Source organism: Oryctolagus cuniculus, chromosome 21 (assembly GCF_051225735.1).
Source record: "Oryctolagus cuniculus isolate XC-2025 breed Fujian yellow rabbit chromosome 21, ASM5122573v1, whole genome shotgun sequence".
Classification (NCBI taxonomy): domain Eukaryota; kingdom Metazoa; phylum Chordata; class Mammalia; order Lagomorpha; family Leporidae; genus Oryctolagus; species Oryctolagus cuniculus.
Window position 1 is genome coordinate 49817029 of NC_142887.1, and position 144179 is coordinate 49961207.

Sequence of the window (144179 nt, forward strand, 5' to 3'; positions counted from 1 at the left end):
AAAGCACTCCAAATGAGAAAAACTCATTCATTTGGATTTCAGATAATAAACTTTCCAGATGTTTTCATGGATAATCCACACACACAATTATCTTTAGTTTTTATACATTTTATTTTTTAAATGAGGGCAAATGGTGTCATTAAGCTTTTTAAATGACATTACAAAGTCTATTAACCAACCCTGTATGGAAGTATTACATACACATTCATTTCTGAAAGGTGGGCAAATGAAATTATTTAAGTAGCAAATAGTTTGAATCATGATTTCTAATACTCATTAAAAAACACTTTAGAAGAAATGTTTGCTTGTATTTTATTTTTTTAGTCAAATAAGATAAAACTGAAAAGCAGAAGAGTACTCTGAACTTCTCACATTGTTCTAAACTCTCCATTCTGGGTCTAAAACAAAATTACATCAAAATTTATTGTCAAAATCCATAAATCAGGATATAAATCAGTGATGCACAAGAATTTCATTAGATATATTAATAATTTTTAAAAAGGAAATAAAATATGGGGTGAGGCAACAGGCAGTATGCTTAAAGTAGTTTTAGATTAGTCCTGTATGTGATTCGCATTCAAAAATAGGCATACATGAGGACAAAGCTCTAAAAAAACATTAAATTGAAAATGAATCTTAGTGGAGAATGGGACTGGGAATGGAAAAGTGCAGAGGAGGAGGGTTGGGAGTGTGGGTGGGAGGGCAGGTATGGTGGGAAGAATCACTATATTCCTAAAGTGGTATTTACAAAATGCATGAAACTCGTATTCCTTGAATAAAAGATTTCTTTGGGAAAACCAAGACCTAAAATCTACAATGGTTTTTTTTTTTTTTTATTGCAGTCACTTCATTTATTTTTTTTTTCTTCTTTATTTTTTTATTTTTATTTTTTATCTTTTATTTAATGAATATAAATTTCCAAAGTACGACTCATGGGTTACAACGGCTTCCCCCCCCATACCGTCCCTCCCACCCACAACCCTCCCCAAAAATATGGAACGCTTCACGAATTTGCGTGTCATCCTTGCGCAGGGGCCATGCTAATCTTCTCTGTATCGTTCCAATTTTAGTATATGTGCTGCCGAAGCGAGCACTACAATGGTTTTTTATATGTAATTGTCTATGCTTTGTATCTTATTTTAAGAGAAAGCATTTTATGCAGATTCATTCATTATATTACATGTGTGATGCTGCATTAATTTATTGCTTAGGGTTCTCACCACATTCAGAATTTTCAGATCTCCTTTGAGTAGTTGTTATTGCCTTTTCATCCATGTTAGTTGGACACATCACTACAAGTTCCACATTTACTTTTTTCCTCATCATTTATGGCCCTTGTTTTTTTAAATACTTTAGATTTTATTAAAGCATGTGGAATTTTTATTTTATTCTTAAGTTTTTGTTTATTTTAACTTTATCTGAAAGGCAGAGAGAGAAGAGAGACCAAGATCTATCAGCTGTTTCACTCCCACAAATATCCTTAGTAGCCAGGAATTAGTGATACTGAAGTGAGGAACTTAGAACTATTTGGTCTTCCATGTGGTTAAAAAAGATCCAGGCTCCTGAGTCATTACCTGCTGCTTCCAAGGGTGTACATTAGCATGGAGTGAGATAGAAAGCAATGGAGCTGGGACTCAAACCATGTATGCCAATATATCTCACACATATCCAAAGTGGAATCTTAACTGCTGTGTCAATCACCTGCTCAAAATTCTTTAAAAAATTGTATTGCACTAACTTTTGAGGTTATTCAGGAGAAAATTCATAATTGAAATTGCAAACAATGAGTAAAAGAGACTATTCCGTGTGCTTTGAGTGATGAATACCAAGGGTTTAGTATATTATAATCAATCTGGATTAGAAATGGAGCAGCCAAGACCCAATCTGGCAAATTGGCACCCATATGGGATTCTGGAGTTGCAGGTGGTGGTTTAACCTGCTGTGCCATAGTGATGGCCCCATGACTTGGGGTCTTAAAACTAAAATGCAATGTATATCCAAGGTAAAGTCTTGCAGTAAGATGAAGATTTTACTTCTCATTTTGAATGATATTCATACATCTAAACATAAATTTTATCAAAATTATCTAAAGCCTCTTCAGCAAATATTTGTAAAGATAAATTACCCAATGTGTGTTAATATATTAGAGCACTTCATAAAGTTTATGGAAATTGAATAAAAAGATAAATTTCTTGAGGTGCCTGCTACCCCTGATGGGGATCTACAGTGAGTTTCCACCTCCTGGCCTCAGCTTGGCCTAGTGATTGCTGATGAAGCCATTTTGGAAAGTGAACTAGTGGATGGGAGATATCTTCCCATCTTTGTCTCTCTCAAACAAATCAATATAAAGAAAATTATACAATGCACATTCCTTAAAGTTAAGAGTTTACATCTCCCTGTATAGAATGTTAGGTTCAGTGGGACTGACTCAGAGCCTAGAAATCTGCATTTAGTATAATATTCCCTGTCGTTCTTTTGTATAACTGAAGATAGTATCACTTTAAGAAGTCACTGGTTTAGGGACCATAAATCTGATTTCACAGTCCTCAATCAAGTTTCACTTCATGAATAAAACCTATATCATTCTACTCAAAAACAGCAATACTTTCACCTCCCAAATTCTCTCAACTTCTGAGATATCACCATTCTTTTCATATTCTTTCAAACTAAACTGCTTTTTGAAATTTAATTATTGTTAACTAATTTGTGAAAAGTATATCTAATACTGCACAAATATCATGTTTTTAAATCATCCATATATTTCAAAGTGTACATTAATTTTTTTTAACTTTTATTTAATGAATATAAATTTCCAAAGTACAACTTATGGATTACAATGGCTTCCCCCCCATAACGTTCCTCCCACCCGCAACCCTCCCCTTTCCCACTCCCTCTCCCCTTCCATTCACATCAAGATTCATTTTTGATTCTCTTTATATACAGAAGATCAGTTTAGCATACATTAAGTAAAGATTTCAACAGTTTGCTCCCACACAAACATAAAGTGAAAAATAATAGATGATTTTTTAAATGCTGATGAAATCAGATCAGACCTATTGTCATGTTTAATCCCAGTGAGAGTCAAGTTGGGAATTGATAATTTCTTTTTTTTTTTAACAGAAGATCAGTTTAGTATACATTAAGTAAAGATTTCAACAGTTTGCACCCCCATAGAAACACAAAGCGAAATATACTGTTTGAGTACTCATTATAGCATTAAGTCTCAATGTACAGCACATTGAGGACAGAGATCCTACATGAGGAGTAAGTGCACAGTGACTCCTGTTGTTGACTTTACAAATTGACACTCCTGTTTATGGCATCAGTAATCTCCCTATGCACCAGTCATGAGTTTCCAAGGCTATGGAAGCCTTTTGAGTTCACCGACTCTTATCTTGTTTAGACAAGGTCATAGTCAAAATGGAGGTTCTTTCCTCCCTTCAGAGAAAGGTACCTCCTTCTTTGAAGACCTGTTCTTTCCACTGGGATCTCACTCACAGAGATCTTTCATTTAGGTGTTTTTTTTTTTTTTTTTTGCCAGAGTGTCTTGGCTTTCCATGCCTGAAATACTCTCATGGGCTTTTCAGCCAGATCGGAAAGTGTACATTAATTTTTAAACTCCTATACTCAACAATTGTGTAAGTGTAAGACACGTCTGTGAAATCTTTACCTATCCAGATGCTCTGGAGAGTGATACTACAAATGCATTTCTTATACAGAGAGCTTGCACATGAGGCACAAAGCCCATTTTTCTATATGCTGGCTATGTTATCCTCAGAAGAAGACATATGTTCTTATAAACAGAGAGAGGGTCTCACACTCCAGAAACAACACAGGTTGGAATCATGCTAACAGCTGTGTCACACTGCAGTAGAACCTGGCCTCTGACCACTGCCCTTTTGCTGGAACTAAGATAGGTCAGCTGATGGAGAGCAAGCAGTTTTACAAAAGATAAAATTTCATACCATTCCCTTACGTATTCATTTATCACTTGCTTCTGAAATAATCCTGTAAAACTTTTGTATCCCTTTTATAGACTATCCAAAGTAGAGCAATTAGAGGAAGTGTTTCTCCTTTAAATAAGAAGTATAATGACACACACTTGAGTTAAAATCAGCTAAAAGCTAGATAAAGAAAACATAAATATAATAGTTAATAAAGTGTTTTGCATATCTGAAATAGTGGGAAACCTTCAGAGTGGTTTTTTAACTTCTCTGATGACAAATAAATTGCATAAAACAGTGTCATAACGGTAATACTGACATTCTTCACTCTTTCTTTAATGTGCAGATAATAGAGAATAGCAAAAGTAATCAATGCATTGCCCTGTTATCTTGGAAACTAAAAAGAGAGAGAGAGAGAGAGACAGAGAGACAGAGACTCATTTCAAACAGATAATACATGCATAGGATTACATATTTCCAATATATCTAGAGGAAAAATAATTTTCATGAAGTTACTAAACTCCTAGAATTTTGAGCCTTGTCAAAACAACAAAGTGTCACCAATTGACAATTTTTGACATGGCATAATTATCAACTTAATAACAGAGAATTAGAAAACCAGACCCTGTAAGCATGCCTAGAATTTCCAGGCCTTCTGAACACTGGAGCCTGAAATGGTGCTTTCCAGTCTACAAATTTATTTCTTTAAGATTTATTTGAAAGTCAGGGTTACACAAAAAGAGGAGAGGCAGAGAGAGAGAGGTCTTCCATCTGATGGTTCACTTCCCAGATGGCCACAACAGCCAGAGCTGTGCCAATCTGAAGCCAGGAGCCAGGAGCTTCTTCTGGGTCTCTCACATAGGTGCAGGGGCCCAGTGACTTGGGCCATCTTCTATGCTTTCCCAGGCCATAGCAGAGAGCCGGGCAGGAAGAGGAGCAGCCGGGACCAGAACCAGCACCTATATGGGATTCTGAAGCTTCAGGCCAGGGCGTTAACCCGCTGCGTCACAGCGCCGGCCCCTCTACAAATTTATATTCATTAAAAAGCCGAAACTTCTTCTGAGAGCCAATTCCCATTTATGAATATAAAATGTCAGTGAATCTTGTACTATAGGATGCACTAATGTTAAGAAATGTTATAAAATTTAAGTACAGACTTGTATTTTATGCTCATTTAATTTTATCATGGTAACTTCAAGTTCGTCAAAGCACTTACATATTTATAATATTTTTAGAAATAAGATGAAATGGTAAGTGGACAACTATAAAATTATTCATGGGCAGATTTTATGCATTACAATTCAGCTTTTTAAAAAAAGTTAGGGTGTTTTCATTAAACTGTTATCAATAACTTCAAACTTTCATTGATATTCTTGTTAAAAAGTCTAAGAGAAATTAAGCTACATTTTTAAGTGTATTTTTTTAATTTAAACACTCAAGTAATTGTTGAAGTTAATTTGCTTTGTAGAAAAGTTAAAAATGAGGATCTTAGGGCCAGCATTGTGGTATAGTGCATAAAGCTGCTCTTTGTGACTTGGGCACCACATGTGGGTGCTGTTTTGAGTCTGAGTGCTCCATTTCTGGTCCAACTGCCTGCTAATGTGCCTTGGAAAGCAGCAAAAGATGGTCCAAGTCCTTGAGCCCCCTACCATCCATGTGGAAGACCCAGAAGAAGCTCCTGGCTCCTGGCTTCAGATTAGCCCAGCTCCAATCATTGCCGCCATCTGGGGAATGAATCTATACATGCAAGACTCTCTCTCTCTCTCTCTCTCTCTCTCTCTCTCCTCTGTCTCCATAATCAAACTGAGGATCTCCACCAAACAGTAAATTCATATAGTTTAGTATATTTCCTAGGAATATACTGTGTACTATGACAGTATACTACAGTGTTTTATATTTCTTTATTTCTGTGTAATTTTCATTATCCCCATGGTAAATTTGGGAACAGAATCATCAGAGTTATACAACTGTAATATTTATGTCATGGTTCATTTGCAGATATAGTTGAGAAAATTTTCCCAAAGTTTTTATTTTCCAAAATTATGCATTTTACAGATTCTGAATTGTTGGACATATAAATCATACAGTTCTATTTATTGCCTTCAGTTTGTAACAGTAGATTGTCTTGTGTCATGATCATGCACTATCAAGTCCTAATAGTTTATTGCATCACTGTTTGGTGTTTTTCTTTTTCCAGAAAGGCGATGAAATAAATATGGAAGATGAATGGAAGGGATAAATACAGGTGCATACATATAATGAGAAAAGACCACAAGCTAAGGTAATACTGAGGGGTAGATCACTGCTCAATTGAGCACAGATACAGGAAAGGAATGGGGGGAGTGTGTAGAAACATTTCTGCAGCAGTAAGCAAGCATCAAAAACTCTCTGGACTCAGGATAAGTAGTGAGCAGAGGATTAAAAAACTGACCTTGCTGCATCTGCTCCAGTTCAAATCCAAGTTCCAGACTGGGTAGCAGATGGGTGTGTAAAGGGCAAAATTAATTCATCCCAAATTATCCAGACACTGAGGATATCATGTGAATGCCTTCAACATAGAAACAAATCATTTTATGCCACAGAATTTTCAGAGTTCCTTGATCCTTGCTCTAGAAACATCATCTAGTCATTCACTTTTTTTCTTGATGCAAGTTTCAGTTTTGGAGGATTTTTTTTTTTTTAATTTACTCTTTTAAACTGACATCTCATCAGATCACTCAATTCACCTTCATGTAAATTAATTCTTCTACTATATTTATTCTGATATTCAGAATATTAGTTGTTATAATCATTGTTACCATTAATACATAATTTATGATTTCTATAACTTTATTAACTTTTTCTCATTTTAGAACCATGACATACAAAAATCTTTCTAGCATAAGACTCAGATTTGTTATTTTGTTCTATTTCACCCAGTAGGTGCTTTTTGTCACTTCACATGTTATTACTTATTCCTCTCCAGAGAGTGTTTAGCTGTTAGTGAACTGTTCATATGGAAGCCAGAATCAGGTGATTCGAATCAGATGCCTGACACTCAGTGCTACCAGAGGATCAGTGCAGTTGCTGCTTTCTGAGCCTGCTGCAGTCAGCAGCCTGGGATTTCCTTCTGATCAGAAACCCTCTGAAAGTTGTTTTCAGTGAAGAAATATGTCTTACTGACTCTATCAGGAAATCATTTAAGGACTTCATGCTATTTCTTTTTGGTCACTATTTTTCATTTTCAAAGAAAGTGGCAACCCACTTCATTTCCTCTTTTCAAGAGAAATATGGATCTTCAGAAGGAGAAGATTTATGATTCTGGTTACTAAGCCCAGCTCTTATAAATTGTAATATGTACTGTTACAGAAACCTGGGGTGGGAAAATCCCTCATTCAAACAAGCATCAGAGACAGTAGAGAATCCAAGCAGTTTATAATGCCAGTGGGCTCAGCTGGAATAATTTCCTGAAAAATGAGCAACAATCCCAAGTTTATTACAATATTTATAGGTTCATAAGCATCATGCTTTACCTGTTACAACATTGGTAGGGTTAAATTGCAGCGTACCTGACTTAGGACCACAGTTTCAATGGTTGGTGGGTCTTGTATGTTTGTAAAAGAGTTACCAGGGGCAGATTCATTAGGACAGATTTGTGAATGGAGTTTACAAAAGCAAAACTTAGGACATCTTCCCTCCCTAGACAAGGTAACACTAGGTAGCTGTTTCACTAGCTAATGTGAGCAGCCACTATTAAAAGCTTGGGGTGCAGGGCCCAAGCACTTGGGCCGTCCTCCACTGTACTTCCTGGGCCAAAGCAGAGAGCTGGCCTGGAAGAGGGGCAACTGGGACAGAATCCAGCACCCCAACTGGGACTAGAACCTGGTGTGCCGGCGCCGCAAGGTGGAGGATTAGCTTAGTGAGCGCGGTGCCGGCCGCCATATTTCTTCTACAGTAAAAGTTATAAACTATGCTTTTAATTAGTTCAGTGATAGCCTGTCACACTCTTGGAGATAGATAAATATCAAGGAGAAACTGAGCTTTTACATGAAGATGCTTCATGAAAAGAAAACATAAGGATTTTATTTGTAAAAATATTGTTTGTTCAAATTTCTACTTAAGAATTCCATACTCCTGATTGGATTCAACATGGCTGAAAAAGGTATAGCCACACTAACTTAAACTGGTTCAGGGATGTGAAAAGAAAAAAGGAAGCATCACCTTAATTCCCAAACAAGGAAGAACTATGAGAAAGAGAAGTATACTTCCATGTTCCTGATGAAAATATGTGTAAAAATTCTCAATATAATACAAGCTAATCTAATCCAACAATAAATCACATCATTTATATGGAACATATGGGATGATTAAACATATGCAAATCAATAAATAGGATACATCACATTAACAAGTTGAGAACAAAAATCACATGATCATCTCAATACATACAAAGTGAGTATTTGATAAAATATAACATCCTTTCATGATAAAAGCCTTAAGAAAACTGGGTACAGAAGGAACATACCTCATGAGGATCAAGGCCACCTATGACAAACCCACAGTCAACATTATATTGATTTTGAGAAATATTGAATCATTTCCACTAAAATCTGAAACCAGATAATGATGCCTACTTTCACAATTGCTATTTAATATAATTCTGGAGATTTTAGCCAGAGCCATTAGGCATGAAATAAAAATCATAGGGACACAAGTTGGAAAGGAGAGGTCAAACTCTCCCTCATTACAGGAAACATGATTCTATATAGAGAGGAACAAAAAAAATTACACTAAGAGACTATTGGAACTCATAAGAGAGCTAGGTAAAGTTGCAAGATATAAAATCAGCACGCAAGAATCAATTGCCGGCCAGCATCGTGGCTCACTTGGCTAATCCTCTGCCTGTGGTGCTGGCACCCCAGGTTCCAGTCCCAGTTGGGGCACTGGTTCTGTCCCAGTTGCTCCTCTTCCAGTCCAACTCTCTGCTGTGGCCTGGGAAGGCAGTGGAGGATGGCCCAAGTGCTTGGGCCCTGCACCCACATGGGAGACCAAGAGAAAGCACCTGGCTCCTGGCTTCAAATTGGCACAGTGTGCTAGCCACAGTGCACCAGTCATAGCGGCCATTATGGGGGATGAACCAACGGAAAGGAAGACCTTTCTCTCTGTCTCACTCTCTCACTGTCCATTCTGCCTGTCAAAATAAATAAATAAATAAAAATTAAAAAAAATCAATTGCCTTTGAATACACAATGCCACAGCTGAGAAAGAACATAAATATCACTACTATTCAGAGTAGCTAATTCAAATCTATAAAGCTTTAAATAAATTTAACCAAGGATGTGAAATTTATAAAAACTTTAAAGAAAGAAATAGAAGAAGAAAAAATTGGAATTAGTGTCACCAAGATGTCCATACTACAAAAAGAAGTTTACAGATTCAATGAGATTCCAATAAAAATACCACGGACATTTTCTCATATCTAAAGAAGTAATGCTAAAATTCAGATGTAAGCAAAGAGGCACCAAATAGCAAACACAATCTTAAACAGCAAAAACAAAGCTGGAAGCATCACAATACCAGATTTTAAGACATTCTACAGGACAGTTACAATCAAAACAGTCTGGTACCTGAAAAACATGAAGTCTGTTCTCTTTATTTTAATAAAATTTTTTCAAATGATCACACCATGGCAGTGAATGGACTTATTACACACTTATTAACATAATGATAAGATTTTAAGGAACTAAACAAGCTGAAGTAAGTGTTAATAAATGACAATTAAGAATACACAGCAGTGATTCTTGGGAAAAAATGGGAAATAATGCTATAAGAGGTATCACTGAATTAGAATAGAAAAATACATACATAAATAAAAATCTCCCAAATGCTTACTAGAATTTGGTGTACAATAATTGTGGGATTTCAGATTAATTAAGATGGCCTGCAATAAATGTTAAAGGAACTGTGCTAGTCACCTGGAGGGAGGAGGTGTTTAAAACACACATTTGAGGCAGGGTAAAATAATACACAGCTTGAATAAATCACAAAATACTACGCTTCAGTGAGGTAGAGCCACTTCAAATCTGATAGTAAATTCAACAGACTCAGAGTTAAAGACTGAATTATTTAAATTCACAAAAGTAAACATTTTAACACAAAATGAACCATAAGGAATGTCTTAAATATTTATAAGATATGAATCCTCTATATAATGGGTGAATTACTCCATTACATAAGAAGCTGCCACAAATCAATATAAAAATCTAAAAATCAAACAGAAAAAAATGGACAAAAATATGGATATACATCATATGTATGACAATATGCATCAGAATTATGAATGCCTATGCTCTTTAACTCAGCAATTTTAGTTCTAGTAATTTAATCTGGTGGTTTAATTCACCTCTGTGAATGGGCATACATCAATGATATCTATTACAGCATGTATTGTTATAAAAATAAAAAATTGGATTAAGCAGCTAGTTAAAAACAAACATCTGAATAATAGACCATGAGTTTCAAAAAAATGAGGAAGCACTTCAGGCAATGATACTCTGAGGGCATGAGCACCATTTATTATAACTTTTAGAAATTTTATTGCATTTTAATTACATAAATAAAGGAAGTACAAGCCATAATAAAATTATTACATGATACTATAGAAAAGCAAGCTTGTACACTTGAAAGAAATGGAACAAAATTTCTAGAGATCCCATATAGTCAGTTAAGTAGAAAATTACTGAATAGATTAAATAGGGCAGTGCACAGAGCTGAACAGAGAATTGGGCCAGTACAAGATGCATCTGAAGATATTATAATAGAATACACCAAAGATAAAGAGAAGTAAATATAAACAAATTGTTCAGGGATCTGAAGTAAATAACAAGAAATCTAAAGTTAATCTTATTGGAGATGCATAAGGAGATACTAGGCATCAGTGGCTGAGGTGACAGTTGAGAATGATCTAGAATTGATGATGGATGTAGGATTATCACATTCAGAGAGCACAAATTAGCTCAAGTACAATGCAAAGATAATCTACACCTAGGCACATTGTTGTGAAACCTCAGAACACCAAAAACTTAAAATATAAGCGGTGTCAACAGTAAATAAAGACAGGATGGAAATCACCCTTATATACATCAGCTGACACCACTTGGGGTCTTTCCACATCAAGGACTATAGCCAGAGGACCATGAGCTGGCATGTTCACATGTTAAGGGTACGGGACATTCCAGAATTACACACATGGAAATTAGGATTCTATAGATGAAATTTATCTTTCATACACTTATACAAAATAAACATTGAATTGCCTTGTTCAGGACAATTTCCATTGATAAATCCAGAAAACAGTCATCAATCTAGGTAGGCTAGATTTAAATGCCAGGAGGTCAGGCAAAGCTGGCAGGAGCAGGCAGGAGCAGGAAAGACCCAGAGAGTTAGGAGTTGGCAAGTGACAAGCATAAAATTATTTTTGCACCAAATTAAACATTTCATTTTGTTTTTCCATGAAATTTTTAAAATACCCTGGCACTCCAAGTTGCTCCTCTTCCAATCCAGCTCTCTGCTGTGGCCTGGGAAGGCAGTGGAGGGTGGCCCAAGTGCTTGGGCCCTGCACCCACATGGGAGATCAGGAGAAGCACCTGGCTCCTGGCTTCAGATCAGCATGCTGTGCCGGCCACGGTGTGCCGGCCACAGTGTGCTGGCCACAGCGTGCCAGCCACAGTGGCCACTGGGGGCTGAACCAACAGAAAAAGGAAGACCTTTCTCTCTGTCTCTCACTCTCACTCTGCCTGTCAAAAAAAAAAAAAATAATAACCTGGCACACCATGAATAGGCTCAAATACAGATATTGAGGTTAAAGAAAAAGTAAACAAACTCATCACAAGAATTTAAAGAAGCAATATATTGAAATAAAATGTTAAAACACCTAAACTACTAGTTTCACATCTGGGAATGAAGCCAAAAAAATACTTTTAATGGATGTAGAAACAGTGCATTAAGAGGTCTTTTTCTTTTTTAATTAAGTAAATAATAAAGGGCAGAAAGCCAGAGAGGTGAAGAGAAAGAGAGGTTAAAATCAGATAGAAAGGAAAAAAAAAGCAGATCCATTGACTGATTCATTCCCAAATAGTGTCAATGGCCATACTGGGATGGAATTGAAGCTAAGAGCAAAAAGTGTAATCTATGCCTATCCTGTGAGTTTTGGGAACCCAATTAATTGAGCCAAACTACTATCTCTCTGAGTCTACATTAGCGGGATTATGAAATCATGAGCTGGAATCAGGAATCAAATCCAGGTGCTCCAGTGTATGATACAGATATTTAAACAACCATCTGGAACACTAGACTAAATGCCTACACCTTAGAAACTTATTCCTAATAAAACTGGATCTATACATGCAGAAGTATGAAACAAGACCCCTACCTAACACCTTACACAAAAGTCCACTCAAAGTGATCAAAGCCCTTAATACATAACTCGATACCATCAAACTGAACATTGGGGGAACCCTATAAAATATTTTTTACATAGGCAAAAACTTCTTGGAAAATATCCCAGAGCACAAGCAAACAAAGCTAAAATTGACAAATGGCATTACATAAAACTGAGAAGGTTCTGCACTGCAAAAGAAACACTAAGAAAGTTAGTGAGGCAACCAACAGAATGGGAGGAAATATTTGCAAACTGAGGAACTGATAAAGGATTAATAGAATCTATAAAGAGCTCAAGAAATTCAACAACCTCCTTATTTGATTTATAGTGGTATAAATTTAATTCTTCAACAAACAGCTATGACTCTCCTTCTGCCTTGCTTAGAATACTGAGGGAATTCCTGAATTTATAAAATAGAACTCAAATTCACTAGCAACTGGGCATTCTTTTAGGGATTTAAGTTTATGTTTAATTTCTCTTAATAAACTTCATATATTTTGTTCTGTATTTGCCATTTATGATGTTATGCTTGCTCAATTCCACTCTTCTTATCTGGGAACACCTTTATGCTGCTTCTTTACATATCTACCTTGAAATTCCATCCCAAATAGCATATAAAATAATTCTTTCATTGCTTAATGAAAATCACATTTCATCTGTACTTGGTAGTACTGAAGAGTACATATACTTATATACATTTATATAAAAAATTTATTTACATTATAGTAGATTATAGTAAAGATTCACTCAGATATATATATCCTGATATGACTCCTTGCTCTAGTTCTCTGAGAGTCCTAGTAAGGGTCATACATGGAAAGGTTAAGGAGTGTTAGAGATTGAACAGCACTTATGAAAGTGTGTACTCACACTTAGAAGCAAATGATAAACACAAAATGAGAACACAACCTTATAAAAATGTTTTGAAATGATAAGAATGATAGTATGTATCTTATATAAATGTCCTTACAAAATCAAAAAAGAAAAAAAAAGTGGATTTCCTCTCCCTGACAAAACTGTCTTGGATGATTTAGAGTTGCAATGTTGAGTTCACTTATTGCTACCCAGTGCCTAAAATGCAGCTAGCATTAACCAAGAGGTGCTGTCAATGTGAGGCTCACAACAGACTGGAAATAATAATTTAAAATCCTCACCAATAATTTTTATAATAAGTTGAAATATATTTTTATATTTTATTTGGCTGAAGAAAATGTCATTAGAATAATTTTACCTCCTTATTTTTACTTTTTTAATATGCGTACTAAAAAATTTATAATTACACCTCACATATGTTTCTACTGGAATCACCTGCCTGGTGGTAGAAGAACAGACATAGACACCTGACCCAGACCTTTGAAATTATAGGACATTATTCTTCCAGCACCTAGAGTAATTTAACTTGAATTCCTCTCTATTTTGGAAAATAAAGGAATAGTGAGGGCTATGGAATCATGGTAGACCTGCCCCACTACTAGCATAGCTGGCAAAGGCCAACACTGTCACTGATTTACCATTCTTCTTTCTTGATAAGCCTGACAATTTTTTTAAATAGGATGGGGGTGTAGAAATATATGGGCAGAACTTTTGGAAGTGACACTCAAATCTGATTAAGAGGGAGGACCTAAAGCTTGAAAAGAAGGCATAGATCTCCTAGGACTTACCTATGTGTACATGCACATACACATACATTTACATCCTATTTAAAAAATTGAGTCAGGCTTATCAAGAAAGAAGAATGGTAAATCAGTGACAGTGTTGGCCTGAGCCAGCTATGCTAGTAGTGGGGCAGGTCTATGATGATTCCATGGCCCTCACTATTCCCTTATTTTCCTTTATTTCAAAGCAAACAGTGAGAGGCCAGCATTATGACCAAGCGGGTTAAGCCACTGCTTAACTGGCATCTGTTTTTGGACTGCTAGAGTCCCTGCTTATCTGCTTCCAACACAGCTCCCCAGTAATAGGCTTGGGAAAGAAAAAAGGATTGTTCAAGTTTAAGTACCTGCCACCCATGTAGGAGACTCAGAGTTCCTGGCTCAAGATGTGCTATCAATGTGAGGCTCACAACAGACTGGAGATAAATGATAAATGAATTTAAAGAGGCTGTGGGAAAGATCAATGTTTTACAAATCCTATGAAAGGTCAATAGGCAGAGTGGACAACAAATATTGACAGGAGAAAAGAGAAAAAAGATTAAATTATGTTATATTTTTAAGTATCGTTCAGATCAATATTAAAAAGCAATACCAATGACCCAACAGGAAAATGAGCAGGAATACGAGGAAAATGAAGGCTCCGGAAGTGGATACACAGAACTGTACTCACTGAGGCAGGGTCGGCCAGCATCAGGCAGGATCCGCCAGGGAGAAGGACGTGGACCCAGGTCGAGGCCACGGGCGGCAGGAGCTCGGAGGTGCGCGCCCGGGGGCGGCCACTGCAGACCTGAACCCAGGCCTGTCCCTCCTGTTCCCATCCAGGACACCCGACGTCAGGGGTCCTGCTGTGAGGGATGCTGATTGGCTCCGTCCTCTGTGACGTTGCGTGCACGCAAGACCGGCAAACTGCCCAATCAGGCACGGTGCCGTCCACGCTGTGTCAGCACGCGGGCCTTGACGTCACAGTCGTCTTAGCGTTCCAGCGAGTGAGGTCCGGGGAGGCAGCTCAGCTGCCGTGAGTCTGCCTAAGTGAAGTCGGCCTCTGCCTCTCTCCACTTTCGCTCACCGGGGACTCTGGGCACCTACGGAGCCGGACACCGCGACACGGTGAGTGTGTGGGCCTGGGGGTCCGAGAGGGGAACCCGGAGCTGCAGGCCGGGAGGACGCTGGCCCTGCCACTGTGGACTCCATATTGGCGCTGGCATAGGGCTTCCCTCGGTCCCCAGACCCCTGGGTTGAGGGCTCTGCCGGCACCCAGGACCCCCGAGGTCCTGCCGCTTCTCTGCCCGCAGAGACTTCTCGGTCCCGGAGCTATAGCGGGCAGCTGTGTGGCGGCAGCTCCGCGTCTCCCCGATTGTGCAGCGGGGACGGGGTGGTCACTAGGGAGAACGCAGGCTCTGTGTGTGCGGTTCATGCATAGGCGCTGTCGGTTCCTCCTCTTCCCCACACGGACCTGGTTCCCTCGAGATTCTAAATATGTGGGCCGCAGGGTCTTTTCCAGGGCACTGGCTTCACGTAGCTGTGTCTGGGACGTCTCACTCCGTTTTCTGTTTGCAGTAACGCAGTAACATAGATTGAGTAAGGTAGAAACCGAAGTTTTATTTGGCTCAGAGTTTTTACCCAGGTTTTAGAGGGGCAGGAGGCCCCTGTAATTCGGTACTTGGGTGTCATCTTAGCCCTTACACTTCCTCCTAACAGATGCCATCTATATTTGCACTTTCAAAATAGAAATTTTGGCTACTCAAATTTGTGTGTGTTTTAAAAACGATTTCTGTTCCATGAAAGCCTTCCTAATCCTGAATATATGTCTAGTTTACCAAGTTATTTTGAATTTATATTTTAATATCGGAAGTTTTTTTGCTTGTTTTATTTTTTCAAGATTGTCAGAGTATGACTGACGCAATTTGTGCATATTCAAGGTATGTTTTGCTATATGAGGGGACCTTAAAAATTATGGACAATTCACATTATCTTTTGATTACATCTTTTCATAAACTTTCTGGAATCCTTTTGTGCATACATATTATGAAATGATTAGGACAATCTAACATATCGATCACCTTACACCCCTATGTTATTAAAGCATACGTAAGATATTAGCAAGTTGTGAGTGTGTGATATAATCATCTAGTTACTGTGTTGAATATTAAGGTCTTTGTCGCTCCCCCTCTTCATGGAGGAACGACACAGGACCCTGCACTGTTCTTTTGTCTGCTCGGCCCTCCCCGGGTTTGTTGCTGGTTCTTCCCGGGTGGGCTACCGACCCTTCCACCTCCGTGGAAGGGCGGTTCCCCCTGCCACATTCCCCACTTCCGCGGGGGAGCGGCACACCGCCGGCCGGCTCTCTCGGGGGCTGCACAGGTGTTCCCCTTAGATGTTCCTCGTGCATGCCGTCTCTCTCCTCCTTTATAGTCCTCCTCCGCCAATCCCAACTCGGCTGCCCACACGCTGAGTACGCTGCTCTCCTCCAATCAGGAGCAGGTCCTGCTGTTTATTGGTTGAACTGGAGGCAGCTGGGTAGAAGCTGTTTCCCTTCTCAGCGCCATATTGTGGGAGAGCAGATGCATAGAATAAGTCTTAATTCCAGTAACTTAGTCTAGTCCGAGTTGCTCCCCACAGTCTTGAGGTGTTATCTCATAGCTTCAAATGTGTGTTCTGCTAATATTTTCCCATGTCCTCACTCTCAGCCCATGATAACCACCATTCTGTTTTGTGATTAAGTGTGACTTTCTTAGATGGCACATATGAGTGACATTGTGTGGCATTTATTTTTCTGTGCATTATTTTAAATAGCCTAATGTCCACATTCATATTTTTGGATCCTCATTCTGACAAAATGGAAGAATTTCCTTTTTAAGGTTGACTGTGATTCCTGTGTGTGTGTGTGTGTGTGTGTGTGTGGTGTGTATCACATTTTCTTTACTCATCTGTTGACAATGGGGTTGTTTCCATATATTTTTCTTGTAAATAATGCTGCCATTAATGTGGAGATACGTGTCTCTTTGAGGTACTGATTTTATCTCTTTTGTATACATAGGCAATAGTGGGATTGCTTTGTCATATGTTCTATGTTTAATTTTGATTGAAGACCTACACAGTGTTTTCTATATTGGATATACCAATTTACTTTCTATCCAGCAATTTTTATATTCCTTTTTTTCCTCCCTGGTCCAAAGTTATCTTTTTACTTTTGGATAATATTCATTTTAACATATATGAGATGATAATCATTGTGGTCTTGATTAGCATTGTAGTCTTCGTTAGCAGTTTTTGAGCCCCCTTTCAGTTACCTGTTGGCTACTTGTATATATTCAATGGAAAACTGATCAATCCTTTGTGCGATTTTTATTACAGTATTTGCTTTTGAGTTGTCTGTGTTCAAACTCAGGCTTTCCAATACTTTCTTCCCTTCCTTGCTTTATCTGTTCTGTTTTTCCTATCGTATGAAGAAGATTTCTTAGATTTCTTGCAGCCTTTGCTTTTTCACTTGTGCTTTTAGTATCATATCTAAACAAGCATTGTTGAGACTAATATCAAGGAATCTGCTTCCATTTGTAAGGGGGTTTATATTCTCAGACCTTTTATGTAAGCCTTCAATTCATTTTGAGTTGACTTTCATGCCTGGCGTAATATAAAGATATTTCAGTTTTTGGCATGTAGATGTCCAATTTGCCTCTGCTTCAGATGTGGTCACTAAACAGTGTGTAGCCACTGGGTAACTGTGGTGTTACTTACTAGTCCCAGCATCTCCAAAGATGTGCCTCTAACTGGGCAGGATCCAGGCAGAAACTGTCACAGTCCAGTTTTTCCCTAATCTGCCTTGTCCCCCAGACCCACTCTTCTGTGCTCTGCTGCTCTTCCCTATCCACATGAATAGACCTCAGGCGTGAGCATGCAGAGACATGTGAAGTGGTGTGCAATGTTGGGGAGAAGCAGAAACTATGTAGTAAAGGGGCAGGGCCCAGAAGTCTCTGTCTCCTTTCTCCGAAATCCTTGGATATACAGAGGCACTTCCAAAATTCATCACAGGATCGACATTTGGCACCTGTTACAACCCTGCTTAGTATGTCCACATCCCATATTGGTGTGCCTAGGTTACAGTCACAACTCTCAATTCCAGCTTTCTGCCAATACTCACTTTTGGAGTGAATGATGGCTGAAGTATGTGGGTCCCTGTAACCCACATGAAAGACATATCATCTGGAAAACAGAGCTGATGGCGTCCTCCATGCAAAGTGGATGGACATAAGGTGTTCCTTTGCTGCAGTGTGTGTTGGTGATCTGGAAAATAACACACTCCATCATGAACTTCCTTATGTCAAACAATGATGTGCAACTGAGAAAAGGAGGCCACTAAGATATTTAGGCATTTTTCAATTAGTCTATGCAGCTGCCATCCCCACAGTGAAGGGGAACAACTGGAATGGTCCCACTCTGACCACATGGATGCAGGAGGTTTATTTAAATTTTGAAAATTAATTTTATTCACATTAAAGGCACAGAGATCTCTCACCCACTGTTCTCTCTCCAGATATTCACAATACCTGGGATTGAACCAGGTTGTCATGTGAAAACATCAGGTTTTATGAAACAAAGATCCCAGAACTCAGTATGGGTGGCACAGACCCAAGTATTTGAGCTATTATCTGCTGCCTTGTAGGGTGCACTTTAGTAGGAAGCTGGATTGGAAGTGGAGTAGAACTCAAACCCACACACCCTAATATAGGATGTGGGTCTCAAAAGAGCCATATTACATGGTGTTCCCCAGTGCTCATCCCTCTATTATTTTAAGAGGACTCCTACAGCAGTCCAAACCAACTCTGCTGGCCCTGATGGTTATAGTCCCTGAAGTTTAGCTGTGCAGACCCTCAACACCATAGAAAATACCCATGTACATCCACCCAATGGAGTGTTCACAGCAGCAGCTTCCTGTTGTGCTCATCACCCAGAACTGTGCAGCTAGAGGTGTGCATCAGGTGCTGTTCTCCCTGACATCTCTTCATCCATTTTCCACATGCTGGTACCACACCTGGCCATCCTCATCAAGTGATCACTACTGGATGCTGTGCTAAAGGGAGATCCCAAGTTGTCTCATTTCAGGTAAACCTCATGTGTTTCAGATACTCCTCGGCACAGATGTGGCTCATCCCCCCAGATAGTCTCCATAGCAGGTCCCTTGGCACAGTATTTCATGCATTCCACAGACACCTCTCTGGGTGACAGTCACCTGTTTACTGGGCTCATAGCCTAAATAATTGTGACCTCTTGGGCACTGAATCAGGTATTACTTTATCAGTGTGATGAACTAGCCCTGCTTGGTCATTGGCAAAAAGGAAGACAAGCCCTTAGTATACCTGCATGGTCAACATATTAAGGCAGGACTCTTCCTTTTACCATGAACCCTGGTATTGGTCCTTCCCACTTCTCACTTACCATTTCTCAACCTTGGTTGGCATGGGCACTCTGGAATATCTCTTCTCCACCGAGCCTAGTGCTTTGTACGGATGGGGTATGCTGACGAGGAGCCTGCACATTTCCTCCAGCACCTCTGCAGCATCAACACTCAAGCAGGCCATGGTAGAAGTTGCTTCAGTTAATCACCACATATTGGAAGCCTGTGTTCTGAAATTTGTATCCATAACTTACCAGTCTTGCCCCTTGTCAAGGCTGGAGAAAGAGGCATACTTCTGATTACCACAACCTAAGCAAAGTCATACCTCCTTTTGCCAGTTATTGTCAGTATCTTCTAAGATGCTCAGTGCCTCTGCCTTAACTTTGCATTGTTGACATGGAAACTATCTTTTTTGGTGTCTGAAAGGTTTCATTCACTTTTACATTTGAAGCCAATGATACAAATGAAGCTTCTGAAGCATAACTCAGTAGTCCCCCACTGGTTCATTGTCTGTGTTGATAGTATCTGTCTGCCCTCTAACTACTATGTGGCATCCATTTGTGAGTCTGGTTGACTTCCTTCTGAAAGTTAACCAAGGGGCCAGTGCTGTGGCACAGTGGGTAAAGACACCGCCTGCAGTGCTGGTATCCCATATGGTTGCCAGTTCAAGTCCCATCTGCTCAACATCCAATCCAGCTCTCTGCTATGGCCTGGGAAAGCAGTACAAGATGGCCCAAGTCCTTGGGCGCCTGCACCTGCATAGGAGACCCTGAAGAAACTCCTGACTCCTGGCTTTGGGTTTGCTTTGGACTGTTGCAGCCAATTAAGGAGTGAACCAGCAGATGGAACCCCCCCATCCCTCTGTCTCTCCTTCTCTGTATAACTTTGACTTTTAAATAAATAAACCAATCTTACTAAAAAAAAAGAAAGTTAACCAAGAGGAATGTGTATAATTAGGCCTCACATTTGCAATTGAACTCTTGGCCTTGTCCAAGTGGTTATACTATCATAGATGCCACAGCAATGTGAAATTTCAGTCTATTGCATGTCTTGCCTTGTACCATATTGTAGAACCTTCTCTCCCTCCCCTGTGTATGGCCTTTCTTCTCCTCTCCTTCTTCATTTCAGAGGAAATGAATAATAATGGAATCTTTGGAGACAAACTTAAGAAGTACAACATTGGCCTTATTACCAACTCACTGTATGAATTATATAAGTTATTTAAACTTTACACTTTCTGAGGTCATTTTTCACATCTGTAAAATGGCCATAATAGAATTATTTATTTCGTTAAGCTTGTTGTGAGAATACTCTAATAAAAGGTGTGCTGTGGCTTGCAGCCAACATGACTTCTTCCTTATTTTGCCACCTGTCAGTAGTGTTAGCTCTTGATGGTCTTCCTCTGAGTCCACTCCTAGATATTATCTCTCATGTCAGCCATGGCTCTGTTCTTCTAATGGATACTATGCCTAAGGACTGTTTGGTGTTCAAAGTCTTACCTTTATCTCAAATTGGGCTTTTTCTGAATGGGCATTGCAACCTCAGATCATCTTGTGAGATCAGTTGAGGCTTCTGTTGTGATTGCAATGTGGCTAAACTTCTAATTTGCTGATTCTGCTTTCCACTCCAGCCAGCCTTTTCCAATAAGTCTCCTGAAAATTGCTGTGTCAAAGTCTTTCTCATCCATGGAAAGATGTTTTTAACCATACTAGCTGCCCAATAGATTATTGTTATTCCTTTATTTATGCATTTGAAATGCAGAGAAGGGGGGGAGCAGGAGGGAAGGAGGGAGGGAGAGGCTGGAGCTGTGCTCATCTGAAACAATGGCCAGTGCCAGGCCAGGCTGAAGCCAGGAACGAGGAACTTCATTTGGGTTTCTCATGTGAGTGCCGAAGCCCAAACACTTGAGTTATCATCTGCTGCTTTATCAGGAGCATTAGAAGTGAGGTAGATTAGAAATGGAGCATCCAAGACTCAAACCAGCACCCATATCAGATGCCTGCACTGCATATGGCAGCTTAACATGCTGTACCACAGTGTCAGCCACTGTTGTAACTCTTTAGAGAATAAAATAACTAATTTCAAGAGATTTTCTAACACATTCCCCACATACTCACAAACATACACACACACACACAGAGAGAGAGAGAATTCAAATCTATAGTTGAATCATGAGTCAAGGGAATAAAAGTATTCCAAATTCTAAGTAAGAAAAATGGTTAGATTTGACTTTTTAAAAGCTATTCTTAAAGTGTGTTCTAATTAGCCTACTCCAGTGAAAACAGAACCTTTTTATTTAATGATTGATTCTCATCTGATTCTCTTAGATAGAATTTAAAAAAATATTTTATTTGAAATTCAGAGTAACACAGAGATAGACTAGCCTTGTTATTTAATGATTGAGTCTCATCTGATACTCTTAGATATTATAATTTAAATAAATTATTTTATTTGAAATTCAGAGTAATACAGAGAGAGGAGGAGAGTTAGAGAGAGGGAGAGGGAGAAGGAGAGACAGAGGTCTTCCATCCACTGGTTCACACACCAATTGCCTGCAATGGCTGGAGCTGTGCCAGTCTGAAGCCAGTTGCCAGAAGCTTTCTCCAGGTCTCCCCTGTCAGTTCAGGGTCCCAAGGACTTGGGCCGTGGACCATCCTCCACTGCTTTCCCAGGCCATAGTAGAGAGCTGGATCAAAAGTGGAGCAGTCAGGACTAGAACCAGTGCTCATATAGGATGACAACACTGCAACTGGCTGCTTTACCCATTATGCCACAGTGCTAGCCCCAGGATACTATATTTTTTTAAAAAAAATATTTGCTGTATGGCTCTTTTTTTTTTTTTTTTTTGACAGGCAGAGTGGACAGTGAGAGAGAGAGAGAGAGAAAGGTCTTCCTTTGCCGTTGGTTCACCCTCCAATGGCCGCCGCGGCCGGCGCGCTGCGGCCGGCGCACCGCGCTGATCTGATGGCAGGAGCCAGGAGCCAGGTGCTTTTCCTGGTCTCCCATGGGGTGCAGGGCCCAAGCACCTGGGCCATCCTCCACTGCACTCCCTGGCCACAGCAGAGGGCTGGCCTGGAAGAGGGGCAACCGGGACAGAATCCGGCGCCCCGACCGGGACTAGAACCCGGTGTGCCGGCGCCGCTAGGTGGAGGATTAGCCTAGTGAGCCGCGGCGCCGGCCTTGTATGGCTCTTTTTTAAAAAAGTATTTATTTATTTGAATGGAAGATTTACAGAGAGGCAGAAACAATCTGATTCACTCACCAGCTTGCTGCAACATGTGGAGCTGCACTGATCCAAACCCAGGATACAGGAACTTCTTCTGAGTCTTTCACATGGTTACAGGGGCCCACATAGGTATAGGGTCCCAAGCACTTAGGCCATCCTCCACTGCCATCCCAGGCCAACATCAGAGAACTGACTCAAAGAGGAGCAGCAGCCAATACTTGAACTGGTGCCGATGTGGGATGCTGGCACCACAGGTGGAAGCTTAACATCCTACCTCACAACCCTGACCCCAACCAGCCTATGTTTACAGGTTAAACAAAGAAATCATTTTCAGACTGCATTGATTTGCAAGAATGTGATAAGGTAATTCTAGTGGCATTAGGGTGAGATGTTTAATATTTTGGTAAATTTGCCTGGAGAGAGTGCATGCCTTCTGACTTTGTATTAGGAAGGAAAGCAAGTTGGGGGTGACAACCATAGTATTATGTAATGAGTAAAAGACAACTTTTCTTTTTGGTTCACCCTTTTGAACAGCCTGACATGGAATAGAAACTGCTCAGATATTTGTTGAATGAGTAGAAATATCCAAGGAACCTGGAAGATCTGAGAAAACCCAAAGCCCATTTTTTTTTCAGTGATTTACTGTACACCCAGCTTTGGCTGCAAGCTGTGGGAGCCAGTGCTGTGTCTAAGAATACTGATAGCAGCAGCAATTTATTGTGCTTCCTGTGAGCCAAGCATCCTGCACACATTTGTTTTTCATCCTCGCTGCTACTGTGTGAGTTGGACACTGGGGTTTTATTTTATGTATAAGGAAACTGAGGCCAAAAGAGGCCAAGCAGCTGGACAATATACAGTATGGTGTACCCTTAACTCCTGTACTATAAAGCCTGCTTGGCTCATAAAGGGTGCTTTCTTGTGGGAAGTAAACATAATTAGGACAATTACAAGTTAGCATATTAGGGGACAATTGTATAGTATGCCTCATTTGCTATGTATTTGTGTGCTACCAGCATTTCATAAGGTGTGGGGTTTTGTCATGGTTAAGTCTGTATGGTCTGGAGTTAGATGCCAGGATTGGAGTCATTCCTGTGTGTAAACCTGGACATGTAGTCATGTATTTAAACACTTATACAATTTCTTTTTTTAACTTTTATTTAATGAATATAAATTTCCAAAGTACAGCTTATGGATTACAATGGCTTCCCCCCCCATAACTTCCCTCCCACCCACAACCCTCCCCTTTCCTGCTCCCTCTCCCCTTCCATTCACATCAAGATTCATTTTCAATTCTCTTTATATACAGAAGATCAGTTTAGCATACATTAAGTAAAGATTTCAACAGTTTGCACCCACACAGAAACACAAGGTGAAAAATACTGTTTGAGTACTAGTTATAGCATTAATCATAATGTATAGCACATTGAGGACAGGGATCCTGCATGAGGAGTAAGTGCACAGTGACTCCTGTTGTTGACTTAACAAATTGACACTCTTGTTGATGGCATCAGTAATCACCCTAGGCCCTTGTCATGAGTTGCCAAGGCTATGGAAACCTTTTGAGTTCACCGACTCTGATCATATTTAGGCAAGGTCATAGTCAAAGTGGAAGTTCTCTCCTCCCTTCAGAGAAAGGTACCTCCTTCTGTGATGACCTGTTCTTTCCACTGGGATCTCACTCGTGGAGATCTTTCCTTTAGGTCTTTTTCTTATAAAGTGTGGATGATAAAGGCACCTATATCCTGGTTGTGAGGGATATGTAACTTGTGCAAAGTAATTCAGTGTGTGGTAGGCATTGCATCTCAGCAGGTTAAGCTGCAGCTTGGGATGCTCACAACCCATATTGGAGTGCTGGTTTGAGTGTCAGCAACCACCATCCAGTTAGCAACTGATGTACTAGGGAAAGCAGTAGAGGATGGCCTAAGGGCTTCAGTCCTGCCACACCTGTTTGAGGCTTGGACCAAGTTCCTGGCTCTTGATTTGGCCTGATTCAGTCTTACAGGTGGGCATTTAAGGATAGAACCAGTGGTTGTATGGTCTCTCCCTCTATTCTCCCTCCTCACCCTCTCTCCCATCTCTTTACTGCCTTCTTTATCTTCTATTTTGCCTTTTAAATAAATAAAAACAAAATGATTCAGTGTCTGACAAACTGTGGTTCTCAAACAATGTAAGGTTCACAAAGCCACTGATTTGTATCAGTTTTATTAATCTATCTTACACATCTCAAATGGTGCTTTAAAATAGGCAAGCAGTAAGGGTGAATGAATGGGTATATTTTAATATGTAAATGTCTAGGTCCAGTCACATTAGAAAGATCCTCATTCTATTTTTCCATGTTAAGCAAGATTAGGATGGACTGAATATGGGGCAACATAAACCCAGAGGTGGAGGGGAACCAGAAGGAATGGAGAAACTTTTGCAGAGTGAATCATTGGAAAGTGTTCTGGCTAAATAGCTGATTTACATGTTTTCTCACTAGTTTTAGGATGAGTATACTCTCTTTGTCTTGGTGATCACAATATAATGTGACACAGTGTTGTGGCAATAGGATTCCAATTTAAAGTTGATCCTTCAAAGCTGTTTTACTGTTTCTTAGACTTAACACTGAATTCCACCTCACTTGCAATTTTCATTAGAGAGTTGATATGGAAGATTTCTATACCTCTCAGGAAAGGGTAACACATACATGGGAGGCCAGGTGTATCACTCAAATCATCCCAGTCATATTTCTCAATGTTTGATCTAATCAGAAAATTGTGTTTACTTAGCTTCTTGGTAAAGTTCATTCATAAACTCAGAAATAATTTATTGAAAATATGTGTGTCTACCCATGGCTGTAGTATAACAAGTTTAGTCTATGAATTCAGTCCTATACTTTAGGAGTTTATAGGCTTATTGAATGAAGTAAGGGGCATAATAGATTTTTTATTTAAAATGTATGATGACTTTTGTACTTAAAATATATTCTTAGTCTTTCATGTTAGTTAATTGACATTAATTCTTACTTTGTACCCTTGAAACTGCATTATGGAATATTTTCCTTTCAAATTTCAAAGTAAATTTCACAATTCTCAAAGATAGCTTTGTGATTCTGGACATTGCTTACAACATGTTGCTGTAAAAATAATAGAATGATTGCAATTTCATGGTTTTATTGATGTGGGCTTGGGAGATTCCAAAAGGGAGGAAAGAATAAGTTGAAACTCTACTGATGAAAGAAACATGGGAGCATTGCACAGCATAAAACCACTGCCCCCCAAGCCTTCTTCAACTGCACACCTCATTCTACCAAAGTCTTTTTTTCACATGTTCTATGATTCCATTTATACTGAAAAGGCAAATTTATATGGAGAGATTGCAGTTTCTGACTTACATGCATTTGGGGAAGTAAAACTGGAAAAAGACTTCAAAAATGCTTGTAGGAGCCTTTTGGAGTGATGGGAATTTTCTAAAGCTGGATCATGGTGATGGTTCCCACCTGTCTACATTTACTAAAAGTCACTGAACAGTACTGTTAGAGTGCATGGTTATTTATGTATAGGATATACATAAACTGCTTTATCTTTCATAAAATTTAAAAAAAAAGAGTATGCATGGTCTTTTTACCTTTAACAGAAGAGAGAATACTCAATGTTTTAATTTTATCAAGACAAGTAGTACAAAATTTCAAATCATATTATATATGTAACAATAATATCTAACAATAACTAACAATACTAGATATGTGCTGTCTATATGTTAATTTGCTTGATCCAACCTGCCTATGAAGTAAGTACAATAATTGTCTTCATTTTACAGATGAAGGGTACTCATCATGGTTTTATATTTTGCCTAAGGTAATACAAATTGTAGTTGATAGAGGTAGAATTTGAATCCTAACAACCTCTAGAGTCTGGCTGGCAATATCTGATAGGATGATACCATGGATATGCCATGCATTCTTCTACCTCAGAGCTTTTGCCCATGCTGTTTCCTTTAGAAGAACACACTTACATTCCTCTCTTCCTGTGATAACTTTTACTCATTTTGAAGTGGAGTATAGCTGTCTGTTTTCTGGAGTATTTTTTTACCCTCTTGTTATAGGACAGCTTCTCTCATTATTCAGTGCCCTTGCAACTGAACTCTGTCTTTCCAACCACGCATCCCTTATGTTCACACCATCATGTGCTTATTGACTGTCCATCTGGAAGGCATACAATAGCAGTCTTACTCCTCACTCATAACCAGCACCATGCCTAGTATCAAATACTTGCTGTTTACCCAGCACTATCTTATCTGAACTTGTATCAAGCAGGAGTTAGTGAACAAGTAAGTTTGATGCTGGTTGTTAAATGCCATCTGTGGATCCCTGAAGAGGCAACTGACAGAATGGGAGAAATATTTGCAAACTATGCTACAGATAAAGGGTTAATAACCAGAATCTACAAAGAGATCAAGAAACTCCACAACAACAAAACAAACAACCCACTCAAGAGATGGGCCAAGGACCTCAGTAGACATTTTTCAAAAGAGGAAATCCAAATGGCCAACAGGCACATGAAAAAATGTTCAAGGTCATTAGCAATCAGGGAAATGCAAATCAAAACCACAATGAGGTTTCACCTCACCCCGGTTAGAATGGCTCACATTCAGAAAGCTACCAACAACAGATGCTGGCGAGGATGTGGGGGAAAAGGGACACTAACCCCCTGTTGGAGGGAATTCAAACTGGTCAAGCCACTATGGAAGTCAGTCTGGAGATTCCTCAGAAACCTGCATATAACCCTACCATACAACCCAGCCATCTTACTCCTTGGAATTTACCCAAAGGAAATTAAATTGGCAAACAAAAAAGCTGTCTGCACATTAATGTTTATTGCAGCTCATTTCACAATAGCTAAGACTTGGAATCAACCCAAATGCCCATCAACAGTAGACTGGATAAAGAAATTATGGGATATGTACTCTATAGAATACTATACAGCAGTCAAAAACAATGAAATCTGGTCATTTGCAACAAAATGGAGCAATCTGGAAAACATCATGCAGAGTGAAATAAGCAAGTCCCAAAGGGGCAAATATCATAGGTTCTCCCTGATTGGTGGCAACTAACCAAGCACCAAAAAGGAATCCTGTTGAAGTGAAATGGACACTATGCGAAACGGTGACTTGATCAGCCCTTGCCCTGACTGTTGATGAACAACTTAATCCTTTATCCCTTTTAGTTTTTTTTTTTTTGGTTGTTCTACTTAATACTATTGGTTGAATTCTGTAATTAATACACAGTTATTCTTAAGTGTTGAAACTTAACTGAAAAGTGAACCCTGTTAAATATAAGAGTGAGAATAAGAGAGGGAGGAGATGTACAATTTGGGACATGCTCAATCAGACTTTCCCTAAATGGTGGAGTTAGAAATGTGCCAGGGGATTCCAGTTCAATCTCATCAAGGTGGCATATACCAATGCCATCTCACTAGTCCAAGTGATCAATTTCTGTTCACAATTGATCATAATGATAGGACTATGAGTCAAAGGGATCACATAAACAAGACTAGTGTCTGCAAATACTAACCGATAGAATAAAAAAAAAAAAGTGAGAGAATGATCCAACATGGGAAGGAAGATACACAGCAGACTCAGAATGGCAGATGCCCTAAACAGCACTCTGGCCTCAGAATCAACCCTTAAGGCATTCGGATCCAGCTGAAAAGCCCATGAGAGTATTTCTGGTATGGCAAGCCAAGACACTCTGGCAAAAAAAAAAAAAAAAAAAAAAACCTAAATGAAAGATCTCTGTGAGATCCCAGTGGAAAGAACAGGTCATCAAAGAAAGAGCTGCCTTTCTCTGAAGGGATGAGAGAACTTCCACTTTGACTACGACCTTGTCTAAATAAGATGAGTCGGTGAACTCAAAAGGTTTCCATAGCCTTGGCAACTCATGACAAGAGCCTAGGGTGACTACTGATGCCATCAACAAGAGTGTCAATTTGTTAAGTCAACAACAGGAGTCACTGTGCACTTACTCCTCATGTAGGATCTCTGTCCTTAATGTGCTGTACATTGTGATTTAATGCTGTAACTAGTACTCAAACAGTATTTTTCACTTTGTGTTTCTGGTGTTTCTGTGTGGGTGCAAACTCTTGAAATCTTTACTTAATATATACTAAATTGATCTGTATATAATGGTAATTGAAAATGAATCTTGATGTGAACTGAAGGAGAGAGTTAGTGGGAGAGGGGAGGGTTGTGGGTGGGAGGGAAATTATGGGGGGAAAGCCATTGTAATCTATAAGCTGTACTTTGGAAATTTATATTCATTAAATTAACGTTAAAAATAATCAAGAGTGCGACTAGGATAAGGAGGAGGAAGAAGGGCAGGAGCATGGGTGGGAGGGACGTAGAGTGGGAAGCATCACTGTGTTCCTGAATGTGTTTATATGAAAAGCATGAAATTTATATACCTTAAATAGAATTTTTTTAAAAAGAAAAAAATTGTTTTGTTTTAATGACATAATTTGTCTGTTTAGTGTTTGCAAATTCTGATGATTTATGTTTTCTCTTAGAAACATGACCACAGAAGTGTTAATAGGAAGCATTTATGCACAATATGAATTATTTCCTTATTTCTTTAATATTAGCTGATTTGCAAAATCAAATGTGCAATGTAATCTCATTTAGAGCAGAAATGTTTATATTCTTTATTGCTAAGCACTCTCTCAGTTCATAGTAAAGCTTGAGAGTAATATGTTCTAGTGAATGAATAAACATAAATCAGTAAATTAATAATATCATGCAATTCTGAAAAGTGGGAGAAGCCTTGACTGGATAATAGAAACTTTGATGGTAATTACTAAGGTTTCATCTGAATGAATTGAATTACAAAATTGTCAACCGTATTTTTCTTTTTTTACCTTTTATTTAATAAACATAAATTTCCTGGCTTGCGCCGTGGCTCACCTGCAGAACCGGCACACCGGGTTCTAGTCCCAGGTGGGGTGCCAGATTCTGTCCCAGTTGTTCCTCTTCCAGTCCAGCTCTCTGCTGTGGCCCTGGAGTGCAGTAGAGGATGGCCCAATCCTTGGGCCCTGCACCTGCATGTGAGACCAGGAGAAGCACCTGGCTCCTGGCTCCTGGCTTCAGATTGGCGTGGTGCACCAGCAACAGCGGCCACTGGAGGGTGAACCAATGGTAAAGGAAGACCTTTCTCTCTGTCTCTCTCTCTCTCTCACTGTCTACTCTGTCAAAAAATAAATAAAATTTTCCAAAATACAGATTATGGATTATAATGGCTTTTCCCCCCATAACTTCCCTCCCACCAGAAACCCTCCCATCTCCCACTCCCTCTCCCATTCCATTCACATCAAGATTCATTTTCAATTACCTTTGTATACAGAAGATCAATTTAGAATATATTAAGTAAAGATGTCAACAGTTTGCACCCACACCAAAAAACAAAGTGTAAAGTACTGTTTGAATATAGTTATAGCATTAAATCATGATGTACAACACATTAAGGACAGAGATCCTACATGAGGAGTAAGTGTGAACAGTATTTTTCTAAGATAAGGGATAAGCAACAATATATAATGCTTTTCAAAATATTTTATTTATTTACTTGAAAGAGTTAAAGACAGAGGGACAGAGATCTTCAATCTGTTGTTTCACTACTCAAATAGCTGCAAGGGACATCTCTGGGACAGTCTGAAGCCAGGAACCTTGAAATCCACCTGGATTTCCCTGCAAAGCATTCAAGCCCTCTTGTACTTCTTTCCCAGATGCATTAGCAGGGAGCTGCAGGAGAAGTGGAGTAGCAAACTGATATAACCAACTGTGTCACAATGCCAGCCCATACCATGTATTTTTAATTGTTGATTTTATAAAAAAATCAAATGTGAAAATACTCAACACTCTGGATTTGCATGACTACATCTACATATTGATTTAAATACATGAAATTTAAATACTTCAGTCATAAGCATGTAATTTCTTACTAATTTGGGAACTTAGATGTTTATCATGGGAAAAATGGTTAATGTATTCCCTTCTATATTTGAATTATTTTAATTACTATGAAATATATTAGTATTTTTATTTTTCTTGCAAAACCATGGACTTATTCAGCATTTGAAGAAATCATAGGTCTAAAATTCATTCTCTGTTTAGATAAGTCAGCAGGATTTCAGAATGATTAAACGTTGTTACTGCAGGAAGACAAGAATCACGATTTCAACCAGTTTATTTGTTCTCATGATACTTTATGAAGTAATTTCATTTGAAAGTTACATAGAAACACATACTAAAATTCATCTTTTCTTTTTTGTTGTGATTAAAAAGAGGTCAATAAAAGGCAAGATTTCCTATAATAGGGAGAGCTGATTACATTGCTACATCCATCACAGTTCTGAGATCATTATTTTATCTTTATAAAAATTCTAGGAGAGTATTACAATACCTGCACATTAAATGTTAAGAAATAACATAAAAAGATAAGTACAAATTAAAATGTTTTTAACTCATTGTGTAAATATTACACTTTACTCCAAATTCCTTCACCATTTACCTGATAAACATCTAGAAGAACTCCTTTTTATTGGACTCAAATACTGAACAGTTCCCATACTCACACATTTGCTCCACAATTTTTATAGCTGTTGATTGTGTCATCATGGATGACAATATTTGTGAAAATTTATTAAAAGAGCACACATAATGATTATAGGAATAGCTATTCACTTAGGCTATAAAAATATTTTAAAGTTAAAACATGGAACAGCATGAAACTATTTTATTATATGCATATAATAAACAATTTTTAGTACCACCACAATTCTTTACTTGAAAAACTCCATAGTGATATCACCTGATATCTCCTAGCTCACTTATTTGTTGTATTTCTTTTTTTTAACTTTTATTTAATAAATATAAATTTCCAAAGTACAGCTTTTGGATTACAGTGGCTTTTTCTCCCCCATAACTTCCCTCCCATCCTCAACCCTCCCATCTCCCGAGATGCAATGACTTTGAACAGCCCTGTCTCGACTGTAGAGAAAGTTTCTTTATTCATTTTTCTTTGACTTTTCTGTTTTATCATACAAATTGATGAACTCTTGACTTACTATAGACTTAATCTTCTTTGTATAAAGTTAATTGAAAATAGATCTTAGCATAAATAAAATTGATAATAGAGAGGAAGAAGAGGGGTGGGAGTGGGGGTGGGAGGTTAGACACGGTGGGAAGATTCTCTGTATTCCTAAAATTGTACTTAATAAATACACGAAGTTTCTATTCATTCAATAAGAGGTTAAAAAAAGAAAATGACTAAGTAAATGTTGCTTATAGCTATAGATATCCTGAGAATGAGAGAAGCATAACATGCAATTTCAATGATGTTTTTAAATGAAAAAGCTGACAGCATGACACTCTAGTCCAGAGTCACTCTGGGCTCAATTTACCACAAGAAGGCTGAGGAGATGTGCAGTATCAAGATGTTGGAGGCCTGCCTGGGAGACTGCTTTCTTGCAGGAAGAAGAAAAACATTAAACATCAGAATCTCATACAGAGTTCAAAAGTTCCTGCGGGGTTGAAACAATGCCTGAGTGAGCCTTCCACATCTGAAAATCATTTCCAATATGTTAGAATACACTGTTCTAAAAAGAGAATGTGGCATTTCCAAAGACAAGGAGGTTGAAGGGGCTTCTCTAGGAAAATATTGGTTTAGGACCAGAAATGCAAGCCCTTATTCAGAGTAGAGGGCAGGAATGAAGTCTTCCCATTTATGAAGAAATATATATAGTTTGGACACTATCAATATCTGGATAATTTTCAAGTAGGCAGAGACCAAAACAAAAACTGAAACAAAAAGCAGGGTAAGAAAATGAGGCTCATGAGGTCCCCATTGGAATTCCCTTCATTTCCCAGAAAGACATACCACATCAACTTTACAGCTCTGCTCTCAAGGAAATCATTTACACTTGCAGAGGACTGACTACATTAGCTTGGATCTGGCAAGAAATGACACCTGTGAAAAGACCAATGCCTGCATCTGAAAAAAACCCACACACAGTTGTCAGATTTTAAGTTTGTAAGGTTAGACTTGACAGGATTCTAATCAGAAAGGAGGGACTGGATCAGGAGAGGCTGAGATAGTCAAGTCTGACCTCATATACAAAAATAAGAATTAAAAGAAGGTGCTTTATCAAAGCAAAAATGATCATCATTGAACAAAGGAAAGGGAGAGACAGAGCATCATGGAGAGAAAATGACCAGTAATAAAAAGGAAGAACACGTGAATCACCATGAGATGTGGACTATTATCAAGTATAAGAGAATTTCAATTTCTTAGCTGCCCATCAAAAGTATCAGAAAAGGGTCTCAAATTTAATTATGAGCCATTGTGCGTGGGTTATTTCTGGCTCCCTGGAAGGGAGTGAGACTTTCCCTATGCTGTAGTACCTAAATGTGGTCTGAGAAGTACCTAGATCAGAATCAGGTGGATCTTATTAAGCTCCAGGTAGGCACAGGAGCCTGCACTTACACAACTCCCAAGGTATTTCTTCCAAGTACAAAGTCTTAAAACTTTGCTTGTTGGAAGCAAGTATGCTTGAGCAGGAGGTAGAGCAATAACTTACCAGTGCATACCAAAGGAAAGCTCTCAAGGAAACAGATTTTATCACTGATGTACTTCCAAATGGGTCTTCCAAATGACAGGAACACTGCAATAAGAATTCATCATATCTGGTACTGGACCTGCAGGCTTATCAGATTTCTTAGGAAGCTCAGATTCTAGAATCTTTTACCTACCTCACAATATAGAGGATCAAGATCATCATCAGTGAACCAGAGAAAGGAATGTAGTGATAGGAAGATCTATGATGAGTCTTATCACAAGTGAGCTACCCCCACCGCATCCTCATTGGGTCTGGGATGTTTCTTTCAGGAGGGAGGCTCCCTGGGCCCAAAGGCACGTTGCCCAGCATCCCCTAGACCTGCCGCTCTGGGGAGGCCTGCAGCAGCTGCAGGAGAGCCTGGTATTTGTCCTCACTGAGAGGCAGCTCTGGGGCTGCCTGAGGACCCACCTCACAGCCGGCTGCAGGTGCCCCGGGAAGACCTGGGCTGGGGAGGGTGAGGCGTCTGCCTGTAGCGCGGGTGCCCAGCACCACATCTGACCCTGGGGCCCGGGATGGCCCCCCCTGCCAGGGACCCGGAGGCGGCCCGGGCTGCTGGCAGGCAGGTCGCGGGTGCGGGCCCTGCGGGCTCTCCAGAGGGCAGCAGCAGGAAGAGGGGGGCCCACATTGCCCCCGGGCATCCCACACCTTCCTTGGTGTGGGGACCACCATGGGGCCTGCGTGGGGGAGAGCCCCACCGCTCCGCTGGGCCGTGGCAACCCAGGGACTGGGAGGCTCAGAGGGGGAGCCCAGGGCTGCCACCCAGGCATGGCCTGGCTGGGCGTAATGCTCCCGGGCATGGCTGCCAGGCTTCCGCGACCAACTGGGGGCCTGCAGGGATGGGGGGGCGCGGGGTGTGGGAGGGGCCGGCGGTAACACCCCGCTGCAGTTGCAGGGGCCACAGCCGGGAACAGGAGCAGCCCTGGGGCCTCATTCAAGGCAAGGCATGTCTCCTCCTGAGCTTGGGCTCTACTGCTGCGGGTGGCAGGCCCTGCGGTTCTGGAACCACACCTGGATTCGGCCCTCGGGGAGGCCCATGCGTCTGGCCAGCTCTTCCCTGGTCACCATGCCGGGGAAGCGATTCCGCTCGAAGGCCCGCAGGAGGATCTCGGCTGTGGCCCTGAGATGGGCGTGCGCTGGCGCCGGTCGCCCGGCCCCACCAGCTCTCCTGCTGCAGGGGGCCCAAGTCCAGCGGGTCTTGTGCGTGCATTCACTGCTTCCTCTCCTGTTGAAACGACACCTTCACCCGGCCCAGCTCTTCTCTGAGCCCGACGCCAGGATAAGGGTTGCCGTCAAAGGAAGCTGCCCGGGCCCAGGACTGGGACAGGAAAAGGGTTGAGGGCATGTGGAGATCCCTCTCTGTGCGTCTTTGGGTGTGTGCTTGTGTGTGTGTGTGTGTGTGTGTGTGTGTGACAGAGAGACAGAGACAGAGAGAGGTGTTTGTGAGAGACAGAGAGAGAGGGACAGAGGTCAGAGGGAGGGAGAGAGAGGTGTGGGAAAGAGGGTTGTTTGTGTGGCAGAAAGAGAGACAAAACAGAGAGGGTGACGGAAAGAAAGAGAGCAAGAGAGAAGGAGGGAGAGAGAGAGCCCAAACCCGAGCAAACAGCCACCCTTTACCTCCCACCCCGCAATGGGTTTCCCCGGCTTCCACCCCAGGGGCTTCCTGGGCCCAGGAAGGTATGTCTTGCCACAGGCATTCCAGGATTGGTGGTGGTGTGCTTGTGCGCCTACCGGGTCCCGGACCTAGAGTATGGCAGCGTCTGGTTGTGTCCTCTCCTCCAGGCTCAGAACGCCCTTTCCTGCCTCATGTCCCCCCCCCTTGCCTTCATCACTGGGTCTGGGCCGTTTCTGTTGGGAGGGAGGCTCCCTGGGCCCAAAGGCACGTCACCCAGCATCCACCCTGGGAAGGCCTGCAGCAGCTTGAGGAGAGCCTGGTATTTGTCCTCACTGAGAGGTGGCTCTGGGGCTGCCTGAGGGCCCGCCTCACAGCCTTCAAGAGGGCCAACGGCTTTGGGCCATGTTGAGAAACTCTGGGCTAGACAGCAGCTCATCCAGCAGGTTGTGGGCCTTCACCTGGGGCCCAGGCTGAGAGCCCAGCTGGCTGTCTGCCAGCTTGGCTGCCCTGGGAAGACCTGGGCTGGGGCGGGGGAGGTGTTCTCCTGAGGTGCAGGTGCCCAACACCACGTCAGGCTCCGCAAACAAATGGCCCACCAGGGCTGGGGGGCCCACGAGGTGTGGGATTGTCCGGAGGCAATACACCTTGTGGCTGCAGGGGCTTGACCTGCTGCCCCATGGTGGCCTTGTGGCACGAGAGCCTGGTATTAGTCCTCACTGAGGAGAGGCCCTGGGCTGCCTTTGGGCCTGCCTCACAGCCTTACAGATCACCAAGGGCTGGGCCATGTCAAGAATCTCTGGCTCTGCGGGTGACCACTGGGTTGCACCAAGGAGCAATGCCCCATCCTGCCCAGAAGCTACACAGTCCCAGGACTGGTTCAGGAAAAGTCTTGAAGGCAATGTGGAGATCCCTGTTTGTGTGTGCATCTTTTTGTGTGTGTTTGTGTGTGAGAGAGATAAAGAGAGGCAGAGACAGAGGGGGCCTGAGAGAGGTGTTTGTGAGAGACAGAGTACAGAGAAAGAAAGAAGAAAGTGAAGACACACAAAACCTAAACAAAGATAACCAAGATGGAGTTAGAATCAGTAATAAAGACCATCCCAACAAAGGAAACCCCACCTTCACTGCTGAATTTTCCCAGACATTTAAAGAACTAATTCCAAATCTTCTCAATCTATTCAAAATAATTTAAAAGAAGGAAGTCTCCCAAACTCCTTCTTTGAAGTCTGCACATCTATTTAATACCAAATGCAGTCTGCATCTATTTAATACCAACTCCTGGAAAAGATGAAACAGATAAAGAGAACTATAGACCAATATCCCTTGAAACACAAAAGCAAAAATCCTAAACAAAATATTAACCAATAGAGTGGTTGGTGCAGTGGTGCCATAGGTTAATCCTCTGCCTGCAGTGCCAGCATCCCATATGGGCCCCAGTTCTAATGCTGGCTGCTCCTCTTCTTTCTAGATATCTGCTGTGGCTTGAGAAAGCCATAGAAGATGGCCTAAGTGCTTGGGCCTGTGCACCCACATGGAAGACTGGGAAGAAGCACCTGGCTCAGATGCTGGCTTCAGATCAACACAGCTCTGGCTGTTGTGGCCATTTGGGGAGTGAATCAATGAAAAGAAGACCTTTCTCTCTGCCTCTCCCTCTGTTTGTAACTCTACCTCTCAAACAAATAAATAAAAACTTATAAAAAGATTTAGAGCTGTTGAATTTTTAAAAAATATATTAACCAATCAAATCTAAAAATACAACAGAAAAATCATTCACCCTGACCAAGTGGGATTTATCCCCAGATACAGAGATGGGTCAACATTCACAAATCAGTGTGATACATCACATTAAAAGATAGAAGCACAAAAACCATATGATTATCTCAATAGATGCAGAGAAAACATTTGAATAATTCAACACTCATGATGAAAATTTTAAGCAAATTGTAAATAGAAGGAATATTTCTCAATATAATCAAGGCTATTTATCACCATCCCATGGCCAGTGTCCTATTGAGTGGGGGAAAGTTAGAAGCATTCCCATTGAAATCTGGAACCAGACAAGGATGCCCATTCTCACCATTGCTATTTAATATAGTTCTAGAAGTTTTAGCCACAGCCATTAGGCAAGAAAAGAATGAAAGGGATACAAATCAGAAAGGAGGAAAGTGAAATTATCCCTATTTGAAGATGGCATGATCCAATATAGAGGATCCAAAAGACTCTACTAAGAGACTATTGGAACTCATAGGAGAGTTTGGAAAAGTAGCAGGATATAAAATAACACACATCAACAGCCTTTGTATACATAGACAATACCATAACTGAAAAAGAACTTCTAAGATGAATCTCATTCACAATAGCAACAAAAATTCAAGTTACCTTGAAGTAAATTTATCAGCTGGTGCCACGGCTCACTAAGATAATCCTCCACCTTGCGGCGCTGGCACACCAGGTTCTAGTCCTGGTCGGGGTGCCAGATTCTGTCCCAGTTGCCCCTCTTCCAGGCCAGCTCTCTGCTGTGGCCAGGGAGTGCAGTGGAGGATGGCTCAAGTGCTTGGGCCCTGCACCCCATGGGAGACCAGAAGTACCTGGCTCCTGCCATCAGATCAGCGAGGTGTGCCAGGCACGGTGGCCATTGGAGGGTGAACCAACGGCAAAGGAAGACTTTTCTTTCTGTCTCTCTCTTTCACTGTCCACTCTGCCTGTCAAAAAAAAAAAAAAAAAGAAAGAAAGAAAGAAATTTATCCAAGGGTGTCAAAAATCTCTATGATGAAAATTGCACATTAAATTAAGAACTAGAAGAAGAAACAAAAAATGGAAAAATCTTCCATGTTCATGGACTGAAAGAATCAATATCATCAAAATGTCCTTACTACTGAAAGCAAATTAGACTTTCAATGTAATGCCAATCAAAATACCATGGACATTCTTCTGAGATATAGAAAAATGATGCTGAAATTCATATAGAAACACAAGAGACCCTGAATAGCTAAAGAAATATACAACAAAAAATAAGCTGGAGCATCACAATACCAGATTTCAAGATATACTACAGGACAGCTATGGTCAAAACAGCCTGGTACTGGTACCAAAACAGTGGAACAGAATATAAATGTGAGAAATCAGCCCACACATCTTATTTTTAAACAAAGGTGTTAAAACCAAACCCTGGAACAAGGACTGTCTCATCAACAAATGGTGTTGATTTCCACATGCAGAAGTATGACCCAAGACCTACATCTTACGTCTTTCACTAAAATCCACTCAAAATAGGCTAAAGACTGAAATCTATGGCCTGACACCATCAAACTATTAGATAACATTGAGGAAATTCTACAAGACATCAGAACATTGGCCGGTGCTGTGGCCCACTTGGCTAATCCTCATGTGCAGTGCCAGCACCCCGGGTTCTAGTCCTGGTTGCTTCTCTTTCAGTCCAGCTCTCTGCTGTGGCCCAGGAAGGCAGCGGAGGATGGCCCAAGTGTTTGGGTCCCTGCACCTGCATGGGAGACCAGGAGGAAGCAGCCAGCTCCTGGCTTCAGATTGGCACAGCACCAGCCATAGCGGCCATTAGGGGAGTGAACCAACAGAAGGAAGACCTTTCTCTCTGTCTCTCTATAGCTTTCTCTTTGTCTCTCTCTCACTGTCTAACTCTGCCTGTCAAACCCCCCCCCCCCCAAAAAAAAAGACATCAGCACATAAAAAGAGTTTTGGAAAAGACCCCAGAGGCACAGGCAATCAAAGGAAAAAACTGACAAATGAGATTATATCAAATCCAGAAGCTTCTGTACTGCAAAAGAAACAATCAGCAAAATGAAGAGGCAACTGTCTGAATTGGAGAAACTATTTGCAACTATACCTCTGATAATCAATAACCAGAATATATAAAGAGATAAAAAACTCAACAACAACAAAACAAACAATCCAGTTAAAAAATGGGCAAAGGACTTAAACAGATATTTTTCAAAAGAGGAAATCCAAGCAGCCAACAGACACATGAAAAAATACTCTGGATCACTAGCTGTCAGAAAAATGCAAATCAAAATACAATCAGGTTTTACCTCACCCCAGCTTAGAATGGCTTTCATACAGAAATCAACAAATAAATGCTGGAGAGGATGTGGAGGAAAAGGTACTCTAATCCAGTGTTGATGGGAATGTAAACTGGTAAAGCCACTATGGAAGACAGTATGGAGATGACTCAGAAATCTAAATGTAGACTTACCATATGACCCAGCCATTCCACTCCTGTGAATCTACCAAATGGAAATGAAAACAGCATATGAAAGTCCTATCTGTACCTCTATGATTATCTTTGTTCAATTCACAAGAGCAAAGAAATCGAATCAACCCAAATGCCCAAAAACTGAAGCCTGGATAAAGAAATTATGTCCTCTCAACAAGAAAAAGCTTGGGACCTGTCGCTCCCCGTCTTCGTGGAGGAACGACACAGGACCCTGCGCTGTTCTTTCGTCTGCTTGGCCGTCCCCGGGTTTGCTGCTGGTTCTTCCCGGGTTGGCTGCTGGTCCTTCCCGGGTTGGCTGCTGGTCCTTCCCGGGTTGGCTACCATCCCTTCCACCTCTGTGGAAGGGCGGTTCCCCCTGCCACATTCCCCACTTCCGCGGGGGAGCGGCACACCGCCGGCTGGCTCTCTCGGGGGCTGCACAGGTGTTCCCCTTAGATGTTCCTGGTGCATGCCGTCTCTCTCCTCCTTTATAGTCCTCTTCCACCAATCCCAACTCTGCTACCCACACGCCAAGTACGCTGCTCTCCTCCAATCAGGAGCAGGTCCCACAGTTTATTGGTTGAACTGGAGGCAGCTGTGTAGAAGCTGTTTCCCTTCTCAGCGCCATATTGTGGGAAAGCAGATGCATAGAATAAGTCTTAATTCCAGTAACTTAGTCTAGTCCGAGTTGCTCCCAGTTGCTCCCCACAGGGACCAAATGGCTTCACTGCTGAATTCTACCAAACATTTAAAAAACTGACTCCAATTCTTCCCAAGCTATTTAATACAATTGAAAGGGGTGGAATCCTCCCAAATTTCTTCTATGAAGCCAGCATCACCTTACTTCCTAAATCTGAAAAAGATGCGACAAAGAAAACTATTGACCGACTTCCTGATGTACAAAGATGCAAAAATCCTCAACAAAATTCTGGCCAATTGAATTCAATGATACATCAGGAAGATAATTCACCCAGACCAAGTGGGATTTATCCCTGGTATGCAGGGATGGTTCAACATTCACAAATGAATCAATGTGATACATCAGATTAACAAATCAAAAAAAACAAAAATATATGATTATCTCAAGAGTAGCAGAAAAAGCATTTGATAAAATACAACACCTTTTCACAATGAAAACTCTAAGCAAATTTGGTCTAGAAGAAACATTCCTCAACATAATGAAGGCAAGTTATGACAAACCCATGGCCAGCATCCTATTGAATGGAAGCACCTCCCACTGAGATCTGAAATGAGATGAGGATGCTTACTCTCTGCAATGCTATTCAATACAGTCCTGGAAGTTTTAGCCAGATTCATCAGGCAAGAAAAAGAAATCAAAGGGATTCAGTTCGGTAAGGATGAAGTCACACTATCTTTATTTGCTGATGATATGATTTTATATATATATATGTATATATATATATGAACCAAAAGATTCCACTAGACTACTGGAACTCAAAAAGTTTTGTAAAATAGCAGGATATAAAATCAACACACAAAAAACAATAGCCTTTGTATATACAAACAATGCCATGGCTGAGAAAGAACTTCTAAGATCAATCCCATTCACAATAGCAACAAAAAATTAAATACCTTGGAATAAATTTAACCAAGGAGGTCAAATATCTCTATGATGAGAATTACAAAACTCTAAAGAAAGAAATAGAAGACATAAAAATAGAAAGAAAAACTTCCATGTTCATGGATTGAAAAAATCAATATCATCAACATGTTCATTCTTCTGAAAATAATTTACAGTTGCAATACAATATCAATCAAAAGGCCAAAGATATTCTCCTTAGATCTAGAAAAATGATGCTGAAATTCATTTGGAAACACAGGAGAACTCAACTAAAGCAATGATAGAAAAGACAAGTAAATCCAAGGTATAACAATATCATATTTCAAGTTATATTACAAGGCAGTTATAATCAAAACAGCCTGGTACTGGTACAAAAACAGATGGATAGACCAATGGAACAGAATAGAAATACCAGAAATCAATCCAACCATCTACAACCAACTTATATTTGACCAAGAGGCTAAAACCATTTGCTGGAACAAGGATAGTTTCTTCAACAAATGGTGCTGGGAAAACTGGATTTCCACATGCAGAAAAATGAAGCAAGACCCCTACCTTATGCCTTAAACAAAAATCCATTCAAAATGGATTAAAGACCTAAATCTATGACTTGATTCCATCAAATTACTAGAGAGCACTGGGGAAACCCTGCAAGACATTGGCCTATGCAGTGTCACTGGAAAAGACCCCAGAGGAACAGGCACTAAAAACCAAGATTAGCAAATGGGATTACATCAAATTGAGAAGTTGCTGTACAACAAAAGAAACAGGAAAGTAAAGAGGCAACCAACAGAATGAGAGAAATTATTTGCAAACCATGCAACTGATAAAGGATTAATAATTGGAATATACAAAGCAATCAAAAAACTTAACAATAGAAAAACAAACAACCCAGTTAAGAGATGGGCCAAGGACTTAAGCAGATATAATACACTTGGCCTGCAGACAAATGAAAAAATGCTCAGGATCACTAGCCATCAGGGAGTTGCAAATCAAAAGTTTCACCTCACCTCGATTAGAATGACTTTCATACAGAAATCAACAAACACCAAATGCTGGTGATAATGTGGAGGAAATGGTACCCTAATCCACTGTTGATGGGAATGTAAACTAGTAAAGCTACTATGGAAGACAGTTTGGAGATACCTCAGAAACCTGAATCTAGTCCTACCTTACAACCCAGCCATCCACACCTTAGAATGTATCCAAAGGAATTGAAATAAGCAAATAAAATATGTGTCTGCATCTCCATATTTATTGCAGCTCAATTCACAATAGCTAAGACATAGTATCAACCTAAATGCCCATAAATGGAATGGAATATGTACTCTATGGTATCTTACACAGCATTTAAAAAAGAAGTCTGGTAATTTACAGCGAAATGGATGAATCTGGAAAATATCATACTTAGTGAAATAAGCCAATCCCAAAGGGACTATTACCCTATGTTCTCCCTGATCTGTGACAACTAACAGAGCATCTAAAAGGAAACCTGTAGAATTGAAACTGACACTATGATAAGCAATTACTTGAACAGCTCTTGTCTTGACTGTTGAAGAACAGCTTATTATTATTTTATTTATTTATTTTTATTCAGTTTTTCTCTACTTAATACCATTGGTTAAACTCATTACTTAACATGGAATTAATCATAAATATAATAAGTCAATTGAAAATAGATCCCAGTTAAAAATAAGAGTTGGGATGAAAGAGGGAGGAGCTGTACAGATTGGCCCTCCTGGGGCCTGTATTAAGTGTGGCAATACTGGACATTGGGCCAGGAGCTGCCCTAACTCAAGGCGTTCCCCTGTTTCATGTTCCAAGTGCAGATAATGAGGTCACTGGAAGATAGACTGGCCCCAGAGAGGGAGACTCCCCATTTCTAGAACAGCCCTCTGCTAAAACATAGGACATCTCATCTCAAACTTAACAGAATAAAGAGGCCCAGATTCCACAGCCTCCATCACAAATGAGTCCAGGGATTCAAGAGTAATAGGGACAGTCCAGCAAGTGAGTTTCTTTCTTGGTGGAAATTGGGGCTAATTTATTTTTTTAAATAAATATTGTGGTCCACTCCTTCCTTCCTCAATCTCTACTGTTGGCAAGAAAGTCTTAATTGAAATGTTTAAGACCCTCCCTTATATTGCTCCTTCTGAGATGTTACTCTCCTGCATTCCTTTCTCATCCTTCCTAACTGCCCCATCCTCCTTTTAGGCAGGGAACTTCTCCAATGCTTAGGGTCATCTATCTCCATTTCCACCAGGGATAAAACACAAGCTTTTATATTTCACATTATGGACCTTCCTCTCCCCATCTCTTCACCCCAGATTCCCTCCCTTCCCCTGGTTAATCTTGTAGTGTAGGATACCTCCCACCTAGTAATTGCCACTCACCATACCCCTATTCACATCTTTCTATAAGACCTTATAAGAACTATTGTTGCCCAATTCTGTTATAGATCACCTGTTATAGATCACCTCATCCATACTCATTCCCACCCACTCCCCATAACACACCTAAACTTTGAGTTAAAAAATGAGATGGCTTTATCACTTATTATAGGACCTCTGATGTATTAATTCTGCTGTCCATCTCATATATATTTCTCTGTATCCCCTCCCGAGACCTGTCTCCAATACACTAGTCTTTTAAACTTTCTAGCTGAGAAAGGTTATAGGGTATCTATGAAGAAGGTTCTTCTATAAGCACCCACCTTGAACCTTCCCAATCCTATTAAACAGTTCCTCCTCTATATCCATAGTTCTAAGGGGCAAGAACTCCATCTCCTGGCCCAAAATGCTGAAGACTATTACAACTGAGGCCCAGTTCTCCAAACAACTAGGTGGGGTTTAACCAAGGCTGGCCCCAATGCCTAAGTGTCCTGGCCACAGCAGCCTTTCTCATATTTGAGGCCCAGAAGCTGACCCTTTATCAACTCTTCTAAACCTGCTCTTCTCATGGATTGCAAGACCTCCTCAGCTACTGGGCTTTTCAATCTGTATCACCATCTCAGATCCAAGTTCTTCACTCTACCTTTCTCCAGCCCACTGTTACCTTTCATCGCTGCTCTTCTCTCAACACATCTACTCTCCTCCCCACCACTGTCTCTGATCCCCTAGAACTCCATTCCTGTCCTGACTTCCTTGATTTTTCCCTGACTACCTCACAAACACTCATACCTCACCGCCTCACAAACACTCCTATTCCCAAAGCCTCATATTGGTTCACTGATGGTAGTGCTTCTAAAACTCCCCCTTTTCCTGCTGGATATGCAATAATTGAGGGGCATTGTGATGATGTCCTCTTCTTCCTTGCATAGGGTCATAGAGGCTGGGCCCCTACCTCAAGGTACTACCTCTGAGCAGGCTGAATTATTAGCCTGGATTCAAGCCTTCATCTTAGCCAAAGGAAAGACAGTCAATAGATACAAAAATTCCTCATATGCTTATAATATCATCCATTCCAATGCCCAGATATGTCAAGAAAGGGGGGTTTCTGACAGTGTGAGGGGCCCTTATAATAAATGGCAAGCTGATTAAAGCTCTTTTTGTTGCTGCCCAGCTGCCAACAAAAGCTGCTATTATTCACTGCAAAGCTACCAGAAAGGTAAACAATATCTATCTGAAGCCAACAATCTGGCTGATCTGACAGCTAAGCAGTGGCTCATGGAGAGATGATCCCATATTTTCTCTTTAACCTAATTCCAGTATATTCAGACTTAGAAATATCTTAGTTCCAACAATAAGGGACATCTAGAAAGGACTCATGGTGGTTTCTATATGAAAAACTAATACTCCTTTCTTCTCCCCAAGTTACTTTTCTAAAAAACCTTCATTCTCTCCATCAGCTGCCAAACTGCTAACCCCAACTCTAATATCAGGCCATTCCCATTCCCCACTCACCAGGCCCAGGGATCACTCCAAGGGGAGGACTGGCAGATTGACTTCACCCACATGCACCAGTTAGGTGAACACGTTACCTTCTGGTGAGAGTGGACACCTTCTCAGGGTGGGTGGAAGCTTTCCCCACTACTATCAAAAGAGCTTCCACCATTTCCACTATATTATTAAATGATATTATTCCAAGATTTGGATTACATACTTCCATTCATTCAGACAATGGACGAGAGTTTACCTCTTAAATTACTCAAACAGTATTTTCATATTTCATGGCATTTTCACATTCCCTTTCATCTCCATTCTTCAGAAAAAGTAGAATGGATGAATGGAATTTTAAAATAGGCTCTAACTAAATCCTCTACCTAGGTCCACATAGACTGGGTAAAACTCCTTCCTTTAGCTCTGTTAAGAATTAGAGCTTACTACTTATTAGAATCTTATTACTCTTCCCTGGAAGCCCTTAATGCCTAGCCTGTTTGAAATTCTCTATGTAAGGCTGCTTCATTCATCTAACATTCCTCCCCTACAAAACTCTGAAGCTGAAAGACCAGTTCCAGGAATTCATTTCCACCTACTACTCTCTACCCCTCCCCCATCCCTAGCCCTCCTAAAATACAAAAAGTCTGCCCCTGGGGTCAGGACCTTCTGCCATGGCTTCCATCACGTGCATGCCAGCAGTTGAGCACCCACTTCTGTGAATTTATTTTCTCTGAATAAATTTGGTCTAGCTGTAAATTTGTGCACTGCCTGCCTTTTTCCTAACAGAATCATTATATAAATCTACCATAGTTGATTCAGCCAATCTTATATTGATGAACATTTGGTTTCCTTCTCAAATGTGGTATGTTTTCATTGATCTTTTCTTTCTCTGTTCTGTCTCTTTATTACTTAGTGATCATTGCACATTTTTTATAAGTTGTCTTTTATATAAGATTTTAGCTTTATGTAACTCTTGTAGTCCCAGTTTTTCAAGATTGTTTTTTCTTCCTATATTAATATTACTATTGGCCAGGAACATTCTCTTCCTTCTTTTCCTCTCTTTCAATGAATTTGGTATAATATTCTTTTACTACCAGCTGCTATCAACAATCAGTACTCCCATCTTCTCTTTTTTCTTTTTCTTTCTTTCTTTCTTTCTTTCTTTTTTTTTTTTTTTTTTTTTTTTTTTTTGACAGGCAGAGTGGACAGTGAGAGAGAGACACACAGAGAGAAAGGTCTTCCTTTTGCCGTTGGTTCACCCTCCAATGGCCGCTGTGGCTGGCGCGCTGCAGCTGGCGCACCACGCTGATCCAATGGCAGGAGCCAGGTGCCTCTCCTGGCCTTCCATGGGGTGCAGGGCCCAAGCACTTGGGCCATCCTCCACTGCCCTTCCTGGCCACAGCAGAGAGCTGGTCTGGAAGAGGGGCAACCAGGACAGAATCCGGTGCCCCGACCGGGACTAGAACCCGGTGTGCCAGCGCCGCTAGGTGGAGGATTAGCCTATTGAGCCGTGGCGCTGGCCTCCATCTTCTCTTGTGTCTTTAATATTTATATTTACATTGTAGAACAAATAACAATTAGATGTATGCTGTCACTCTTATTTTCTGTTTTTCAATCTTGTTGATACAGTTAATTATGCTTAATGAGCATAGTAATCACTAATCCTTAAATCCTTATTCTAAGTCTGCAATCATTTGTAAGTTTTCTGAAGTAAGTTATCAGACATGAGCTCTTGCATGTTACTAGTAGTAAAACAATTGATCTTGATACTTGTAGATCAATTTAACTGAAAACTTTTGGATCACATTTTTTTTCTTTTAAGCATTTCAATTATGTTCTGTGCTGGTATAAATTATTGTTTTCTCCTAAAATGCTGTTCATTAAGTGGATATCCAAATAACTTATTTTATTTTATTTTAATCTACTAGCCTTACTAGGATATATCTTAATGTAGGTGAAGGATCAACATATTTTTTCTATAAGTTTGTAGTTTAATCAATATTGTATGTTTTATAGGCAGCACAGTCCATGTTGCAAATCTTCATCTCAATCACTATTGTATGAAATCAACTAAATGTATATGCACGGAGGTGGCTATCTTCCAATGAATCTTTATCTACAAAAAGTAAATAAATTTTGAATAATTTGATATAAACTATTGATACTATGCTGGAAAGATTTATTTTTCTTTTTGCACACAGGCTGCTGTCTGAGGCTTTAATTCAACAAGTTCATGCTCTCATTTCACTGCTTAGGACAATTGGCATCTTTCAAGTATATTTTTTGAAGATGTTGACAGTGTCATTGTTAATGACAATGCATGATAGATTTTTTTTACATCATGGGAAAATTGTTGAGTCATAAGTTGTGGATAAATTTAAATTTGGTAGGTAGTGTTGACAGAGTATACAAATTAACTATCTGATCTCTGGTGCATGTGTGCTTGCTTGTTCTTGTGAATAACTTTATAAGAGGTGTTATGATATTTCTTGTAAGTTAATTTTTTGTCTTTTACATTGATTTTTGAATGTAATTGTAATTATCTGCTTTTCAGTCACTTTGCCTATATCCATTCATTTTTCCATTTTTCTCCCATGAAATTATTCATTTTTCACAGTAATAACAATAGTTTTTTTTTTTTTTTGACAAGCAGAGTTAGTGAGAGAGAGAGAGACAGAGAGAAAGGTATTCCTTTTTCCATTGTTTCACCCCCCAAGTAGCTGCTACAGCTGATGCATTGCAGCTGGCGTACTGTGCTGATCCAAAGCCAGGAGCCAGGTGCTTCCTCCTGGTCTCCCATGTGGGTGCAGGGCCCAAGGACCTGGGCCATCCTCCACTGTCCTCCTAGGCCACAGCAGAGAGCTGGCCTGGAAGAGGGACAACTGGGACAGATTCTGGCACCCCGACTGGGACTAGAACCCCGGGGTGCTGGCCCCGCAGGTGGAGGATTAGCCTAGTGAGCTGTGGCACCAGCTAACAATAGTTTTTTGACAACAGCTGCCTGTCTTTGTAAATCCTTATATTTTTCTTTGAAATTATATCTATTACATGTGCCTATTTGTAATATCTTAGTCTGAACCAATCCTAGTACTCTTAACCTGTGATCAGCTTGTTTAACATTCTTATTGTGAAATCCTCAACTCTCAAAATTCTGTAGGTCTCCTGGAAACTCATGTACACAGTTTCTGAGGGACATGGTAGTCATTGTAATTATTCACCCTTTCTAGATAACAAATCATTTACTTTTTTGGATGTTTATGGAACTAAATTGAAGTTTAATTATTCATATTTTCCTAGTATAATCTAGTTACGAGAATCTATCCTCTCATATATCATAGAACAAAGCATGATTTTTTATATTTATGTTTCTGGGATTTTTATTCATATTTTCAATGTACATGTAATTGTAACAAATTAATTATCAGAAATTCTCCAAGTCTACCCCTCACATCATTATTACACATTTCTTGTCACCGTAATCACAAAATTTTCATTTCATAATATCTACCTCTCTTATTATTCAAAGTCATTTATTGCCTTTGGAATTTATTGCTATAACCTGTCTATATTACTAACATCTTAGTAAGTCAATGGTGTTAATATGATCTGGGGCAATCTTGGTTTCCATTTTCATTATGGGACCATCAACTTGAACAAAATTTAGGTAAGTTTCAGAAAATTTCATGTATATAATTTATCAGAATGTTGGCCACTGTATTTATTCTCCCTGTCCAAGTAGCATTTTTGTCTTTTATGCAACTTTGCCACTGATGTGTAAATATTGCATCATTTCTCTTTCTTGTAATATATTGTAAAATTAGAATGATCTCTTCATGACTTAAGACACTCCATTTCAAAAATAACTTTACAGGGCTGGTGCTGTGACATAGTGGGTAAAGCCATCGTCTACAGTGCCGGTATCCCATATGAGTCCCAGCTGCTCCACTTCTGATCCAGCTCTATACTATGTCCTGGGAAAGCAGTAGAAGATGACCCAAGTCTGTAGGTCCCTACACCCAAATGGGAGACCTGGAGGAAGCTCATGGCTCCTGGCTTCAAATCAGCACAACTCTGGCCATTGTGGCCAATTAGGGACTAAACCAGTGGATGGAAGGCCTTTCTCTCTCTGTCTCTCCTTCTCTCTCTGTGTAACTCTGACTTTCAAATAAAATAAATAAATCTTTTAAAAAAAACTTTAAATGTAATTGTAATGGATTTTTTTAACTAAATTCCCTTATATCTGCTAGTTACTTTGTTGTTACCACTAACAAGTTATTTCATTTTACTTACAGCATTAAGTAACATATTTTATATCATGAGTATCCTTTTTCATCTTGTGCTTGAAGTTAATGATGTATGTGTAATCGATATCCTAGTTTAAGTCAATCCTTGTACTGTGACCTTCTTGCTTGATGTTTTTCATTATGCTGTACTCAGATCACTCAAAATTCCTTAAGTTGCACTGGTGACATTAATGTGTACACTCTCTGAGCTGCATAGAATATTTCACACCTTTAGAGTCATTTTTAAACTTTCTTGATTTTTATAACTCCAAAGTTTTAATTCACTGATTTTTCTAAAGTGTGCATCTAGATACACTTTCTCAAAATCTTTGTAGTAGGTTGAATGAGGTTTTTTTTTTTTTTTTTAAGATTTACTTATTTATTCAAAAGGAGAGCTACAGAGAGCCAGAGGCAAAGAGAGAAAGAGAGACAGAAAGGTCTTCCATTCATTGGTTCACTTCTCAAATGGCCATGATGCCTGGAGCTTAGCCGATCCAAAGCCAAGAGCCAAAAGCTTCTTCCAGGGTTCCGATGTTGGTGCAGGGGCCCAAGGACTTGGAACATCTTCTATTGGTTTCCCAGGCCATAGCAGAGAACTGGATCAGAAGTGGAGCATCTGGGAAATGAAATGGCATCCATATGGGATGCTGGCACTGCAGGTGGTGGCTTTACCCCTTCCACCACAGTGCCAGCCCTGGAATGAGTTCTATATTCATGGATTTTTAGATTTCATTTTATGCTATTTTAATTATGTATTTTTCACCAAATTTTCTTATATTTGCATTCTATATAATTTATTAACTGTAAATTAACATTTGATTTTAGAAATATTCTGAAGTGTACTTTTAGATACTTGGATCATCCCTTGAAGATTATTTTTTAAAGTGATTCGATCTGCAATATTGTGAAACCCATATGTAATGGAATATTTTCCTCCAAATTCCCATATCTGCATGTCAGTCTCAATCACATAAAATATTTTTATCATGAGCATCTTTTTGATTTTTAGGTTTTGAAAGATATTTTGCTCATATGAACAATACTGTGTGAATGTCATTTTTATTCAATACTTGAAGAATGTTTTCCAGTGTAATGCAATTTGTATGTATTCCAACTAGATATCTGCTGTTAATGTTCTATTTGATCTGCAAAAAATGCATACTTTTCCAGGGTTTTCAGATTTTAATTTTATTTCTAGGCTTATACAGCTTAATTGTGATCTTAATTGGGATGTCTTAGCATGGTGTTTTTTTTTCATCCTATGATTGAAGTGAAATGACCTCTTTGGTTATGTGGATTTATAGTTTATATCAAATAGAAAAATTTGACCATAATTTTCCCCAAACATCCACCAGACTATTTTAGAGTCTCTCTCTCTCTCCCTATTAGAGAGAAACTCTAAAATGGTGTGGTAGATGTGTATATATATACATATATAAAAATATATAATATATACGTTATATATAAGTGTATATATGTGTATATATACATATATATGTGTATATATGTATACATATATGTATATGTATATGTATATTATATATGTATATATACGCATATATATAAATAATATATATAAATATATAAATATATATAAATATATAAATAATTGTGCTGGGGTCCGGGGCCATGGCTTACTTGGTTAATCCTCCACCTGTGGCACCAGCATCCCATATGGGCACCAGGTTCTAGTACCGGTTGCTCCTCATCCAGTTCAGCTCTCTGCTGTGGCCTGGGAAGGCAGTGGAGGATGGCCCAAGTGTTTGGGCCTCTGCACCTGCATGGGAGACCAGGAGGAGGCACCTGGCTCCTGGCTTCAGATCAGCACAGCACCGGCCATAGCAGCCATTGGGGGGGTGAACCAATGGAAGGAAGACCTTTCTCTCTGTCTCTCTCACTAACTCCACCTGTCAAATAAAAAAAAAAATTGTGCTTGATTTTCTGTCCAGACTTTTCAGTCTTCTCCCCAGATTTCTTTTTGATGCTTTACACTGTTACATTTTCATGTTCACTCTTTCTTCTTAAATGTCTCTTTTGCACAACTTTCAAAAATTACACACTTCAGACCTCATCATTTTTATGTCTAGAAGTTGGTCTTGTGTTTTTGTGCATACTTTTTCTGTGTATACTTCTATATATAATTCTGATGCCTGTCTAGGAACTATTGCAAACTCTTCATTGAAACTGTTCACTGTATCTTTTGGGTATTAAGTCTATCTTTAACCTTTATCACTGTTGCTGAGATTCTCTACCCTTGCAATTTTCTGAGTAATATCAGTATCTCTGGCAGTCAGGAGCACCTTGAATCTCACTTGGTTTGAAGCAAAGGCATCAGATAATTCCAAGTGGGGGACTCAGCTCACCAGAAAAACTTTCCAATTGTATGTGCTCCTTCATACAGAGGTTTCTGCAATATATAATGTCTAATAACAAGAAAAATGTATACTTAATAATCTGTAAATGACACAGATATACATATGCATATCTATATAACTTTCTGCACCTATATTCATCTGTATATGGATCTATATTATTGTCTTCAATTCTGATCCATAAATGCACACATCTTTCTGGCTATTTTCCTTGCTTATCTATTAAGTTCCAATCCAACAGTGACAAATCGGTCTCCCTTCCCTTATCACATATATAGTAGGAAATTATTTCTTGAATTAGAGCACAGTGCTGTTGCCTTAGACAGATTCCACTCAGTTTCATAATTCCTTAAGTTTACACAATTCTCACCCCAGTTCAATAAGGTTGTTTTATATATTTATAATAATTTAAGTTCTTTCATCACATTCTGTGTCCAGTTCCTGAAGTCCATCATTGGTTACATTTACACCAGGCATCAGTTTCTCCTTCTGTAACCCTGCATTTCAAATTATATATATATAATTATACATAAATAAATATATAATAATATAAATATAAACTATAAAATAAAATATAGAAATATATATGTTTATTATATAAATATAAGAAAACATTGCTCAGGCTAAGTTTCATTCTACACAATATCATACACACAAAGCCATGAAAACATGGCACTCAAGGAAAGAAGAGAAATTGGTTGTTTGAGTCAATTTCAGGTAATTACAGGCTTAATTAATGGATTCTCTATAAGTTGCTTTTAATGTATTACAGCATATTTTACTTCATACAAATAATAATATGTATCCAGTTCATTATAATGATGCAGTAAAAAAATGGAAAAGGTCTTCAAAAACCATAACATGCTACAGAAATGCAATTCTAATAATATATAATATTCCAAAATTGAATATTAATTTGGTTATTTTTAAAAAGTACTCCATGATCAATAAGTTTAAACATCACCAGGTGAAACAAAGTAAACATCTTCTTTTTACAGTACTCTTGGGAGTTTGTACTTTATCTTAATGAATGTCAATCAGTAGGAACAGGAAAGAGAATAGAATTGACCAAATACATGTCAGCACAGAATCTCCTTTTTTGAAGAACCCATAGAAGTGATGTTTATTTTAGCATCTTGTAGGAAATGTTTCACATTTGTAGGAAAACTGCCATTTGGAGAGAAAAGGAAAATAAGTCATTTTAAAATGTTGTAATTTTAGGATGTATTAATGACATTTCTTATCCTAATTATATTAGTTCTTATTTAGACACAGAATAGAGAGCCATTTGAAAACTTGGGCCATGCAGTTGGGAAATCTCAATGCTGGTAATAGAAATATCCAAATAAAAGTTATGTTTCAAAAATAGATATTGTGAGTACCATGACAGAAGCTTCAGATTCCCATCAAAAGCAAAGAGCCAAGACATCTGAGGTGTAGAACCTGAGTGCAGAACCTGAGTCAGAAGTTAATGAGGCTGCAAGTTGGATGCAGGTGCATTGAAAAGACTGTAGGTAAGGGGGCATCAAGTGGTCTCTTAAGAGCCAGGACAGGGCCTGAACTCTACCAGATAGGAATGAGTTAAAGAACAATTACCTCAGAAGGTTTTATTTTTTGTTATTTAATATACATTTTATCCAAGATATTTAAGTAATGGATTATGTATATTAGGACATATCATGTATGTCAGATGTTAAGTAAATGATGGTAAAGTGTTCTAATGTCTGCAATATTTACTGGAAGATCATATAGCCCAATTATTATGAGACTTCAATATATCAATGCATTCTTTAGTGTGTGGAATAGATATTATTTGCTCTTTTAAATTTAATTTATGTGAGCCGGAGCCACGGCTCACTAGGCTAATCCTCCGCCTTGCAGCGCTGGCACACCAGGTTCTAGTTCCGGTCGGGGCGCTGGATTCTGTCCCAGTTGCCCCTCTTCCAGGCCAGCTCTCTGCTGTGGCCAGGGAGGGCAGTGGAGGATGGCCCAAGTGCTTGGGCCCTGCACCCCATGGGAGACCAGGATAAGTACCTGGCTCCTGCCATTGGATCAGTGTGGTGCGCTGGCCACAGCGCGCCGGCCGCAGCGGCCATTGGAGGGTGAACCAATGGCAAAAAGGAAGACCTTTCTCTGTGTCTCTCTCTCACTGTCCACTCTGCCTGTCAAAAAATTTAAAAATTTTATGTTATACAAGTTTCATATATTTCATATATACAGATCTATGAACATAGTGATACTTCCCAACTTACCCTCTCTCCTGCCCATACTCCATACATTCTTCCATCTCCCTCTCCCATTCCCACTCTTAATTTTTATGAAGATCTACTTTCAGTTTATTTAATGATTATAGTTAACCCTACAATAATTAAAAGAGTTCAACAAATAGTATGAAGGAAAAAACAACCGTTTCTCCATAGAAGAGACAAGGGCTGTAAACAATCATCAAATTCAAAATGTCCATTTCACTCAAATGCATTACATTTTAGGTAGTCTATTAGTTACCTTGGATCAGGGAAAACATGATACCTAGTCTATTAGTTACCTTGGATCAGGGAAAACATGATACCTATCTCTTTGGGACTAACTTATCTCACTAAGTATAATGGCTTCCAGTTACATCCATTTTTTTGCAAAGGACAGGATTTCACTTTTTTACAGCTGAGTGAAATACTCCATAGTGTTTATATACAATAATTTCTTTATCCAGTCTTCAGTTGATAGACGTTTGGGTTGATTCACTAGCTTGGTTATTGTGAATTGGGCTGAAGTGAGCATAAGGGTACAGATAACTCTTTCATATGTTGATTTCTTTTTGTTTGGGTAAATTTTCAGGCATGGGGTGGCTGGATCATATTGTAGGTCTATATTCAGATTTCTGAAGTATCTTGATACTGTCTTCCACAGTGACTGCACCAGTTTATGGCTCACATTAAAATACACATTGTTACTAAGGGCAAGGCAAAGTTTTAACTTCCATGTGCATCAGGTTTCTATTTTTTATTTTGTTTTTTATTTTATTAATTTCATCTGAATATGTCAATATCCACATGGAAAGCAATCTTAGCACCACAAAGGTATGATGATTCTTTTGGGCACTTATATTTTCACGTCATGAATGCACTAAATAATGTTCAAGTTGTCTTAGCAACCTCCATATTTATGGCCTATCAAATAATTTTAGAACATTACATTCTTTTACACTTTCACGGATACTTTTTTATAGCTTCTTTATATTTCGAGAATCAAAATTGTCATTCTCTTTAAAATTTCCATGCATTGGATCGAGACAATTTTATCTTGGTTTTAAAATTACTGAATTCAATGGCATAAGCTTTCTTTGATTTAAGAGAGCACAAATTTTCTGTATTTAAATGTGTATTTAGGGCTATTTTTATTAATATCTGTTACATCTCCTTGTAACCTTATTCCTGCTTCTACTAAATTTACCATTTGTACACACAACTGTCAATATATTGAAATGAATACATTTCTCTATTTTTCATGTTGATTCAAATTTATTATTACCACCTCAATAAATAATAACCTAATTTGTGCCAATTCTAGTGCAGGGAACTTCAGGCTACCATGATTTACTTTAACATTGTAAGGCCATCAAATTCTGGAAGATGTCCAAATTTTATTTTCACAGTATATGAGAACAATTTAGGGCCAGTTCCATCACTCATTAGCAGGAGATTTCATTCTTAGCCTTACAGACATTCATGGAACTTGAAATTAACCTTTAATTATGAAAATCTAAGTTAATTCTTAAATTCACTCGAGTCACTCTTTTGCACAAATATTTTAGTCTAGGCCAATCCTAGCTCTGTGAATCTGTGGCCATGGTGATTTCACTTTTATTGTAAGATCATCATCACCCCCAATATTCTGTAAGTTGCCCTGGAAACTGTCAGGTACACAGTGTCTCAGGGCCATTTTAGCCAACGGTAATAATTCTTTTATATACAATTTATATATATATATATATAATTTATATATATGAATATATGTAACATATATAACATACATATATTTTATACATAGATAAATTTGCCACTGTGTGTTTAGATACTAGTATATTTCCTGAAAATTATGCAGGAAAATAGTGGGATCTTAATGTGATTTTTATCCCAGAATTATGTATGTTTATTTAATTTTAGAGGTTTGTAGACTTGGAGACACAGAGAAACAGAGATTATGAGCTACAACTTGGTGGCTTACTCTTCATTCTTGTAATGATCAGAAACTGGATTATTACAGAAATCTGAGCTATTCTTTTCTGATGATAAATACATCATAAAAATTTCAAAATGTTGCTCTCTATATATTTATATTACAAATTATATATATGTACATTTATATTGTAATGTCATAAAAACACACACATATATTATATATATAAACACCTTTAAAATTCTTGTTATTGGTATAAATTTTTTGAATTTTAAATATTTACTTCCTTTTAAAATTTTATTTAATATAAGTTTGATATATTTCATATATTCAGACTAATGAATGTAAGTGACACTTCCCCAATACCCTCCCTCCCACACACACTCCAACCCTTTCTCCTCTTCCCTCTCACATTCCCACTTAACTTTTACAAAATCTGTTTTCAGTTTACTTAATGATTGTATAGTTAACCCTACACTAAGTAAGAGTTCAACAAGTCAGCAAATAGTATGAAGCAAAAAAATAAATTAAAAAAAAATCACTGTTCCTCAATGGAAGAGACAATGGCTCTAAACAATCATCAAATCTCAAAATGTGTATCTAACTCCAATACATTACATTTTAGGTACTCTATTAGCTACCTCAGATCAGGGAAAACATAGGATATCTGTCTTTTGGGGACTCATTTATTTTACTAAGTATAATGGTTTCCAGTTTCATCTATCTTGTTGCAAAAGACAGGGTTTCTTTTTCTTTTCTTTTTTTTTTAATAACTGAGTAGTATGCCATGGTGTGTATATACCATAATATTCTTATCAAGTCAACAATTGATTGATATCTGGATTGTTCCCAGATCTCAGCTATTGTGAATTGTGCTGCAATGAACATGGGGTTATAGATAACTCTTGCATATGCTAATTTCTTTTGGTTTGGGTAAATTCCAAGGAGTGGGATTGCTGGATCAAATGGTAGGTCTATAATCAGATTTGTAAGATATCTCCATACGGTCTTTCACAGTGGCTTGCACCAGTTTACATTCCCACCAACAGTGGACCAGGGTAACTTTTTTCCACATGCTCATCAGTTTTGTCATTTGTTGATTTCTTTTTCTTTTTTCTTTTCTTTTTTTTTTTTTTTTTTTTTTTTTTTTGACAGGCAGAGTTAGGCAGTGAGAGAGAGAGAGACAGAGAGAAAGTCTTCCTTCCATTGGTTCACCTCCCAAATGGCCACTACGGCTGGTGCGCTGCAGCCAGCATGCTGCGCTGATCTGAAGCCAGGAGCCAGGTGCTTCCTCCTGGTCTCCCATGTGGGTGCCATTCTTTCTTCCCTAGTTCTGACTCTTAAAACTGTTCCAAATTATGGGATTTGATTCAATGCACCAGGTCTTAAATTTAAGGTTTTATTTCTGACTTTTGAACAACCAAAGAGACAGATTTTGTGTTATTTTAAAGTAATCTATTATGTTCTCTTACTGCCTCTTAAGTTCTAATTGTTTAAAACAACTGAGTTTTAAAGGAGTTATGAGTTGATCAAATCTGGTCTATACTTTGTGATGATGTAAAGGGATCTTATTTCAACCAGATATTTTAAGCCTTTTGTCATCTTTTACAGGCATTCAAAAAAATCAAAGTTCCAAAGAATTTGGACGTTGATATTTCCAGTTAGGTTCCTGGAAATGTCAAAGGATATATGTCTCTCATCTTGGAGAGACACCAGTGAATCAATCAGGCTATTTGGATTATATTACAGGTATTGTTAAAATGTGAAGTCATGCTAAATTTTAAGTTTTGATAATATAAAATGCCACTGATACAAATGTCTGAAAGTTAAAAAGTCTAATGATCTTGTGTTACTAGACATGATGGTTATCTTAATGAGAAAGGCCCAGAGGCCTAAAAGAATTAAATGTTTTGTAAAATCCTACAGGTGCATTTGAAAATACTGTGTGAAGTAAGCAAATGCCTATTGTTGGTTAATGAGTTTATCATTTTGAACATAGCTATTTAAAGTCTTTTCTCATCCACAGTTTTGTATATCAGATTTAGCTGCTCTAAACTAAAACATTCTTGGTTCTGTGTTTAGCTACCCTCCTATAGGTTCTGATGGATTTTTTCCAGCCACTTCTATTGAATTCAGTAGTTTTGAATTGTTCTGTAAACAGATGAAGTGAATAATGCACTACAGGTTCCAACTGGAAGAAAGTATGGTTAATCAAGTTTACCAAGAACAGAAATTAATTTTAATTGGTTGGTAATAAAACAGCTAAAGATTTTAGGAAACTATTACTAAAACTGCTTTATTGTTCTACCTTGTATGTTGTGTTATGTGTGTGTTCATATTGTATGTCTACATGGGAAAATTTATTTTGAGCTCTGTCTTATTTGGTTTATAAAGGAAAGATTGCTCCTAAACTTCATAGCTAAAATTAATTGAAGATACATTTGATTCATGTGACCTGAATCTCTTTGTCAGATGTTTTAAATTTGTTGATAGAAAAAGGAACTAAAAATGTTTTATGTTTCTGTTTACTGTTTAAACAAGCCTCATCATGTTAGATATTTAAGATATATTTAAATACATGTATTCTTAAAATTAATAGAAGCCATTGGACCTTCCAGTAAATATTTTATAAGCTATTATTTAATAGTTAAAACCACTTGCTAAGATTCCATTTAACATTTTCAGTGAGCATTCTGGCAAGCCTGACTTGCTCCCACATTTCTCTATTCTCTTTAAGATGGGACACTGACTCTGTCCTGAGGGATTCCTCAAGATGTAGTTTGATTTTTAGATCTTATGAAAGGAGTGACTAACATATTCTGTGTAACTACATAGCCAAAATGAGAGCTTAAATCATAATTTCACAGCTGGATTTACTTCACCATGGGATCCCAAATCCCCTTGGGCTAGATGGTGAAAGTGACATCTTAAGTTTTAACATATTTATATATATATATGATTAAATTTAAAAGTAACTGTATTTGATTGCATTAAGTTTTAAATTGGTCATACAGGAGGCACTAATTGTTAAAGTGATCATATCAACAGAATTAATAGAATTAAAGAGTAGTAAATGCTTGAACATGGGAAGCAGTCCATACAGCAGACTCATAGAATGGCAATTGCTCTAAGTAACGCTCAATGACCTCAGAGTCATCCCTAAAGGCATTCTGGTCTGGCTAAAAAGCCCACAAGAGCATTTCAGGCATGGAAAGTCAGGACACTTGTGCAAAAAGGTGTGCCTACATGGAGAGTCTCCCTGGGTGAGACTCCTGTGGAAATAAGTGGTCATCAAAGAAGGATGTACTCTCTTCAAAGGGAGAACTTTCACTTTGCTTACGGCCTTCTCTAAATATTGATGGAGTTTGTGGATTCAGAAGGCTTCCATAGCCTAGACAGCTCATGTCAAGAGCCTTGGGTGATCACTGACAGCACACGAAAGAGTGTGAATTGTTAAATTAACCATAGGAGTCACTATGCACTAACTTCCCATGCAGGACCTTAAGACTATGCTTAAAAAACAGAGGGGAGAGTATGGTACCCCCACTATGAGTGTATTAACTTTGCTCCTTTCACCGTTAAAGTTCTTCCAGGGCTCACCCCCAGAAGAGCCACCAGCAGTGAGACACTGGAGACCTTTCACAGGTGCAACCCAATTGCCTCCGGTTTCATGGAGGGACCCAACCACCCAACAATGGAAGGGGCCTGATCCCCTCATAATGATGGGCAAAGGTTTTGCTTGTGCTTTCCAGAGATCACTCTGCAGCCTGTGTGGATAGCAGCCTGAAATACCAAACCCTGCACCCAGTCTCTGAAAGCTGACCCTCTACAAACCAACTTCAGCACCTTTCCCTGAACAAGCCATTCATAGAAAGATCCTCTTCAGATGGGCTACAGCTTAAATGGAAGGGCCCTTACCAGGTGCTACTGAACATGACTACCTCAGTAAAATTAGGATTAATGTCTACCTCTCAAGTCCTCACAGGTGTACTCAAAAGACATGCCTGATTATTCCTGTAAGCCAGAGATCTTAAGCAAAAAGAAAAGTAAAGCCTTTGCTTTCCTCACATCAAGAGTGCTGTGCCTGAAGGCAGGCATGGTGTACCTGCCTCTTTGATTCTCTCTGTTATTAACAATAAAACTCCTAATGTGTTCTTCTAATATAATTCTCTATACTCAAGCTAAATGGGTTTATAATGTATCACCACCCACTATCTGGGAGTCTGTAGGATGTGGTCTTTTCATCTTAAAGGGGCACTCTACTTACAATTGGTCATGTTCCACTTTTGCTCATACTAATTAACAAACTTATATGTTGCAGAACTCAACAACTTCTGGGAGTCACTGACCATGCAGGGGACACAGACATTGGTGGTGACCAAGATTGCTCCAGCTCACAAAGAGAATTTGTTAGATGAGATAGGCAGAGACTTCCAGACTGAGGACAGGCAGGGCCTGCACTACATCCCTCATAAACAGGAAGCAGCTATAGAAGATGTGATGATTCTACACCCTTCAACATCCCTAGGATTAAGGGAATGGAGTCTCTGAAGGGGGGATGATGCAGGCAGTCATATATCATTAGACTTGAGAACTGGAAGGCTATGCCTTCATCACACTGTACCCAGCCCCCATGTGATCTCATGCCCCTGCTTTCCCATACCTGTGCACCGCCTGCCAATTATAAAGGCCTGAAACATGGTGGGCCTGGCCTTTTTCCCTTTGCCCTTCTTTTCCTCCCTGCCCTTAATCCCCATGCTAGGTGTTCTTCAATTTAATTCAAGGTTTATTGTGGGTTGTGGCTTGTTGCCATGCCACACTAAGCAGAGTCACGCTTGCCCTAAAACAAAGGGGGGAGATGTGGGTGATCCTGTGAGACTTTCTGCCTAGCCCATGTGGCTAGCCGGACTGATGGTGGGAGGTGGGAGCCTCAGGCACATTTCCCCCCACCCCCACCTTCTGCCAATTAGGTAAACTGTTGCTGGGGGTGGTCCAGGCCCACCTGAAAAGCTACCCTTACCATGAGACCGTCAAGCTAATTGGAGATGCATATTGGTGCGCCAGTGTTGGTTCTATCCTATAGAGTTAGGGTTGCCCTGAATTAGTTACACCCCTTCTGCCTGCCCTTTAAAAGTATACGTGGTCATTAATAAAGGTGGATATGTTCACTGAAGCCTGTCCCCGGTGCTTCCAGTGGAAGAACACCATTGCCTCACTCTCCCCAATGGTGTGGGCCTCACAGGACAAGTCCACAGCTCTTGGATTGCTCCCTGCTTGGTATGGCCCCTACTTAATTTCCAGACTTTCCTTTCTCCTTTAGATAGAGCCCTCACTCTCCTATGTGTTTCTCTCACTGAATAAAAGCTTAAAAACTCAGCTTATCATCTGGTCTATTTGAACCAGTATTCAGAATTTGTCTCTGAATTCATGGCAAGAGCCCACACAGATTATTAATTTCAGAAATATTAATAAGTGCTGAAGTCTCAGGGCCAAATTATGGAGTCTTTTATTTCTAAAAGCCTGTGGCTGCACAGGGGCATATGCTCTCCAAATCATACTGCCCTGATAGAACTCAAGGGTAAGCTTCTAAAGGCCAAAAGCATATCTTGTTGAAGTTAATTACAAAGCCAAGCATTTGTTACAGGAGCTAGAGCAAGCAACATTATGCCTATCTCAGGGGCATTAACCAGTTTCCCAGTACTTAATGTCAATAAACTTACAGATAACCTCTCACAAGATTAGTTTTTGAGTAGCTAGCAGTTGTGGGACTGGTTAGATACAAATAGAGGACAATCAGGGACAAAATAGAGTGACTCTGGTCAGGCCATAGCTCATTTGCACTTGAAAATCAGTAAAACATAGCCTGAGGATCTGCAGCACCTCCTGCATGGACCCAGAGGCCCCTCTGACTTTGACCACCTTGACCTCAGCATGACCCCAGCATGGCTCCCCATTCTCTGTTACAGGAAACTGGGTTGCCAGCATCACTGCAGAGAACAAGGACAGTCCCACAGTGACAGAGGTGGAGCCTGGAGCTGGAGTCTCTACAAGGGGCAAGGACCCATAGCAGTGTGGCCACGGTTCCCTATGTCTCACAGAGGACAGTGAGTGTGCCTCTGGTGGACTTCCTGTTGCAGGCAGAGGATTGCTCACTTCAAGACTGGTTACTACGTGAATCATGCTAGCTGTGAGGCCTTAGCCCATGCAAAACTTGGCTCATCCCTTGGCTGCCTAGAATTAAATTCAGACATGGCCAAGCAGGCCCCACAGCACTACTCAGTGTGTGGCATGGCCTCTGTCAGCAAGGATAGTGTCAACATAAAGAAGCCACAGCACTGCCCCTGAGCCAAGCACCCAAAAGCACTTGTCTGTCCCAATGTCTGAACACCAGCCTGTTTTCATAATCAATTTCATTGTGACAGTATGAAGAAGTCAATAAAACTGGAGAAATAGTGGGAGAAACCAATGTAATTCTACACACTTTTCAAAAGACAAAGAGGAAGAACACATCTGGACTAATCCATAATGCAAACATTATCCAACTGCAATGACTGAAGAAATCAAATTTCCACATGAGCAATAATATAAAAATCAAACTAAATTTTGAAACAGGATATTCTTCAATAGGTGAATGTACGAGTAAACTGTGTTGTATCTCTGAGAAACCTGAGCCTGGATCAAGGTGCAGCTATTTTAGAATAGGCCTCCATCTTGTAACTTGGGCCTGACCGAGCCCTGAACCCTAAAGCTCATGAAAGAAAAAATAAATAAATGAACTCCCCTTGCAATAAACCCCGCCTAGCAACAGCCAATCATCAGATAGCAGGGAGATACCTAAAGTTTCAGGTGTCTTTTCAGGCACTTAAGGTAATTGATAATATCCTGAGACCCTGCAGTTTGGCACATACACCCTAGTGGCTCAGACCCTATACTTTAGCCAATCATTTTAAAAGGCATCAACCCCAAAAGCCATCCCACCATCTTTAATAGGTCCATTCCTGCCGCTGGATGCACTAATAAATTTTATGAGATGTTCTTTGAATTTCCCGTGGAATGAGATGATTTGCTGAATGGTGCTAGAATGTATAGATTGTCTCTGGAAACCCTATAAAAACCCCATTAACTGAAGTTGGGACTTTCAACCAGACCCATGGCATCAGTGATAGTTGATCACCCAAGCCCAGACCTGCAATAAAACTCATGTGTTTCACAATGGTATAGGCCCCTTGGTGGTCTTTGGAGACAATCAAACTGGGTATAACATATCATACAAAACTTTTATTGCTAAAGGAAATGAGCTCACAAATCATGTGGGCCATTAGCATTTAATACCATATCCTGTTTCAACAGCCTGAACATGCAGATGAATATCTGTGAGATGGGATAACTTCAGTCAGAGTAGAGTTAAGTTTCGAGATAAAGTCTGGGACCTGGCACTGTGGTGTAGTGGCTTAAGCCTCTGCCTACAGTGCCATAATCCCATATGGGCTGCAGTTTGAGTCCCTGCTGCTGCACTTCTCATCCAGCTCTCTCCTTTGGCCTGGGAAAGCAGTGGAAGATGGCCCAAGTCCTTGGGTCCCTGCACCCAGGTGGGAGACTCGGAATGAAGCTCCTGGCTTTGGATTGGCCCAGCTCTGGCCATTTGGGGAGTGACTAGCAGATGGAAGATCTTTCTGTCTCACTTTTTCTCTGTCTGTAACTCTACCTGTCAAATAAATAAATAAAATCTTTAAAAAGAAAAGATAAAGTCTGCCTAATTTTTTTTTGGACAGGCAGATTTAGACAGTTAGACAGTGAGAAAGAGAGAGAGAAAGGACTTCCTTCCATTGGTTCACCCTCCAAATGACCACTACGGCCAGTGCACTGCTCCGATCCAAAGCCAGAAGCCAGGTGCTTCCTCCTGGTCTCCCATGCAGGTGCAGGGCCCAAGCACTTGGGCATCCTCCACTGCCTTCCCAGGCCACAGCAGAAAGCTGGACTGGAAGATGAGCAACTGGGACAGAACCGGCACCACAACTGGGACTAAAACCCAGTGTGCTGGTGCCACAGGCAGAGGATCAGCCCAGTGAGCCACGGCGCCAGCCTGAGTAGTAGTTTTACCATTAATTCACATAGTACAACACATTGAGGACAGAGATCCTACATGGGAAGCAGGTGCACAGTGATTCCCATTGTTGATTTAACAATTGACAGTCTTATTTATGTCAGTAATCACCCAAGGCTCTTAAATTGATCTGCTGGGGCTATGGAAGCCTCCTGAGTTCACAAATTCCAACCTTATTTAGATAAGGCCTTAATCAAAGTGGATGTTCTCTCCTCCCTTCAGAGAAAGATATCTCCTTTGATGGCCCATTCTTTCTGCTGGGATCTCACTCACAGAGATCTTTCATTTAGCAACCTGGTTATTTTTAAAGTAACAAGCTGATATAAGTGCATACGAAAATGCAAAAAATCTAGGATAGCCAAAATAACTCTGAAAAAATAATAAAATCAAAGGGATGATTTTTAAGTATTATAAATTTATACTAATCTAAAGTGTGGTGTTGTCATACAGAAAGCCAGACAGATGAATGGAACACAAAAGAGGTTCCAGAGAAGATCCAAACACAAGCAGTGAACAGGTTTTCTACAGAGGCACTATCACAGTGCAGGGGAGAAAGTATAGCCTTTTTAACACATGGTGTTAGCACAATGAGATACTAATTTCCAATAAAATAGCTTCTATTTATAAAATTAAAAAGAAAATATGCCACAGATCTAACTGTAGTACTGAAAACTACAATACTTCCAGAAAAAGAAATCATAGAAGAAATTTTTTTTCACTTTAAGTTAGGCAAAGATTTCCTAGATACAAGAAAAAATTAAAATCTATAATTGAGTACAGGGATAATTTACACTTAATCAAAGTCTAAAACTTCTTTTCTTCAAGACTTATTTATTTATTTGAAAGGCAGAATTACAGAGTGGCAGACTCAGAGAGAGAGAGAGAGAGAGAGAGGATCCATCTGCTGGTTCACTCCCCAGATGGCCACAATGACCAGAGCTGGGCTGATCTGAAGTCAGGAACCAATAGATTCTTCTGGATTTCCCATGTGGGTGCAGGAACCCAAGCACTTGGGCCATCTTCTGCTGCTTTCCCTGGCTATAACAGTGAGCTTGATCACAAGTGGAGCAGCCAGGACTCAAAGTCATACCCATATGGAATGCTAGCACTGCAGGCAGCAGCTTTACCCACTATGCCATAGCATGGCCTCAAAAACTTCTTTTCAAAACACTGTTTAAAGAATGAAAGTCAAAGCAAAACAAAATCCTTGAAAAATATACTGAGACCAGCTCTGTGGCATAGTGGGTAAAGCTTCTGCCTAGAGTACCAGCATCCCATATGTGCACCGGTTTGAGTACCAGTTACCCAACTTCTGATTCAGCTCTCTGCTATAGCCTGGGAAAACAGTAGTAGATGGCCCAAATCCTTGGGCCCCTGCACCCTCATGGGAGATCCGGAGGAAATGCTTGGCTCCTGGCTTTGGATAGGCACAGTTCTGGCCATTGCAGCCAACTGGGGAGTGAATTAGCAGTTGGAAGACCTATCTCTCTCTGCCTCTCCTTCTCGCTCTGTGTAACTCTGATTTTCAAGTAAATAAATAAATCATTTTTAAAAAAAGAAAAAGGAAAAATGTACCTGATAAATTAAATTTTATAGTGCAATACGTAAGATGCCAACAAAACAACGCTTAATTCTAAAATAGTAAGCATGTTAGAAATAGTTCACCACAGAAGACAGGAGAGGGAGCTGTTGTTTAATAATGGGTTGAGCCATCTCCTACAATACTGGAATTCTATATGAGTGCTGATTTGAATTCTGGCTGCTATACTTCCAAACCAGTTATAGTAATGCTCCTGGGAAAGCAGCAGTGGATTCCACACATATTCTGACCCCTGGCACATATGTGGGAGACCGATATGCAGTGATCCTCACCAGGTAATCAGTGAGCCCTGAGTACATGCAACTTCCCAGTGACTGCCCAAAGTCCCAGCCACACCCTGAGCCCTCCCACACAGCATCAGTGTTCTCACAGTCCCAGCACACAAGCCTCCCACAGTCATGAGCACCCAGCCCCGCATCAGTTCTCCCCACCAAATTCAAGTTTCTCTGCTCTGCTGTTTGCTGGGTGTGCAGACACTGGTGCATCTATTACATATGTCCAAAATGATGCCTGCTCTCTATCAGCTTGTTACAGAATGCCAGTTTCAGGGTGGTCAGGGAGACAGAAACATGGCAGGTACACTGTCCTACCTAGGGCTCCTAGCTGGATTCCCACCAGGATCTTTCTGCAACTTTATCACCAGTGGCTTGGGTTGCTCCAGTCTGGTCTCACTTCCTGAGCTGCTGCTGAGGTTGTTGGCTGCTGGGTTTCTGAGTTGTGCATGTCCACACCCTGCACATGGTCCACAGTGTCCCTTTAATTTGTGTGGAGTTTCCTCTGCCATTTCTTCCCTAACTCTTCCTTGAGACTGTACTCTCTCCACTTTTTTCATACTATCTTCCACAACAGTAAGCCCCCTCTATTGCTCCATCTTAATCCAATCCTTGATTTATTTTTTCTCAAGAAATTCATCAACATGCTTTTTTTTAACTTTTTGTTTTTTTTTTAATTTTTTTAATTAATTAATTTTTTTTTGACAGGCAGAGTGGACAGTGAGAGAGGGAGAGAGACAAAGAGAAAGGTCTTCCTTTGTCGTTGATTCACCCTTCTATGGCTGCCATGGCCGGGAGCTGCAGCCGGCACACTGCGCTGATCCGATGGCAGGAACCAGGTACTTATCCTAGTCTCCCATGGGGTGCTGGGCCCAAGTACTTGGGCCATCCTCCACTGCACTCCCTGGCCATGGCAAAGAGCTGGCCTGGAAGAGGGGCAATTGGGACAGAATCCAGTGCCCTGACCAGGACTAGAACCCGGTGTGCCAGCACCGCAAGGTGGAGGATTAGCCTAGTGAGCCACGGCGCCGGCCCATCAATATGCTTTTACTCATCTGTTCATTGTTTATTATTGGATTCAACAAATACTTATTGAACAACCAATGCATGTCCATAATAGTCATGGTGGAAAGAAACATGGCTTTTAAATTTTAAAATTTTATAATAAAAATGATAATCTGTGATAGATTGCCAATATTTTATTTTCTAAAGTACATATACCAAGTCTTCTCATTTTCCCTAGAGTATAAACAACTATTATACAGCACCCTGAAAAATCATAGTCATTTATGATAACAGGGTGAATGACACTGTCATATATAATGCTAAGGAATGGCTAAATTTCATCTTTCAAATTGCTTTTATTGGATGCATGCTTGTGAGAACACTGTTAGAAAGGCTTCACCCTTAGTTCATTTTCCTGACCACACCTCCCTCCCTACAAACTGCCCTCTCCAACTTGGATTCTGTATCATCTTCACTCTCTGAAAAAGAATGCATCTGCCAACTAATGTGAAGAGCAAGTCACTTCATCTGTTTAGATGCTGGTTTTTGGACACTTGTGTGCTTCTACCTCCAAAAACAGCCACTCTGTCATTCAATGGTCACTGTTACATCCATCAACAAACAGGCACTAAAAAAATGACAAGAGCAATCCCACAGTTCATGGGTTTTGTGTCTTCCCAGTGAAGGACCCAAAAAGTGGTGCCCTTTTGTGATGACCCCAGAAACACAGACTCCAGACCAGGCGATGCAAAAAGCAAGAGGCAGTTTTATTTCTTTTGCACAAATGGGCCCTCTGCTGCCACAAGCAGCGAGAAAGAGAGGAGCCCTGAACAGTCATCTCACACAGTTTTTAAAGGGCAAAACCACAAGATTAACATACTATAGGGTGGCGTAAGTTCATTGGATAGTTCTCAGCAATTGACCTAATATGGCAGTTTGGAAGTGGTAGGGAAGTAATGTCAGTGGAAAAGTACTAGGTCAAAAGGGTACGATGGAGGGGGTCATTTGAGGAAGAGAAGCGGGCTGCTACGTGCCTTATGTTCCTTGCGGTTTTCTTTGTTAAGCTAGAGCAAGCACAGGGGAGGGGGCTTATGTACATAACAGGATGTTCTGTTGCCCGTACCTCTGAGTAGTATCTAACTGCTTTCTCTGTGAACCAGTTTACTCCCCCATGACTGTTTCTGGAACTGTTTGTCTCAGTTCCTGTTTTTCTATTTTATCAAGGCCACTTTTATGGTGGCTCACGGCCGCTCCCTTCATTCCCCCATTTTCTCTTTGAACTAATTTTAATCCTAAAATTGTGTGCCTGTTACTGTTAAAGCTGTTGGTGAGGGGTTTCAATACAGTCACTGGTGGCCAGGGCTTGGTACTGCTGCGTGAGGACTAATGCCTGCACGGTGGACAGCCTGTCCCTAACAAACTGGAGTAATTGGTTTATAATGCATGGCCCGAAGGTCAGAATTAGGATTAAGATAATAAGGGGGCCCGCTATGGTGGAGAGCAAGGTTGTCAACCAGGGTGACCTGTTATACCATCCCTCAAACCAGCTCTGAGTCTGTTCCCTTTCTTGTCGTCTCTTTTCCAGCCGCTCTCTTAGTTTGGCTAAAGAATCTTTTACTACCCCAGAGTGGTCTATGTAGAAGCAGCATTCTTCTTTGAGGGCAGCACATAACCTTCCTTCTTTTAGAAACAACAGGTCCAAGCCCCTGTGATTTTGGAGTACTACCTCTGAGAGGGAGGTGAGGGACTCTTGTAGTCGTTGGAGGTTCTGTTCTATCTCCATTATATCTGCGTCCACCGCCTGTTGGAGGATTGCCAACCTACTGTTTCCTTGGGTTAGGGCGGCTGTCCCCATGCCCAGCCCAGCGGCCGCTACCCCAAAGCTCAGTAGCACCGCTAGGGTCACGGAGACCGGTTCCCTACGGAACCTGGTTATAGCGTTGCTGTACCGCTCCTCGAGTGTGTTCTCTGGGTGGTAAATCACCTTCAGGACGACTGCTACCAGGACACAGAAGTACCCGGTCCCGTTAAGGACAGCGGTGGACACACAGGGAGTGAGGCCATGAGAGCACACCCACCAGGTTCCGGGAGGTGGCACCAGGTATGAGTTCCAGTCCACCAGGGAGGAGTTGGCAGTGGTGTTGCAGAGGCACCGGTAGGCTGAGGGTGGGTCCCCAACACAGGATCCCTTCCCTGAGACCTCCGCCAAAGTTATCAAGGGTTTAATGGAAGGGCACTGCTGGTGGGACGAGGAGGTATTGAAGGTTCCAACGACAGCTACTCCCTCATAGGAGGGTGGGCTTGCGGGCAGCATAACCAGCAGGGGTCGGTTAGGTTAGGGTGAGACCGATTCAATGCCGAAAAGGTGCCTCGTATTAGCAACATTGCTCTCTCTCCTGCAGGTAGGCCTGCGAGGGGAACCGGTGGGCCTGTCCTCTCAGAGGTCGGCGCTGGTGGGCCTGTTCCCTTAGGAGTCGGCTGCTTAGTCATCTCAGGCCGGGGCGGTCGGTTGGCAGGGGCCAGGGCCCTGTTGGGCCCTACCGGTAGGGGGCCGGGTGAGGTGACTTTTAGTCTAATTTTGAACCAAAACCCAAAATTGTTATTAGTAGCATAATAGCGCAAACCCCAGATTCTTCCTTTCATCCAACTGGACAGCGTTGTGTATTGCTTTCCTGAAGTGGTAAAGGTAATATTGAGGGGATTGCATGTAGGGGAGCTTCCACAGGGGGTGTTCTGGCAGGCACTGTTGGCTAGATAGGAGCCCGAGTGGGCAACAGTGGTATTACGCTTCACAGTAATACAATCCCAAGAAGAGGAAGGCTTCCAGTATGCCTCCCCTGTAGTTTCGCACCCCCAAGCCTTACAGTATAGGAGCTCCGGCCCCCCACACCGGTAGATCTGATCCTTTCTTCTACCATCCCTGGGGCACACATAAAATTCTGGTTGGCGGAGTTGGCATCTCCGAGTTGGGGTTCTACATCCCGTTGCTACGGGGTAGGATCCCGGGGGATGAATGAAGTCTAACGGAGGTGAGGGGTTGTGGGGGATATCTTCCTGATCGGGTAGATCCCAGGAATCTAGTCCCAGGACTATCTGGCATACATCTGGGTGGAGAGAAGGCCACCACGTTCCTGGTACCTGAGTGTCGCTGGTCGACCAGGCCACGCTACCCAAAGGAGAGATCACCTCCCAAGTGAGCTTTTGTGGCCCATGGGGGTTAGGGAAGGACGAGCTGGATAGGGTGAGGCTAGGGTGAATCATAAGCAATACGAGCAATGGGTAAATAATTGCAAACATTATGCAGCTTTTGAAAGTCTTATCTTGAGAGGGTTTTGAGTGCGTTGGAGTGTCCATTTGGCTGAGTCGTCCGCGGGGCCTCCTCCCTCCGGCGGTGCCCTCTTGACGTGAGAAGCGTGAACCCAAGCAGCAATCCTGTCGACTTTCACTGCAGTGGGTGTCATCAGCAGCACCGTGTAGGGTCCCTTCCAACGTGGCTCGAGGGTCCTGGACTGATGTCTGCGGACGTACACTGAATCTCCAATCTGGAAAGGGTGTGGCACTGTAGGGCACTTGGATTGGTACACTGCCACTAGAGGTTTCCACATGTGCTTTTGAATCAGCTGCAAAGCTCTCAGTCGGGTCTGCAGACTGGGGGAAGTGGCATAAGAGTCAATGCTGGGTCCCAATAAGTCAGCTATTGGGGGAGGACCCCCGTACAATATCTCATACGGAGTTAACCCGAACGCGGAGGGAGTGTTGCGGGCCCAGAATAGGGCCATCGGTAATAACTCGACCCAGTCTCTAGTGCCAGTCTCCATCATTAATTTGGTTAAGGTCTCCTTAATTGTTCTATTCATGCACTCTACCTGTCCTGAACTCTGGGGTCTATAAGCACAAGGTAATTTCCAATCAATCCCCAGTACCTTGGCCACCAACTGACTTACCCGGGAGACAAAGGCTGGCCCATTGTCGGATCCCAGTACCTTAGGCAGGCCAAACCGCGGAAAGATTTCTTCCAAGATTTTCTTGACCACCACCTGTGCTGTCTCCTTTTTCACCGGAAAAGCCTCTGTCCAGCCGGAAAAAGTGTCTACAAATACTAGGAGATACTTAATTCCATACCTACTGGGATGGATCTCGGTGAAGTCCACCTCCCAGTTTGTTCCCGGGCATGCCCCTCGCATCCTTGCCCCCTCTGGTACTTTAATACCCTTTGGATTTACTTTTGCACAAGGAACACAGGATTCTGTTGCTTGTTTTGCTAATGAGTCCAGTTCTATTATGAGGTAGGTTAGTTCCTCTCTGTCCAGTAGGGCCTTTAACTTTTTATGCCCCAAGTGGGTCCATCTATGAAGATCTTTTATAAGGTCCTTGGCTTCCTTTCTTGGCAGTACTGTTTTCCCCTGGATCTCCCAGACCTTACGCTGGTTATTGTACGTGCCTCCCAGTCTTTGGATGGCTGTCACATCTTCCTCCGAATATAACCACCCAGGGTTATTTGTGGTTTCTGATGACTGCGTTACTAGAGTGACGCTGTCCAGGGCCCTTGTTTTAGCTACTTCATCCGCCACTCTATTTCCCTTGGCCACTGGGTCATCTCCTTTCTGATGACCTAGGCAGTGGATGATGCTCACTTTCTTTGGAAGGTGGAGGGCTTGTAGGAGATCTAGGATCTCCTGCTTATTTTTGATATCCTTGCCCCCTGAGGTTAGCAACCCTCTCCTCCGATATATTTCCCCATGTATATGCGCAGTGGCAAAGGCGTAACGGCTGTCAGTATAAATGTTTACCCTCCGATTCTTAGCGGCACGAAGCGCTTGGGTGAGGGCCACAAGTTCAGCCTTCTGTGCCGAAGTCCCTAGGGGCAGAGCAGAGGCCCATATGACAGTTTCCCCGTCCACCACTGCTGCCCCTGCCTTTCTCTCACCTTGGTGCAAGAAGCTGCTCCCGTCCATATACCAGGTGACTGTGTTTGACAGGGGTAGATCGGTCAGGTCCTCTCGGGTCCCGTGCACTTCGGCTAACACTTGGTGGCAGTCGTGGTCGACTTGTGATTCAGACCCCGGCTCAGGAAGCAGGGTGGCTGGGTTGAGCGAGGCAGCAGTCCCATACCGGATCCGTTCAGGGTTGAGCAACATGGCCTGGTAGTGGGTGATCCTGGCGTTCGAGAGCCATCTGTCTGGCGGTTGGCGGATGACAGCCTCGATGGCATGGGGTGCCACTATGGTGAGTGGTTGCCCCAGAGTCAATTTGTCCAAGTCTTTCACCAAGACGGCCACAGCCGCAATCATGCAGAGGCAAGGGGGCCACCCCGAGGCAACACTGTCCAGTTTCTTTGAAAAGTACGCCACAGGTCTTTTCCAGGGCCCCAAATTCTGAGTTAAGACACCCTTTGCCATTCCCCCCTTTTCATCCACATAGAGGGTAAAGGGCTTAGCGGGGTCCGGGAGGCTTAATGCGGGGGCCTCCAAGAGGGCTCATTTTATTCTGTCAAAAGCTAATTGTTGTTCCCTTCCCCAGATGAACGGGGAATTCGTCCTGGTTAGGGGGTACAGGGACGCTGCCATTTCTGCAAAACCCGGTATCCAGAGGTGGCAGAAGCCGGCGCTGCCCAAGAACTCCCTGAGGTGGCGAGCATTTCTAGGTGGCGGGATGAGTGCTACGGCCTTCTTACGTTCCTCAGTCAACCACCTCCGTCCCCCCTCCAATACGTAGCCTAGGTAGGTCACGCGTTGGGTGCAAAGTTGGGCCTTCTTCACGGAGGCCCTGTATCCTAACTCTCCCAGCCTATGGAGTAGGGCCTCCGTACCTTTAGTGCAACCCTGTTCAGTCTCTGCAGCTAACAACAGGTCATCCACGTATTGTAGGAGAGTCAGCTCTGGGTGGCTTACCTGGAAATCTGCCAAGTCCTGGTGTAAGGCTTCATCAAACAGTGTAGGAGAGTTCTTGAACCCTTGGGGAAGTCTGGTCCACGTTAGTTGTCCCGAAAACCCAGTTTCCGGGTCTTTCCACTTGAAGGCAAAGAGAGGTTGACTCTGGGGAATCAGTCTTAGGCAAAAGAAGGCATCTTTCAAGTCAAGCACCGTATACCAAGTTCGGGTCAGGGGCAGGGTGCTCAGCAGGTTGTATGGGTTAGGGACCGTAGGGTGAATGTCCTCAGCCCTACGGTTTACTTCCCGTAGGTCTTGCACTGGCCTGTAATCATTGGAGCCAGGCTTTTTGACTGGTAACAAAGGGGTATTCCAAGGTGACTGACAAGGTCTCAATATGCCCAGTTTTATTAGTCTCTGTATGTGTGGCCGAATTCCGACCTTTGCCTCCACAGCCATAGGGTATTGGCGGATAGATACGGGAGTGGCCGTGGGCTTCAGGTTTACTATCACCGGGGGCTGTCTGACAGCAAGCCCTACTCCTCCTGTCTCCGCCCAAGACTGGGGGAATTTAGTAAGCCATTCAGATGCTACTTGGGGCTGAGCTGGTAGGGGGCACTCATGAAGGCGGTGTTCGTCTTCCAGCCGATGGGTCAACACATGGAGGGGTTGACCTGCGGGGCCGACTACTGTGGCTCCCTTGTCTTGGAAATGGATCTGGGCCCCAACCTTTGAGAGCAGATCCCTTCCCAGCAGGGGGTATGGGCAGTCCGGTACCAGTAGGAACGAATGCGTGACCCGCCCTGTTGCCAGGTCGACCTTACGCTCAGTAGTCCATTTATACAGTTTTCCTCCGGTGGCCCCCTGGACCCATGATGTCTTGGAACTGAAAGGGCCCTCAGCTGTGGTAAGAACTGAATGCTGGGCTCCTGTGTTGACCAGAAAGGTGACTGGTCGGCCTCCCACTATCAGGGTTACCCGGGGCTCAAGGGGAGGCTCCTGGCCCTGGCCTACCTATTCGTCGTCTTCCAATGACAGGACCGGAGCAGTTCTCTGCTGGGGTCTTGGCCGTTCCTTGTTTGGACAGTCCCTGGCCCAATGTCCTCTTTCTTTACAGTAGGCGCACTGGTCTTTTTCCACTCTCGGTCTCCATTTGTCTCCCTGGTCCCTATCTTGCCTGCCCTTGTCTTGTCTTGTCTTTGGCCCTGCAACTACGGTGGCCAGGGCCTTAACTAAGTCCTTGTTTTTCTTTTTATCTCTCTGATCTTCTCTACATTCCTGTTCTCTGCGTAACCTCTCTTCTCTTTCCTCCTTTGTCTCTCTTTTATTGAAAATCTTTTCTGCCTCCTTGACTAGGTCCGGCAGTGTATATCCCTGCAACCCCTCCAGCCTCTGTAGCCTTGTGCAGATGTCCGGGGCCGATTGTCCAATGAAGGACATGATTACGTTGGCCTGTCGGTCAGGGGCCTGTGGGTCAAAGGGAGTATACATTCTGTATCCTTCCATTAACCTTTCTAAAAATCCTGCTGGAGTTTCCTCACTACCCTGCACAATCGCACGTACCTTGGCCAAATTGGTGGGGCGTCTTCCTGCCCCCTGCAGACCTGTCAGGAGAACCTGGCGATAGAGACGGAGTCGCTCCCTACCCGCTGCCGTATTGAAGTCCCAATTTGGTTGAGTCAGTGGGAACACCTCATCAATCTCATTAGGTAGCTGAGTGGGGTGGCCGTCATCCCCCGGCACATTTTTGCGGGCTTCTGTGAAAACCCGCTGCTGCTCTTCTGTGGTCAGGAGGGCCTGTAAAAGCTGCTGACAGTCATCCCAAGTGGGTTGGTGGGTTAACAGAATTGACTCAATCAGGCCCGTGAGGGCCTGAGGGTCCTGCAAAAATGGGGGGTTGTGGGTTTTCCATTTGTAGAGATCTGACGCGGAGAATGGCCAGTACTGAAGCTTCCCCCCCACCGAATGCAATGGGAATGCCTGGGATGCCCAATATTCCCCCCCTTCCCTCTGCTCTTGGCGAAGACGCAGGCGGGTATTTGGCAGTGAGGGGTCTCATAGGGAAGTGGGTTGTGGTCCCCCTGATTCTTGGACTGTAGAGTCCGGGGACAGGGCAGAGGGAGGCACCTCCCTCAATGCTGGATGGTTGTAAGGCGGTGGGGGATCCAAAAGGAGGAGGTCCTCCTGTCCACCTGAAAGGACGGGTGGACATACGGTTTTCAGTGGTTGGAGTTCTTTTAGGGGATAGAGATCGGAGGTTGGCGGGGGACCTTGCACTGGGGTCTCTGCTGGAGCGGGGATTAGGGGAGTTGAGGAGGGAAGTGGGGGAGGCCTGGGACCCCCATCAACTTCCTCCTTATCTTTCTGCTGGCGGTCCTTGGTGTCTCCGTGTGCGAGGAAAGGCTTAACCCAAAGCGGGGGCTTCCAGGTCAAGTCTTCCCTCACCGCGACATATGGTACTTGTTCTGGACGTCCCCCTCCACCCTTACGGCAGACTTGGTCTTTAACCTGCAAAATTAAGTCAAGATTAAAGGTTCCGTCCTTCGGCCACCCGACATCGAAAGTGGGCCATTCGGAGGTGCAAAGCGCCACCCACTCCTTTTTGTGGACTTCCATCGACAAACTGCGGGCGATCTCTCGAACCTCCTTCCAGTGTCCTAGAGTCAGGCTTAAAGGTGTTGTTAATTGTTGCCCCATGATGACAGATGGGGGAGACAGTAAGAAATAAAGAACGACAAAAACAGCGACACACAGAACACAAATCACAAGCCGCGCGGCAACAGACTGAGACAAAACCAAAACTAAAATTTCAGATGGGAGTGGCCGTCTGGCCAGACTCTCCCCTGGAAGAAGGGAAATGCTCTCTTTCCCCTCTTCCCAGACCACCGCTGGAGTGTCCTCCAGGGTGGGACCAGGGGTCTCAGGACACGTCTGTCTCCCCCACTGGTCCACTACTGAGCCTGCACAGGCGCCCCAGGATGGATTCCACGTCGCCCTGGCAGACAAGGACAAACAGTACAAACCACAATTACAATAATATACAAGTAAGCAAACTTACCTCCGTCAGGCCGATGGAGTGTGGAAGTCTGGGGTCTCCCAAATCCCGGCTGAGCCCCCAATGAAGGACCCCAAAAGTGGTGCCCTTTTGTGATGACCCCAGAAACACAGACTCCAGACCAGGCGATGCAAAAAGCAAGAGGCAGTTTTATTTCTTTTGCACAAATGGGCCCTCTGCTGCCACAAGCAGCGAGAAAGAGAGGAGCCCTGAACAGTCATCTCACACAGTTTTTAAAGGGCAAAACCACAAGATTAACATACTATAGGGTGGCGTAAGTTCATTGGATAGTTCTCAGCAATTGACCTAATATGGCAGTTTGGAAGTGGTAGGGAAGTAATGTCAGTGGAAAAGTACTAGGTCAAAAGGTTATGATGGAGGGGGTTGTTTGAGGAAGAGAAGCGGGCTGCTATGTGCCTTATGTTCCTTGCGGTTTTCTTTGTTAAGCTAGAGCAAGCACAGGGGAGGGGGCTTATGTACATAACAGGATGTTCTGTCGCCCGTACCTCTGAGTAGTATCTAACTGCTTTCTCTGTGAACCAGTTTACTCCCCCATGACTGTTTCTGGAACTGTTTGTCTCAGTTCCTGTTTTTCTATTTTATCAAGGCCACTTTTATGGTGGCTCATGGCCGCTCCCTTCACCCAGAGCCTGTAGATTAAAATTCTCATGGCTAAGATCACTGAAGAGTTAAAATTGTATATGTATGGGTGTAAAAAGTTAAGCTTAAGCTTACAGGTTTAAACCTTCCTGGTGCAGCTGTAAAAATAAAACAGAGTGAAGTAGCACCTTGACAGTAGGGACTCCATTTTGGAGCACTTGAGACTCCATTCTGGGAAAGCACCCCCCCACCGTGAGACTCTGGTCTGAAACTATGATCTCAAATAGTTGGACAATAGCAGTGCACTGCATCACCCTTGTCAACACACAAAAACCCCCTAGCATGATTGCTCAAGCTTAAAAGTAGAAAGGTTGCACCTGGGTTACCTGGGCTAATAATGAAGATGTGATTTGTCTGTGTCTTAAAATCATAATTGCTGATTGTAAGATTTTAGCAACTGCTTAGCAACCGTGTATTCTCTCCCCCCTCCCGATTTTGTGGTTTTTGCCTTTATAAACCCTATGCTGTAGTTCCTCACAGCTCCTCTGTCCTTGTATTTTCAGAGGTCCCCAACATGTTGGATCAATAAATTTAACCCTTTGCTGGTTGCATGAGAGAAAAAGTCTCTTGGAGTCGTTCCTTGGGCGGTGGGTTTTTTTTGGACCCTAACATTTGGAGATCCCACGGAGACCTGACTGCTGCCTGTGGACACCTCCAACGATATCTCTCAGGGTGAGTACGGCGCCTATTGTTTTGATTAAACATGTACAATTTGATTTGTTGTTTGGTAAGGTTTGTTATTTGTAATCGGCAGCGTGGTTGTCGGGCTCGAGCGAGAGCTCCACCCGACTGTTGCAGGCAGATGTGCTCCAGAGCCACAGACCACATCCCGGGGGATGCCCCAGGAGAAAGGGATAACTGGGGATGCCCAGTGTTTCCTGTTTGGTGGGTTGCCTGCAGTAGGGAAATAGACTGCAGAGACTCACGTTTTGTTTGTACTGTTTTTGTTTGTACTGTTTTGTTTGTACTGCTAGTTAGTCTTTTGTATTTGTTAAGGTGCTTTGTTGGCTGCCTTGTTGTTTGTTGATTGTATTCTCTTGCCATTTAGCATTTGTATGGGATGCCACGGAGGGCTCCCATTTGGTAGACACTTTGTGTGGTCATTGTGTGCTGCTTCTCTATGCTGTTTGTCTGTGTACATTGTGTTGTTTGCTGACATGGGCCAGACTGTGTCTACACCTTTGTCTCTAACTTTGAATCATTGGTCTGAGGTAAGCCACTAGGCGCATAACCTTTCTTTGTCAGTCAAAAGGTAAAGTGGCAGTCTTTCTGTGCCTCTAAATGACCTGCTCTCAGAGTGGATTGGCCCCCGGAGGGCTCATTCCATTTACCACTCATTAGCCGAGTGAAAGAGGCCGTTCTCCAGCTTGGCCATCATGGGCACCCGGACCGGGATTTTAAGAAGACATCGAAGGTCAGTATTCCTTCCCTCAAGCAGGACCGGATCTGTGGAAGTGACCGTTGAGTGTCCAGTACCCCACAGCTCTCTGAGAACGCGGAGTCCCCCCGGCCACGGCTTAGCTACGGCCGAAACTCCAGAGGGATTGTAAGGAACGGGAGGGAAATTAGGAAGGGCAGTTGGCTGAGAGCCTGGAGACCCCCTGAGCTTGCTTTGGCTTCCCGGTGGCTGGACTGCGACCCGAGGACCAGGTCTCTCTCTCGGAGGGACGCCTGGTCACGCTGCCTACTGCTACACGAGCAGGGCTTAGCTTCGGTGGAGGCTAATATTGGACCTTCAGGTAAACTCAGACAACTAGGTAGTGGGTAACCTTGAGCGATAGGAGATTTCAAACCCCACTCAGCCCCCAGACTGAGGAGCTTCATTGCTTTGTGCCTTCCTCCTCCTCCCAGGGGCTCCCTCCCCCACTCTTTTGCTCTCCTCATCTCCATTCCTATACCACTAGCCAGGAGAAAGGGAGAGGGAAATTCCACAAGTCTCTCCACCTAGGGAAAAGCTGTTACCTGTTAACCCTTTCCAACCTGGTAGAAAGTTTTCCATCTTTGCAGCTTATGGTAGCTCTGGTGTGTCTTAAAGTTTTTGTAAACTATTATTGTTGCTAAGCTTTGATTGCCTGAGAACTAAATCTGGAAAAGAGCTAAAGTTAACTATCTGTTGTAATTGAGTGTCTGCAGTAGTCCTAATTGATCTGGCTTGGTTAAATTATAGGAGGTTCCCAACACTCTTGGTAAAACGGCGCACCTACCCAACCCCACGGTTAGTCCTGCCAGGCCCCGGTGTGTGCAGTCTTCCCTGTAAATGGGGGAACACAGCCTTTCTCTGCACTCTATTCTAGTCCGTGTGGCCTGCCACACCCAGGCAAGCATAGCCAAATATCTCTAGGCAGAGCCCCCACCCCAGGGCTGCTTTTTTTTTTCTCCTCTCCTGGAGGAATTTCCAATTCAATACTACTGCTGGCCTTACCTAAGGGAGCCAGAACTTTAAGCCATTAACCCTTACCAACCTGATGGGTTTTTCTCTTTGCAGCTAATAAAAACCTAAACAATGGGTTCATATGCTGATAATCAGCTCTTTTCTGTGCTGCTGTCCCTGACTCATCTGAGAGAGTTCACCTGTCTTGAAGGTTTCGCGTTTTTCTATTGCCATTAGAGTCTTAATTGGGAAAACTACAATGCAAAGTTGTTTACATTGTTTATCTGTTTTTAATGTCTGAGTGATTACCCAACTGATCAGAAATGTACTAATTTTGGCTAAATGGTTTGACTCTCTGACAGCTTAAATTCTAAACCGAGTCTTCCAACTTTGGGCTTCCAGCCGGATCCCTGGAACTCTCAAAGAATGAGACTCTAAATTTGTTAAAGTAGCAGCTGCTTGGGTCAATTCAAATTATATAAAATATATTAAAATGTTATAAATGGTGTCAGACCTATACTGTATTTATGTTTTTACTTTCCAGCTAAAATGGTCTTATAAAAATAAGAATAAATTTTGTGTATACAAGCCTTTATGTTGTTAACTAAAGTAAGCCAATGCAGATTGGTTCAGAAAATTGAGGTAATGCAAACACCCTTCAGTTTGCTCAGTGGCTTGCTTGCTCAGTTTTACATGTCTTTAATATGCTTTAAACTTGTTTCTCTTAATGAGGAAGATCTTTTCAAAGTTGTAAACATGCACTAGTGTTTGCTGTCCAGGATGTGTTATCCTCATGTTACTTAAAAACCTAAAAATGTAATTTTAACTTTTATTTCAGATAATGGTGTGGTATTCATTAATAACTCAGTGTCTTAAGTCATCTGGGCATCAGTGCTAAGTAAAACTTGGAAAAATATATATACTTTTAACATCTCAAATTCAATAAAAAAAAAAACTGTTTGAGTTTGTTAACATGTATTCTCATAGGTTGTCCATACATGACAATTCAAGGCTATGTAAAAGTAACTACGGGTATAAAGTTTCAAAAGGTGTAAACAAGTCATAAAAAGTTTTAAAATGTTTACAATTTTAAAATATTGTTTACAGAGTTGAGTGCTAATGCCAAAATTACACTGACCTAAAGTTAAAGTCTGATCTTCTGTTATAACAATGGTGTTTTTTTTTTTTTTTTTTTTTTTTTGACAGGCAGAGTGGACAGTGAGAGAGAGAGACAGAGAGAGAAAGGTCTTCCTTTGCCGCTGGTTCACCCTCCAATGGCCGCCGCTGCAGCCGGCGCACTGCGCTGATCCTGGCAGGAGCCAGGAGCCAGGTGCTTTTCCTGGTCTCCCATGGGGTGCAGGGCCCAAGCACCTGGGCCATCCTCCACTGCACTCCCTGGCCATAGCAGAGAGCTGGCCTGGAAGAGGGGCAACCGGGACAGAATCCGGCGCCCCAACCGGGACTAGAACCCGGTGTGCCGGCGCCGCAAGGTGGAGGATTAGCCTATTGAGCCACGGCGCCGGCTACAATGGGTTTTTTTTTTTAAATGTGTACTAATGTTAGTAAATATCTAAAAATGGTCTAAATCATAAATCTTGGAATCTGTTTTTGCAAAAACTGTAATGTCTGTTTTAACAGTGTCTGCTTAATCGGTTACTCTGCCATTTCTAGAGTTAGGTCCTGTAAGCTCTTTTTGACTCTGTTAAATAATCCTAAATTATGTAAACTCTTATATACAAGGGTTTTTTTTTATTTCTGGTTTATTGACAACAAGAGACATAAAATTCATTTTAATCCATTGTGTACTCTATTGTCTCTGTTAAGTTATGGTTATGTGGTAGATGCTAGAAAACTGGGTTCCAGAAACCCAAGAAAGCTCTAGTGTCCACAGGCTACACAGTAAATACCCGGAAGCCAAAGGATGGCAGAGACCTCTGCCACAATTTCTCCTCTAAGTCAGGCTACGCAGTAAACACTGGTTAAATCTAAAAGCCCAAAAAGTCAGGCTAGAGACCCGACTCGCTGCCTCACTTCTCCTCTTTTCTCTTCCAGAAGGGAAGTTACTACTGTTCTGCAGGACTCTCCACTGTGATGTACGGTTTGATCCCCAGACCTTATGTAAGGGGTGACTGACCTTTTCTGTAATAATGCCTGACCACAGTATAGGGCCCCAAACAACATAACAAAAAAAAAAGGTTAAACTATAAAATAATGTGACAACTAGATCAATTTTTTGGTGTACGCAGTAAATGGGCAGAACTCCCCTTTTAAACCAAACTAAAAAAATAGATAAAAAGTTACACTGACAACCTCAAAGTATACAAACAGGTCACCACAGTTGATCTTACCTAAAAGGTCATAGTTCTCCTCATGGGCACGGTCTTAGCTTGCAGAAAAATACTAAGTGTCAGAATTTGCCCATGGCCATAGTTTTTCTAGCTCACCCTGATATTAAAAAAAATCTCCAAAAATCAGGGTTGGGTTGAGCACCCTCTTGACTGACATCATGGAGGCTGCCTCCTTGGTCTACTTTATTAGAGACTAGGAAAACGAGGAGCAAGCTAGCAGCAAAGGATAGGCAACAGACCAATCAATGGCTGCTTTACATGGTGATTACCATCAAGGAGACCCAGCAAGGCCAGTGCACCCCAAACGGCACCTGTTGCTAATATGAGGAGCCAGGGCATTGGGCAAGCAGCTGTTGTGACAGCAAATGCCTTCTGTCAGCTCTGCCAAGAGCACAGTCACTGGACACGGAACTGCCCTGGGTGTCAAAGGACTGCTGGTTCAGAACCATAGACCCTGTGGCCCCGAGCTAAAAAGCCTTTGGCTCTGCCCAGCCTCTGCCCAGCTTCCAGCTCCAGCCACTGCTATTGAGGGGATGGCCTAGGGTCAGTGAAACACAAGTTGCCTATTTCTATCCGCCTCCTATTCAGCTCTCCTCCTAGTCCAGCCATGTAATGCAAGTCAACAGGGTGCCTCCCTTAAAGGAGATTTGCATCTCTTTCAATTCTCTTCCAGCACCCCATGGATAGGTCTGGGCCTCACACACCCAGCCAGGCCTTAAAAGTCTATCCAATAACATTAAGCTTAGAAAGCCCTCCCTGCCAGTTCCTAAAAACAGGGCTTTCAGTAACAGCTAACTCAGATAGCCCTATACCTATTTGGACAGGTCCTCACTGAGGACTTAAAGGGCCTATCTCTTGAGGGGGGTGCACAATAATCCATAATATAAATGGTTAAATGTAAATAATTCATTAGTTTATCTTTTTCCCAGCCTGAGACTCTAGTCTTGTACATTGGCTTAACTTCCTAGCAAAACTGGCTACTAAATATCCAAAAAATATATATATATATTGTCTCTGGGTCAATCAGACTAGACAGGCACAAACCCAAATTTGTACTTTTCCTGGAAAAAGCCAAACAGCTCCAGGACCAGGCCAAGCAGGGCTGGGATTTCTGGCCTGACATCTGGTCACGGAAATCCTGGCTATTTCCTCTCCTTGGCCCACTAACTTCTGCAATCTTGATGCTTCTCTTTGCACAGTGTGTTTTTAATGCCCTTGTTCATTTTGTCTCTAACAGACTAAAAGCTGTTGAACTCCAAATGGTCATCAGGCAAGACTTCCAGCCCATTCTACTGGACGACCTGAGCAGCCCTCTGGACCGAGCAGCACGGTCTTTCCAAGGCCACTGTTGCACACCATAAGACAGGTAGCAAGAGGAAATACCCAAATCCCCCTCGACACCCACATGCCAGCTTCGAAGAAGTTACAGAAAACGGAACTCCATCCATAATCCCAAAGAAGAATTTTGGGTATTACCTCTTGAGGAAAAATATTAGGCAGAAAGTCAGTTATGAGCTTATGTGTGTGTGACATAAAGGCCTAATGTGTCCAGCATATGCATCTGCATCTCAGTCATCCTGACAATGTTTCACGAGCAGCCTGGCCTTTGCATCCTGCCCTGCCCCCTTCTACCTGATAACCTGCCAGGTGGAGATCCCCGCCCCTTCTGCATGACAAATCTTCCACAATCTCCCAGATGCAGCCCAGTATCTGCATTTCAGTATTACAGAACAGGTGGGGGTTGAATCTCATTTTCATGGGGGGGGGATTATGCGTGGCCCTAAAGAAAAAATGTTATTATTATGCCAACTGAACCAGGGTGGTTAAAAACTACATGGCCAAACTCAGAAAATGACTGGAAAAATGGCAACGGGACAGGGAAACTCAACAGGGATGGTTTAAGTCATGGTTTGGCTGGTCCCCATGGCTTACTACCCTACTGCCAGCCCTAGCAGGACCCTTAATTGTCCTACTCCTAATTGTAACCATAGGACCTTGTGTGTTAAATAGACTCATCACCTTCGTGAGGGAACAAGTTAAAAATGTTAAACTCATGGTCATAAGACAATAATATGTCACATTAAAAAAGACAAAAATGAATAATCTCTAAGATTAGAGATCCTCACAACAAGGAGTGGGTAATGAAGAGTTAAAATTGTATATGTAAGCCTTCCTGGTGCAGCTGTAAAAATAAAACAGTGAAGTAGCACCTTGACAGTAGGGACTCCATTTTGGAGCACTTGAGACTCCATTCTGGGAAAGCACCCCCCCACCGTGAGACTCTGGTCTGAAACTATGATCTCAAATAGTTGGACAATAGCAATGCACTACATCACCCTTGGCAACGCACAAAAACCCCCTAGCATGATTGCTCAAGCTTAAAAGTAGAAAGGTTGCACCTGGGTTACCTGGGCTAATAATGAAGATGTGATTTGTCTGTGTCTTAAAATCATAATTGCTGATTGTAAGATTTTAGCAACTGCTTAGCAACCGTGTATTCTCTCCCCCCTCCCGATTTTGTGGTTTTTGCCTTTATAAACCCTATGCTGTAGTTCCTCACAGCTCCTCTGTCCTTGTATTTTCAGAGGTCCCCAACATGTTGGATCAATAAATTTAACCCTTTGCTGGTTGCATGAGAGAAAAAGTCTCTTGGAGTCGTTCCTTGGGCGGTGGGTTTTTTTTGGACCCTAACAGTCACCAAGGAGTTGGATCAAGACAGACAGCATAGAGTTCCCTATTAAAAAAGGGGGGGGGGGGGTCAGGTCTTCCTCTAACACATTTGTGTTAGCCAATTAAAATTTATTAGATTATTAGATCAGCTACTTACTACATTAGGACAAAGAGATAACATAGCATCATGGAATGAATAAGAAAATGAACCGAGGGTGCTGCTATTTTTTCCTTTTTTCATGGAGGCAGCTGGCAGTTTAAGGAAGAAAAGAGTTTGGACAAGAGTGCAAGCTCTGAACCAGCAAAAGCCAACCCCAGCTGAAAGAGTGAGGGTCCACACCAAAAGTTCTTGCTTTCCAAAATTCAGAATCAAGCTTCCAAGAAACTGAGATGCCCCAGGAAGAAAAGACAGCTAAAGAATCCAGTTAGGCTGACTCCCATGAGACAAGAAGAGAAACACATTTTTCAACATGATGCTTGTAGTATGTTCTCCACCTCATGAAGCATCTGTCCAGGGTCTGGTGCCCTCTTGGTAATGTCAGCCATCAAACAGATGCCATACTTCCCCCCTAGCTGAACTGTAGCCATCACCATTCATCAGCTGGCCTCTACCCTGGTCAGCAGCACTGAAGCCTATACCCCATCCCCAAGCCCTACTTCAACATCCCCAGCTTCTGTAGCTGGATGGACCAGAGAGACAGGTAAGCCAAACTCGAGTGAAGAAAAGTTGCAATAAAAAGAAATATGGAGAAGTGTGTAATTCAGGTTTGAGTAGTGGAGACAACATGTGCTTAACTAACCAGTCTTGGTTCCAATACAGGTCCTGCAACATGTTAGTCTGTCACAAGACTTTGAGCCAATTATCTTGCCCCTCAGCATCTGTCTCCTTATCTGCAGAGATAAAACACCTACTTTGCAGAGCTACTATGAAATTTAAATACATATGAAGTTGCCCTTCAGAAAACAGTAATTAAAATTATTATTTCTTTATTAAAAGACAATCCCTAATGGACGTGAGGCAAGAATTAGATTTTACTAGACACAAATCTTACAGTATAACTAAGAATATAAAAAAATCAAATCTGAATAACATATAGCAGCTACTTTGATGCAACAAAATATACATGCACACACAACAGTTGTACAAATTCCCAGCTTGTGAAATCAGAATTATCTAAACAAAACAGATGTTAATAACCAAAGTGTATGATGAGTTCTGCTCCTTTCTTCACCACAAGTAAAGACCTTCCAGGATGAAATCAATGTCCTCATTTGCTTTCTCTAAGTTTGGGGGTGGTTAGGATCACTTCATTGGCCTCCTGGGGTTTCCAAGGCAACTGTTAGGGTAATTCTCAAAAGGAAAAGAACACCAAGTCTGTGGCAACTATTCTAGAGACACTCTTCCAGTAATAGACATTATTACTAGAAATGCACTGCTCTCAACAGCAGCTATCTCTTTTGGATAATTTGCTACATTCAAAGCTCTAAGTAGGTAAACTTACACTTCTGCATAAAAAGTAATGATTATTACTACAAGAAACCATCAGAACTCTAAATGGAAAATAAAATTAATTTCATGAAAGTGAATTACAAAACCTAAAGCCCAAATTTGCAGCATAACCCAGTATTATCTTTACAATAATAAAAAAAAAGTTAATTCTCAAGTGTCTACACCTAAGAGATTCCCACAGCTGCCTCATGTCATCCTTTTCCAGGAGTCCTAGGGAGGGAAAGAAATGGCTAAATTATATTCAGAATGTCCTTAGTGTTTCTGTTTATTATCACATAAATTTATGATAGGTCAACTTTCAGTTCAGCATTTCAATGTTCAGTTGTGCTAGAATATTTCATTTGTGGAGCAGGTATGTACCTAGCAGTTAAGATGCCTGCATCCCATGTCAGAGTCCCTGGGTTTCATTTCTGGCTCTAGAACCTGACTCAAGCTTCTGGATAATCCAGACCCTGGGAGACAGATAACTGCTCTTGCTACCCACCTAGGAGACCTTGATTGAGTGCCTTTTCTGCAGACCTAACCCCAAGTGTTTAGGCATTCATGGAGTGGACATGAAGAGTTTAGCTCTTTCATTACATTCCTATCTCTTTGTCTCTATGCCTTCCAAATTTAAAAAATGAAAGTAATTCTATTTCTGAGCCATTTAATAAAGAATCACATCTAACCATGAACTCTAAAGCAATTGAAGTTCTAAATATAATTCTTTTTTAATTTTTTTATTTACATAAGGTGAACAAATTCCATGCATTTCATATGTACAGATTTAGGAGCATAGTAATACGTCCCACCAACCCTCTCTCTCGCCCTTGCTCCCATCTTTACTCTTCCTTGTTTTCTTAATTTTCCTTTTAATTTTTACAATGACATACTTTTAAAACTCCACTAAGTAAAGAATTCAATAGATATCAAGTAAGAAAACCACTGTTCTTCAAGAATATACACAAGGGCACTAAACAATATTCACATTTTAAAATCTCAATTTTGCTAGCATACATATATTTTGTCACAGTAAATTTATAAAATGTTTCAAGATTTGTACTGCCTACACATGCAAACAAAAGTATATAGAATAAACACAGCCTTCTCTACCAGATCTACTTAAAGCACTGTAAAAACATATTGTAATTGATTTATTTTTAAAAGAAAACTTCTTAGAATTCCACATTCCTCAATTATCACCAACTTTTCTATTGCCTTCCTTAGTAAAAATGTTTTAAGTTCTCTGAACTTATCCATATAAGTCAAAATTCCATAGCAACCATCTATTGAAATTAAGAAATTCAGTTATCAGCTACCTGTAAAACATTCAAGGTCATTGATATAATGAAATATTTTCTTGCTATGACCCAGGGAAGATCCAATCCTGTTTTAGTCCCAGAAAAAGTTATCACTGCTAACATTTTTGCAAAAGAAAATGAAGGATTTAGTTTACCATTTTTTATCCTGTTCACATAAACAGTTTTCATCATTCACTTGTAGCAGATTCCTGCATTAAAATCAATTAACTGAGTATTTCATTTAAAAAAAAATGAAGAAAAGCAATTAGCCTACTAATATAGATTGCAGCTGTTGGTGAACTAAAGGTAGATATGTCTAGCCTCTGGACACATTTCTGAGGTAAACTTGATAGGATTTGTTTACAGACAAGAGAGGAGTTGTGAAAGAGAGATTAATCCAGAATTGCACTGTGTGCCAGTGCTGTGGCTCACTAGGCTAATCCTCTGCCTTCAGCACCGGCACCCCAGTTTCTAGTCCCAGTTGGGGTGCTGGATTTTGTCCTGGTTGCTCCTCTTCCTGTCCAGCTCTCTGCCATGGCCCAGGAAGGCAGTAGAGGATGGCCCAAGTGCTTGGGCCCTGCATCCACATGGGATACTAGGAGGAAGCACCTGGTTCCTGGCTTCAGATCAGCACAGTGCACCAGCTGTAGGCCATTTGGGGGGTGAACCAACAGAAGGAAGACCTTTCTCTCTGTCTCTCTCACTGTCTATAACTCTCTCTCTCAGTCTACTCTGCCTGGAAAAAAAAAATAAATAGTTGCACTGTGGATCTCAGCACATCAACTGCAGAAGCTGCCATTAACTCAAGTAGGGAAGACTACCTAAGGGACAGGTATGAGAAAGAATAACATTAATAATATTTTGGACCTGTTGGGATTTAAATACACAATAGATAATCAAAGAGAGGTCTCAGGCAGGCAGTGTGATATACCAATCTGAAATTAAGGAGGGGTTCCTGGGCTGGAGATACAAATTAGGAAACCATTAGTAAAAAAATGTTGTACAAATCATTAGAAAGGATATCAAAGATTGAGCTCTACAGCACTTCCATGTTTAAAAAGGAGGAGATGAGAAATAAAAACAGACTATGATGGGTACACTAGAAAAGCAATAGGAAAGCTAGGTGAGTGATAGTTTTAATTCTTATTTCAGAATATGTATGGTTGATAATGAGCAGCATTTGCAATTTTTGATTTTGGATGACAGCCATGCTAACTGGGGTGAGGGGACTCACACTGTAATTTATATTTGCATTTCCCTGAGGGCAGTGATCCTGGAGTTTTTTCATCTGTCGGTCCCCCCCCCCTTTTTTAAGGATTTATTTGTTTATTTCAAAGTCAGAGTTACATAGAGAGACAAGGAGAGGAAGAGAGAGAGAGAGAGAGAGAGAGAGAGAGAGGGGTCTTCCATCCACTGGTACACTCCCCAAATGACTGCAGTGGCCGGAGCTGAGCCAGTATGGAGCGAGGAGCCAGAAGCTTCTTCTGGGTCTCCCACATGGGTTCAGGGGCCCAAGGACTTGGGTCATTTCTACTGCTTTCCCAGGCCACAGCAGAGAGCTGGTACAGAAGTGGAGCAGCCAGAACTTGAACCACCACCCATATGGAATACTGGTACTGCAGGTGGTGGTTTTACCTGCTATGCCACAGTGCTGGCCCTTTTTATTTCATCATTTGAAAATGCTGTTCATGCCCTTGGCACATTTTTCACTGGATTATTTTGTTGTTGTTCAGTTTCTGCAACTCCTTGTATATTCTTGATATTAATCCTTTATAGGATGCATATTTTTTCAAATATTTTCTCTCATTGTTCTGATTACCTCTTCACTTTGTTAATTATTTCCTTTTTCATGAAACAATTTCTTAGATTGATGTAATCACATTAGTCTATTGATGTTTGTTTTATTACTTGTGCTTCTGCTATCTTATTCAAGAATTCATTGCCTAGGCCAATAGCCTTTCCCCTATGTTGTTCACCAGTAATGTGATGGTTTCAGGTACGAGGTTTAGATCCTTGATCCATTGTGAGTTGATTCTTGTATAGGGAATAAGATATAGGTTTGATTTTGAACTATAGCAGTGGAAATCCAACTTTCCAAACATCATTTATAGAAGAGACTGAATTAATTTCTAAAATTGTATTTATTTATTTATTTATTTAAAAGACAGAGATGGGGGAGAGGAAGAGAGACAGAGAAAGTGATTTTCAGTCTGTTGTTTCTCTCCCCAAATGGCTGTAATGGTCAGGGCTGGGCCAGGTCAAATTCAGGAGCACAGAACTCCTTCTGGGTCTCTCACATGGGTGGAGGGGTCCAAGGTGCATTAGAACAAAGGTGGATTGGAAGTGGAGCACCTGAGGCTTGAACCAGCACCCATATGGGATGCAGAAACTGTAGGTGGAAGCTTGACATTCTATGCCCCAGTGCCAGCCCAGAAGCAATTGAATTTTATCAAACTTTGAAGGAAGAACTGATCCCCCTTCTTAAATCATTCAAAACAATTGAAAGGGATAAAATCAATCCAAATCTATTCTTTGAGACAAGAATTAGCTCAATTACAAAAGCACAGAGATGCAATAAATAAGAAATATACACCAATATCCATAATGGACATAGACTCAAAAATCCTTAACAAAATGGTGTGAAATACATCAATAAAATCATCAATAATACATCAATAAGACACAAAGTAGAATTTATTCAAGGGATGAAGGGGTAGTCCAACATATGCAAATAAATATGTTATTTAAAATCAATAAAATGAAAGATAAATCCATTTGATTTTCTCGATAGATGCAGAAAACCATTTGATAAAATGACATCCTTTCATGATAAAACCTTTAAAATTCAGGATATAAGAAGCATACATTGACACAATCAAAGCAGCATATGACTAAACCACAGGCAGCATCATATTGAATGAGGAAAAGCTGTGAGGAATTTCATTAAGTCTGGAACCAAAGATGATCATTTTCATTATTATTTTTCAGTATACTTCTGGAAGTTTTAGTCAGGCATTAGGCAAAAAAACAAATCAAAGTGATACAAATTGGAAAGGAGAAATTCCAATTATGCCTGTTTGTAGATAATATAATCCTTTATATACAGGAACCAGAAGACTTCACTAAGAGACTATTAGAACTCATAAGAGATTTAAGGAAATTTGTAGGATATAAGATCAACACACAAAAACCAGTGTCATTCTTATACATGAACAATTCTCTGCCTGAGAAAGAACTGTAAGATTAGGCCCATTCACAGTAGTTAAAAAAAAAAAAAAAGACCCTTGGGATAAATTTAATCAAGAATGTGAAAGATCTCTACAATGAAAATTACAAAACCTTAATTAAAGAAACAAAGAACATAAAAATGGGAAAAATCATGTTCATAGAATGGAAAAAGTAATATCATCAAAATGGCCATACTACCCCAAGTAATTGATAGAGTCAAAGCAATCCTAATCAAAATACCAAGGACATTCTTCACAATTATAGAAAAAACTTTTTAAAGTTCATATGGAAAGAAAGAAGATCCCAATTACTCAATATTAAGCAGAAACGAAGCTGGAGGCATCAGAATACCAGATTCCAAGACATAATTGAGGTCTGCTGTAATCAAAACAGCCTAGTACTGGAACAAAAATAGACATGTAAACAAATGGGACAGAATAGAAACCCCAGAAATGAACACACACATTGACAACCAACTAACATTTGACAAATGAGCTAAAATCACTCCCTAGATGCAAATATTTTGGAAGACAAATGAGGAAGCTATTTTGGAGAAGAGTGTTCTGTTGAGAACAATACTGCTGACAGGTTACATAAACGACATTGAAGAAATGACTTCTAATTTTATAAAAATAACTGTCAACCTGGAGAGAACAATTTTGAATGGTCAGGGGAGTAGAAATTACTGGAATGAGTTAAGGAGTAAAGGAAAAGGATATTTGAGACAATGTGTAAAGGCAGTCCTTTCACAGTCTTCATTGCTGAGTATTGTAATCATACACAATCTAATTTTACTTTTTTTATTTTATTTTATTTAATGAACATAAATTTCCAAAGTAAAGCTTATGGATTACAATAGCTCCCCCCCCCCACTTCCCTCCCACCCACAACACTCCCCTCTCCCACTCCCTCTCCCCTTCCATTCACATCAAGATTAATTTTCAATTATCTTTATCTGCAGAAGATCAATTTAGCATATATTAAAGATTTCCAGCTTGCACCCACACAGAAACACAAAGTGTAAAATACTATTTCAGTACTAGTTATAGCATTAATTAAACACCTAAGAGTCATTGTGTATTTTTTTACTTTCCCTCCTACTCACACCCCTCCCATCTCCCGCTCCCTCCCCCATTCCATTCACATCAAGATTCATTTTCAATTCTCTTTATATACAGAAGATCAGTTTAGCATACATTAAGTAAAGATTTCAACAGTTTGCTCCCACACAGAAACATAAAGTGAAAAATACTGTTTGAGTACTAGTTATAGCATTAAGTCTCAATGTACAGCACACTAAGGACAGAGATCCTACATGAGGAGTAAGTGCACAGCGACTCCTGTTGTTGACTTAACAAATTGACACTCTTGTTTACGGCGTCAGTAATCACCCTAGGCTCTTGTCATGAGTTGCCAAGGCTATGGAAGCCCCCCTGAGTTCACTGACTCTGATCATATTTGGACAAGGCCATGTTCAAAGTGGAAGTTCTCTCCTCTCTTCAGAGAAAGGTACCTCCTTCTTTGATGGCCCAGTTCTTTCCACTGGGATCTAACTCAAAGAGATCTTCCACAATCTAATTTTACTTTATCTGTGTTTTCTAATCCTTAAATAATGGTTACAAATTATTGGGAATACTTCAAAGCTTTTAAACTATGAAATGGATATATAGCAGTAAAAGGCAGATCAAGGTACTAAATTATACACATCTAAAGCTAAAGAATAAAATGACTTCTTCAAAATTCTCAAATATGTATTAGGTATACTATTTATCATCTTGCTTAGATTTGTAGATACCATAAAATGTTTGAAAATCTTTTTTTTTTGTTTTTATGACTTCCCCCCCATAACGTCCCTCCCACCCACAACCCTCCCCTTTCCCACTCCCTCTCCCCTTCCATTCACATCAAGATTCATTTTGGATGCTCTTTATATACAGAAGATCAGTTTAGCATACATTAAGTAAAGATTTCAACAGTTTGCTCCCACACAGAAACATAAAGTGAAAAATACTGTTTGAGTACTAGTTATAGCATTAAATCTCAATGTACAGCACACTAAGGACAGAGATCCTACATGAGGAGTAAGTGCACAGCAACCCCTGTTGTTGACTTAACAAATTGACACTCTTGTTTACGGCATCAGTAATCACCCTAGGCTCTTGTCATGAGTTGCCAAGGCTATGGAAGCCCCCCTGAGTTCACTGACTCTGATCATATTTAGACAAGGCCATGGTCAAAGTGGAAGTTCTCTCCTCCCTTTCAGAGAAAGGTACCTCCTTCTTTGATGACCCATTCTTTCCACTGGGATCTCATTCGTGGAGATCTTTCATTTAGGTTTTTTTTTTTTCCAGAGTGTCTTGGCTTTCCATGCCTGAAATACTCTCATGGGCTTTTCAGCTGGATTCACATGCCTTAAGGGCTGATTCTGAGGCCAGAGTGCTATTTAGGACATCTGCCATTCTATGGGTCTGCTGTGTATCTCACTTCTCATGTTGGATCATTCTCTCCCTTTTTGATTCTATCAGCTAGTATTTGCAGACACTATTCTTGTTTATGTGATCCCTTTGGTTCTTAGTCCTATCATTATGATCAATTGTGAACAGAAATTGATCACTGGGACTAGTGAGATGGCATTGGTACATGCCACCTTGATAGGATTGAATTGGAATCCCCTGGTATGTTTCTAACTCTACCGTTTGTGGTAAGTCAGCTTGAGCATGTCCCAAATTGCACATCTCTTCCCTCTCTTATTCCCACTCTTGTATTTAACAGCAATCACTTTTCAGTTAAGTTTCAGCACTTAAGAAGAATTGTGTATTGATTACAGTATTCAACCAAAAGTATTAAGTAGAACAAACAAAAAAATATTAAGAGGGATAACATATCAAGTTGCTCATCAACACTCAGGGTGAGGGCTGATCAAGTCACCATTTCTCATAGTGTTCATTTCACTTTAACAATTTTCCTCTTTGGTGCTCAGTTAGTTGTCACCTATCAAGGAGAACAAGTGGTATTTGTCCCTTTGGGATTGGCTTATTTCACTCAGCATAATGTTTTCCAAATTCCTAACATTGATCACTTTTCAGTTCAAATTTAAACACCTAAGAATAATTGTGTGTTAATTACAGAGTTCAACCAATGGTACTAGAACAAAAAAAATACTAAAATGGATAAAGTATTACATTGTACACCAACCATCAGGACAAGAGCTGATCAAGTCACTGTTTCTCATAGTGTCCATTTCATTTCAACAAGTTTCCCCTTTGGTGCTCAGTTAGTTGTCACCGATCAGGGAGAACATATTTGTCCCTTTGGGACTGGCTTAATTCACTCAGCATGATGTTTTCCAAATTCCTCCATCTTGCTGCAAATGACCATATTTCGTTGTTTTTGACTGCTATATAGTATTCTATAGAGTACATGTCCCATAATTTCTTTATCCAGTCTACTGTTGATGGGCATTTGGGTTGGTTCCAGGTCTTAGCTATTGTGAATTGAGCTGCAATAAATGTTAATGTGCAAACAGCTTGTTTGTTTGCCAATTTAATTTCCTTTGGGTAAATTCCAAGGAGTGGGATGGCTGGGTTGAATGGTAGGTTTATATTCAGGTTTCTGAGGAATCTCCAGACTGACTTCCATAGTGGCTTAACCAATTTGCATTTCCACCAACAGTGGGTTAGTGTCCCTTTTTCCCCACATCCTCGCCAGCATCTGTTGTTGGTAGATTTCTGAATGTGAGCCATTCTAACCGGGGTGAGGTGAAACCTCATTGTGGTTTTGATTTGTGTTTCCCTGATTGTTGGTGATCTTGAACATTTTTTCATGTGTCTGTTGGCCATTTGGATTTCCTCTTTTGAAAAATGTCTATTGAGGTCCTTGGCCCATCTCTTGAGTGGGTTGTTTGTTTTGATGTTGTGGAGTTTCTTGATCTCTTTGTAGATTCTGGTTATCAACCCTTTATCAGTTGCATAGTTTGCAAATATATTTTCCCATTCTGTCGGTTGTCTCTTCACTTTCCTGACTGTTTCTTTTGCAGTACAGAAACTTCTCAATTTGATGCAATCCCAAATGTTAATTTTGGCTTTGACTGCCTGTGCTTCTGGGGTCTTTTCCAAGAAGTCATAGCCAGTACCTATATCTTGCAGGGTTTTTCCAATGCTCTCTAATAATTTGATGGTGTCAAGTCCTAGATTTAAGTCTTTAATCCATGTTGAGTGAATTTTTGTGTAAGGTGAAAGGTAGGGGTCTTGCTTCATGATTCTACACGTGGAAATCCAATTTTCCCAGCACCATTTATTGAATAGACTGTCCTTACTCCAGGGATTGGTTTTGGATCCTTGATCAAATATGAGTTGGCTGTAGATGTTTGGATTGATTTCTGGTGTTTCAATTCTGTTCCATTATTCTATCCATGTGTTTCTGTACCAGTACCATGCTGTTTTGATTACAACTGCCCTGTAGTATGTCCTGAAATCTGGTATTGTGATGCCTCCGGCTTTGTTTTTGTTGTACAAGATTGCTTTAGCTATTCGAGGTCTCCTGTGTCTCCATATGAATTTCAGCATCATTTTTTCCAGATCTGAGAAGAAGGTCTTCAGTATCTTGATTGGGATTGCATTGAATCTATAAATTGCTTTTGGGAGAATGGACATTTTGATGATATTGATTCTTCCAATCCATGAGCATGGCAGATTTTTCCATTTCTTGGTATCCTCTTCTATTTCTTTCTTTAAGGTTTTGTAATTTTCATCGTAGAGATCCTTAACGTCCTTGGTTAAGTTTATTCCAAGGTATTTGATTGTTTTTGTAGCTATTGTGAATGGGATTGACCTTAGAAGTTCTTTCTCAACCATGGCATTGCCTGTGTATACAAAGGCTGTTGATTTTTGTGCATTGATTTTATACCCTGCCACTTTGCCAAAATCTTCTATGAGTTCCAATAATCTCTTAGTAGAGTTCTTTGGGTCCCCTAAACAAAGAATCATATCATCTGCAAAGAGGGATAGTTTGAGTTCTTCCTTCCCAATTTGTATCCCTTTAATTTCTTTTTCTTGCCTAATATCTCTGGTAGAACTTCCAGAACTATATTGAATAGCAGGGATGAGAGTGGGCATCCCTGTCTGGTACCAGATCTCAGTGGAAATGCTTCCAACTTTTCCCCATTCAATAGGATGTTGGCTGTGGGTTTTTCATAGATTGCTTTGATTATATTGAGGAATGTTCTTTTCATACCCAGTTTGCTTAGAGTTTTCATCATGAAAGGGTGTTGTATTTTATCAAATGCTTTCTCGGCGTCTATTGAGATAATCATATGGTTTTTCTTCTACAGTCTGTTAAAGTGGTGTATCACATTGATTGTTTTGAGCACATTGAACCATCCCTGCATACCGGAGATAAATCCCACTTGGTCTGGGTGGATGATCTTTCTGATGTGTTGTTGCATTCTATTGGCCAGAATTTTATTGAGGATTTTTGCATCTATGTTCATTGGGGATATTGGTCTGTAATTCTCTTTCAATGCTGCATCTTTTTCCAGCTTAGGAATTAAGGTGATGCTGGCTTCATAGAAAGAATTTGGGAGGACTCCCTCTTTTTCAATTGTTCTGAATAGTTTGAGAAGAATTGGAGTCAGTTCTTTTATAAGTGTCTGGTATATTTAGCAGTGAATCCATCTGGTCCTGGGCTTTTCTTTGTTGGGAGGGTCTTTATTACGGTTTCAATTTCTGTTTCAGTTATGGGTCTATTTAGGTTTTCTATGTCTTCATGGTTAATTTAGGTATATTGCATGTGTCCAGGAATCTATCCATTTCTGATAGGTTTCCCTGTTTGCTGGCATACAAGTCCTTGTAGTAATTTCTGATGATTCTTTTTATTTCTGTGGTGTCTGTTGTTATGTTTCCTTTTTCATCTGTGATTTTATTGATTTGGATCTTTTCTCTTCTTTTTGTAGTTAGTTGGGCCAATGGGGTGTCAATTTTGTTTATTTTTTCAAAAAACCAGCTCCTCGTTTGGCTGATTTTTTTGTAATGGTTTTTTTTTTTTTTTTGGATTCAATCCTGTTGATTTCTTCTCTGGTTTTAATTATTTCTCTCCTCCTACTAGATTTGGGTCTGGTTTGCTGTAGGTTTTCTAGATCCTTGAGGTGAATTGAAAGCTCATCTATTTGGTGCCTTTCCAATTTCGTGATGTATGCACCTATTGATATAAACTTTCCTCTTAACACTGCTTTTGCTGCATCCCATAAATTTTGGTATGTTGTGCTGTTATCCTCATTTACTTCCAGAAAATTTTTGATTTCTCTTTTAATTTTTTCTATGACCCATTGTTCATTAAGGAGCATGTTGTTCAATCTCCATGTGTTTGCGTATACTCTAGGGATTCCTGAGTTGCTAATTTCCAACTTCATTCCTTTATGGTCTGAGAAGCTGCATGGTATGATTCTCATTCTTTTGAATTTGCTGAGACTTGCTTTATGGCCTAGTATGTGGTCAATCCTAGAGAAGGTTCCATGTACTGCTGAGAAGAATGTAAAATCTTTAGCTGTAGGATTGAAAGTTCTGTATATATCTGTTAGATCCATTTGGGCTATAGTGTCATTTAAATCTACTGTCTCCTTGTTGATCTTCTGTCTTGTTGATCTATTTCTGAGAGTGGAGTATTGAAGTCCCCCAGTACTATTGTATTGGGGTCTAAGTCTCCCTTTAAGTCCCTTAACAAATCTTTCAGATAAACTGGTGCCCTGTAGTTAGGTGCATATACATTGATAATTGTTATATCTTCCTGTTGAATTGATCCCTTAATCATTATATAGTGTCCCTCTTTGTCTCTCCTAACAGTTTTTGTGGTAAAGCTTATGTTGTCTGATATTAAGATGGCTACGCCCGCTCTTTTTTCATTTCTGTTGGCATGGTATATCTTTTTCCAGCCTTTCACTTTCAGTCTGTATGCATCTTTGTTGGAAAGATGTGTTTCTTGTAAGCAGCAAACAGATGGGTTTTGTTCCTTCACCCAGTCAGCCAATCGGTGTCTTTTAACTGGACAGTTCAGGCCATTCACATTCAATGTGACTAATGATAAGTGGTAACTTTGCCCTGCCATTTGCCAATGATAAGTTCTAATATATGCTTTGAATTCCCTGTGATCTTTTGCTGAGAGGTTTCCTTCCTTTACCTTCTTTCATATTGATGACCGTGTTTCTGTGTTTCTGTGTGTAACACATCTTTAAGCATCTTTTGCAGGGCTGGACGAGTGGCAACAAATTCTTTCAATTTCTGTTTGCTATGAAAAGTCTTTATTTCACCTTCATTCACAAATGATAGCTTTGCAGGATATAATATTCTGGGCTGGCAGTTTTTCTCTCTTAGTACCTGGGCTATATCTCACCATTCCCTCCTAGCTTGTAGGGTTTCTGATGAGAAGTCAGCTGTGAGTCTTATTGGAGATCCTCTGAGAGTAATCTGACATTTCTCTCTTGCACATTTTAGGATCTTTTCTTTATGTTTCACTGTGGAGAGTTTGATTACAACGTGTTGTGGTGAGGATCTCTTTTGGTTGTGTTTATTAGGGGTTCTATGAGCTTCCTGTACTAGGATGTCTCTGTCCTTCTCCAAACCTGGGAAATTTTCTGCTAATATCTCACTAAAGAGGCCTTCTAATCCTTTCTCCCTCTCCATGCCTTCAGGAACTCCTAAAACCCAAATGTTGGGTTTTTTAATAGTATCCTGAAGATTCCCGACAATATGTTTTAGATTTCTAATTTCCTCTTCTTTTCTTTGGTCTGACTGTATCCTTTCCTGTTCTCTGTCTTCTAAGTCCGATATTCTCTCTTCTGCTTCACCCATTCTGTTTGTAAGGCTCTCTATTGTGTTTTTCATTTGATCTATTGAATTCTTCACTTCATTATTTCTCATCACTATCACAGTTTCCTGTTGTACTAGTTGTTTCATTTCATTTTGATTCCTCCTTAATATTTCATTTTCACGAGAGAGATTTTCTATCTTGTCCATTAAGGATTTCTGTAGTTCAAGAATTTGTTTTTGAGAACTTCTTAATGTTCTTATCAATTTTTTGAGATCTGCTTCTTGCATTTCTTCTATCTCATCATCTTCATAATCTTGAATTGGGGTGTCTTTTTCATTTGGGGCGTCATAGTGACTTCCTTGTTTTTATTACCTCGGTTTTTGCGTTTCTTATTTGGCATACTGGAGATATTTGGTTTCTTCACTGTGGTGCTTTTTCTTGTTATACTATGACTCTAGATTAAGTGGACTGTCTGTTTTTGATGGAGCCTTAGAGACTTGAGATGGGTGTGGCCTAAGAGCTCTGTTTGGTGTGCCAAAGGTGACACTCCCAGGTTAGGCGTGGTAGATCTCTCTCTCTCCCTTTCTTTCTTTTTTTGATTCAAAAGGGAAGTAATTCCACACAGCTGAACGAAGTTGGAGGTAGTTAGCAGGCAAATGATATACCCACAGGAGCCAGAGATCAGAAGCTCTTTCCCAAGGACCACACAGGGAATCTGTTCGGCCCTCAGAGTGGGCTCAAATTCTCCTTCAGTCTCCCACTGGGTTGCCAAAGTTATGGAATTGTAGTGTCTCTGGAGAGTACTCATGTGAATTCCGTGAGTTCTCTCCCCCACCGTCTCTTTTTTCACAGTCTCAGTTCAGTAGCACCACAAATTTACTAGGTCCTAATCTCCTGTTAATTCGCCCTGCCCAGAGTCAGGTTTTTCTGCTAGGCTCAGGGACAGTGCAGACCTGAGGTCGCTCTGCTTATAACATATGTCCAAGATGGCACCCGCTCTTTGTCTTGCTTGCCTTTGAGAGGTGAGCAGAGAGAGAGAAACCCGTGTCTGTATCAGTCACTTTTTTTTTCTCTCTCTCTCTCTTCTAGTTAACCTGGTGAACTTTTCCCCCGGGGTCGATCCCTCTAGTCTCCTCTTTCCGCTTGCCTGCCGGTATCTTGGGCTATTGAGGTTTGGCTCACCTCGCGTTCCAGTTCTGGTGTGTTGAGTCTGCCGCTGGTGTCCCGAACTGTGTGCTCCCACGCTCTCCACACAGGTCCACTGTGAATCACTCATTCCGGAAGAGTTTCTTCTGCTGTTTCTTCCCCTACTCTTCCTTGAACCTGCAGTATCTCTACTTTTATTAAACTGTCTCTCCCCGGACTATCAGTGTGCTCCCTTCCTATTCCGCCATCTTGCCACTCCCCCAGAGGTACTGTGATCAAATGTTTGAAAATCTTAAAGACTTGGTATTTCTACCCTAGTCAAGTATAAAATTTATTAATCATATTTAAATTTTGAATTACTTAAAAATTAAAAAAAGCAGAAAGAAACCTTATTTTGTAATTAAAGATTTGAAATTTTTATTTGAATACGCCCTTGAAAAATGTGGTGTGGCACACAATGGTATCCATAAAGTGGGTAATAACATGCATGCAAGATATTCTGAAAAGGAAGATCCACCGCATTAGTAGTTCCTGTAGGCCAAATACGCCTCTTTTCATAAATAAAGATTCATTGGAATCCAACCACATCTATTTACTTAAATCCCTTTAACTCAGGAACTTCATAGTACAAATGTTCTCAGATGTTCTCACAGGCTTGTTCTGGCTTTACTTGCAGCTGTGTATAGAGAATTATAATTCTTTCTTTTTTAAAGATTTTATTTATTTGAGAGTTAGAGTTACAGACAGTGAGAAGGAGAAACAGAGAGAAAGGTCTTCCATCCACTGGTTCACTCCCCAGATGGCCACTGCAGCTGGAGCTGTGCCAATCTGAAGCCAGGAGCCAGGAGCTTCCTCTGGTCTCCCAACAGGTGCAAGGGCCCAAGAACTTGCCCCATCTTCTACTGCTTTCCCAGGCCACAACATAGAGCTGGATTGGAAGTAGAGCAACTGAGACCTGAATCGGCACCCATATGGGATGGCAGCACTTCAGGCCAGAGCATTAATTCACTGCACCACAGTGCCAGCCCCAAGAATTATAATTCTTAAAAACATAGAGTTGCTGAAAATCCAATGAGAGCATTTCAGGCATGGAAAACCAAGACACTATGGCAAAAAAATGATCTACATGAAGGATCTCTGTGAGATCCCAGTAGAAAGAAGGGGCCATCAAAGAAGGACATATTTTCTCTTAAGGGAGGAGAGAACTTCCACTTTGCATATGGCCCTGTCTAAATACTGATAGAGTTTGTGGACTCAAAAGGCTTCCATAGCCTTGCCAGCTTATTACAAGTGCCTCAGGTGATCACTGACATCATAAATAAGAGTGTCTATTGTTAAATCAACAACAGGAGTCACTGTGCACTTGCTCCACATGTAGAACCTCTGTCCTTAATGAATTGTATGATGAGAATAAATGGTAAAACTTGTCTTCAAACAGTACTTTATACTTTGTGTGTCTGTGTGGGTGCAAACTGTTAAAATCTTTACTTAGTATAGAGTTGATCTTCTGTATATAAAGATAATTAAAAATTAATCTTAATGATGAATGGGATGGGATAAGCAGTAGGAGGTGGGAAGACCTGGGAGTGGGAGTGTGGGTATGAGGAGAAGAATTGCTATATTCCAAAAGTTGTACCTATGAAATTTATATTTATTAAATAAAAGCTTTCTTAAAAAATAAAGATATAGGATATGTTCCTTAAGAAGCTAAAAGGGCCTGATATCATTCAAACTAACCTTAGCATTTAAAGCTCTGGCTTTGAAATTGAATGATGACTATATGTGCTTGAAGATCCTCCCTCTTAGTTCCTTTTCAGTACATGTGGTTCAGGTAATCCCTGAGTGGGAAAAAAGAATTTTTTTTGACAGGCAGAGTGGACAGTGCGAGAGAGAGAGACAGAGAAAAGGTCTTCCTTTGCCATTGGTTCACCCTCCAATGGCTGCCATGGTTGGCGCACTGTGGCTGGCACACCATGCTAATCCAATAGCAGGAGCCAGGTGCTTCTCCTGGTCTCCCATGTGGGTGCAGGGCCCAAGCACTTGGGCCATCCTCCGCTGCACTCCTGGGCCACAGCAGAGAGCTGGCCTGGAAGAGGGGCAACCGGGACAGAATCTGGCGCCCCAACTGGGACTAGAACCCGGTGTGCCTGCACTGCAAGGCGGTGGATTAGCCTAGTGAGCCATGGCACCGGCCTGGGAAAAAAAGAATTCTAAATTCCAACTTTTGCAACTTGGATTGTGGAAATGAGGATTGCCACTGATCTGAAAATAACTGCAGTGCAGCTGTCATCCTACCACCGATTGTTCTGTATCAGTCAAATCCTGCACTTGGAGAGTGCATGTATCCAATGTTCTCCCTTTGTGTATCTATTCCTTTGGGTATGTGCAGCCATATCTGTCCATCTGTTTTTAAAGATTGGTTTACTTAATTATTTGAAAGGCAGAGTTACAAAGAGGGAAGAAGAAAAAGAGAGAGATCTTAAATTAAAAAAAAAAAAAAACATAGAGCCACAATGAAATAGATCTGCTATTGCCTTTTTTATGAATGCATTTTTCATTCTCATAAACTCCATATTTTTCAAGATTTTTGCAACTGTTAACCTGTTTCTATTTTCATAGTATGAAAATCATTGGCATTCATTATTTTCTTTGCTTGAGTTCAGATCCAAATACTTGAAGAAAGAAACTATTATGGCAAATTAGGTGCAGTTTTTATGCTTGAGAGATTTCAGTATGCTGTGTATATTCAAACTGCTACAGCTTCATGCCTCCTGCTTCTGAAGCAGTGTATGCTGAGTGCTTGAGAGAGACTGGTATGCATTTGCATGTGTATTTTAATATAAATATGTAACTTCCTTTACACTCTATGTTGCTAAGTCATAATTCACATGTGTGGTTATCCCATTAATAATGGGCCTTATAAGCTTTGAACCATTTGCAAATAATAAATATGTACTGCTGCATGTTAGTAATATTTACTTTTCTTATATGTACTTCTCTTTTGTAAAGCCTAAACATTTTACATTCTTATGTAATATTTGATGCATACAAAAGAATATAGTTGATATGCTGAGATATAAAACACAACAAACAAGCACTCCAAATCACTTAAGATTGGCACTAAGTGATCAATTTTTGTTCACAATTGATCATAATGATAGGACTAAGAGCCAAAGGGATCACATAAACAAGAATAGTGTCTGCAAATACTAACTGGTAGAATAAAAAAAAAGAGAGAACGATCCAACATGGGAAGTGCACACAGCAGACTCATAGAATAGTGGATGTCCTAAACAGCGCTCTGGCCTCAGAATCAGCCCTTAAGGCATGTGGATCCAGCTGAAAAGCCCATGAGAGTATTTCAGGCATGGAAAGCCAAGACACTCTGGAAAAAAAAAATGACCTAAAAAAATGACCTAAATGAAAGATTTCTGCGAATAAGATCCCAGTGGAAAGAACAGGTCATCCAAGAAGGAGGTACCTTTCTCTGAAGGGAGGAGAGAACTTCCACTTGGACTATGACCTTGTCTAAATAAGATTGGAGTCAGTGAACTCAAAATGCTTCCATAGCCTTGGCAGCTCATGACAAGAGCCTAGGGTGATTACTGATGCCATAAACAAGAGTGTCAATTTGTTAAGTCAACAACAGGAGTCACTGTGCACTTACTCCTCATGTAGGATCTCTGTCCTTAATGTGCTGCACATTGTGATTTAATGCTATAACTAGTACTCAAAACAGTATTTTTCACTTTGTGTTTCTGTGTGGGTGCAAACTGTTGAAATCTTTACTTAATATATACTAAACTGATCTTCTGTATATAAAGAGAATTGAAAATGAATCTTGATGTGAATGGAAGGGGAGAGAGAGCGGGGGGGTGGGAGGGAAGTTATGGGGGGAGCCATTGTAATTCATGAGCTGTACTTTGGAAATTATATTCATTAAATAAAAGTGAAAAAAAATAAGCTTCAGGCTGGTGCCACGGCTCAATACGCTAATCCTCTGCCTTGTGGCACTGGCACACCAGGTTCTAGTCCCAGTCAGGGTGCCGGATTCTGTCCCGGTTGCCCCTCTTCCAGGCCAGCTCTCTGCTGTGGCCTGGGAGTGCAGTGGAGGATGGCCCAAGTCCTTGGGCCCTGCACCTCATGGGAGACCAGGATAAGCACCTGGCTCCTGCCTTCGGATCAGCGCTGTACACTGGCTGCAGCACACCAGCCGCAGCGGCCATTGGAGGGTGAGCCAACCAGAAAAGGAAAACTTTTCTCTCTCTCTGTCTCTTTCTTTCACTGTCCACTCTGTCTGTCAAAAAAAAAAAAAAAATAATAAGCTTCAGGAAATAGGTTGAGATTTCTAGAGTATTTTAATAATGTAGCTCTCAGGGAATTTCTGTAATTGATCTCACACCTTTTTTGTTAACTTTTTAATTCAAAGTAGATTATTTATAAAATAAATAAAAATATATTTAAACTTGCAAAAAAAGATTGGCACTGTATTTTTTTGGCAAGTGCTTGTTTTATTTTATATATAATAAAATAAATATAATGTAATATATTAATATAATATTATAGTGAATATTATATAATATATAATTATATAAATATAATAAAATATATTATATATATAAAACCTTGTACATTTGGGAAAAAATTCCTTAAATGACATCTGATTTCCTGTTCATTCTACTTTACTGAGCTGGCATTGAACGGGATCTCAGCATTTCTTCAATCCTCCCATTACTGGCACTTGTGAAGAGCATTGTGGTTATAAAATGAAAGCAGCATTCCCAATTCCCACCTGGAAACATAAAATGTAGCAAAAAAGGAATCTCTTCTGTAATGGAAACAAGTCTGGGAGACATCTGCTGGGAAGAAATGAAAAGCACAAGTGAGCTCCACCTTTTACTGAACTGGGCAGGTTTTGCTATTGAGTTTCTTGGTTTTCATGAACTTGCAGTGTCAGCAGCAAATGATAACATCAGTCACAACACCCATTTTATATTATATGAATTCATGGTTGAAAGAACTCTCTACACATATTTTGTCAAAATATTGTGGTTGCTACTAAAATTAAGCATCTAAAAATGAAACCATCTAAACCTTGAATTATGTATTTAAAATAAATACTCAGGTGAATTTTTACAAACAGCATTTCAGTTACTCTGGGTAAATACAGTAAATCTCTATAATTCCATAGCATCTGGTTTCAGAGTCAACACAAAGTCAGAAAATTAAACTGCCATGTACAGAATAGCGAATCCATTCAAGAAACCAGCGCTGCTTGCTATGAGGCAAGTGGTAGGAGCAGGTCAGGAGTGGGGGCAGGGAGGCATCAGCACCCTGTCCTGCAGCACAGACATTGGCACCTGGGGAAATCTGGCAGAGCCTGGCAAGCTGAGGCACCCCAGCCTCCAGGACCTGCTGGGAAGCTGAGATAACATGGGCAGCCCCAAAGTCCTCGGGTCTAATCTCAGAGATGGACCCCATTGCTGATCTTGGTGCCTTCAGTTCCAGCATCTAAGGCAGCCCACAAGGTGGCCAATGGTCCAGGTGACTTCCTGTGTCCCCATGCCAAGCCACTTCCCAAAGCCAATGCACCACAAGAAGATAAAAAGATAAAGTTATTTTAAAATGGGCAGTTTTGAGAACAGGTGCAAAGTCACAGCACCATTAAATCACAAACAGATTTAGGTTTGCTCACTGTTTCTCAGTCCTCCCCTTCCTCTCTGCTCCCATGACTGCATATTTTGCTGCTATTCTGATGGGGAAAAATGCAAAATGCCTGTTTTCTCTTTTGTGGTTTGAAGAGTTGTCTAGAGATGGACTTGGGATCAAATCCAAGGTTTTTTTTTTTCTGTGGAGTGTTTTAGCCATTACATCTACGTGCTTGACTGTGAGCATCACTTTTCCCGGCCTCCCTGAGAGGGTGCAGTTTATTTTCACAAGTACTACTCAGATATTATCTTTCATCATAGAGCACAGCCACTGTTGGCACTCAGTTTATTTTCTTATTTGTAGACAATAAAATTCATTTGACCTGCCTTCTATATTTGATTTTTCCACTTAATATGTTTCAAATGATACATTTTCAGCATTTTGTCTGTTTTCCTCCTGTTACAAAGTTTACACTAGGACTGGAGGGCCAATCCATGGCAGTTACTCATAAAGCCTCTATTAGACTTCAATAACTGACTGATGTTTTCTGAATTTTTTTTGCCAAGTTGCAGTTTTTTCTCATCCTAACCCACAAGCCTTCCCATATGTATCACCACAGTGACACCTAGAAGTTTAACAAAATTTGCTTGAAAATGGGGTGTTTTCAGAATTGGTGACTAATGATGGCACCATTCAAACACAAAAGGGCTTGGGCTCTCTTTCTGTTTCTCTGACCATTTCAGTTACTCAAGTGTATATAAACCCTGACAGCTCATGTGAATGCAAATTCTGCCATTTAGGGTTAGAAGCTAAGTGTAGGGCTAGGTATAGGATGAGTGTTAGGGTTAGTATTAGGACTAGAATGAGAGCTAGGATTGGTGTTAAGGTTTAGATTGAGCATTATTATTAAGGCTATTGTTAGGGTTGGGGTTAGGGTAAGATTTAGAGCTAGGTTGACATTTACTGTCAGCACCCAAGGCTCTTGACCTAAGCTGCCTGGGCTATCAAGCTTTTTGAATCCACAAACTATTAGTATTTAGACAAGATCTACAGGTGAATTTGTAAAGAAATGTGATCTACACACAGTGAAATGTTATATACCCAATAAAAAATGGGAAATCCTGTGACTGAATGAACCTTGAGGACATTGTAATAATAAGCCAAAGAAAAATATGATTCAATTCCACCCATATAAAGTATTTAAAGCAGTCAAAATCCTAGAAAGTAGAAAGGTGCTTAAGGATGACAGGAGTGGTTTTCTCTTCAGTGGGAAAAGGTTTTGCTAGACAAAGGTTCCCAAGATGTGTTGTAGATTAATGTGTTTGCATTTTATGTCACTACTGAACTGTACTTGTAGAATGTTCAGGATAGTAAATTTAATATTATATGCCTGTGCCTCTGGGGTCTTTTCCAAGAGCTCTTTGTTTGTGTCAATGTTTTGCATGGTTTCTTCAATGCTCTGTAATAATTTAGTGGTGTCAGGTGGTAGAATTATGTATTTAATCCATTTTGAGTGGATTTTAGTGAAAGGTGTCAGGAATGGGTCTTGCTTCATGCTTCTGCATGTGACAATCCAGTTTTCTTAGCACTATTTGTAGAAGGGACTGTCCTCGCTCCAGGGATTGTTTTTACCTCCTTTGTCAAAGATCAGTTGGTTGTAAATGCCTGATATCTGGCATTTCTGTTCTGATCCATTGGTCTATCCATCTGTTTTGTACCAGTACCAGGCTATTTTGAATATAACTTCCCTTTAGTATGTCTTGAAATCTGGCATTGTTTTGCCTCCACCTTTGTGTTTGTTGTGTAAGGTTGCTTTAGCTATCTGGGGTCTATCGTGTTTCCATATGCATTTCAGCATAATTTTTTCTGTATCTGAAAAGAATGTCCTTGGCATTGCATTGAGTCTGTACATTTCTTTCAGAACTGTGGACATTTCTATGATATTGATTCTGCCAGTCTGACATGAAAGATTGTTACATTTTGTGTATCTTCTTCTGTTTTTTTCTTTAGTGTTTTGTAATTTTCATCATAGAGCACTTTGAAATCCTTGGTTAAATTTATTCCGGGGATTTTGATTTCTTTGCAGCTATTGTGAATGAGATTGATCTTAGAAGTTCTCTCTCAGCTGTGGTATTGTCTGCATTTGCAAAGGATAATAATTTTTGTGTGTTGATCTTTATATACTGCTACTTTACCAAGCACATCTATGAGATCCAATAGACTCTTTTTTTAAAGAAAGCTTTTATTGAATGAATACAAATTTCATAGTACAGCTTTAAGAATATAGTGGTTCTTCCTCCCCATATCCGCCCTCCCATCCCACTGGCTACTCCCTCTCCCATCCCATTCTTCATTAAGATTCAGTATTAACTTTATATAAAGAAGACCTACTCTGTACAAAGTAAAGATTTAAACAATTTGTACACACATGCACACAGTATAGAGTACTGTTTGAAAACAAGTCTTGTAGTTAATTATCATAGTACAACTCATTAAAGACAGAGGTCCTGCATGGGGAGTAAGTGCACAGTGACTCCTGTTGTTGATTGAACAATTAACTCTTATTTATGGTGTCAATGATCACCTGAGTCTCTTGACATGAGCTGCAAAGGCTATGGAAGCCCCCTGAGTTCACCGACTCTGATCATATTTAGACAGGGCCATAATCAAAGTGGAAGTTCTCTCCTCCCTTAAGAGAAAAGTACATCCTTCCTTGATGGCCCCTTCTTTCCAATGGGATCTCACTCACAGAGATCCTTCACGTAGAACATTTTTTGCCACAATGTCTCTCCATGCCTGAAATGCTCTCATGGACTTTTGAGAAAGATCTGAATGTCTTAAGGGCTGATTCTGAGGTCAGAGTGTTGTTTAGGGTGTTTCTCATACTATGAGTCTGCTGTGTGGTCTGCTTCCCATGTTGGAACATCTCTCCTTTTTAATTCTATCTATTGTTATTACCAGACACTTGGTCTTATTTATTTGATCCCTTTGACACTTAACCCTATCTATATGATCAATTATACACTTAATATAATCACTGTAACACATAAGATGGCATTAAAACCATCCAGCTTAATGAGATTGAGAGTCTCATGGCAAGTTCTTAGGTTTACCCTTAGGGTAAATTCATGGGAATGTGCTCCAAACTGTATAGCTTGTATCTCTCTTATTTCCACCCTTATTTTTACTGGGATAAATTTTCCATTGAATTAATACACCTATGATTAATTCTAAGTAAAGAGTACAACCAGGCCAGTGCCGCGGCTCACTAGGCTAATCCTCGGCCTTGCGGCACTGGCACACCGGGTTCTAGTCCCGGTTGGGGCACCGGATTCTGTCCCTGTTGCCCCTCTACCAGGCCAGCTCTCTGCTGTGGCCAGGGAGTGCAGTGGAGGATGGCTCAAGTGCTTGGGCCCTGCACCCCATTGGAGACCAGGAGAAGCACCTGGCTCCTGCCTTTGGATCAGCGTGGTGCGCCAGCCACAGCACACCGGTCGCAGCGGCCACTGGAGGGTGAACCAATGGCAAAGGAAGACCTTTCTCTCTCTCTCTCTCTCCCTCACTGTCCACTCTGCCTGTCAAAAAAAAAGAGTACAACCAATGGTATTATGTAGAAAAAAATGAGATAATAAGCTCTTCCTCAACATTCAAGACAAGGGCTGTTCAAGTCTTTGCTTCTCATAGTATCAGTTTTACTTCTACAGGTTTCCTTTTAGGTGCTCTGTTAGTTGTCACAGAATAGGGAGAACATGTGGTATTTGTCCCTTTGGGACTAGCTTATTTCACTAAGTATGATTTTTCCAGATTCATCCATTTTGTTGCAAATGACCCATCTTCCACTGATGGGTGACTAGGTTGTTAATTCCATGTATTAGCTATTGTGAATTGAGGTGCAATACACATGAAAGTGAAGATAACTCTTTTGATGGCTGATTTCATTTCCCTTGGGTAAATTCTAAGGAATGGGATGGCTGGGTCATATGGTAGGACTATATTCAAATTTCTGAAGTATCTCCAAACTGTCTTCTATAGTGATTTTACCAGTTTGCATTCCCACCAACAGTGGATTAGTGTATCTTTTTCCCCAAATCCTCATCATCATTTATTGTTTGTTTATTTCTGTATGAAAGCCATTCTAAATGGAGTGAGGTGAAGCCTCATTGTGGTTTTGATTTGCATTTCCCTGATAGCTAATGATCCTGAACCTTTTTTCATGTGTCTGTTGGTTATTTGGATTTCCTCTTTTGAAAAATGTCTGTTTAAGTCCTTGGCCCATCTCTTAACTGGGTTGATTGTTTCGTTGTTGTGGAGTTTCTTGATCTCTTAGATGCTGGTTATTAATCCTTTATCAGTTGAATAACTTGTAAATAATTTCTCCCATTCTGTTGGTTGCCTCTTCACTTTCTTGACCATTTCTTTTGCCATACAGAAACTTGTCAATTTGAAGTAATCCTGTTTGCTAATTTTGGCTTTGACTGCCTGTGCCTCCAGGGTCTTTTCCAAGAACTCTGCCTGGCCAATGTCTTGCAGGCTTTCCCCAATGTTCTCTGATAATTTGATGGCATCAGGCCATGGATTTATATCTTTAATCCCTGTTGAGTGGATTTTTGTGTAAGGTGTAAGGTAGGGGTCTAGCCTCATACTTCTGCATGTGGAAATCCACCATTTGTTGAAGAGGCTGTCCTTCCTCCAGGGATTGGTTAGCTCCTTTGTCAAATATAAGTTGGTTGTAGATGTTTGGATTGATTTCTAGTGTTCCATTGATCTGTCCATCTGTTTTTGTATGAGTACCAGGCTGTTTAGATTATAATTGTCTTGTATTATGTCTTAAAGTATGGTATTGTGATGCCTCCAACTTTGTTTTTCTTGTATAAGATTGTTTTAACTATTCAAAGTCTCCTGTGGATCCATATGAATTTAAGCATCATTTTTTCTAGATCTGAGAAGAGTGACATTGGTATTTTGATTGGTATCACATTGAATTTGTAAATTACTCTCTGAAGAATGGACATTTTGATGATATTGATTCTTCCAATCCATGAACATGGAAGATTATTCCATTTTTTTGTGTGTTCTTTTATTTCTTTATTTAATGTTTTGTAATTCTCATTGTAGAGATCTTTGACATCCTTGGTTAAGTTTATTACAAGGTATTTGACTTTTTTGTAGCTATTTTGAATGGGATTGACCTTAGAAGTTCTTCCTCAGCCATGGCATTGTCTGTGTATACACAGGCTATTGGCTTTTGTGTATTGATTTTATATCCTGCTACTTTATCAAACTCTTCTATGAGTTCCAGTAGCCTCTTAGTGGATTCTTTTGGGTCCTCTATATATAGAATCATGTCATCTGCAAATAAGGATAGTTTGACTTCCTCTTTCCCGAGTTGTATCCCTTTGATATCTTTTCTTGCCTTATGACTCTGGCTAAAACTTCCAGTACTATATTGAATAGCAATGGTGAGAGTGGGCATCCCTGACTGGTAGTGGATCTTAGTGGGAGTGCTTCCAACTTTTCCCCATTCAGTATGAGCTGGTCATGGGTTTGTTATGAACTGCCTTGATTGTGTTGAATAATGTTCCTCTAAACCCAATTTGCTTGGATTTTTCATCATGAAAGGCTGTTGTATTTTGTCAAATGCTTTCTCTGCATCTATTGAAATAAGCATATGGTTTTTGTTCTTCAATTTGTTAATGTGATGTATCACATTGATTTGCAAATGTTGAACCATCCCTGCATACCAGGAGTGAATCACATTTGGTCCAGGTGAATGATATTTCTGTCATATTGTTGGATTCAATAGGCCAGAATTTTATTGAGAATTTTTGTGTCTATGTTCATCAGGGAAATTGGTCTGTAATTCTCTTTTCTGTTACATCTTTTTCAGCTTTAGCAATTAAGGTGATGCTGGTTTCATGGAAAGAATTTGGGAGGATTCTCTCCCTTTTAATTTATTAAATAATTTCAGAAGAATTGGTTAGCTCTTTGATAGAATTCAGCAGTGAATTTATCCAGTCCAGGGCTTTTCTTTGTTGGGAGGGTCTTTATTACTAATTCAATTTCTGTCTTTGTTATGTGTCTGTTTAGGTTTTCTATGTCTTCATGGCTCAATTTAAGTATGTTGTAAGTGTCCAAGAATTTATCTATTTCTTCTAGGATAAGATGAGTAAAAATAGAGGCATACTTGTGTGCCTCACAGTAGAAAATAAAGAAATTACATGTTTACATGTCTTTATATTTAAAAATGCAGTCAGAATGACAATACTTATTGCACATCTTGGAGTACCAATGGTATTTTTATGTTTTTCATATACAAAATAACCCTATGATACTCAGCTTTAAGATACTAGTATGCTTGTGAGAAAGTTAGAATTGGAGTCAATACAGAAGATAACCAATTTTTAAATTAAAATATTTTAATTCTAAAATAATTTAATCAAAATAAAGATGATGGAAGAGGGGCAGATGACATCAGGTAATAGTTCTGAAAATCTAGTTATATGGGAATAATCAGTTCTTAGCTTTCCCAGTACAGCAAAGTAACTATAGGTCACAATAATGCATTATATACTATATGAACAATTAGAGGGGAGGAGCTGATGAGCTTAAAAAAAAAACTATAAGGAAATGGAAACACTAATTACTTGATTGATCTACTTATACATGTTTTGAAATATTGGATTATACTCCATAAGTTTTACAAGTACCACATGTTAATACAAAAGACAAAATATTTGTTTTCTGGGATTAAAAAAAAGCTTTATAGAAATGATGTATATGTGGGGCCAGTGCTGTGATGTAGTGGGTAAAGCTGCTGTCTGCAGTGCTGGCATCCCATATGGGCACTGGTTTGAGTCCTGGCTGCTCCATTTCCAATCCAGCTCTCTGCTATGGCCTGGGAAAGCAGTAGAAGATGGCCCAAGTCTTTGGGACCCTGTGCCCATGTGGGAGACCTGAAAGAAGCTTCTGGCTCCTGGTTTCAGATCAGCAGTTCTGGCCATTGTGGCCAATTGGGGAGTGAACCAGTGGATGGAAGACCTCTCTCTCTCTCTCTGCCTCTCCATCTCTCTCTGAGTAACTCTTTCAAATAAAGAAATAAACCTTTAAAATAAAAGAAAATTGAGAGTCATCAATTAAACAAAACTTTTAAAAAATGGATGCATAATTAATGAATATTTATAACATTTATTTTTATTTACTTATGTTTAGTATGCATATTTTTGAGAAATACATGACATTTATATGTACAAGAGTGCATATATGTGAACACAAGCATCATTTTTACTGTAAGAGTTTAACACTAAGAGATTACCTGTCACTTCAGGATGGAATAAAATGTTTTCCCTGTACCTCTTTAAGAGAAAAACTTACCCTATATTGACAATATTTTAAATTGTTTAGGGGCGGGGTGGCAGGGTGGCACACTAGGTTAATCCTCTGCCTGTAGTGCTGGCACCCCATATGGGCACCAAGTTCTTGTCCCGGTTGCTCCTCTTCCAGTCCAGCTCTCTGCTGTGGCCCAGGAAGGCAGTGGAGGATGGCCCAAGTGCTTGGGCTCCTGCACCCACATGAGACCAGGAAGAAGGACCTAGTTCCTGGCTTCGGATTGGTGTAGGTCTGGCCATAGAGGCCATTTGGTGAGTGAACCATCAGAAGAAAGACCTTTCTCTCTCTCTGTCTCTCTACCTGTCTATAACTCTACTTGTCAAATAAATAAATAAATAAATAATCTTTAAAAAAATAGTTTAGGGGCATTTATTTTCATTTTATCAAAAATGTTCAACTGAAAATGTTAACTGAAAAGTGATCGCTGTTAAATATAAGAGTGGGAATAAGAGAGAGAAGAGATGTGCAATTTGGGACATGCTCAAGCTGACTCACCTCAAACGGTAGAGTTAGAAACATACCAGGGGATTCCAATTCAATCCTATCAAGGTGACATGTACCAATGCCATCTCACTAGTCCCAGTGATCAATTTCTGTTCACAATTGATCATAATGATAGGACTAAGAACCAAAGGGATCACATAAACAAGAATAGTGTCTGCAAATACTAGCTGATAGAATCAAAAAGGGAGAGAATGATCCAACATGGGAAGTGAGATACACAGCAGACCCATAGAATGGCAGATGTCCTAAACAGCACTCTGGCCTCAGAATCAGCCCTTAAGGCATGTGGATCCAGCTGAAAAGCCCATGAGAGTATTTCAGGCATGGAAAGTCAAGACACTCTGGGAAAAAAAAAAAAAAAAAAAAAAAAAAAAAAAAAAAAAACACCTAAATGAAAGATTTCCACAAGTGAGATCCCAGTGGAAAGAATGGGTCATCAAAGAAGGAGGTACCTTTCTCTGAAGGGAGGAGAGAACTTCCACTTTGACCATGGCCTTGTCTAAATATGATCAGAGTCAGTGAACTCAGGGGGCTCCCATAGCCTTGGCAGCTCATGACAAGAGCCAAGGGTGATTACTGATGCCATAAACAAGAGTGTCAATTTGTTAAGTCAACAACAGGAGTCGCTGTGCACTTACTCCTCATGTAGGATCTCTGTCCTTAATGTGCTGCACATTGTGATTTAATGCTATAACTAGTACTCAAATAGTATTTTTCACTTTAGGTTTCTGTGTGGGAGCAAACTGTTGAAATCTTTACTTAATGTATGCTAAACTGATCTTCTGTGTATAAAGAGCATCGAAAATGAATCTTGATGTGAATGGAAGGGGAGAGGGAGTGGGAAAAGGGAGGTTTGTGGGTGGGAGGGATGTTATGGGGGGGAAGCCATTGTAATCCATAAGCTGTACTTTGGAAATTTATATTCATTAAATAAAAGTTAATAAAATTGTTCAAAATATTTGCTGACATTTTCTATGAAATTATTTTTGAAACTAATGAAAGTATTTGAAATGCTTTTAACACATTAACTATCATATTAATGTCTGTTGTTAAGGTAAATGAATTTAATATAAATTCAAAAATAACACCTCTTTGTCATTTTTGTTTAAAAGAAAAATTGTCTTAGAGAATACCAGGGACTGACTTTTTAAGAAATAATTTTTACTTATTTATTTATACTTGGATTTTTTTTCAGGGATTTTTTTTTAACTTTTATTTAATGAATATAAATTTCCAAAGTACGGCTTATGGATTACAATGGCTTCCCCCCCATATCGTCTCTCCCACCCGCATCCCTCCCCTTTCCCACTCCCTCTCCCCTTCCATTCACATGAGGATTCATTTTCGATTCTCTTTATATACAGAAGGTCAGTTTAGCATACATTAAGTAAAGATTTCAACAGTTTGCTCCCACACAAACATAAAGTGAAAAATAATAGATGATTTTTTAAATGATGATGAAATCAGATCAGACCTATTGTCATGTTTAATCCCAGTGAGAGTCAAGTTGGGAATTGATAATTTCTTCTTTTTTTTTTTTTTTTACAGAAGATCAGTTTAGTATACATTAAGTAAAGATTTCAACAGTTTGCACCCCCATAGAAACACAAAGCGAAATATACTGTTTGAGTACTCATTATAGCATTAAGTCTCAATGCACAGCACATTAAGGACAGAGATCCTACATGAGGAGTAAGTGCACAGTGACTCCTGTTGTTGACTTTACAAATTGACACTCCTGTTTATGGCATCAGTAATCTCCCTATGCACCAGTCATGAGTTTCCAAATCAGCTGCATATCAGTCATGCAGAAAGCCATACTTGGATTTTTAATGTTAGATCATTAAAATGTAGAAATAAATTTAATGTTGAGTCTAACATATTGACTTTTCATAAGATTTATATAGGTTTTTCTTTGGTTATTTAAGTTTTTCTCTATTGGACTATCAGATTGATATTGGTGGGGTTATGTTAATTTTGTTCACCACTATGTAACTTTAGTACTTACCATAACATCTGATGGAAATATAATGTTTGGTAATTTTAAACCTGCAAATGTCTTACATTGCACTTAATTAGTGGTTGGGTCACTCATGAATATTAACATTTTAAATCATGATTTTACATGTAAAATGGCTTAATGTGTTTTACATGTTAGATTTTTCAATTAAGGTTTTTATTTTAAAATACTGTCCCACTGCTGAAAATATTTGAGCCATTAGAGAGACAGATCAGATTAGAAAAAAAATTTCATTAGCATTTTCTACTTTCTAATGTTCTTTATCAAAGAAATGGTTCAAGAACTTGAACTTCATGGCTCCTACCTGGGCATATCAGTAACGGGAGACCAATCACACTATGCAAAGTAAACATAGATTAAAACATTTCATCTAAACCACTGGTTTCCAAGCAATGATGTTTGAAGACTTTGATAGTTCCTCAAGAACTGCATGCAGTGCAGGTGTGGTGAGGTCAAGCTATTACGGTTCTGAGAGCTCTCTTTGAATCAGTTGGTATTATCTGCATGATCAATGAGAATTGGACATAGGGTTTTATTTTATACAAGTGTTTGGAGAAAATGAGCTTGAAAAAAATGTTTGATAAACAGTGAAATAAGGATGTAAATCAAAAAATAGATCTTGTAAATACTGACATTTTAAGTACATTTTGTTTTGTCTAAAAGAGTCTAGTGTTTAGTATCTGTAGGATATGTCACACTGGAAGAAATAGGGAAAACATCTTCATTTAGCCAACCAATTTAAAACATGTTTTTTTCTCACAATACTGACTCATCTAATGACTGAGGAATGTTCCCTTTTGAAAAATGATAAAGAAGTAATGTGGGGCCATCTAGCAGCCATTACTGGCACATATCACATGGCCCCCATGGCTGGAGGGGGTGTGGCATATCCCTCATGATGCCAGAGGCACTCCTTCTCGTAGAGCTGGATGGAGCTGCTGACTAACTGCTCGTGCTTCTTACTCAACCAGAAGATAGCATTTCTTCCCTAGAAACACCATTGTCTTTGGTGCCCTCTGACTTAGAGAAGACTGCCTGAATGTGATGCAGCTGCTTGAAGATCTCATGTGCCCAATTTGTTGCAATCTGTTTGATGATCCTCAAGTTTTGCCTTGCTCACATAACTTCTGCCAAAAGCGCCTGAAAGGTCTCATAGAGGGAACTGTGCAGAATTTATTGTGGAGACTATCATCATTCAAGTGTCCCTCCTGCCATAAGAAAATGTCAGCTACTGGAGTTAGCAGGCTGCAGGTTAATTACTCCCTGATGGGTATTGTGGAAAAGTAAAACAAGATCAAGATTTCTCCCAAGATGCCAGTGTACAAAGGACTCTTGGGGCAGTCCCTCATTGCTTTCTGCCTGACTGATATGCAGCTGATTTGTGGGATCTGTGCTATTCCTGCTGACCACACCAAGTATGTCTTCTGATCTATTGAAGATGCCTATGCTCAGGAAAGGAATGCCTTTGATTTCCTCTTCCAGAGCTTTGAGACAACGTGTAGGGGAGATGCTCTTTCTCACTTGGATGCCTGGGACACTAGCAAGAGAAAATACTCAGTTACTGACTAAAGATTAAGATGAAATTAAGAAAAAAAGATGAAATTAAGAAATTTTTTGAGAAGTTGAAACACACATTGGATCAAAAGGATAATGAAATCCTATCTGACTTTGAGATCATGAAATTTGCAGTTCTGCAAGCTTATGACCCAGAGGTTAACCAACTCAACACCACCTTACAGGAACAATGATTGGCCTTTAACATGGCTGAGGCTTTCAAAGACTTGTCAGAACCCATGATATTTCTGCAACAAATGTAGGCGTTCTGGGAGAAAATCGAAGTCATCAAGGAAATCCCTTTACCTGCCTCTTAATTTTCCCAGAAGCCCTTTGATGAAGAACATTGACCAGTTAGTGTGAGAACATCAAATTAGTAGATGTGGATACTTTCTTTGCCTCAGGGCACTGTCACATTCATTAGCAAGATTCCCTGGCACTTTTATCAGTTATTTGCAGTAGTCTTTCTGCTTGACTTTCTCACTTTCTTCAGTCCCACTGCATCCCTAAAGTGATCTTTATTTGATGAATATGCAGGCTATTCACTCTGTCAGCCTATGTTCTTTGGGTGTGTGCACCTTATTAGCTGTGGTCTCACCAATCCTTATCCACACTAACACAGAAGGCCTCTATGGCAATCCTGACAGCCAGAACAAGTACAACGGCTTACTGAACTCCTGGAGAAAGATCGATCTGCAAGGGCAGTTCATGACATCAAAGCCACAGATGTCAGGTTAGATAAATAAGATTTAATGCAGAGGTACATTTTGATGGATGAGTTGTTACAAGACTTTATCTGGAAGAACAAGATTTTTGACTAAGTGATGTATGAAATTGAAGATGTGAAACACTAGAACTAGAGACCTTTGCACTTAAACTTAGAAAAATATCATTGATGCCTTAGGAACTGAAGTCCATAGACTTGAGAATGAACTAAAAAAATGAAATCCTGAAGTTCCATGTGTAAATCTGGAGATATTATAAAATGATACAATGAATCACTTTGGAAGCATGTTTGCCCAGCCACTCTGAAAAGCCATTTCCTACCCTTTCATGCTGACTACAGAGCCATTTAGAAGACATTATTTCTAAGAAGAAGAAAATATTCTGTGTGAAGAGCAATTGAAGAGTCCACAGAACCAGAACAACTTCCTAAATTCTATGAGACATTACAAGTTGGATTAATCTGAAAATCCCGTTTTTGTGATTCAGTATGAAACATTTTGGTATTTGAATTGCTTATAGTTTCTCATTTAACCTGTTAATGTGTGTTGTACCTTGAAATAATGATTTTTCTCTTTACATTGGTAAAACTAAGTGGCATCCCCAGGATTATGACTTTCAGTTTTGTTTCCACTGAAGTTTTCATTCCATCCAAATCTGCCCATCTGAATATGTTGGCTAAATCTCAGTATGTGATTTTTAAACAGTCCCTGTTTCAGAGTCGATCTTTCCTCATAAAATGTGTAAATTGTTACTGCATACCTTGTGACTTTGACCTGAGTCCTAACAGAAGCACTATCCTAACCTAGTTATCCACATTGTTCATTCCAGAAATGACTTAGTTGCTGAACTGCATGAAGGTGTTTTAGGACACTCTTTTAGTCCATAGTTGTTGTACCTTTGTAAAATGTCTTCTTTATCTTTTTTTAATATTTCATTTAATTTTCCTTCTTTTATAATGCTACCTTGACTTTTACATTGTTGTAGTAACATTCCACTGAAGGGAAAGTTTTCCTCATCAGCTGGATGTATTAATAATTCCCAAATTATGGTTCCTAATTAAAAAAAGGCAGGATCAATACTTCTATAACAAGAACTTCTATTTCACTTTTCTCAAATGGTCACAGCCCAAGCACCATGACTCCCAAGAATAGAGTATCTTGTCTGATGAAAGAATAGAATGATTGCATTCTTTTACACAATAATTTCATTTTTAGGAATTTATTCTAAGGAAATAAAAGGAATAGACCACAAAGACATAATGGGCACATAGTGTTCCTCTCAGTGTTTCTTAAAATTGTAACCCATCAACAAATAAGCAGGAAAACAATAGGGGGAAAATTCAAATCTCTATCAGAAAAGAATATATAAGTTATTGTTGGAGCACCCAACAGGATTAGTCTACACATTGGATCCTACAGTCCAGTGTCAACAAGAGAAGTGATCTCTTAAAATCACCAAAGAAAGATCTCCATCCTTAAAATTCACTAATAGAGTCTCATTTATGTTTCTTATTTATTTATTGGAAAAAATAAATAGATTTCAATTAAAATAAAATATATACATCATACATTCATTTATTATGAACAATGTGTTTTTTTTTTTTTATTTGACAGGAAGAGTTATAGACAGTGAGAGAGAGAGAGACAGAGAGAAAGGTCTTCCTTCTGTTGGTTCACTCCCCAAATAGCTGCTACAGCCAGCGCTGCATCAGCCCGAAGCCAGGAGCCAGGTGCTCTTCCCAGTCTCCCATGCAGGTGCTGGAGCCCAAGCACTTGGGCCATCCTCCACTGCCCTCCCAGGTCATAGCAGAGAGCTGGACTGGAAGAGGAGCAACCAAGACTAGAACCCGGTGTCCATATGGGATGCCGACACCGCAGGCAGAGGATTAGCCAAGTGAGCCACAGTGCTGGCACAACAATGTGTATTTTAAAAAATTAGATGGGAATGGGATTCAAAGGTAAGTTTATTTTGGTGCATTAAAATTTGAAATTCATGAATCTGGGTGATTTTTAAAAACTCATTGAAAATGTCTATAGACACATTATAATCTATATGGATATAAGTGTTTTTGAATCAAAATAATCTCTCAATGCATTTTACATGAATTCCTTGAATGGCCATTGTACATACTGTTTTGAAATTTATACACATTGTAGCCAGTGCCGTGGCTCACTAGGCTAATCCTCCGCCTAGCGGCGCCAGCACACCGGGTTCTAGTCCCGGTTGGGGTGCCGGATTCTGTCCCGGTTGCCCCTCTTCCAGGCCAGCTCTCTGCTGTGGCCAGGGAGTGCAGTGGAGGATGGCCCAGGTGCTTGGGCCCTGCACCCCATGGGAGACCAGGAGAAGTACCTGGCTCCTGGCTCCTGCCATCCCATCAGCGCGATTCACCAGCCGCAGTGCGCCGGCCAAGGCGGCCATTGGAGAGTGAACCAACGGCAAAGGAAGACCTTTCTCTCTGTCTCTCTCTCTCTCACTGTCCACTCTGCCTGTCAAAAAATAAAAAAAATTTAAAAAAAATAAATTTATACACATTGTAAAATGGTTTAATTAAGTGAATTACCATATACATCATAATGCTTATTTTAAAAGTTAAAATTCTTTAAATTTTTCTCAAAAATTTTGGAGAAAACATTTTTAAGTGTAGTCACATTTCACTTTCTTCTTCATATTCCAAATCTTTCCTCTTTTATCCATTCATTATACATCTATATTTTTCCCCTCATCAAAATCTTTAAATTTGCTTTTCACTTCTGCAGCTTAGATGCTCTTTTCCTAGTTTCCGCACTGAAAGTTACTCCCCATTGTTATGTTTTAAGATCATGTATTATCCATTAGTGAGGACTTTCAAACTCTTCTGGCTAAAGCAACCCTTGTCCTCTCCACTGGGACCTATCACATTATTTTATTTTTTATCCAGAGCACTTCAAATATTTAAACTATTTTACACAAAACTATAATTTATACCATTTTCTTCAAATATGCTCTATGAGGGCAGAATTTTGACATTCAGGCCACTCCAGAATGGCAAATTAATTAGTAGAAAAATACGGTATGTGAATCTCACTAGCATCAACACAAGTTGGTAATTAGCCAATAACCCCATAAAGAAAAAAAACTGACAATCAGAGCAGTTCTGTTTGCTATGAAAGATTGATTTAGAAGCAACAACTCAGATGTAGCCAGTAGTATATATAGAAATGTCTAACTTGGGCTGTCAGGGAAATTTTATCTGCTTCTCTAAAAGAAATCAAGATGTGATATATTTTAAGGGACCGTAGCCCTTTTGCAGACATGGAAAGGGTAGCTGATGGGCTGTGATTACCTGGGCACACAAGTGTAAAAAGTGGGTCTCTAATGGCTGAAGCACTAATTTACCAGTCAGTACATGTGGGTTTCAGAACTGGAGCCTGTGATGGAAACAGATTGGGAACACATGAAGGAATAAAGAGGATGCAGTAAACCAGTACTTAGAGATAGTTTATAACCTTAAATGCTTATGTTAGAATAAAACACTGAAAATCAATCAATACAGCTCCCTTGTTAATTATAAACAAAAAAATCAGAGTATTGAAGAAAAGGAAGAAAAAAGAATAGCAGACATGTATGAAATGCTATACAATGTACCACAAATAAACAAGGACACAATAACTTTTTTTAAGAAAAATATTAACAAAGTTAACCATTAGGAAAAAACAATTAAGGAACCAATGGGGAAAGTAACACAAATAACCAGTTTAGGAATTAAAACAGTATCATTCTTTTGTAGAGATTATAGCTTTGACCAAGATACTAGAGAAAGATATGAAATTCTTAGGAGTAAAATTTGACTACAGAGATCAATATCCACCCTATTTTGAAAATCAGGTTTCCAAAAAACAAATATAACATAAAATCAAAAAACTCCTATATAACCCAAGTAATTGAATCACATTTTGAAAACTCCAGAAAGTCACACAATGACAATTTCAGGTCCAGAATTAGAGAATACTTCAAAATTTTACAGAAGAAAAAACAAATTTACGTTTCAAAGACCTGCCCAAAGTGAAAATAAGCAAAGCTGTTTTTTAGTTTCTTTTGGAAAACCACCATTACAGTGAGGATGGTGCAAGCAGGCCAAGACTTGAAATTAAAAAAGGGGGCTGGCACTGTGGCACAGCAGGTTAAAACCCTGGACTGAAGTGCCAGCTTCCTATATGGATGCCGGTTCTAATCCTGGCTGCTCCTCTTCCAATCTTGCTCTCTGCTATGGCCTGGGAAAAGCAGTAGAAGATGGCCCAAGTCCTTGGGCCCTTGCACCCATGTGGTAGACCCAGAAGAAGCTCCTGGCTCCTGGCTTTGCATTGGTGCAGCTCTGCCTGTTGCAGCCATCTGGGGTGGATGGAAGACCTCTCTCTCTCTGTCTCTACCTCTCTCTGTAACTCTGTCTTTCACATACATAAAATAAACCTTAAAAAAAAAGACATTAAAAAATAAAGTTTTGGATCAAGACTTGAAATAAAAATTGTTTTATTAAAAGCATCTCTTTTATAAACAGAGCTACTAGTATCCTCAGAAAAGTATTAATGTAATAAATGAAATCATCTAAGAAAATATATCAATAGGAAGCAGGGACATAATGAAAAATGCAAGGGTGGTTAACATTCCCAGACAGGCCTTCCAGGCAGGTAAAAATCACAAGAAGAAAATCCCATGGTCATTTAGATTCCGTGTTGGAAAGCATTTAGTAAAGTGCAGCAGCTAGGAAAGAGAAAACTGCTAGCAGAGCAACAACAAAAAAGCCAGTGACTTCTTTACTGTGACTGAGAGTGAAATGAACCTACAGCAAACGATGCAAATAATAAAGGGTCATTGAAAGCTTTTTTCCTTACAGTAAGCCTAGGCCATGATTCCTGCACTCTCTCTCAGACTTTCTACTACAGGTGTAATAAAGGAAATAAAACAGCAAAAAGTAATTACATGGTATAAAGATCAATTTCTAAGTCATAAAATGTGAATATACTGGGTGATGCTTATATATGGAGATAATCCATGAAAATCTAAAAACTGATAAATGAGATTACTGGAAGAATTATACATACATGTGTGTGTGTGTTTTACTATTTACTAAGTACTAGCAAGAAACAGAAAATAATAATAAAGGACAACAGGCAGACTAAAAAAAAAAACAAGTTAAATTGGAGAAGGATTCAATTTTGTGATATCCTTAAATATTCTTTAAATCAATACTTTAAAAACTACAGATGATTCAACAGAAAAAAGTGTCACATAGATTATGAAAAGAAAGGCTCTGAAGCCAATAAACAGCCATTAAATGGTAACTGACCTGAGTTAGTTTACTGCAAGCTCCAGGTAGGATCCTCTCAGGAAGATGCAGGTGGGAGCCCAGCAGTGAGCAGGACCAGAGAGGAGAAAAAATCCCACCGCTCGCTGCAGGGAGGGTGGCGCACAAGAGAACAAATTTCAGAAATAAACCCAAGACTCCTTCTTGCTTCTGCCTCCAGCAAGACCTGGAATTATGCAGCAGCATTATGGAGGACGCTGATTGGCTGCATCTTTTATGACGTGTGCATCCTCACAGCTAGGCAAGCTGTCCAATCAGGTGTGGTAGCATAAACGCTACGGAATCCCGCGGAATCTTGACGTCATAGTAGTCGACCAGTTCCGTGGTGGAGAGGCCCAAGGAGGGGCTCCAGCACTCAGAACTCTGAATGTAGCCCACGTCCATCGTTCTCGTACCTCCTTCCATCGCAGGAAGCTGCTCACTTGGACCTCGGGACGTGGTGTGTGGGGCTGAGCTTGAGGAGAGGGGAAGGCAGGGTGGGGAAGTTGTCAGAAAAGGCTGGCAGGATGTGGGCTTCCCAGAGGTTGTGGCTGGAGCCTGTAGGCCCCCTCTCATTGCTGATACACCCCTCCACTCAGCCCCTTCTGGTCTGCAGTGTGGAGGCTGGACTGGCACCCGGGACCCCGGCGTCCTGTTCCTTTCCTGCTCACAGCCCAGGGGCCATCCCTGGGCAGTTGGTGGCATCCCCTTGTCTTCCCCGATTGTGCAGTGGGGACAGGATGGTCATTATGGAGCATATGGGTTGTGTGCTGGGTTCCTGCAGCGAAGCGCTGTCACTTATGGGATCCTCAGTTCCTCCCTTCTCCCCGGGGTGACCGGATTCCCCAAGTTTTCTGAATAGTTCAGAAGCTGTCTCAGCTCATGGCCCCTGACTTCTCAGCGTAGCTCTTTCTGGAAGTCTGACCACGTTTTCTGTTGGTAACAGCAGTGTCACAGACCAGGTAAGCTAATGAAACAGTTTTATTTTGATCAGGGCTTTGGTCGAGGTTTTAGAGGGGACAAGAGGACACTGTATTTTGGTCTTGGATGTCATCTAAGCCTTTACATGTTCCTTTTACAGGCTGTCATCTGTCTCTGAACTTTCAAATAAGAACTTTTAGCTAGTCACATTTATCAATGTTTTTAAAACTGCTTCTGTTCCATGACAGCCTTCCCAACCCCAAAGATATAAACCTAGTTTTTTGAGTTTTAATTTGTATTTTGATGTAGGGTGATTGTTTTCAAAGTTATTGGAGTATAATTGACAAACAAAATTTGTATATATTCAAGTCCTGCAACTTGATGTTTTGATATGTGAAGAGACTTTTTAAAATTTTATGGAAATTTCACTGTTTAATCCTGTTTTTCACAAACCTTTTGGAGTTCCCTTGTACATATACATTCTGAAATGATTAGGACAATCAAACTAGTATATCCGTCACCTTACATAGTTTTTTTTTTTTTTTTTTTTTTTTCCGACAGGCAGAGTGGACAGCGAGAGAGAGAGAGACAGAGAGAAAGGTCTTCCTTTTGCCATTGGTTCACCCTCCAATGGCCGCTATGGCCAGTGCACTGCGCTGATCCAATGGCAGGAGCCAGGTACTTCTCCTGGTCTCCCATGGGGTGCAGGGCCCAAGCACTTGGGCCATCCTCCACTGCACTCCCTGGCCATAGCAGAGAGCTGGCCTGAAAGAGAAGCAACCGGGACAGAATCTGGCGCCCTGACTGGGACTAGAACCAGGTGTGCCGGCACCAATAGGTGGAGGATTAGCCTGTTGAGCTGTGGCACCAGCCACCTTACATAGTTTTTAAAAGAAAACCTAATGCCTTAACAAGTTGTGAGTATCTAATCATATATTCATAACATTTCTGGGCTGTACATTATCTACTAACTGTAAATGTTATTAGTCATTCAACTAACATCTTCCATTTTCTTCACCCTCAGCACCTAGCAACCACTGTTCTCTTCTTAAGTTTGACTTTCTGAGATTCCATAAATAAGGGAGATTGTGTGGTATTTATCTTTCTGTGACGTTTCAATCAGCCTAATGGTATACTCATACTTTTCAATGCAGATTGTGACAAAATGTCAGAATTTCCTTGTTAAGGTTGAATGTGACTCCATTGTGGGTGTATGGCGTTTCTCTACTCATCTGTTGATAGACAATGTTTGTTTATATATCTTATTCGTGTGAATAATGCTCACATGAACATGGTTGTGCAGTTGTATCTTTGAGATAGTAATTTTACTTCTTTAGATGCACATCCAATAGTGGGAATGCTTTATCATTTGTTAGCTCCATTTTTAATTTTATTTGAGACACCTCCATAGTGTTCTCCATAGTGGGTGTACTAATTTACATTTCTATAAACAATTTATATGTTCCCTTTTCTCCAATGCTGGTTCAATATTTATGTTTTTTACTTTTTTATAATAGCTATTTTTACATAAGTGAGATCATAACCATTGTGGTCTTGATTAGCAGTGCTGAGTCCCTTTTAAATGCCTGTTAGCTGCTTATGGAAAAACTGATCTGATCCTTTGCCCATTTTTTATTACAATATTTCCTTTTGAATTGTGTCTTTCTTTATATTAATCCTTTACTCAGCTATGATTTGCCAGTATTTTCTCTCATTCCTTGCTTTCACTTTTCATCTTTTCCTTTCATATGCAGAACTTTTTTATTGTTTTGCAGTCCTACTTCCTTATTTTTGCTTTTGTCACCTGTACATTTGCAGTCATACCTAAATCATTATAAAAGTCTGGAAAAGCCACAGTTTTAGATGTTGGTGATTTGAATCAGTGGATGAGAATGTCCTCTCTCTCTCCTTCTCCCTCTCCCTCTCTCTCTCTCTCTCTCTCTGTTTCTCTGTGTGTCTCTTTTTCTTTGAAACTAATTAATTGAGAAATTCTTTAAAAACTTCATGGAGTAATTGGTACCAAATCAGAGCTAGATGATAGTGAGTTCCTTGTGTTACATAGCATTGTGAGTGACTATAGTCCACAGTAATCTTGTGGGGAGCAACCCGGACTGGAGTGAGTTACTGGAATTAGGACTTATTCTATGCATCTGCTCTCCCACAATATGGCACTGAGAAGGGAGAAACAGCTTCTACGCAGCTGCCTCCAGTTCAACCAATAAACTGTAGGACCTGCTCCTGATTGGAGGAGAGCAGCGTACTCGGCGTGTGGGTAGCAGAGTTGGGATTGGCGGAAGAGGACTATAAAGGAGGAGAGAGACAACATGCACCAGGAACATCTAAGGGGAACATCTAAGGGGAACACCTGTGCAGCCTCCGAGAGAGCCGGCCGGCGGTGTGCGGCTCCCCTGCGGAAGTGGGGAAAGTGGCCAGGGGGAACCGCCCTTCCACGGAGGTGGAAGGGACGGCAGCCAACCCGGGAAGAACCAGCAGCAAACCCGGGGAGGGCCGAGCAGACGAAAGAACAGCACAGGGTCCTGTGTCGTTCCTCCACGAAGACGGGGAGTGACATAATGGTGCCGTGACTCGGATATGAAGCCTAGGCAGTGTTTAGTGTCGTTCCTCCATGAAGAGGGGGAGCGACAAATCTATCCCATATTTTAGGAACAAATAGAGGAAAGGTGCTCCAAGGCCCTGATTTTGAAGTATAATGTCAGAGAAGGGAAAATGTTGTTTACTCCAATTTATTCAGTACACATTGTATGCATGAATTAAAATCTCTCACTGCAGTCCATAGGTATGTATAATTATTGTCAACAAAATAAACTCAAAACATCGTTCTTGGTGTATAACATTCAGGGGTGTTAAAATACTTAAATTAATATCACAACTAAAATTCTGATCTTTGGAAGCAGTTTATTCATACAAACATAATCTAGAAATATGTGAATTGGCATTTTTTAAAGATTTATTTTATTTATTTGAAAGAGTTACAGAGAGAGGTAGAGACAGAGAGAGAGGTCTTCCATCCACTGGTTCACTCCTCAAATGGTCGCAATGGACTGAGCTGAGACGATCTGAAGCCAGGAGCTTCTTCTGGGTCTCCCTGTGAGCGCAGGGGCCCAAGGACTTGGGCCATCTTCTACTGCTTTCCCAGGCCATAGCAGAGAGCTGGATCAGGAGAGGAGCAGCGGGACTAGAACTGGTGCCCATTCGGGATGCCGGCATTCAGGCCAGGGCTTTGACCCCCTGCACCACAGCACTGGCCCCAAGAATTGGCATATTGTCATTCTAAGTGGAGTGATTAGGGGGCAGTATTTTACCTTACAATGGTAATTAGTACAACTTTTAAGTTGTTTCATATAAGAAAAATGAAGTATTTCTTTAAGAGTATATGGAATTAATTTTAATTAGGGCAATATCACAAGAAATATGGAATTAAATGGCAGGTTAATTTTGGTGCAAAATTTTATTGAAAAACATGCATACTTCTTTCATACTAAACAATGTCCATGAATTGTAAGGCCTTTGCATTTATGGGTTTAAATATATTTCAACCAAAATAAACATATTTTAATTTCATGTTACAGAAAATATGTGAAACCCCCTCACATTTGTTCATTTTATTTTCTTCCATGAGGCCCAAATTCAGTCTGCCCAGTCCTGTCTCATATTTTCAGTGAATATTCTATGCTTTGTGCTGTGTTGCAAGTTATGTAATCATAAGCACATTCTAGTATAAACACATTTCCATTAATCCAAATGCTTCATATTATGTATAGCACTCCTCATTAACCATCAGCCCCAGCACAGGCATTAATCTAAACCTATCTCCAGAGATTGACCTTTCCTGGACATGTCATAATGGGAAACAGGATGTTAGAGTATATGGGGATGGCTTTGAGTTTCTTCTTTTTCTTTGTCTTTTGAATTGCATTATTTTGTGATCTATCATTTCTTAATTAAATTTGATTGTCAAATTGTATAGGATTATAAAAGATATACTGAACATTGCTTTCTTTGCATATCAGCGTTTGGGTTGCTTTCACATTTGGTTTCATAAATATTGCTTCAGTATTCATGTGCCTGTGGATTGTGTCTCTCTTAGTGGCATACCTGGCAGAGAAACTGCTGAAGCAATAAATAATCCCATGTAGAAATTGCTTGGAAACTGCCAAATTATTTTCATAGTGGCTGCAATATTTTACTGGAAATGTATGAGGGTTCCCTGTTCTCCACATCCATGTCAACATTTATCTATAGTGAATCAGAGTCATTTGACTTAATATGAAGTGCTAGTTCCCTGAGGTTTTGATTTACATTTCCACAATGATTTATATTAAGTATATTTTTTAAAGATTTATTTATTTGAAAGACAGAGTTACAGAGAGAGTTAGAGACAGAGAGAGAGGTTCTCCGTCCACTGGTTCACTCCCCTAGATGGCTGCAATAGCTGGAGCTGTGCTGATCCAAAGCCAGGAGCCAGGAGCTTCTTCTGGGTCTCCCACATGGGTGCAGGAGCCCAAGGACTTGAGCCATCTTGCACTGCTATCCCAGGCCATAACAGAGAGCTGGATATGAAGTAGAGCAGCCAGGACTAGAACCGGCACCCATATGGGATGCTGGCACTTCAGGCCAGGGCTTTAACCTGCTGCACCACAGCACTGGCCCCAGAAGCATATACTTTTGCAGTATTAAAATCTCTTACTGAAATCAATGCTTCATTTAAAAATTGTATTTTTTTGTAATTTTTTAGTATAAAATTCAAGTTTTGTGGGGCCAGTGCCATGGCTCACTTGGTTAATCTGCCACCTGTGGCACTGGCATCCCATATGAGTGCCAGGTTTTAATCCCAGTTGCTCCTCTTCCAGTCCAGCTCTCTGCTGTGGCCTGGGAAGGCAGTGGAGGATGGCCCAAGAGCTTGGGCCCTGCACCTGCATGGGAGGCCTGGAGGAAGCACCTGGCTCCTGGATGCGGATCGGCATAGCTCTGGCCATAGTAGCCATTTGGGGACAGAGCCAACATAAAGAAGGCCCTTTTCTCTGTCTCTCTCTCTCTCTGTCTAACTCTATCTGTCAAATAAATTTTTTTAAAAATCAAGTTTTTTTTTCTTAAATTTCTTGTGGTATTTTCACTCTTTGATGCTACCTTGAATGTTATTGTTAATTATATTTTTAGAATGTTCATCATTGTTAAACAGAAATATAATTGATACTTATATCTTTATATTCTGCAAAAATACTGAATTTTACTGTATTTTTGGAGTGGGATTTTAGTGACTTCCTCAGAATATATGTTACATACAAGACTATGTGTTCAATATTACAAGTCAACTTTGCTCTTTTGTTTGCAATCTGGAGTTTTATTCTTTTGCTTTGTTCATTTTTTTAGTAGAATCATCCACTACACTGTTGAATAGAAGTGTTAAAAGTAGCAGTCTTATTCCCATTTTATAAGAGTTTATTGTAAATTTCCCATAGGTGCCCTTCCTGTGGTGGAAATTTGCCTCAGTAAACAGTTTATTTAGGGTTTTAATCATAAATTGAATTTAGTCAATTTTTTTCTTATTGATGAGGTTATCAATCTTGATTTTCTGTATTACATTAAATATTTACACTTAATATTTTTATTTTTTAATTTGAGAGGTAGAGAGAGCTAGAACCCCTATCTTCTGGTTCACTCTGCATGGGTCTGCAATGACAGGTCTGGACTGGAAACAAAATCCTGGCCTCCAATGTGGGTGACAGGGTCCCAGTTACATGTTCCATCCCCACAGCCTCCCATATTTTCCATTGGCAGGCAGCTGGTTTCAGAAGCCAGAGGTGAGAGTTGAACATAAACACTGTAGTATGCAATGCAGATATCTTACCCAGACTCTCAACTGAGACCAAATCTGTGCCTGTATGTCTGGTTTTGTTCAAATATCACACTGTTTAGATTACATTTGCTTTTGAATTAAGAGAATGTGAGGCCTGTAACTTTGATCTTATGGTCAAGAATATTTGGGTATTTAAATACTTTGACATTCCATATTAATTTTCTGTATAGTTTTTTAAATTTTTGATTAAAAATAACTATTGGGATATTATGAAGAATGATTTGAATCTATAGGTCACTAGGAACATTGATTTATTATATATATTTTATGATCCATGAACAGAGTATATATATATATATATATATACATTTATTTGTGTGATCTTTAATTCATTTCAGTAATCTTTTATAGTTTTCAATGTTTAGGTATTTTATTTCCTTGGTTAAGTTTATTCCTAAGTATTTTATTACCTTTGGTGCTTTTGAAACTGAATTGTTCTCTTGATTGCTTTAATTTATTTATTAATCTTTTATTTATATATAAGGTGAACAAATTTCATGTGTTTCATATATTCAGATTTAGAAACATAGTGATACTTCCTACCCTACCCTCTCTCCTGCTCAGGCTCCCAACCTTCTTCCTTCTTTCATTATGATTTTACTTTTAATTTTTACAAGACATACTGTCAGTTTATGTTATAATCATGTTTGACCTTCCACAAAGTGAAGGATTCAAGAAATAGAAAGTAGAAGAAAACCACTGTTCCCTGAGAGTAAAGAAAATGTTATAAACAATAATCTCAAAATGCAAATTTTGCTCCTACACATTACATCTTTTACACTCTGTATATTAGTAACATATATCAAGGGAAACATACAATATTCGTATTTTTTGAGACTCACTTATTTCACCAAGCATGATGGATTCCAGTCGCATCCATTTTATTGCAAAAGACAGAATTTCATTCTTTTTTGTGGCTGAGTGGTATTCCATAGTGCATAGATACCATATTTTTTATCCAGTCATTACTTGATTGGCATCCGGGTTGATTCCATATCTTAGGTATTATGAATTGAGCTGTAATAAACATGGGCATACAGATAGCTTCAATATGCCAATTTAACTTCTTTTGGGTACATTCACAGTGTGGGATGGCTAGGTCATATTGTAGATATACTGTCAGATTTCAGAGGAATCGCTATACTGCCTCTAGTAACGGTTGCACTAGTTTACATTCCCACCAAAAGTGTACTAGGGAACTTTTCCCCTACATCCTCACCAACAGTTATTGCTTCCTATTTTTTTGTATGAGAGCCATTCTCACTCTGGTAAGGTGTAACCTCATTGTGGTTTTTATTTGCATTTCTTGGCCAACAGCCAGGAGCTTCTTCTGGGTCTCCCATATGGGTACAGGGGCCCAAGGACTTGTGCCATTTCTACTGTTATCCCAGGCCATAGCAGAGAGCCAGATCAGAAGTGGAGCAGCCAGGACTTGAACTGGCACTCATATGGGATGCCAGCACTTCAGGTCAGAGCTTTAACCTGCTGCGCCACAGATCGGTGCAGCTTCGGCCATTGCAGCCATCTGGGGAATGATCCATCAGATGGAAGATCTCTCTTCTACCTCTCTCAAACTTTGTCTTTCAAATAAATAAAATAAAGCTTAAAAAAAGAATAACTAAAAAAAAAAGATATGGTTATCTCAATAGATGCAGGAACCATTTGATAAAATACAACACTCACTCACAATGAATAAACAAACAGTTTTCATTCTTCTGTTTGTTATTGTGATGTGTCACATTTGTTAATTTGCTTATGTTGAACCATTCCTGCATACCAGGGATACCACTTGGTCCAAGTGAACAATCATATTTTGTTCATCTGTGATACTGGTTTATAATTCTCTTTGTTGTATGTTTTTCTGGTTTTTGAATTAAGGTTATGCTGGTCTCATAGAAGCAGTGTGGGAGAATTTCCTCCATCTCAGTTGTTCGAAATAGATTGAGAGGAATTGGAATTCATTTTTCTGTAAAAGTTTGGTAGAACTCAGCATGTAACCATCCAGTCCTGGGCTTTTTCTATGTGGGGAGGGTCTTTATTTCTTATTCAGTCTCCATCTTGGTTATGATTTTGTTTAGGTTTTCAGCGTCTTCATGCATCAATGTTTGGTAGTTTGTGCTTATCTAGGAATCAATCCATTTCTTCTAAATTTCCCTATTTTTTCACATACAGCTTTTTTCATAATTTCTGATGAATTTTATTTCTGTAGTATCTAACATTTCCTTTTTTATTTCTGAATTTATTAATATGTGTCTTCTCCACTCTTTTTTTTAATTAGTTAGGCCTGTGGTGTATCAATTTTAATTTTTTCAAAAATAATTTTTCTTCATTTCACTGATATTTTGTTTCTTTTTTGTTTCAATTTTATTTCTTCTTTAATTTTAAGAATTTCTCACCAGCGCCGTGGCTCACTAGGCTAATCCTCCACCTTGCGGCGCTGGCACATCAGGTTCTAGTCCTGGTCAGGGCGCCGGATTCTGTCCCGGTTGCCCCTCTTCCAGGCCAGCTCTCTGCTGTGGCCAGGGAGTGCAGTGGAGGATGGCCCAAGTGCTTGGGCCCTGCACCCCATGGGAGACCAGGAGAAGTGTCTGGCTCCTGCCATCGGATCAGCGTGGTGCGCTGGCTGCAGCACGCCGGCCACGGTGGCCATTGGAGGGTGAACCAACGGCAAAAGGAAGACCTTTCTCTCTGTCTCTCTCTCTCTCACTATCCACTTTGCCGGTCAAAAAAAAAAAAAAAAAAGAATTTCTTTTCTCATACTAACTTGTGATTTGGTTTATTGTTTTTCTAGGTTTTGAATGAATTGTTAGATCATTTGTTTGATCCTTTTCCAATTTTGAGATAAGCACTAATTGCTATAAACTTAACTCTCAGAATTGCTTTTGCTGTATATCGTAAGTTTTGATATGTATTTTGTCATTTTCATTTCTTTCCTGTAATTTTTAATTTACTTTTTGATTTCTTCTATGACCCACAATTCATTCAGGAGCAGGCTGTTCAGACTCCATGTGCTTGCATGCTTTCTAGAGTTTCTTATGTTCTTAATTTTCAGAATCATTCCATTGTGGTCAGAAAAGATACATGGTATGATTTCATTTTCTTTTAATTTGCTGAGATTTGCTTTATGGCCTAACATATGATCTGTCCTAGAAGGAGTTCCATGCACTGGTGATAAGAATGTGTATTCTGCAACTATGGGATGAAATGTTCTGTATATGTCAATTCTGTCATTTTGGTCCATAGTGTAGATTAGTTGTCTTCTTCAATTTTTCTTTGTCTAGTTGTCCTGTGTATTGATGAAACTGTGATATTGCTGTCACCCATTACTATTGGATTGAAGTCAATTTCTCTGTTAAGATCCATTAACCTTTACTTTAAATAATCAGGCACTGGGGCTGGAACTGTGGCAAAGCAGGTTTAACATTCCATATGGGCACTGCTTTGAGACCTCACTGTCCCACTTCTGATCCAGCTCTCTGCTGTGGCCTGGGAAAGCAATAGAAGGTGGCCAAAGTCCTTGAGCCCCTGCATCCATGTGGGAGACCCAGAAGAAGCTTCTGCCTCCTGGCTTCTGATTGGCTCAGCTCTGGCCACTGGCCATTTGCAGAGTGAACCAACAAATGAAAGACCTCTTTCTTTCTCTCTGTAGCTCTGCTTTTCAAAAAAAAATAAATGAATCATAAAAAAATGAAAAGCAATCATGCACCTTGCATTGGGTACATATACATTTACCATAGTTTCATCTTTCTGTTGGATTGATCCCTTCATTAATACAATATGCCTTTATTTGTTTTGTTTAGTAGTTTTTGCTTTAAATTCTGTTTTGCATGATATTATCATGGCTAATATTTCTCTTTTTTACTTTTTTTTATCATGGAATATCATTTTCCATCCTTTAACTTTCAAAGTCTGTATGTATCTTTGTAGCAGAGATGTGTTTATTACAGGCAGTATGTATTTTTTTTTAGATTTATCCATCCATTTGAAAGTCAGAGTTACACAGAGAGAAGGAGAGGCAGAGAGAGAGAGAGGTCTTCCATCTGCTGGTTCATTCCCCAAATGGCCACAATGGCCGGAGCTGTGCCAATCCAAACCCAGGGGCCAGGAGCTTCTTCAGGTCTTCCTCATGAGTGCAGGGGCCCAAGGACTTGGGCCATCTTCTACTGCTTTCTCAGGCCATAGCAGAGAGCTGGATAGGAAGTGGAGCAGCTGGGACTTGAACCAGTGCCCATGTGGGATGTCAGCACTGCAGGCAGCAGCTTTACCTACTACACCACAGTGCCAGCCTCTTGATTTATTTTATTGTTTTTCTTTTGGGAACTTCATGGTTTTAAGATTGAGTTAATCTTACTCCTTATTGTGATGCATGCTCACCATTTATCTAGACCGTATATTTAATTACTAACAGTTTTCATTGGGCATAACTAGTTTACAAAAGTCTCACACACTAACATGACATGCAAGAAATTGTAGCTCATAATGATTATTAATACAGGACCGAGTTTCACCTGAATATCAAATGAAGCTAAGTTAGTTTCTCCAGACTCCTTCACTCTGTATTTTGCTGTCACTTGCTGCTATTCAGGGGTATTAGATTATGGCCTGTATGTTCCTGCTATTTTTCTGTGCAAGGGAATAGGAGTCAGCCCTGTATCATGAGAACATTACTCTTTATCTCTAAATGGATTTAAGCAAGCAACACTCACTCAAGCTGTGTGCTTCAGTGTGGCACTATATAATAACAGATGTATAATAATTGTATATAATATTTCTTTTTAAAAAACATTTATTTGAAAGTCAAATTTATACTGAAAGAGGAAAGAAAGAGAAAGAGAGAGAGAGGTCTTCCATCCACTGGTTCACTCCCCAATTGGCTACAATGAACCAGAGCTGCACCAATCTGAACCCAGGAGCCAGGAGCTTCTTCCAGGTTTCCCATGTGGGTGCAGTGGCCCAAGGACTTGGACCATCTTCCACTGCTTTCCCAGGCCACAGCAGAGAGCTGGATCAGAAGTGGAGCAGCTGGGTCTCAATCAGTGCCCATATGGGGTGCTGGCACTGCAGGCAGTGGCTTTACTCACTATGCCACAGTGCCAGCCCCTATACTTTATAAGAAGTTATTTCAAAAGGCCCATGGGCAATACACATTATCATTTAATTTTATAACCATGAAATTTTGAGTGCTTTTATATAAAGCTTAAAGAACTAAAAATCATTAGGATTATAGAATATATGTATGTTAATTCCACAGAAGAGAAAAATCTACCCAACCTGGATCTCCATATCTGTTCAAGCTGATGTACTAAGATTTTAAATTGGTATAATGATTGAAAATGTTAGAGATTCCCAAAACAAATGTACCTATTATTAATCTATTTGATTGTAAGTAGAATATGCAACTTATTTTGTATTATTTTTAAAATAATTGAGGGCCAGCACTGTGGAGATAGTGGGTAAAGCCAGCAACTATGGTGCTGGTATTCCATATGGCCACCAGTTCAAGTCCCATATGGTCCAAGTATTTGGGGTCCTGCACCTATGTGGGCAACCCAGAAGGAGCTGCTGGCTTCTGGATTTGGATCAGCCCAGCCCTGGCCATTGTGGCCATTTGGGATGTAAACCAACAAATGGAAGCTCTTTCATCTCTCTCTCTATCTCTCTCTCTCCCTCTCTATATTTCTCTATATCTCTATCTCTATAGCTGTCTCTATAATTCTTTCAAATAAATTTTAAAAATCTCTATAAAAATGGGTATAAATATTTTCAACTATTTCCTACAATACAGAAGAATAAAATACCTTTGAAGACACATTAAAGAATTCATTTTAACATTGGATAAAATCACCTATTTTTTCTCTTTTTAAAGATACATTGTACTCATTTGAAAGGCAGATTTGCAAGGATGGAGAAACAGTCGAAGAGACTTTCCATCTGCTGCTTCACTCCCCAGATGGCTGCAATGGCCAGAGCTGGGTAAAACCAAAGCCAGGAGAAAGAAGCTTCATCCTGGTCTTCCATGTAGATGGCAGGGACCCAATCATGTGGGTCATTTCAGCCACTTTCCCAGGCCATTGGCTGGGAGCTGGATAGGAAGTGGAGCATCAGGACCTGAACAGGTACCCATATGAGATGCCAGCATTGCAGATAGGACATAACCTCCTTAGCCATATTGATGAGCTCCTAAAATCACCTATTTCTAAAGAGTTGATTTTCATTTATATTCTTTTTATAAAAGACTTATTTGTTTATTTGAAAGTCAAAGTTACAGAGAAGAGGGAAAGATAGAGAGATCTTCCATCATCTGGTTCACTCCCTAAATGGCTACAAAGGCAGGGGTTGGGTTAGGTCAAAGACAGGAGCTTCTTCCAGGCCTCCCATGTGGATGAAGGAGCCCAAGCACTTGGCCAATTCTCTGATGTTTCCCCAGGCCATCATCAAGGAGCTGGATCAGAAGTGTAGCAGCCAGAACTTGAACTGGCACCCATATAAGATTTCATTCTCACAAATGGTGGCTTAAATGTTAGCCCCTCCTTGGCCGGAGCCATGGCTCAATAAGCTAGTCCTCTTCCTGCGGCACTAGTCCTCCACCTGTGGGTTCTAGTCCCAGCCGGGGAGCCGGGTTCTGTCCCAGTTGCCCCTCTTCCAGTCCAGCTCTCTGCTGTGGCCCGGAAGTGCAGTGGAGGATGGCCCAAGTCCTTGGACCCTGCATCCACATGGGAGACCAGGAGAAGCACCTGGCTCCTGGCTTCAGATCAGCACAGTGCATCAGCCGCAGTGGCCATTGGGGGGCAAACCAATGGCAAAGGAAGACCTTTCACTCTGTCTCACTGTCCACTCTGCCTGTCCAAAAAAAAAAAAAAATGCTATCCCCTCCTTATATTCTTTATGTAATTACTTAAAAAAGTCTCCTTCTAAATAAACAAAAGATATCTCTGTTATTTACCAAGGTTATTGTGCAATTTATTAATTGTCTCTATTTACAAGTCAAGCTAACACCAGGATTTGTTAGAAGACCTAAATGGGGGCAGTGCTATGATGCAACAGGTTAAAGCCCTAGCCTGCAGCACTGGCATCCCTTATAGGCACCAGTTTGAGTCTTGGCTGCTCCTCTTCTGATCCAGCTCTCTGCTATGGCCTGGGAAAGCAGTGGAAGATGGCCCAAGTCCTTGGGCCCCTGCATTCATATGGGACACCTGGAAGAAGCTCCTGGCTCCTGGCTCAGATCAGCTCAGCTCTGGCCATTGCAGTCACTGGTGAGAGAACCAGTGGAAAGGAAGACATCTTCACTCTCTCTCTCTCTCTCTCTCGCTCTCTCTCTCTCACTCTCGCTCTTGCTTTCACTCTCACTCTGGCTCTACCTCTCTCTGTAACTCTGTCTTTCAAGTAAATAAAATACATCTTTAAAAAAAGAAATTTAATGAGTCATACCCCTTGAGCATAAACTCAGCTAAATCTACAGTGTCTGTCATCTGTCCATAGTAAAACTCAAGTCTGGTACATATCTGTCTTCAGGTAGACATTACTGTGTCCTTCCTTTAAGAATCAAGAGCAGGGGCCAGCATTTGTGGATTAAGCAGCTGCTCACAATGCTGGCATCCCAGATGAACTCAGGTTCAAGTCCCAGTTCTGATCCAGTTCACTACTAATGTGCCTAGGAAAGCAGCAGAACATTGCTGAAGTACTTGGGCACATCGCACCTATATCAAGAACCAGTTGGATTTCCATGCTCCTGATTTTTGCCTGGCCCAATCCCAGCAATGGTAGTCATTTGGGGAGTGAACCAGCAGGTGGAAGATCTCTCTCTCTCTCTTTCCCTATCTCCCCCTTTCCCTCCTCTGTACATCTGACTTTCAGATAAGTAAATAAATAAATATTTTTAAAAAAAGAAACCAAGGAAGCAGAATAGATTCAAGAAAAAATGAAACAATTATTTTTAATAAAGAGTCCAGAACAGACTATAAATGTGCTACTACTCTACATTTGTCACTATGCTGTGCTGAATAAAAAATAATTAATGTATATTATCATGTACTTATTTGGATGATTGATTACTGTTAATTAATATTTAATTTTAAAGAAAAAACTTTCAAGTGACAATATTCATTGCAAGGTGTCTGGCGCATAACAAATCTTCCCAGGCAGATGAATCAATTAATTCACAGGCTTTTATTGGGGTTCCACTCCCAGGTGAGGTTCCCCGGTCCCAAGAGAGCAACAGAGCGGGGGCCACGGAAGTCTCTCATCAGAGATTGGGAGGGCTCCTTTTATAGATTCAGGGCATGGGGTTAAAGGTTGAGGTGGGTCTGATCCTCATTGGTTGACCTTTAGGCTCCTGTGGGGACCTTGACAAGGACTTTTCTTCCCAAGAAGTACAGGTAGGGACTCTCCATTCCCACAAGTATAGGCCTTCCTTCCATGTGGATCCCAAAGCTACCATCGTGACCTTTTGATGATAGGAAAGGGGGTAACGATGAGTCTCTCTGGCTACTTCCTTCTGACTGGGGATGTCGTCTACAGGGGCCCACTGGGGGTATCTTGGGGCTCCACAGGGACAGGCATGTATGGATGGAGAAGCATCTGGTTGACTGCCTGGTTGCTGAAGGCCTCAGTTCATTCCATTATCACCTGCTGTAAACACTTAAACAGACACTGTAGTATTCAAGTCAGGGTGAGAATAGCAACCAATAATCCTAAGAGTGGCATTAAGCAGGTAATGAAAGGATTTCATAGAGGAGAGGAAAGGAGGAGGGTCTCTGGACCCTTGTGAGGATTGTTTGGTGGACGTGGTTTAAATCTGATCCCAGCTGAGACCAGGAGAAAGGCCACTCAACTTTTGCAGGTAGAGGGGTTTGTCTGTAGAGAAATTCTGAATAATCATAAATGATAAAAGTATAAAACAATTAGCCTAACAGACTGAGAAGCCAACAAGCAGAATACACCTGGTAATTTTGTCAATTGAAAAGGAATAAATGTTGTTACCATTTATGGAAATGCTTTTGTAAAATTTCCTAACCAGGAGGCTGATACGGGAGGACTGTTGGCTCAGGGAATTTGGGTGCTCCTCTAGCTTCCATTTGTACTGTAACTTGGATCCTTAGCTAATCCTTCTTAGTGTTGATTTCCAGCCACTGCTTTACCCAGGAAACTTGGAAGTAAAGCTACTTTGAATTCCTTCTCTCAGCTCTCTGAGGTCTATAGGAGTGGGGAATGTATGGAATGCAGGCCATGGAAAACCTGCAAAATCACTGGTCTGGCCCTGCCAAGGTAACTGCAGGTGGGACTCAAAATACAGTAAGTAGATCACAGGCTAATATTTAAAATTATAATTTTGTATGGCCTATGAGCAGAACCCCAATAAAAGCCTGTGAATTAATTGATTCGTCTGCCTGGGAAGATTTGTTATGCACCAGACACCTTGCAGATGGTGCCGAAACCTGGGAGCTGAAGGTTTGTGCCTCTCCTTTCTGTGTTTGAGGCCCCCTCGCTCCTTGAACCTGTCTGGTGCCCTGGGACTACGGACCATGCCTCACCAACTGTAACTCCTCCCTTGCTCTCCCTCCCTCCTCTGGGTTGGCCCAGTATCTGCGATCTCTGGCTAGCTCTCAGTCTGGACAGAGACCTCCAAATCATGTGCACATGGGCTCTGTTCTCTGCTGTTTAGCCTCCCCGTGGCTGTGGAGATGTCCCACCACTGGCGTGGCCCCATAGAGGACTGACCTCTAATCCGTCTACTGAAGCCTGGGACAGGGGATGCCTTGACTGAATTTCAGTAGATCTGGGCTATCAGGGAGACCATGGTATCTGGCCAATCCTGAGGGTGGGACTCAAAATGCCCCCTGGCCTGCCTGCTAAAGAACTTGAAGAAACTGAGACTGGCCTAGGACCTATGGAGTAAACGCCTAATCTTCTACTCCACCTGGCATGGCCTAATAACCTTGAGAATTTCTGTCGCAGGGAGAGAAAGTGGTCAGAGGTCCCATATGTCCAGGCTTTCTGAGACCTCTGCTCCCAGGCGAGGTTCCCCAGTCTGAAGCGTGACTTCCCCAGCCCCCGCTCTGTTGCTCTGTTGGGACTGGGAACCTCGCCCAGGAGCGGAACCCAATAAAAGCCTGTGAATTAACTGATTCATCTGCCTGGGAAGATTTGTTACATGCTGCACACCTTGCATTCATCAGTAGAAAAAAGTTGAAACAAAACACTCTCTTAATCTCACAAAGTCATGTGGCTAGGAGAAGGCATATCTGATTTATTCTAATCAGCCTTCATAAAATTTACAAATTTTTTTTCTGGTAACAGTGAATTTGGCTCATCATAGAAAGTTCTTTGAAGGCTCTTGTTAAACTTGTTCCTCTTTGAAAAAGTAAATTTTACTGCATGATACTGCAAGAAGTAAATTTTTAATATATAGGAAATTTCAAAACCAATTATGCTTAGTCTCTAATTTCTGATTTACTTATAGAACAGAAATTACACAGATAAATTTCACTTTGTCTAATTTTTTAAAATACTTTTTTATTTGACAAGCAGGCACAGACAGATAAGGGGAGAGACCAAGAGAGGTCTTCCATTTGCTAGTTCACTCCCCAAATGGACACAATGGCCAGAGCTGGACAACTCAAAGCCAGGAACTTCTTCACACATGGGTATAGGAGTCCAAGCACTTGCACCGTCTTCCACTGCTTTCCCAGGTCATTAGCACAGAGCTGGATTGGAAGTGGAGCAGCCAAGGTATGAACCGGCACCTGTATGGGATACCAGTGCCACAGGCAGAGGCTTAATGATTATGGCACAGCACCGGCCCCCACTTTACCTAAATTTACAGTAAACCCATGAATTGCACCAGAATGCAATTTTCTTTTCTTTCTCCTTCCTTCCTTCCCTCCTTCCTTTCTTCCTTTCCTCCCTCCCTCCTTCCTTTCTTCCCTCCTTCCCTCCTTTCCTCCTTCCCTCCTTTCCTCCTTCCCTCCTTCCCTCCCTTCTTCCCTCCTTCCCTCCTTCCTTTCTTCCCTCCTTCCCTCCTTTCCTCCTTCCCTCCTTCCCCCCTTTCCTCCTTCTCTCCTTCCCTCCTTCCCTCCTTCCCTCCTTCCCTCCTTCCTTCCTTCCTTCCTTTCTTATTTTTCTGTGTCATGAAGCTTGCACACTGCATCCAAGGACATGGAACAGCAGAAAGGCTTATGATTACCATGTGCAAGAACTCTCCTCTTGAGGGTCAAAGCACCTGACAAGGAAGCTCTCCTAGATTAAGTCCTCAAGCGTCTCTCTCAATAACAAGCGAGAGAAGGTGTGCTAACTGGAGAGTGTGCCAACTGGAGAGCTTCTTTGGTTTAATTAACTCTGGGAGGTCTGAGTGTTGCTGGGGTCCTCATTGGGCAATAATAATGGGTCAAAATCATTTGAATGTGACTATCCACCACTAGAGGGTTCTGTAGGGTCAATTACATTTTCCCAATCATTGACACCTGATTCCCCACTGTTGTCCCCAGCTGCTCTGCTGGGGAAGAAAATCTGCTCCACTTGCAGGATACTTAAGTCCAGCACTGGAGGAAGCATAATTGAAAGAGCCCACAGCTGAGTTCAAGGCATAAAGACCCTTGCTTCCATGTGAGAATGACTAAGAATACTGTCTTGATAGCGTAAAAGTCATCATGAAGAGGATCAAGGACCTCTGCATCTCCAAGTGTATTTCTACCTCCCAGCTGTGAACCCAGAATAGGGCATCCATTGAATAAACAATGATTCCATACTTCTATGTGGTGCTTCTCTGCTTACCATTGCCTGGTGAGATCTTTTTATTCCTATGTATTTTTACTCAACATGGTTTGTCTTAATTTTCTCACTTCTGCCTGACAATATTCAACAATTTGTGCACCGTGCTCTTTACCTGCACACCCTGCCAGCACTTTCTGTTGATGTGCATTATAAACCTGATAAATTGCCCTAATGATTTTTATTACTCCATCATTGTAAAAAGGCCAGTATCGTGTTCTTTAATAAGTTTGGCATAATACTGAAAGGTGGGAGCCTTTGCCATTGAAGACACTGTATTTTTGCTCACTAGTATTACCTAGATTAGGAGTAGTGATATCCTCTGATTATACCTTCAATTTGAACTAAATTCTAAAACATGAATAAAATTACTGATAATGAAGATGAAGCTGAAGAGAAGGAAGCCAAGACTGGGCACTCTGATGGTGTGAGTGAGCTGTTTATGGGTGATCTGTTCCTTATATAAAACCTGCTGCTGCGGGTTTGCCAAGTTATGTACCACTCAATAACCTTCTTTCACGTATCTTTAAGAATTCTGTCCCAAATCTCTTCTCTTAATTTCACTTTCACGGTTACAGAAAATGAAGTTTTGAATAAACCTGTTAGTTATGGATTTCAACTATTTGCAGAAGTTCTGTCTTGCTAATGTGCCAGTCACTGATGCTAAAAGTTGCTTCTTGTCCTCTCTCTCTCAGCAACAATATTTCATGGCCCACATTGCTGCTAGTGATATAGAAACGTATAGTGTTGAAGCTGTAGTCCAAAATGGAGGCTGTCGTGATGAAATTCTCTGAATGCATTATTTTAATATCAGGAATCTTAAATAATCACTTATTGCATTTTTGTGTTCCTATTGACTAACAGTATCATGTTATCCTTTGTCTGTTCAGCTGAACTATATGACAATCTTCTTTATGGACATGATCATCACTTCTTACCCAGAGATCAGTATTCATTACACATCTCATCTGAGTTAGGCCACTCTCAAGGAATGAGGTTGTGTTGGTTTATGATTTAGTTATACTGTTTGTTCTCTGTGGAATTTAAAGTCTAAAAGAGATAATTTATCATAACCACCTCAAAGGTCCTTTGGTACATCTTTCTGAATCACTTAGAGATGAGAACTCCTTTGAAAGAAGAAATGAAGCGACTACCTGTAATGCAGCATCTCATGTGAGCACTGGTTTGAGTCCCAGCTGCTCCATTATGACCCATCTCCCTGTTACTGCATCTATTTGTGGAATGAACCAGCAGATGGAAGATCTCTATCTCTCCCTGCAACCTTCTCTCTCTATCTCTGCCTTTCAAATACTGTGCATCTTATTTTAAGAGAACTTAGGGTCCAGCACTGTGGCATAGTGGGCTAAGCCTCTGCCTGTAGTGCCAGTTCAAGGTCCAGCTGTTCTTCTTCCAATCCAGCCCTCTGCGTTGGCCTGGGAAAGCAGTCAAAGATGGCCCAAATGCCTGGGCTCCTGCACCTATGTGGGGGAGAAGAGTGAAGCTCCAGGCTTCTAGCTCCTGGCTTCAGATTGACCCAGCTCAATCTGTTGTGGCTATTTGGAAGTAAACCAGTGGCTAGATCTTTCTCTCTGTTTCTCCCTGTGTCTGTAACTCTACCTCTCAAATGAAATAATAAAATCATTTTATTAAAAAAAAAACAAAAACACAGAGTTTAGCCTCACATTTGGAACTTTTAGTAATTTTGGCGGGTTGAGAGGAAATTTGTAAAGTTTGTGGTACAACTGGGAGCCTTCCGAGTGCTAGCATGTAAGAAGAGAATAGCGAGCAGACAGCTGGTAGACAAGACCTAATAGGGTACAACCCATAGCATTGTCTTTCTGAAGACCACTCCCTGTTCAAAGGTCATGGGAAACCATCCACACAGTTGAAAGAGGAGTGTGACTTGATGAGATTTTGTTTCATAAAATGGCCTTTTAATTAAGTACTAAAGAACATTTCCAAAGAAAACATTGAAGAATACAGCTGAATTGTAAATCTTCATTAATAGTAACAAGATTTGATGAAAGAAATGGTGCCTTTAAGGGAAATGTAATTCAGGGAAGAGAGGTAAGAATTAGTGAATCTTTTCTCCTAGGATGGCACTTACACCAACTGTAGATATTGGGGCCCTAATTTGGTGTGTTGAAGAGGATTCCACTAGGATCTGGAATAACTTGAGCATCAGAACACATAATTTCAGACTATAATACCTTTAACAAGATAAGAATCTATGAACTTGGCCGGCGCCATGGCTCACTAGGATAATCCTCTGCCTAGCGGCGCCGGCACACCAGGTTCTAGTCCCAGTTGGGGCGCTGGATTCTGTCCCGGTTGCCCCTCTTCCAGGCCAGCTCTCTGCTGTGGCCAGGGAGTGCAGTGGAGGATGGTCCAGGTGCTTGGGCCCTGCACCCCATGGGAGACCAGGAAAAGCACCTGGCTCCTGGCTCCTGGCTCCTGCCATCGGATCAGCGCGGTGCACCGGCCGCAGTCCGCCGGCCACGGCAGCCATTGGAGGGTGAACCAACGGCAAAGGAAGACCTTTCTCTCTGTCTCTCTCTCTCACTGTCCACTCTGCCTGTTAAAAAGAAAAAAAAGAATCTATGAACTCATAATGATATAAAACATAATGACACACTAACTAGGACAGAAGAGTGAGCCCTTAGCTTTGATGCTAGATCAAAATATAAATGGAGAAACAATATTGGGAATTAAAACACCAGCATTTCATATAGTGTTGATGATTAAAAATACTATCAAAGGTACTGGATGAAAATTTGATAGGAAATAGGATACTGGCATAATATTAGAATATTTTTAATAAAAGTCCATACATTACAAAAAGGAATAAAAATGTGTATATAGCACAGCATATACGAATGCTGTGGTGCAGCAAGTTTTGCCACTGCCTGCCACACCAGCATTCCACATCAGAGTGCTGTGGTGCTGCCTCAAGTCCCAGCTTCCCCGCTTTTGATCAAGCACAATGTGAATGCACCTGGGAAGGTTTCAGAACATGGCCCAAGTGCTTGGGCCCTGCCACCCATGTGGAAGGCTGGGAAATAGTCATTCATCCTAGCTTCAGCTTGACAAAGAACTTAACATTGCAACTCTTTTGGAAATGAACCACAGAGATAGATAGAGATAGAGATGAAATATATATATATATAGAGAGAGAGAGAGAGAGAGACAGTGAGATAGAGAGAGAGATCCAGCTCTCTGCTATGGCCTGGGAAAGCAGTAGAGGATGGCCCAAGTGCTTGGACCTCTGCACCAGCATGGGAGACCTAGAAGAAGATCCTTGCTTCTGGCTTTGGATTGATACAGCTCTGGCTGTTGTAGCCAATTCAGGAGTGAATCAGCAGATGGAAGACCTGTCTCTCTCTCTCTGCCTCTCTTTCTCTCTTTGTGTAACTCTGACTTTCAAATAAATAAATAAATCATTTTAAAATATATAGATGTAGATGTAGATGTAGATATAGATATAGTTCCCTCTCTCATTGTCATTCTGCCTTCAAAATAAATCCTTAAAAGGTTGCATGTGAATCAATCTGGCAGAAATTCACTAAATACCAAGTTGATAGCATCCATCATGGAATGGATGGGAGACTGAGCAGAGCTCAGCATCGGACCAGGGAGCTTCTGATGAGAATACAGGGCCCACATTTTCTCAGAAAGGAACACTGGAGGGACCCAGCTTGAGTCATCTCTGCTCTTGATACCTATTGAGGGTTTTCATATTAGAAAAGTGTCAAGGAGAATTCCAGTAAAATAACATTGACTCAATGGGAGAAAAGATATTTTAACATGGTTGGAAAAAAATGTAATAGTTCTGTGGATTGGGTTATGGTGAGGAATTTATTTTGGTTCCCTAAATTGGGGTTCATATGCTTTTTATCAGGGGACCACCCTATACTTAGCAGAAACATCTTGGATCGGGGCAACAGTGCTAAAAGGATAATAACTAGGCATTCTCAATGAATGGGACTCACTCATGGTATTTCTGTAAGTTTGAAATAATTTCAAAATTAACTACTGTTAAAGTGATCAGCAGGGAGCTGATCTCTGCCACAGCTCCAGACCCTGGACACTTTTTTGAAGGTTGAGTAACTGATTTTGGCAATGACAGAAAGTT

General features: G+C 40.6%; 1 protein-coding gene, 2 long non-coding RNA genes, 1 other non-coding gene and 2 pseudogenes across 4 annotated transcripts; 2 read left to right on the forward strand and 4 right to left on the reverse strand.

Annotated features, from left to right (window-relative positions):
* Positions 1 to 987: 987 nt before the first annotated feature.
* On the reverse strand, positions 988 to 1094 carry LOC149120001 (U6 spliceosomal RNA). The gene has a single exon (XR_016227537.1). It is a non-coding gene; the product is annotated as a U6 spliceosomal RNA (small nuclear RNA).
* Positions 1095 to 14689: 13595 nt separating this feature from the next.
* LOC127488761 (uncharacterized) lies at positions 14690 to 83327 on the forward strand. Its single transcript, XR_016227129.1, has 4 exons — positions 14690 to 15122; positions 76474 to 76642; positions 79548 to 80434; positions 81927 to 83327. It is a non-coding gene; the product is annotated as an uncharacterized LOC127488761 (long non-coding RNA).
* Positions 30240 to 33698, reverse strand: LOC149120002 (uncharacterized). The gene is made up of 3 exons (XR_016227130.1): positions 33413 to 33698; positions 33241 to 33324; positions 30240 to 30403 (listed from the first exon to the last, which is right to left on the reverse strand). It is a non-coding gene; the product is annotated as an uncharacterized LOC149120002 (long non-coding RNA).
* On the reverse strand, positions 70370 to 74952 carry LOC149120003 (uncharacterized). The gene is given in 3 exon segments (XM_089323513.1): positions 70370 to 70410; positions 70413 to 74136; positions 74383 to 74952. Coding segments are annotated over 3 exon segments (4335 nt in total).
* Positions 83328 to 114926: 31599 nt separating the features above from the next.
* Positions 114927 to 115951, forward strand: LOC100359006 (E3 ubiquitin-protein ligase TRIM13-like; annotated as a pseudogene).
* Positions 115952 to 139896: 23945 nt separating this feature from the next.
* LOC127488759 (BRISC complex subunit Abraxas 2 pseudogene) lies at positions 139897 to 140847 on the reverse strand (annotated as a pseudogene).
* Between the last annotated feature and the right edge of the window lie 3332 nt (positions 140848 to 144179).